Source organism: Perissodus microlepis, chromosome 2, assembly GCF_051167445.1.
Source record: "Perissodus microlepis isolate ML-2025 ecotype Zambia chromosome 2, ASM5116744v1, whole genome shotgun sequence".
Lineage (NCBI taxonomy): Eukaryota > Metazoa > Chordata > Actinopteri > Cichliformes > Cichlidae > Perissodus > Perissodus microlepis.
In genome coordinates this window covers 31,109,521-31,253,699 of record NC_140462.1, presented here as the reverse complement: position 1 = coordinate 31,253,699, position 144,179 = coordinate 31,109,521, and the positions used below count along the sequence as shown (strand labels likewise).

At 39.1% G+C, this 144,179-nt stretch overlaps 4 protein-coding genes and 1 long non-coding RNA gene across 5 annotated transcripts; 2 read left to right on the top strand and 3 right to left on the bottom strand.

Moving 5' to 3' along the window:
• Window positions 1-37,861: 37,861 nt before the first annotated feature.
• Window positions 37,862-109,307, top strand: fgfrl1a (fibroblast growth factor receptor like 1a). Its single transcript, XM_084907784.1, has 8 exons — window positions 37,862-38,331; window positions 39,479-39,582; window positions 67,589-67,861; window positions 97,218-97,295; window positions 100,769-101,062; window positions 104,512-104,684; window positions 104,780-104,960; window positions 106,070-109,307. Exons 2-8 carry the CDS (start codon window positions 39,522-39,524, stop codon window positions 106,495-106,497), a joined length of 1,488 nt encoding a protein of 495 aa, XP_084763910.1. The 5' UTR covers window positions 37,862-38,331; window positions 39,479-39,521; the 3' UTR covers window positions 106,498-109,307.
• An 8,638-nt stretch (window positions 109,308-117,945) lies between these two features.
• On the bottom strand, window positions 117,946-125,665 carry rnf212 (ring finger protein 212). Its single transcript, XM_084907751.1, has 13 exons — window positions 125,558-125,665; window positions 125,091-125,219; window positions 124,425-124,486; window positions 124,218-124,292; window positions 123,986-124,042; window positions 123,764-123,822; window positions 123,625-123,684; window positions 122,977-123,041; window positions 121,239-121,299; window positions 120,139-120,181; window positions 119,924-119,969; window positions 119,178-119,247; window positions 117,946-118,291 (listed from the first exon to the last, which is right to left on the bottom strand). The coding sequence occupies exons 2-13, from the start codon at window positions 125,209-125,211 to the stop codon at window positions 118,162-118,164; spliced, it is 849 nt and encodes a 282-aa protein (XP_084763877.1). The 5' UTR covers window positions 125,212-125,219; window positions 125,558-125,665; the 3' UTR covers window positions 117,946-118,161.
• LOC146392910 (uncharacterized) lies at window positions 125,085-130,258 on the top strand. The gene is made up of 3 exons (XR_014797122.1): window positions 125,085-125,239; window positions 128,200-128,281; window positions 128,502-130,258. It is a non-coding gene; the product is annotated as an uncharacterized LOC146392910 (long non-coding RNA).
• On the bottom strand, window positions 125,908-129,597 carry LOC146392911 (transmembrane emp24 domain-containing protein 11). The gene is made up of 5 exons (XM_084907765.1): window positions 129,341-129,597; window positions 128,473-128,564; window positions 128,197-128,322; window positions 127,926-128,072; window positions 125,908-127,689 (listed from the first exon to the last, which is right to left on the bottom strand). Exons 1-5 carry the CDS (start codon window positions 129,468-129,470, stop codon window positions 127,540-127,542), a joined length of 645 nt encoding a protein of 214 aa, XP_084763891.1. The 5' UTR covers window positions 129,471-129,597; the 3' UTR covers window positions 125,908-127,539.
• Window positions 130,259-131,319: 1,061 nt separating the features above from the next.
• Window positions 131,320-139,492, bottom strand: spon2b (spondin 2b, extracellular matrix protein). Its single transcript, XM_084907736.1, has 6 exons — window positions 139,347-139,492; window positions 138,054-138,314; window positions 137,472-137,695; window positions 136,111-136,302; window positions 134,608-134,794; window positions 131,320-132,346 (listed from the first exon to the last, which is right to left on the bottom strand). Exons 2-6 carry the CDS (start codon window positions 138,286-138,288, stop codon window positions 132,168-132,170), a joined length of 1,017 nt encoding a protein of 338 aa, XP_084763862.1. The 5' UTR covers window positions 138,289-138,314; window positions 139,347-139,492; the 3' UTR covers window positions 131,320-132,167.
• Between the last annotated feature and the right edge of the window lie 4,687 nt (window positions 139,493-144,179).

Below are 144,179 nucleotides of genomic sequence, written 5' to 3'. Positions count from 1 at the left end.
GCGTAGCGACAGTATTTTGGTCTTGTGGGTTAGCAAGTCTGCAAATCTGTGAAAATGTGATGCATAATGTAATATATGTGTGTGTGTGTTTGTGTAAATTTAACATTTAATGATCAGCTTGCCTGCGAGTGCTGCTTGGAAATGTGCGCGCTGTTGTTGGAAAACAAATAAGGTTATTTATTTAAAAGTGAAAAACACTGTGGCTTCATGCAGGAAAGGCTTTCTTCATACTCTAATAAATGAACTGCAGGCACTTTCCTTGAGGCTGCAGCCATATGCTTGTGGGTTCATAATAGGAAAAATGTTGCTACATCATTTGTTTTCAGAATAATTTTACACCCCAGGATGAGGTCTGTCTAGTGTTCTCTGTAATTTAGCTACCCTTCCAGCCTCTTCAGTCAATACCATAATCCTAGGGGAAACATTTTGTTTAGCCCTCAAACAATACCAAGCTCTTCTGGTACATATTTTATAACTAAATGCTGTCATGGGCACATGAACAATGCCAGAACACACTGCGCAGGAAAAAAATATTTATATATGCATATTTTCCTGTTCTCACACAGACAAACACAGAATTAAAGTCAATAAAATAATTTTAGGATGCTCAGGAGACAAGAGTTTTAAGACCTTCTTCCTGCTTTCACTCCTGGATACCCAGCACTTGGTGTTTCATTTGCTATCACTCTGCCGCATGTTTGTGTGTGAGTGGGTTTCAATGCATATGCCTACACGTACTTTTCCGTGTATGTGTGTTTGCCCCCTTTCTTCCATCTGTGCACGTATGTGCTCAGTGAGTTCCTATAATAATAGAGCACAATTAACGACCTCTGTTCTCTGGTAGCCAGCAGCCAAGGTGGAATGGTTCGAGTTAGGAGGAGAAATGGCGTGAAAAGAAAGCAGAAAAAGAGGAAAAAAAAGAAACACTAAATGCACTCTGGCTCCACGGTAGTCTCCTGTGACAGCAGAGGCCGAAGCTCTTGTAAGCCTCATTTCCACCCAGAGTTACACAGTGAATTTAATGCAACACTTGTGGAATAAAGTGATTTTTTTCCCTTCACCTACTTGAACTTTCTTCGCTGAACTTACAATTTTACACCAGTAATAACACATAAGCCTAGATGGCTCTTGTTCTTATTGATGCAGCATTTACCCAGATGTACAGCACAGTTTTTTATATTACACTCTGTGCGCATAATGGGGAAAACTTGGCATTTCAGGCGCAGTAATGTCAGACTTTGTAGAGAGAGTTTTAAGGCAGTAAAGTGAAGAAAATGACTATTAGCAAATCTCAGGATTGTGTGATCATCGTGTCAGCCAAGAACCAAAGTGATCTGTGATCCAGAAAAAACTAATTTGTTTGATTAATTGATCAGCCAGTTTCTTAGAGGAAAAATCAAATAAATCCAAATAAATAGTGTTTTTAGTCGCTGCGCAGACTCTCAACCCACATTCAGATTCCACTAAAACACTGCCTGCAAAGCATGACCTTGAATTGAGTTTACAGCTCAGTCAGACTCCAACCACAGTCAGAGTCCTGTTGCACACTGAGTTAATCACACTTTCTATTAACTTTTATTAGTTACACACATGTAATGACATTTAATTGAGTAGAATGTTTTGTGCTTTGGACAGTCTGTTGGTACCAATTAAAAAAAGGAAAAGAGAGCCATGAATGGATCTGCACACACACTTAGCGTAACATAGTAGTAACTACTTATCACAATGACTTTTTATTCCAGTGTAACAGGAATGAAAAAGTAAACCTGTTACAGCTTTTATACCGCCAGTGTATTTCACTGTAGATTAAAGGGAACTAATTTTTGTAATACCAATTTATTTTGTTTAAAAATATTAAAGATTCAGTATTTAAAAAATCTTTTTCATGTTCTGTAATACTAGTATGCATTCCTGGGGCAAGAATCAATTACTTTGAACGGCTGTTTGAACACTTGGTGGAAGAAGAAATCCAGAAAATCCAATGATTAACCCGTGAGCTGAAGAGCCCAATACTTTATCTCAGATTGTTTTATTTTGTCCTGTTGGTCAGAGAGGTCCTGAATTGAGCTAGTGTGGATCAGATGTGAAGCAAACTCAGAGGAGCTTAGAATAAACACAGAAGAAGTGACTCATAACGGTGACTTAAACACTCGCCACTTCTTTAGATACATCTGTTCAATTGTTCATTAATGCAGCTATCTAATGAGCCAATCACGTGCAACACAAACTATTTAGACATGCAGACATGGTCAAGACGACCTGCCAAACTCAAACAAACCATCAGAATCGTGAAGAAAGGTGATTTAATTGACTTTGAACATGGCATGGTTCTTGGTGCCAGATGTGTGGGTCTGAGTATCCCAGAAACTACTGATCTACAAGGATTTTCCCTCACAACCGTCTCTACAGAGACTGGTCCAAAAAGAGAAAATATCCAGTGAGTGAAAATGCCTTGTTGAAGCCTAAGGTCAGGGACAATGGTCAGACTGCTTCGTGTAACCACTCTTTACAACCAGGGCATACAAACAACTGTCTCCAAATGTACAACACCTGCAGCTGCAGTAGCAGAAGACCACTCCAGTACAGGAAAGAACAGGAAACTGCAGCTACAATTCACACAGGCTCACCAAAATTGGACAATAGAAGGTTGGAACAATGCTGTCTGATTATGAGACATGAAGATGTTAAGACTGTGACATGAAGCCTTGGGTACTGTTGCTGACCATTGCTATCTCATTATGGCCTGCAGGATTGCATACATTACAAGTTCAGTTAATTTCAAACTAGTTTGTAAACATGACAGTGAGTTCACTGCACTGAAATGCCCTCCACAACCACCAGAACGCAATTCAACAGAGCATCTTTGGGATGTGATTTACTGGGAGGACACATTACAGATGTGCAGTTTCCAAATCTGCAGCAACTGTGTGATGCTATCATGTCAACATAGACAAATCTCTCCGAGTAATGTTCCCAACACCTTGTTGAATCTCTGCCATGAGTAATTAATACAGTTCTGGAAGCAAAAGGAAAGTGTACCTAACAAAGTATCCACTGAGTGCATGTTTGTAAATGTGTGTTGTAGACCCTGGAGTCCAGTGTAAAAAACCTCTAAATGTTGCAATTGTTTTTCATATAGAACAAAAAGAAAATAAGAGAGCAAGAACTTGGCTTGGAGGAGGGAGTGATACGATTAAAATAAGAAAAAGGAGAGAAAAACACACAGAGGAAGTGCATTTGTGGTCGGAGACCAGGATTTGTGTGAGTCTGTAATTGCGAAATTAGTCTCAGTTATAACACTCATGTATTCACATTAACCAGGAGACTATTATGTTTACTCTCTGTAGATGGACAAAGAAAAAAATGTACATTCAACCTAAAAAAAACAAATGTTCACATGTTAAAGCCAAGTTCACTTATTTTGTGAAGCAAAAAAATCTAGGCAGTGTTATTTGGAAAAATTGTAATGATAGGTTGGTTTTATATAAGTTTTATAGAGATATGTGCTGAGAACATCTGTACAGTGTTTTGGTTACCGTGGTTTAATTATTTGACCAATTACTCTTTCCGGTTCTTGCTTTATTTAAAATGGGTCAAACACATTGTAGCTGGATTCTATCAGTACAGACGGACAGATCACTTCCAAATTGGGTGTGGAGTGAACCATGTTTGGGAATAGTCAGACTGTCCATCTTTGTCTCTCTGGACCCTCATCAGCGGATGTTTCCTATAAAATTAGCCTTTGTTTAACTAACTGGACAGAACTACACGGCCTCGGGGCTTGAATTAAAGTTCACATTCTGGAAGGAAAACCTTTCTTAGAAATGTCTCCTCACACTTCAGTTTTTATAGGATTTTTACTGTCCACCCTCACAGGTACATTGCATAAGGAGTTCACCCAGAACAACATATCTAGTCAATAATCTATATATCTCTGGGCTGTGTTACCAAGTTCATTGAAATTGCATTTTCTGGTGATGTTGTTATGTATATGTGTTTAATTCTATTAAAATTTCAAATGAAATATTTCAAGAAGGCTCAACACTAATCTTGGGGGTTTAAATGAATGTCTTTATTAGAGAAAAGTTTAAGTTTCTGTACACATGAGACCAAAAAAACAAAAAAAACAATAAAGGAATGAACAGCAGAGATCTTGTTTCTCTGCTACTACTCTGGCATGTTTTGTTCTCAGATGCTTGTGGTAAAAGGAGAAAGAAAACTGAATGTAGCATCTCTGTGTTTTAATAAATTTATCACTTTGGTAATACATCTATACAACATCATTTCAATTAGCCACCAGGCTAACTCTAACTGCCTGGTGCCAGCGGGGGCGTGACGTGGTTGAGCGGACATGATCAAATGACCCGGCTGTGACACTATTGAGGTGAAGTTGAGGGCAGACAGCCCAGAGTCAGAGTCAAGTACACAGACAGTTGACTTGGTAACATCGCTAGCTTACATCAAACATCAAAGCCTAATTTGTAAACCTCTGTAAACCTTGTGTTTAATGTTGATGTGGAAACTGTTGTGTTGGTACGGCCAGTGATAATCACCTAGAAATAGACATTTAACTAAGGGACATAGTACATGTATTTCTTTGGTCAATAATTTAAGATCCCAATTGTAATACTGCACACATTGAAACCTACTGGATTCACGTCATGGTTGTTGATCTGAATCTGTTGTCTTCATAGTAAATGAGTATAAATGTCTCTTTCTATCTATATATCTTTTCTGTATATGATACAGGAATATTAACAACACTGACATAACATTCAAAATTAAAATGAAATTTTACATAAAAATTTAGCTGTGTTTGTCATACGGTTCACACAATCTTCATCATGGTCATGAAAAAATATCTTTAGCTTTGCAGGAATTAACTGTCTTTTGTTAAGTGTTAACAAGTGTCTGCACTATGCAATGGAAACTGGTAATTGTTAACTGGTATGGTAGTTCAACTGTGTAGGTGCCCAGCTGTTATTGGTGTGCTGATGTACAGCTCTTGGATGAGTGGCTCCTGCCTGAGGACCAATATCCAATAATTTTTTTCAAGTAACGAGTAATGTAAGGGATTACTATTGCAAAAACGGTAATTAGATTACTGTTACTTTCCTGTAAGCACGCCGCGTTACTGCGTTACTAAAACTGTGATTTTTTGCGAGAGTGTCTCATGACAATGACGTAAGCGAGTGCGACGTTCGTGGCAACAGCTGTGTGCAGATCAACAATGGATAATATATCGAGTGCAGGAGAGAGTATGAATGTGCAGCGTTTAAAGCGTGGAAGTACTGACCTTACTTTGAGTTTGATTCCGTAAAAAGTGACAAAAACATTAGCGTCCGCTGTTCACTGCGTGGGAAGAAAACTTCTTTTTACAGCGAAAAAACCCCTAAACTTCCGAGCAAGCACCGAGTAGCTACGACGTAATGGGAAACTCACAGACAAACTCGCGGATTCTTCCACTGACCGCTGCGGCTCACCTGCTATACAGGTGAAAATAGAGCAACAGGACCGCTGAGTCTTTGATTTTATTTATTTTCTGCTGTGTTTTACTTGCATCTATTTGAAAGACTGAGTGTAAACACAAAAAATATTTTATTTTATGTGCTGGAATGTGCAGAAAATAGGTTTAAATGTTAAACTAATTTCTTCCAGTCAGAGAATGGTGCATATAATTTAATTTTTGCTTGATGCATAAAGTTAAAAGATTAAAACTAATAAAACAAGTTTTAAAAAGAGACTTTTCCATTTGATTACATTTTGTATGATGGATTATGCAGAAAAAGTAGAATTGGCCTGACAGATCTATCGCTTTACCACCTATTCAGGTTGTAAATCGTGTTTTAAAAAAGTAACTAAGTAACTAAGTAATTAATTACTTTTGAAAATAAGTAATCAGTAAAGTAACGGCATACTTTTTTGGGGAAGTAATAAGTAATTAGTTACTGATTACTTTTTTCAAGTAACTTGACCAATACTGCTGAGGACCCCCACCCTATATACAGTATAAGGCCTTGTGTCTAGGGGCAGTGGGTGTCCTCATTTAGCTATGGCCTGGCCCCTAGACAGGTCGTAACATAAGCTATTTACTTGAGATCTTTAAGGGTTTTATTTCTAATTCGTCATTTTGCATCTAGTAGTGGCTTAACTGTTGCACATACGAATTTTAGTAACCCTAAAATTACATACAGGTAATGTACATTGAACATAATGTTAAAGAAATACAAACTGAGGATTTAATATCACAGTCGCTGAGGGATGATAGTGTTATTACGCCAATTGGGAATTGACGTTGTGACATTTTTTAAAAACATGAAGAATTTAACAATTGCTGTATTCATGAGAATGCTCATCCAAAGTTCGGTTCAGATTAGTACACTTTTGAATGAGGAGATAAAGACTTATGTACAAGCATACGCTACAGTTCTTAAATTAATAGAATTATAGTGCCATTAGCAGTGGCAGAGGACAGGGCAAGACTTTCATAAAAGAGTGGTGCATTGTAGTAAGAAGAAGTAAGACGGCCGTGAAAAATGATGATTGATAACACTCATCCCTGAAGTGTTTTGGTTTAGTTTCTGCCTGCATCTGTTTGTTGACCTAAAGGAACTGAAACCAATACCAAGCTCTGCACATTTGCATTTTTTTCCATATTTAAACCCAGTGTTTTGCTACAACCGACCAACATCTGGAAAGCAGGGCGCTGGGGTCAAACCTCCCTCGTTTTGTATGCCCAGCCATGCAGCGTAACCTTCTGTGCTGTAGATGTCACAGTGATGCCACAGAGATCCAAGCAGCAATTATGGTTCTCCAGTAACAAAGCTAGCAAAACAGTTTAGTTCTCTGTGTTTTAAGCAAGGCTGACATACATCTGAACCTGAGTTGTATAACACAGTATTGTTGTACTTGTTCTTGAGCAGCTTCACTGTTACAGTCAGAACTCTGTAATATGAACATGTTGACAACGACTGCTGAGGAAAGGGAGAGCATTTCTGATGTCTGCATTGTGCTCTTGATGGCTGCTGTCCAGAGGGAAGAGATTCTTTCATGCTGAATGTGATTGGAAAAGAGAGAAGCAATTTGCTCCAATAACCCTCTCATTGTGCTGCATTATTCACAACGCTTTGCTTTTTCCTCGTCCTTCTCATCTTCAGTTTTCACCTCAGTTTTTCTTCTCTCGTCCGTCAGTCCCTCTTACTTTTTTCATTTTTCATTTCCTGTTATTTGATAGATGCACAAAATGCCTCAGTGTGATTTTTGTGAAGCCACATCAGCATCTCAGAATCGCTCCTGGTCCCCTCTCTTCTATGTTTCTTCATCTGTTTTTCTGTTTGTCTCCGTTGTTCCTTCCGACCCCCAGCAGTTGTTGATTCTGAGAAATTCTACCACTGTTTAAACAGAGTTAAGATTGGGTGTCTTTCTGGTGCTATACAGCTTAAGGCTATGAATGAAACCACAAACCACATAATGATACTTAGCAATGTAATCTTCAATGAAGGCCTTTTCTATAAATGAACTTAGAGAGTACCTGACTGAATGTATGTAGCATCTTTAAACCCTGCCGTATCTCTTTCTGCTCATCTGTAACGGTGTCTCTCTCTGCTCCTCTCGCTCTGTCTCTTAAAAAAAAGCTGTCCCTGGAAAAACTGTTTTGTAAAAAAGCTATTTGTTTGTCTTTCTGTGCACCATCCCTCTCTTTAGATGATTTATTTGACTGCATTGCAAGGCTGAGCTCTAGTTTCAGGCGGTTCAGCCAACGTAAACCTTGTCACAACCCTGAATTCCTGACTAGGCAACAGCTTCCAGGCAGAGCTACAGTGGATCAGTGCTGGATAAATACAAGAGATAAGCTTCAACAGAGCTGTGCATAGCACATAGCACAATAGGAGTCTTCAGGCAGAGGGTTGGTAGCTTTAAGTGGAGCCATTGTCAGTGCTTGTTGGGTTCTGTTTGCATGGTTTCTTCAGCCCTCAGACAATGAGAAAAATATGCAAATTATTTGGCATTCCAGCAGAGCACTCCTCCATTATATTTTGCATCAAAGCTTTTGAATATTTTTCCCAAAAGTATCAGTAAAAACAAACCAGGCTCGTCTCATTCCAAGTAAACATTACCTTGACTGTAGATTTGCACCTCAGCATACCGTGATGATTAAAAAAAATTGATGCAACTGTCATACTTTTGTTGAGTTATAAAGTGTAAAGTATTCCACAAAATTACATAAAATGTTTTCACACTAGGTGTATTTTATTTTTGTAAATATTTAAAAAAGAAAAATCTTGTTAAAACAACCAGTTTTATAGATTATGTTTATATAGCTTTTGATAATTGAAATAACACTGCTCAAAAATAAAATGCTCTAAAACAAAAGGCAACATATAAAACTGAATCTCTGTCACATCTGTTTATATTTGTGTAAAGCATTTAAGCAGTAAATGTCTTTGTCATTTGCAGCAGGGCTGATAAGAAAATGTAATGACTTTATTATGGCAACACAATTGATTGCAACAATGCACGATGAACTTGTGGCTATCGAGTGAGTGCTTCAAAAACAGGGACAAGGTCAGCAACCCCTGCCAGTCAGTCAGTTGAGCGATTTTGGTGCATCAGGAGTCCCTATCCATCCGCCTGCCATCAGTTTGTGATAGGATGAGGTTAAGCTGGAAATTACATGCAATCTGTTTGGGATAATATCGGGGTTATTGTGAAAAATCTATTAAAAAGCTTGGCTTTCATTTACACACACACACACACACACACACACACACACACACACATATACTCATACAACCATTTGAATCAAGTCTGTTGCAAGTCATACTGCAGTTATTTAAAGAAAGGTTGTCTCTCACCAGGTGACCTGTGCAGTCACCTTGTCATTGTGGTTGCCTGGAGGTTGAGGGTGTTGAATGCTGAACCTCTGAGCCTCTAAGCAACCACTGAGCAACCAATGATTTGTTTCAGTCAAACCGAGGTTGCTTTAGTGTCACTGAGCCATGATAAGAACCAGTCAGAGGGCAGATATGAGATATGCTGCAGATGACTGACCAACTGTTTGATGAAAATATAATGGATAATAAACCCTCGTCCTTAATTATTTTTATTTTGCTTCTGTCCTCGTTGCTTTGTTATCATTCATAACCTGATTTTCACTAACTGAGTCTGGCTGTAAAGACTGAAAGTACCCACTCCCTACTTCGTGTTTTCCTGCCAAAGTTTGATCAAGCTGACAGGAGACGATTGTTTAGAGCTGAGTGTTGCATTTCTGGGCGTTAGATACACAAATGACAGCTGAGATTAGATATTTCATCAATTTTGATTTTACAACCTTAATAACAACATTACCGCTGCTTTACTTATTTAAGGTTTAGACAGAAAAGAAACACAAAAAACACAAAATACTTCTAAATTATTTAAAGGTTGATTTTTTTGTTGCTCAACTCTTAATTGTTAAGTGTTTGATTTTTATTCATGGAAGAAAATGCTTCTAGACAGAATGCTACCCTCATCCAACTGATTTATTATTTTTCGTTTTCTGAGGGTAATATGTTTAAATTGAATTTAAAATCATACATAAACATGAAAAAAATCTCTGTGAGATTGGTTCTGAGTTAATATTTTGCTTCTGGGTGTCTCAATTTGTATTTAGACCAAGCAGCTGCACACATTTTATGTAAGTTAAGTGGCCAGTCTTTTGTTAGAGAATAAACAATAAAACTTCTCGTTCACTATTAAGTGCCTGAGGCACATCAGGGCATTACTGATTGTTCCCACGTCTCCTCACCCACTGTCATAATAATAATAATAATAATAATAAACAATAACAAACATTATATAATATAATAAACATAATTTTTATACCAATGAAGACGTGTAACCACTGGATTCAATGCAAGCAAACTGTCCCTAGAGTATCGCAGTAAGGCACTGAAGTGTCCCTCGTAGTCATTCTCACAGTGCCACCCAGTCTGGTCAAGCACTGACAGTCACGTGCTGAAAGCCACATAATTTATGCACAGCTCCAGAAAGTCTCGTGGGAGCTTGTCTTGGACATTTCTTCTGAGACATAGCGCTCATCCTTCTAGTGTTTAGCATGAGTGCGGTTCAACGTCTGAGTTCTCTCCAGGAAATCCAGCCTTTTGGGACTTAGCCAATGTCTGTCTGAAGCGCTACAAAGACCAGAGTCAAGAGCAGGTTACAAGGATTCAAAGTGTTTGTCCAAACTTGATTTGAGTGTGAAAATGTTGTTTTTGATCAAGTAAAACACAGATAAATTATATCACTAAAAAACAATTAACAGATTAGAGAGAATGTGTCTGCATACACGCAGGCATTACACAATTGGAGGATTTCCCCAGTCTGACAGTATAATTATCTTTCTGTCTCTGGTGTTTGTAGTCACCATGGCCCACACTGCACAAACCACTTCCCCTCTGCTACAATGGACAGAAGCACAGAGGAGATAAACCCAGACAGGAACAACCTTATAGGGGTCTCCTTTTCTCTGTCTGTTAAATATCTGTTAGTAGTGGATTAGAAACTAAAAAACAGCCTAAACACAGAAGAAAAAACATATTTGTTGCAATCATGGACTTCCATAGATAGACTGATTTTTGTCCTTGTGGCTTGCACAGAAAATGAAAACCATGTGGAAAGCTCAAGAGTGGAAGACGAGGAGGAAGAGAGGAGGGATGCAGCAGCCAAAACTGCTGAATTGCCAGCCTGCTTTCCCTTTATGCCACCAAACAGACACCAGGCAAGCTGACAAGGACAACTAACCCCAGCAGAGATGAGTCAGGGGTGGGGTGGAAACACTGGGATGTGGACTTTGTTTTTAACCTTTATTTATTCAGGGAAAGCTTGCTGAACACGCAGTCTCTTTTTCAAGCTCGTACGACAGATCCCGCAACCGCAGTCCTCATCTTACAGCAAGTATTCAACTTCACTGCATACTGCTAAAGTTTACCTGCCTTTCTCATCTTAATATTATAAAGAATGAGGGCATTTCTGATTATTTCCTGAGCCAGATTTCCCCAGTGAATATGTGAATTGAAGCTGGTGTCCTTCCAGCTACAAACCACATGGCTAGGCTTTACTGTGTAAGAACAATGGTGTTAAATTGGTGCTCATAAAGGTTATTAAAGGTGCTACTTGTAACATTTTTTTGTTTCTCAAAATTAAGACCACATTTCCTATAAACCCGACACTTCCTGTGCCATGTGAATGTGTTTTGAAAAGTAAAAAGAAGGTAATGAGCCAGTAACAGCCCTTGATAACAGCAGCAACTTGTTCCAAGAGGTTTTAACTGTCATTTTGAATAATTGCAGTGGTGTAATATTTGCACAGCAAAACAGCTCTTATATTACAGCTTGCAGCCCTTTTTCATTTCAGCATAAGGAGACCAAGCTGTTTATATACTTCACAGACTTTTCCAAGGAATTGGTTGTTTATGGAAATACAGTTCTATAATTTTCTAATGATTTTTGAATTGTAAATCATGACATCTGGGTTTAGACTGTAGATTGTAGAGTAAGGAACTTATTCATGACATCCCTGGTGGGTTTGGTTGCAGAGAAGCAATCTTCCCAACATCCAATATAAAATGTGGAATAACTCTAACCCTCGTGCTCTTTACTGAGCATCACATTTAGCTGGGCATAGGAATATTTTTATGGTCATATGGTTCTCTTACTGTCCAATCATTTTTGCTCTTGTCTGTCTTATTACCTATCATATAGCTATAATCAGGCTGGTGTGAGGTGTTTCAAGCCTCTGTGGGTTTTACGGATGGGATTGTTTCAGCCTGAAATATCTCTTCAATTATTTATGAATGTTCATGGTGCAGAAGAGGATGAATCTTATTTAACCTGAAAATTGCAGCAGCTTCCCTGTAATGCTACAACCTGGTCAAACTTTTTACTCATTATCTAAAGAACTTTTCGATACTTTCTTCAAATTCTAATAAAATGAGCTACTCGCCTACAGGAAAAGCCTACATAAGGCATCATCCCTGAAAAAACTCCCCACTGAAATTTGGTGCATTTGTTACAGTGATGTTGTTGCAACCATTAAGAGGTGCTGAAAACTAAAAGAAAGGCCCAGGTTGTCGTAAAACAAGATTTTTGTTTAAGAGGCTCATTGTTACCCAGGACAACTGGAAAACTTGACCTGGGCCACAGGAAATCTATGTTCATTGGTCTGCTTTGCCGCAGAAAGGCTAAGTGATGCCAACTGTAACAGAAAGTATGCCTGTGTGTGGTTTTATGAGTCAGTGTGTGTACATAAATTCTCACGTTTCTCAGCATTACCTGAGATGAGTCCCGCAGCCTGATTAAAGGACAGCGGATACCCTTACATCAGTGGTTGCCATAGCAATTAATTGGCGCAAATTACCCAGAGTGTGGCGGTCATTTCCTCATTAAGTGCTTTGGGAGGTCACAGAGGCTAGCATTACACCCATCAAATGAAGTGTTCTCCATCAAGTCCTCAGATTACTGGGAGAGTTGCCGCAGCCTGAGAAGGATCAAAAAAGTTTCACTGTTCTCTGATTAATTCGTTTTTTTTTACTTTTGTCTTTGTGGGTTTTTCCCTTTTTCTTTTTGTCTATATACTTGTGTATCTTTTTCTGCATCCACTCAAGTGCTTGTCTTTCTCAATAACATTTGTTTAATACCTTTAATTCCAACCTTCCTCTAAATATCTACAGTTCTGATTACAGATTGTCTCCCTTTATCCCAGGAGAAATTATCTTCACATCTGTCTTCTCTAGCGAGCTTCATTTCTCTGTGTGTGTCTCTATGTTTCTCTATTTTAAAATTCATCTTCATTTCTCCTGCTCATCCTGTCCTTCCTTCCTATTTCATCTCAGCATTTGTCTCTAAATGTTTTTTGGTTTTTTTGCTTTGTCTTTCCTCCAATATTTTCCGTCTTTAGTCGCGCCAACTCCGTTTATGTTAATGGGAAAAATTGGTTGGAAAAAAAAAACAGATACAAATTTCAGTGCGAATGTAGCAAAAAGGCAGCTAAAGAAATGAATCCTTGAGAGAAAAATGAAGATGATTTAAAAAAGAGTTAAAGGATGAACAAAATGTGGGAGTGATTTACTGAGGAGGCAGAGGTAAAAAACAGAGGAGGAATGAGATGAGCAGGGTGAAGAACAGAGAAGCGTTGGAATAGTAAAGGTAAACAGGCAAGATACAGAAGTCACTGCAGCGAGAAAGGTCAAAGCTGTTGTACATGTAAGCGCGTAATCAAAAACTTAAACCAACAGATTATCTTCGTCAAGACAGAATATTTAAGGCTTATTGCAGTATTAGAAATATGTGAAGAATGACATGACTGTCATAACATTTGTATAGGGAAATGTTTTTAAGAACGATGGCTCCTTTGCCCTCCTCTCCCAAAGTAAGATTTAATGCGCACTGATGTCTGAATGACTAATGTCTCCATCGTAGTCGAAATTATTTAAAAGCTTTTTCTCCCCTCTCTATTATTTTGGCTTGATTTCAAAGTTTTATCAACACACCGTGTCTCTTTGATTGTTTAGAAGGGAGGTTTTCATTCAAATGCACACATAAATGAGGCTCATTCGCACATGTATGATATATACAAATAAGAGTGAAAACACAGATGCAAAAACATATTTAGTCTAGAGAAATAACACGATTCAGTGTCTGTGTGAAGTTCAAATCGATTTCTTCATGTGTTGAGTGATATAGACCACATAGGAAGTAGAGCTGGCACGATACCACTTTTCAATGTCCGATACCGATACCGATATAGTGTATTTGTTAATCAATAAAACTGTTTTATTAATATCTTGCTGCATTTTGTATAAGTTCATACTCAAGTTTTTTAAAAAAAACACTAAAGCTATTCTGTTATACCAGTATGCAAAAACTATTTCATAGTTCAGCAATACTGATCAATCTAATAAACTTAAACCTGCTCCATCCTCCCTATTCTGGTATTTTAAAGAGTAGCAGAAATATTAAGCAACCTAACTAATAGGATTGCAAACTCCCACAAAAAAAAATAGGGAACCACCCCCCACCCTCCGCTTCGTGATGCTTAATCGACGTAATCAACGATAAAGATAATTATTTATTAAAAGCTAGACATTTTAAATGAGAATAAGAAAGAAAAGTATGTCTTTGTGCCCCCTTTCCCCTGTTCATGCCCTATCGGCCCCCCTGGCTAAACTTTGCTAGATCCGCCCCTGCACAGTTACCAGCCGTCAGCTACGTAGAAAAAGATCCTGGTGTAGAAAGTAATATTAAATAAATTCTAACAACAGCTTATCAAGCTTAAACGTGCTGCTGTTGTTTATCCGCTGGTTTCCTCGTTCTGGCGCAAAGTTGACCAAAAACAAACAAGAGAGACAGAGTCGCGACAAAGCCGATCAGCTGATCATTAATCAGTTTCGTGATTGAAGTAGCAACAGGAGAGGGAGGGGGAGAGAAGAGGCAGTCGCTCCATATATCGGTTGTTAAGCTTAACGTGGGAATGCTTTACTAACATTCAGAGATGAACTTACACACTTGCTTTACTTCTCTGGGATAACTTCCTCGGAGATGAAATGCCGGGTTGGTAGCGAAGCTGCAAATTCTCAACCAGACTGCTGACAGGCCTCGCACGCCAAAGCCGCTCTATCACGTGACGCATACTGCCCCGACGTGCTAAAGTTATGAGCTGAATTACGTCATGTCGCAAGTTTTGTGAGGTGCTTTCCTGATATTTAATGGATCAGATTACATTTTTTATTTCGCTCCGATATCCGATCCAGTAGTTTAGGTCAGTATCGTACTGATACCGATATGTAATATCGGATCAGTCCATCTCTAATAGGAAGCCAATGTTTCTGCTTTGTATCCATAATGAATCACTAAAAGTCAAACGAAAAGCCCACACACACCACCAACTAATGCATCATGCACACACCGTGTGCTCATTCCTGAATACATTCATTTTGGTGTGAAGTACACAATAAACAGGTTTCTCCCCTGACACACTTGTCTGCTACGTTTCCTGTTTTAACGCAGCTGCTTCTGTTTTTGTCTGAAATTGTGTTGTTTTGCTCAGATTTTAGTTTAAATGTCTGGGTTGCAAAATCGTTCCAGGTTACATCTGTGGTTATCGCATGATGGTCTGTCTGCAATAGGAATATTCTGTGAAGTGCTTCTTACAAAAACAAGTAAAAATCACAGTGTACAGCCCTGGAAATTAAAAAATCCGAAAAAATAAACTTGCTTATGTAGCGGCGAGACCTGTCACTTAGAGGGGCTTTAAATCCTTAGGGCTTAGGCACGATTTAGACGTCTGAGGAAGAGGAACAACATGTGATCGCGATGAAAGCAGCTGAAAGTGCTCAAGAAGAATCAAGGCTATTGAACTGGCCAATCACAATACTTGCAGGCCGCATCGACCATATATGTAGCTACATTTCAAGGGATGTGCATGACAGGTTGCGCCGTAGGCTATGGTGTAGGATTTCAGAGAGGTTTTGCGGTTATGATGTGGCTGAGGTGTAAATTTCCTGTGGAATCATAAATCCAGAGTTAGCGACGTGAAATTTGTTGATGAAGTGTTAAAAAAATACCTCTAAAAAATACATTGGAGAGAACTGAAAAAGAGCTTATATACTTCAAAACTATACTTTGATTAGGTTTGAACCACCTCCTCCAAAGGGAATCAGCCCATTAAGTGGTCACTGTGAGTAGTTATTACTACCATAGAAATAGCTAGTAGGGGTCCTCCACCGCCATTGTTATCATCTCATTAAATAATGGTTATGGGTGACTATAGAGGATATAAGGACCGTACTCCCAATCAGCCTTCATTATTTGGTTAGGTTTAGATACTAAAATTAGACTTTAAAATTACAATTTTCAGTCAAAACTGCAACTTTGTTTACAATGTGTTTATCAATGATCAGAATGGATAACATGCCTAGTGGCCTACTAGTGTGTGTAGCTTGTGGTTAGTGGTCCTTTAACTGATTGATAACATTCAAAGCAAGTGAATAGATGCAGTAAATAGTTTATACAACAAAATGCAAAGGACTAAATTGCCCAGGATGTATTGTTTTGAGTTCTGCTACTGATTATGTCAGAAAGTGATTTAATCAGCTTGCAGGAAATGTTCTTCCAGTTCCTCTCATGGGCATTAGACATTATATTTAAGCGTTTGTGTATCCAAGAAAATGAGACTTCTCACTACATTTCACAAGAAACTGTGCAACGCATTACTGGAATCATTAATGCTGGTACTTCACTCCACAGCCTACAATCTGATTGGCAGTGATAAACAGAACGGAGGAAGACAACAAGCCAACAAACAGCAAAAACTGTGAAGCTCACTCGTTAGAAATAATATCTCTGAGGGCCAAGTACATCCAGGAAAATTAATATTGAAAGCAAAGAAAGGCATAGAGGAAAATATACTGAAAGAGATAATTTAATGATGTACTTTAATTTAAAGAAAGCAATGACGAGAGGAAATAACCAGATATGAACCCGGATTTCTGCCACATTTATCAAATATCAGATATTTCCTACAGGGAGATTCCTGACCACCCAACCGCCAGTTTTACAACATGACTCACATATATTAGAGAGGTAAGTTTACACCAGTATCTCGGGAAATATCTGGTACACCAAAGAACTTATCATATTCTTGATACAACAACCAACATGTTTGTAGAAGTTACAGCTGCCCATTAGGAGCCGGTAGTGGAGAACATGTTCCCGTAACATCTCTTATCACATTATAATTACCGGATTTGTTTGTGGTAGGTTTTGGATCTGATGCTAACAGGGGCCACACAGCCACTGCGATGAAAGAGGAAATTTAGTATTTAATAGAAATACTCTGTCTGTTTCCGCCATACACAACAGAGGACTAGATGTCTAAGAAAATACTTGAAAATACTCTTCTCTTGTGCCACATGTCCCTTTAGAAAGAAAGGAAGAAACAAGATATAGATTATCTATGTTGGCAATCTGACTTACTCAGTACATTAAAATAATAATCAAAGAAGCAATACCTTTTATTCCTTTAAAAAAAAACTCCCTGGAGAAGATAACTTCTAACTTTGCCAGCTGCAAACCTGAAAACGATCCCAAAAAGAGCTGTCCGTTGATCTGCACAGTGATTCTCCTGCACAGGTACAAATAGAAGCTGCAGGGCTTAAAACCCTGACTGCTCATCACTGATTTGTTACCCGTTGAAGGCTCTTGCAGCTTGGTCAGGGCTTTAATATCATTCAGGTTTCTCCTTTGCTAACTTTGTGTTAGTGTGCTGTCTTTGCAGATGTTTGCAAAGAATCAATGTCATGTTGGCAGCATCAGATAGATGTCTCTGTCTTCTTTTCCTTGTGTCCGTGCAAAAAAAATTAATTTATAGACCACTTTAGCATCAGCTGATTATGATTTATAAAAAAATACAACAGAGTTTCAGCTTTCATTTTATGAAGTTATAACTTAGATTAACTTAGATTCAGGAACAAGACCACATCTCACCCTAATTAGATTTCCTGTTTAAACAGTTGTATAGGCTTATCTAATCCTTTTCTGTCCCATTTGTCTCAGTTGTCACAACCCTCACCCCAAACTCTGTTTTTCATTCTCTTTTTCTCAATACAAGAACAACAGTAAGGCCTCACTGAAATTCCCTCGGAGGGTTCTTCAACACCTAGAGCAGCGGTCTCCAACCTTTTTTGCGCCACGGACCGGTTTATGCCCGACAATATTTTCACGGACCGGCCTTTAAGGTGTGAATACAACAAAATAAAACTAGTACCGGTACCGAAAAAAAGAAGATTTATTCATAACACACGTGAAAAGACCCAGGAAAACCGAGTAAACGATAAAAACGATAACAAAATAACGCTGAAAACCGATAAAAACGCTGAAAACCATACATTTCACACCTGAGCCTCAACTTTCGCGGCCCGGTACCAAACGACTCACGGACCGGTACCGGTCCGAGGCCCGGGGCTTGGGGACCGCTGACCTAGAGGCTTACAAGCCAACTTGACCCTCTTCCCCCTGCCATCTCTGATCCTCATGGCCATATTAGTCATTTTAATCCATTTGTATATTTTAATGATCTGGGGGTTTGTAAATTACATGTCTGATAGTTGCAAGTCAGGAATATCCAAATCCAAAATCTTAAAAAAAAAAAAGTTCATATTGAAAATATAAAAACTGAACACTTACTGAAGACTCATTCGACATACTACAATGCTGCAGTTAACTGTCTATGATTTAATTTTTTGAGGGGATAGAAAAGTTCCAGCCCAAAAAAGAGGGAACATGAAAGATGGTAATAATCCCACGAAGACTTATTCACAGAAAAACAGAGAAATGAAGATGTAGAAGGCACGTTGCCCACTAAGATCAGATAAAGTGGAAACCATGCCTTTCTCCAGGTCATGTGGGTTCACAGAGAGAGTGGTCAGTTTATTATTTACATGATGTTAGCTAAAATGCAATCCTGGTTATTGTTGGCATGCCCAAAAGAACGAGGCAGGAGATGACGCTGTAAGATTTGTTTGCTTTTAGTGGCTCATCAGCAACAAATCTTACCAAGAGAGGAAAACACAGTCCATATGTCTATGCTTCATTAAAGGAGAGAAAATTGAGTATAATTCATTTGTTTGCCTGTGTGTGTTTGCGGGTGCAAAGCATGCATGTAAATGCACAAAGAAAATGTGCATAATTTAAGATGAAACAGGAGGAACATTAAATGATTAAATGTATGAGCAGCTGCTGGTGCATAAAGAAGGAGACCTGCTTGTGCGCCATATGCTGCATATTCAGATTACACATATAATCATCGGCTCGTGTTACATTTTTCTTGCCTCTTTTCCTGTTCCAATTACTTTTCTCTTTATGTTTTTTGTCAGGTGTCACAGATTATTGGCATCAAAGAAAGACTAAGACTCGGTACAGATATATTTACCTAATTGGAGATGTAGATTATAGTAACACATGAGCTCAAATTCCACCCTTTCCCCCCCCCTCTCGCTCTTGTTCTATCAGCCACTCTGCACAGATATTTCTGCTGGAGTGCAAAATTATTTCTGTGTGCAGCACAAAACAGAAATAAAGAGAATACAAAGCATAATAATCAACCCAGAGCCAATTTCAAAAGCTGACAAACCTGTTCAGAACATAAAAACATTCTTTTGAAATCCACTTCATCAGTTTATTTCTTCTGTTTTATATTATTTCTCTCTGCTCTTAAACCCTTTTGAGCAGTTCTTTGTCATCATTTTCCCTCCCTCTCTTTCCCCCCTCACTCTTTCTCCCTGGTCGCGTTGCTTTCCACTGATTGTCACCATCAAAGAAAAAACAACAGATTACCTTCATATGTAAGCATTCAGAGTTCCAGCGGCAGGGTGGATACACTTTAAAAGATTTTTTTTAACCAGATTTAGCCCAATTAGAACAACATCAATAACATAAATCCAAGAATGCAGTATGTCATAGCTTTTCCTTGGAGGCCCTGCTAATCCAAAATGGATTGCCGAGGGTAACATTTGGTCTAATTAGTTAGGGAAGTTTTGCATGCCAAATTCATGCTTTGTGAGAGTTGAGGTAATATAAACAAATGGTTCATGAAGCATTTGGCCATTAAAATACACAAGTTTAATTGCACCACCGCCAGCGCTGCCGCAACAACAGTTATTCCAAAGTCTAATGAAGCAGGAGGAGAAGAAAGGTTAGTGTAAGAGAATAGATGCATTTATTAAAAAACACCGTGATCAAAGCAGCAGCGTAACTGCGTGAGGTATTACACATGAGAAAACCAAAGAACATGATGTAATGTCGGGAATAAAATACATTACAATAGTCTGAATGAGTAGGAATGATGTCAAGAACCATAACAGTAAGAGTGCAACAAGGTAAGGGAAAAATCAGGAAAAGTGGGAAGCTGAAGAAATTGTTTGAACTCATGTGGAGGAAGGAAAAGGAGAAAAAACAGGAATGATGGAAGGAGTGAGGAGAATGAGGGATGTTAGAAAAAAGAATGGCAATCAGTGAAGTCATGAAACATAAACTGGTGAAGCAATAGGCATAAATTGGTGTTGTCACCCACCAATTCATTAGGCACACCTTGCCAGGTTGAACCCCTTTTTTGCATTCAGGACTGTCTTTCTGCAGATTTGGCAGCTACTAGTTCAGTGAACTCAGTGTCATTTTAAATAAACTACTTTGATATAATTTGAGCTTTGTGACATGGACATCATAGGATGAATACACTGTGGTCAAACAATACTAAAAGTGGGCCAAATATCCTCACATTATTATGCACCACCAGCCAAAGCCAGAATGAGTCCATGATTTCATGTTGTGCATTCCAGATTCTAAACCTACCTGAATCAAATGTCACCAGTTTCCTGTTCCTAGCAGTAGTGGCACCTGGTAAGGTAATCTGCTGGCGTAGCCTATCTGCTTCAAGCAATGGTCTTCTGCATACCTTGATTGTTATGAGTGATTATATAAGTTACTGTTGCCTTCCTATTAGCTTGAAACCCTTGTGGATCTCTGGCATCAACAAGGCATTTTATTTTCCCAGAGAACTACCGCTATCTAGATGTTTTCACTTTTTTTTACCTATTCTTTGTCAACTCTAGCGATGGTTGTGTGGGAAAAATCCCAGTAGATCAGCAGTTCCTGAAATCCGGTCGTTAAGTGATGACGTGACGAATCCTACTTCCGGGCCTAAAGTAGTCTGCGTTTAATATGGCTTTTGTGTTGTTAACATGTTTAATGTTTTGTATTTTCTTCTATTTAATCTCAAAAAGCTCCTGAAACAGTCAGTGATCACTGTTGACCTCCCTCGGCTTTTATTACCGCTAATCATTTATTTAAGCTCAGTTTTTAAAACCTTAGGATATAACTACAGCCCAGCCCATGCAGCAGTATGTGAATGACTAACCTCGTATTGTGGATGGATGATCTCAGTTGTTCTCCTGGCTGAAGTTTGGTCCTTTTACAACATCCTGCCATGCGATTACATTTGTTCCTGACCACTGAGAACACTCACGTTAACTTTTATTGAGTGGAAAAAAAGTTAGTGTGTTTATATTATGCTAACATAGCTGTGTCGCTAGTGGTCAGGTAGCACATCATTATATACCAGCTAGCCAAACTTCAGTAACCCTACAAACGTCACTGCTGTTTAGTTTTCTGTCTTCATTTATATTGGAAGTGATAACAGAGCTGTACATTTTAATTTGTTTCCAAAACCCCGCAGTCAGGACATGCTATATTGTATTTAGATAGAAGCTAGCGAGCTAACTTCCTGCTAACTTCTAACTCCGTTAAATGTCATAAATTCCGTTTTCATGGATGCCTGGATGTTAAACTCAATTGTTACACCTGGTAGACATTTTATTAAAGATGAAAGACTTTAGACAGTTTTTCAACTCCCAGTAATGCCATAGTGATCGTTTGATATATGGACCTGCAGCGGAGTTTAGGCCCAGACACGGCTAGTGACGTCAGACTTAACGACCGGATACAAAGACAAACCCATCTGGAACCAACAACCATATCACAACAACCTAACAGAGTGACCTTAAACTAACATTAATAAAATTAAATGAGGACTGAATAAAAAAAAAAAAAAAAAAAAAACAGCTTAAATTATATTTTATAGCTTTAAAAAAATTTGTTTTTAAATGGTTGCTGCAAGATTCCTCACATATTCAAAGAGAAACATGTGGAAACCCAGCCACGGAAAGAAGGAGACTTAAAAGGCAGAAAGCATGATTTTGTTTAACCAGACATTGTATATTCACTCCACGTTTCTGGCTTGTAGTGTCTTTCAGTACATCCAACCAAAACCCTGAATATTAGAAAATCAGTGTTTTTCTGAATGTCTGAGTAACTCTGCAGGGATATGGCTTTTGTTGACATGACCATTTGTCACAGATCTCTCAAAGCATGCAGGTCTGGAGCTGCAAAATAACAGCCAACTTTTGCCAACCCCTACATATTACTTACCAACTGTGAAGTCAAAAGTAAGAGTTATGCTTTAGATTTTTTTGGTGGTGTCAAATGATTTCTTTCTAAGGCCAACCACCCAGTAGTCATTGCTTTGTCAGAACACCAAATGCAATTTCCACCATAAGCCGGAGTAATAATTTGCTCTGACAATTCAGGTATGTCGAAAGGCAGTTATAATAATCAAGAGTGAGAACATTTACAGCGTATAGGAATGTCTTGAGTCTTTCACAGTGGGAGGTCAATAAAGCTCCAATAATGGCCATGCCAAAGTGTGGGTTGCTCAAAGCTGTTGGCTCAACTGTCTAGTGGGCACTTGGTTGTACCTACAGCACAGAAGCAGGTTCATTCATGTTCTCCCACTATATGTGTTACATCCTGCATTCTCGTGAGAAAAGGGACACTGTTTACTGTGGAAGTTTATACTTGACAGAAGAGAAAAGGTTGAAAAGCTTCATAAGTAATAAAAACCATTTTGTGGTATTAATTTAAGGTTTTATTTTTGTTATGTTATATTCAGGACTTTGATGTTTCAGCACTAAACAGGATAAGGCTGAGACACCTAACATCAAGAAGACTTGCATTATCATTTAGTTTTGAACTAATGGAAGATTGAGGAGAGGTGTTTCTAAGTTAACTGGATTTGCTTCCATATCTGGTGCTTGTGAACACACTGCTCTGTTTCAGGAAGTATTAAACTTTTAATTTGAATAAATCAGGAAAAGACACATAGTAAAATGTTAAAACAGAATGACAATACAAGATATTAGCACATGTAGCGCTAACCTAATAATATTCAGCCCTTGCGTTCATTTATGGTTAAAACAAACAGTTGCTATGGAAACACAACAAAGGCACTGAGATTTTTCGGGATCCTTTTGAGCTTTCGTGTATATGTTATCAGTAACTGTGCAAGCTTCTTTATCTTCATCAGTCTGTCATCTGTTTGGGTTATCAGAGTGCGTGTGTTGCCTGAGAAGCTGCTCGACTTTTAAAAACCCAGTAACAATGAATTATCATCAACAGCTGCCCAACAATATGCTATTTTAGAGTATCTCCACTCTTTTTTCCCTAAATTTAAAAAGGACATGAATCATATGCTGGCTCGTGTGTACATTTTGGAGTGTTTTGGAAAGAACAGGCCATCACCATCATCAAAACTACAACTGAGGGAATATCTTCTGGTGGTCCATCTCTCCAGGAGAGACTCAGAGACTTGGAAACAAACAGTATTACAAGTACTTTTATTTTGGTTGTTTTTGTGTATGATTAAAGTTGTAATAACTGCAGGTTTGTACCTTAAGCCTGAACCACAATTTGCCTTTTTTTTAAATTTTTTTATCAGAATCAAATATTTGCTGGTGCAGTTCTTTTGTACTACAGCTGTTGCTAAAGAAAAGAGGAAACAAAACATTCAGTAATAATTCTGTTCTAAATATTTTGTGATTATCCATCTCTTTCCTAATGTGCCAAAACGGCCATGCAAAGTCTTTTCTCTGCTACAAAAGTTCAACACTAGTAGCTGGTGGTCTAACCTTTCTTTCTTATCTTTAGGGCACTACAATGCATGTTTGTGTTTATGCAGATGCTATCGTGTGATTCGCTGGGTTCACTACACCTTTACCATCAGAGAAAGGGGATGTTTTCATTGTTGTTGCTTGGGAACTATCACAGTAGTGATGACCTGTGGTGCCTCAGACAGGAGCTTCATTGTAAGAGGTGTGGCATTAAGGAAGCTGATCTCTGAGAAAATAGGGATCATATCAGAGAAGAGATGTTCATCTAACCACAGAGCTGGGTCTGGGTGTTTTCTAACATTGTGTTTCAGTGAGATGCAGGAGCTTTGGGTGCGTTTGTTTTTGAACACGATTGTGCAAAGATGAGGATCAGAGGTGAAAAAAGATGGGAAGGCTGTGAAGCATCATGTCATTCATGCCTTTTTTCAGATTTATTTAACAGTACAAAGGACGCTTTCATAAAATAGGTATCAGGTAAATAAATCCAAAACTAGGAAGTAAAATCAGTTTCAGCATGTTTCACCATATAGTGTACACATACGCTACATGGCCAATAGTGTGTAGACACCTGAACATTACATCTGAATACATGAAACTTTTGAAGATACCATTCCAAAACCACGGGTATAAATATAAGGTACCCCATTCATTATTCCAGGAAGGCTTTCCACAAAATTTAGGAACCTGGCTGCTGGAATTTTCCCTCATATGGGTCCAAAAACATCAGTGAGGTCGGGCACTGATGCTGGGCAATAAGACCCGACTCCTAGTTGGCTTTCCAATTCATCAAAATTGAAATGAATCGTTTGAGGTCAGGTCTCAACAGAGACCAGTTCTTCTACAACAAGCTTTAAAACGGCGTTATGTTTTACCTCACTTCACAAGGACATCAAATCCTCAAGCGCTGAACAGAGTAGGAAGCATTGAGCTTATAGCAAAAATGGCTTTTTAGCAATATTCCCAAGCTTCTATCCAAACCAGGCATATTACCAATAGGGATAGGATATTATTAGGCTGTGTTTTCTTATCTTAAGCAATAATAGTTAAATGTATTATTATTATTATTTGTTCTGCAAAAGCAGGGAGAACGTAATTTCCATCCTGCTTAGATTTGTACATTTTATTATGTCATACACATTTCATCATTTTAAGGTGTGAGTTCTTACAAAACAGCCTCACAGTTGATGAAAGAAGGTTTTTTAATAAACTGAAGGAAGGAAGCAAGATGTTGCGCTTCATAAAAAATCTTTTCATGAGGGTGAGAAAGTGAGGACGTAGCCAACACATCAGGCCGCAGGGTCACGCTTTTTAATAAAGCAATGAAATGCAATAAGGTTATTTTCATGTTGTAACCTTTCGTTACACAACAGACTTAATTCAAAACGGATTCATGTTGTCACATTTCCGGCAGCATAAAAAGAATTCTGTTCTGTACAAAGAGCACCTGACATAATGGGAAACCTTTAGTGCCGGGACACACGTGTATACTGAAAACCTGGGAAAAGCTGGCTGAATTTTTCACCATGAAATCATAGTGTTGACTGCTATTAAAGTAAATGTTGTACTGCTTCTACACACTGATAGATCTTGTCGTTTGAGTGAAACAGCAGCAGCAGGTCTTAGTTGTACAGTTTTCTGTTATTAGGAGTGAAAGAAAAACGTTTTAATATAAACAAGCTGTACCAGGCTGGACTTGCTGAAGCAGTAACAGGGGGCACCTCACTAGTTTTAAATTGGCCTATAAAAACAGTGTAACCTATAACAGAAACCTGAATCTAATATAAAAGGAGAATGCTGAAATACATACAGGCCGAGGGAGCCTGTAAATCTACTGATTAAGTCTTTGCAGGAATGGTAAACAGTATAAAAATTAATGTCTCTCTGCGTGGGTTCATGCGTGTGACTTCACCTACATTTATATACTTTCATGTGTGAACTCGCAAGTGTGCAAGTGTAGAGAGTATTAGGCAGTAAGTCATACATGCAGTAATTTGGTGGAATTCCTGTGGTCCTGTAGAAACACTGACAGCCAATAAATACAGCCTGTTAAGCCCGACTGATAACTTTAACCCCTGACTCTGATTTACAGGTGGACAAACACAAGGTAACTCCCGGTCCCATCGAGGGTGTGTGACTTTTGTCTTCGTCTGGAAAAGAGACAAAAATTATTTTTTATGCTGTTGTTTAAGGAAATGAGTGTCATTACTATGCTCCTTAACTTACGATCCAAATAGCCAAATAATTTAGAAGATTCTAATGTGTGATCAAAGTATCCAAACCCAAATCTTTTCCTAAAATTAACCAAGTAGTTTTGTAGCATATAGACAACCAAATATCATTGGAAAGCAAAAATGACAAGAAGGAAAATAATAATGCTAACATGACCCCAAACATCCTTGGTAAAAGTCCTGTGTTCATGAGTTTGTTGGTTCTCCAGATGTTTCTCGTACAAGAATATCTTGTATTTACTTATGACTTAGAGGTACTCCACATCGATCTGTTTTTTTGTTTGTTTTTTTGTTTGTTTTGTTTTTTGCCTGATGAAAACTTAAAATATCGTTTCATCTGATATCTGAGTGCCCCTGTTTTTCCTGTTTTTCCTTTCACCATGTTCTTGGGTTTTGTTGGGGCGTTTTGTTTTGGGGTGAAGTCATGTTTATTCATAAAGCACATTTAAGTCCAACAGATATTGATCAAAGTGCTGCACAACAATCAAACAAACAATTAATAAAGTGAAATTACAAGACAGTAAGTGAACATAACTAAATACATCATTATAAATAATTAAAAAGATCAACCCATGGTGCTTGCAGAACGACAGCTGAAAAGTTATTTAAAAGTCAAATGAAAAGGATGAAGAGAAAAGGTAAAGGTTGAGATTTGAAGACTGTTAGTGAAGCAGACAACCTAATCTTGAGGGGGAGGCTGTTCCAGAGTTTTAGTGCTGATTGGCTGTAGAATCCGTTCTGGTACCTGGAACTATTAACAGCTGCTGGGCAGCTAACCCCTAACCCCAACCTAAGCGTTTGAGAAGGGGCATAAAAGTGATTGAAGGGTACTTAGCGCTACGAAGCTAGCTCTGACAATGCACTTAAGGTGCAAATCTAATTTCAAAATGGAATCAAAACTTCTACCTAAGAAACAAAGTAATATTGAGTGGCCTGACAATAAGAGGTTTCAAAAAACAGGATTTCAGTTTTATTCCCATTGTGTAGAAATTCTGCAAAAGCCAAGTTTTAATTTCAGTTGAACAACATTTTAAGGAATTTACTGAGGTGTCAATATCTGGTTTAAGAGCTAGATGAAGATGCATATGATCAGCAGACACTATTATGCTTTTAAAATATTGATCTAATGAGTAGCTGAAAACAGAATGGGACCCAAAAATAGACCAGTGTGATACACTGCAGGGCTAGAGGGAAACCAATAAATCACTGAAGTTGGGAAATCAGTATTTCATGATCCACTGTGTCAAATGCAGCAATAAGATCATATAATGGAAGCAAGGTTGAGTAACCAGCACTGGCAATGTATAATAGATCATTATAGTGATGGGATTTCCGGCTCTTTTTAGAGAACCGGCTCTTTCGGCTCCGAACCGGCTCTTAAGGTTGTTTTGTTGCTTTAATTAATTTATTATTAACAATAATATAAAATTATGCACAATAGGAATTACTAATATAAACAAAAAAGGGGTTTTATTTATATATGTTTATATATAAATATATACGGTGGCCCCTAGAGACAAAACACGTACAAACTCCAAAACACATTTCTAGCATTAACTGAACTTCCAAAACAGAGCTACCTAGATCACTTAAATTACACAATTGAAAGCATATGTGTATTGTTTGTGTATTTATACACAAGCACTCATATATATTCAAATAATTTAAAAAAAACTTTCATTTACCTGTTACTACCACACACCAAATCTGGTCGTTGGTACTTGCTGGCTTGTGTAGCCACTAGGTAACAAAGCTCAAAACTGCGCCAAAAATCCTGGAGCACTTCTGTTGTGTTTTGTACGTGCTTTGTCTCTAGGGGCCACCGTAAATATACTTTTATTTATTCACTCCACATAAAATGTAATAAATAAATCATATAATACAAAAACCAACTATTTACATTTCAACTTTTAACTATTTAAATTTTCAGCTTTTTCCTTTTAAACAAATTTAAAGTGAAACAACACAAAACACTGCAAACCACAACACAATTAAATATAAATTAAAATATGAAAACAAAAAGAACATGCATATTCTCTGTCATATGGACCTGCATGAATAAACTTTCTGAATCCTTTATCATCTGCAACTGAAAATAGTTGTGGATGATTACTATACCTTTCTAATGTGACCTTGTTGTCCCTGGCTCTCTTTCTCTCTCTTTCCCTCCACTCTGTTCCTGTGCTACTGCCAGCGTAACTACAGCCCCTCCCCCCTCTTCCCAGCGCAAAGCACAAGGCTTGCGTGCGGAGTGAAAAAAAGTGCGAGAGAGAGGGTGAGAGAAAGAAAAAAAATAAATAAATAAACACGGCTCCCAATAAGTAGCCGGCTCGCGTCGTTCACGTCAAAGAACCGGCTCTAAGAGCCGTTTCGTTCGCGACCGACACATCACTAGATCATTAGAAACAAGCCCAGATTCAAAAATCTCATCATTGCCTTTCAAACTTTTGGAAGACAATTTTCCCCGGAAATTTAGCCAAAAATGTAAATTAGCGATTAAAATATCCCAGAACAGGACTTATCCCTAAACATGTTCTTATAAAGGTTAAACTCCAAGGTCCAAAGAGTCTGGGAAGAATGATATCAGTGTTGAAGATAGTGGGTTTCAACTTATCAACAATGTTACTTAAGTCTAAAATTAATAAAACTAGTAGAAGAGGAAGAGTAGGGAATTTAAAATGTTAAAATTATGTTGTGAGAAGATTATTAACATTTCCTTTCTTTCTTTTTTATACATGGATATTTTTAAAGGGATATTACATTTGCAGTTTTTTTATTTGCATAGCCAAATGTGGCAGTGGCAAAGCAACTAAGAGCAGAAAAGTGGGGAAAAAGGGAAAAAAGCAAGAAAAGCGGATGGTGTAAGAAAAAAACAAATCGCAGAAACTGAAATATCCCAAGTAATTTTTAGCATAAATATGCTAATTAATTAAGCACTGTGACAGCAACAGGGCTGACTTTGTTTTTCTTATGGCCTGTGTCCAGCCTCTTTTTGGATAATTAGTGGGTGGAGTTGACCTAATTTAGGATGCAGAGGTCCAGACCTGTGATAGGGTTTTTGCTGCATTTCGTACTAGTCTTTGGTTTATTTACTTCTTTTAAGCAAACAAGTTAACAGCATCCTACTGTGTCTAGCCACCCTGGTTTTATCACATTCTTTTCAGCCAGGTTGTGACCAGCACATATTACATTGTTCCAGTGTCGCCTTAAAAGCACCTGAAAATATTTCTGACACTAAATAACAAAATATCAAGACATTTACAAATCAGAGCATGCGATGGCTTGTAAACTATACACCCCAAGGTGGTAACAAAGTTCAACATCTTTAAGAGGGCAGAGGGAGTGAGACAAAGTGAGATATATATGGACTAAGTGTGAAACCTGGGGGGAGGGGGGGCTAAGAACATGAGCTCATGACTACAGCAATAGTGAAACATCAGTGTTAAGTGCTTGTAAAAGCCTTCTTTGCATTACCTCAGAGTGTGAGGAGGTGAGAAATGGACTTAATAATACAGCTCCTATGAAAACTTAATAGTTAATGGAAGGTAGAGAAAAAAGCTGCAAACAACACGTCAGAAAGCCACCAGCACCACACGCACACGCACACGCAGACTATTTACAGCAGCACTAAAAGTGCTAAATGCTACTAGCTGTGGCTGTACTAGTGGCCCACACAGGCACAGCTGGCATGTAAAATATTGTACTGTATATGCAGTCAGAGCCTTTCCTCATTCTCTACATGTTGTAGTTGGCCACCAGCACGCTGATCATAAATATAGCAAAGCCATTCTGAGTTGGCTGAAAAGAGGTTAAAGGCTAAATGCTGAACAGAAACCATTTCTGACAGCTCTGGCTTCTTTTTCTTATGCTAAATGGGGGTTTTGAGAATTTAAAAATATTTTGAAATTTATACAGTTCAAACTATTTTACAAAGCCATGAAAGTGGGTGATTGGCTCTGTCGTTTCCTTCCTGGGTCTGGCCCGTGGAGTTTGCATGATCTGCCTGTGACCGTGTGAGTTTTCTTCTTTGGTTTTCTTCCACAGTTTTTGCAGGTTGGATTAACTGAAAATTAAATTTCCTGAAGGTTCCTCCTTGGGCTTCACGTGTCCAGCCATCCTTCGGTCATACATAAAAACGGTACATGTTGGGTTATTGTGAAAGCATTATAAAAGAGCTGCTTGATTTTAATCTATACGAATGAAAAATCACCAAATTTAAACACATGAAACAAAACAAATCATTCAATTTCATTGTGGGCAGCAAGCACCGCTCAATAGATCATTTTCATTAAGAAATTCCATACACTCCTTTACAGTCTATGTCTGATGCTGTCACTGTGGCCAGCCCTGACCCTGAAACTGTCCACTCTCAGGTCAGAGTACAGTCACAATGAGTTATGCAAAGTTCTGGTGTATTTTCTTCTGTATCATTGTGTGCTTTTACAGCTGGATCCATTACATTACGCTCTTTATATTCTCCCCGTCTGGGGGGGTTAAATATCTCTTGGTAGATTAACAGGCCCCTTTGGCCGCTTGGACCAGTGTGTGTAGAGTGAGTGTGTGGCAATGTAAGCGCTAGCTGGCATCCAGATGTTGAAACAGTAGCTGTGCTTGGAAAAACAGCTTTTGTTTCCATGTATACTGTTCTTTTTGTGAAACAAGCATTTCTTCTACTATTTGTAACTTCATAGAAGCCATTTTTATTTCTTGTGCACTGACATTTCCAATACAGCACGATGGTAGCAGTGGAATTTTGAGTAGCTGGATTATCAACGTGGTATTTGTCTCATCAAGCAGGGTTTGTTATTTAAGATTTCATTTATCTACAGAGTAAACTGTTCAAGGTTTTCTCTACAAAGAAAAAAAAGAAGAGGAGAGAACATGCTGCTTAAAGGATCATCTTTATTTTGGGACAATTACCACTTCTTATGCAGGATTACATTGGTGGTAACAGTTTAGAGTGACCCTGTGTGCCTCCAATCTATTGTAATGGCAATGTAATGTGACGCAGGACAGGACTTTATGCAGTCTTGTGAAAGACTAGCCAGCCCATGATTCAGTAGCTTGTATAATCACCGCAGGCAGTGATAACATGAAGTAATAATTTTCTGTATGACTTTATCCATCTCTCATATTATTATTGAGGACTTTTGTTCCTCTCTTCTTTAAAACTTCAGTTGATTCAGTTACGCACACAGCGTTTTAGGCTGAGATCTGGACCTTTACTGGGCCATTGCTGCCCTTGTAGGTGGTTTATCTTGAGGCGTTATCGTGGAGTTATGCAGCTCTATGTTTAGCTATAACAATGCAATGTGTGTCTTTGACATGATTTTCTCATAACCAGCATTTCTGATATAATCACTTCCCAAATGCAACATTAACTCCAGTTCACTGTTTTTCCTTCCAGGGATAACTTTCTGCTAACAACCAGATGAAGAACACCCCAAAAACCTGCTGTTAAGGAGACGGTCATCTATAGCCATCAGAATTTCTGCTTGTCAGAGTCACTTAAATCCCTGCCACTTGACCATTTCTCCTGCTTCCAAAAACAACAACTTCAAGAATTGAGTCTTCACTTACTGCCTAATACATTGCACCCCTTTACAGTTGCCAGTGTAACAAGCTAATCAATATTACTCGCTTTACCCATCAGTGGTTCTAATGTGTGGCTGATGGGAATATATTTGACTTTAAATGCTAATTTTCAGCAACTGTTCATGTTTTAATGCCATTATTAACTAAAGACTGAGCAATAGGGCTATTTATTATGTGTGGCTTTCACACAGTCAGGGTTCAGAATTGAGTAAATTTTGCATTTGCTCTGGCTACAATGTAACAAATCATTGATTTCATTATACTAGTTGTTACCAGTGTGAGTTAATATACAATCCAAAGGCCACATCTGGGAGATGGCTAGGAAGCTGTTCTTGTTATTTTTCTTTTTTATGGAAAATAAATTTATGTTTAAACCTTGTTTTAAGGGGTTCGTCCTAGTTAAACACCTTCTTGTAAATGATTAAAGATGTTTTTAGATTGTACGCTAGGTTCTTCTTGGTTGTGCTTTTGGGGTTAAGACTCTGATACCATGTTCAGAGGGCTTAGTGGGATTGATGGGTTTACATGCCTTCTTATATCTGTTTCTCTAACTTTTCCTTCTGCAGTCTCAAGGTTGTTGTCTAAATAGCCCAAAATGATAAAGTCCCCAAAGAGAAAACTGCAAAAGCATATTTTGAGAAATGGGAAGTGAGTGAAAAGCCTCTCTCTCCCGCTCCTTTGCTCTCCTTCTCTCTCTCTCTCTCTCTGCAGCCGTTTTCCATTATCAGTGCCCAAACCAGCTTGTTAAAAAGAGTGAAACTCAAACCACAGTTTTGAAAATTACAGAATTCCTTCATAAATGCCCAACCCTCCCAGCGGCTACACTGGGTTCAGACTTGAGGTGAGACCGCCATACTACAAACTACACACAGACACACACACACATATTACACAGGTACTTTATATGCATATGGATATGTTTTGTATACTCTATATACTGTGTATAAAAACCTTCATGTTTTAGAACAGAATTTCTCACATGCAGATGCATACACATATGCATGAATAATAGCTAACAGAATGTATATATATATATATATATATATATATATATATATATATATATATCAAACTGTCCACTCCAGCAACAACATTATCATTTACACAGCAAAGCATAAATTTCAGAAAATAATATTGGGAATAAATAAAGGCTAAAAAGATGATTTTCCTTTTTTTTAATAGTGCACCTTGCCACTTGGTTGATTGATTTTCCAAATCGTTTAACTGGCAGGCAAAATGGTGCAGGTATGGTGACAGCGAGTCAACTACGCTCTCCTGTTTCTAAGCAGCTGCTGTTTAATTTCCCTCCTGTGTGTGCTTATGTGCCAGCCTGACCAGCGAATTGTAATTATTCTCAGCTGCTCCTACAGGTAAATGTGTTGAATGGCTCTAATGAAAAATTTACGCTCAGTCAACTTAGATAAGACCAAAAAAAAAAAATCTGGAGGTGGAAAACCAATCTTCATGCTGTGTTTAGGGCTTGCAGCTGATACAGCGACAAAGCATTTGATACTGGTCTAAGCAGCAAGAGTGGAATAACACCAAACCACAAGTGTTTCACACATACATGCAGTTCAGTTTGCTCTCCATGAGTAATTCTATGTTTTGCTTTAGAGGGAAATTGGTGCACTTTGGCCATAATTGTTTCAAAACTGCTAGCTAATTATGACCTTTTGAAAACAAAGTGTAGAGATTGAATGTGACATTTCGCTGCGCCTGCAGAATATAAATGCCCTCTTGCACTGGCTGAAGCCCAGTAAAACCTAATAATGAAAACAACCATGTCCCACTGCTTTAACAGAATTGGAAGGCTATATTTGCAGGTTTCTTCCTGCTGACCAACAGAACAAACTACTACTTGCAGTAGTATTAATTCACACTCAGACTGCACTATGAGAGTTGATAGTCACTGTATTCCCTTAAAGGCTGTTCCACAAGAACAAAAACATACACTCGTGACCATATTTTGTTGGACTAAGGTAAATTCATGTGTGAAGTGCAAACTTTACGCTTTAACTCAAGGAGTTGGCAAAAACTTAGCATTAACTGTTTATGAATTGCTGTAATTTGCATACATACAGTAGTTTCCTATTTTCAGAGGCTCAAAATTAATTGGACATTTGACTGACAAGTTATTAGATCGTCAGGAGACCAAGCTGAAGGTGGAAGAATTGAAGGTTTTTGTTGGGAGTGACTAGGATGGACAGGATTAGAAATGAGTACAGCAGAGGGACATCTCAGGGTGAGCAGTTTGGAGACAAAGCTAGAGAGGCCACAGCGAAACTGGGTAGCTGAACCACAAAGGTGCTAAAGTAAGAAGAAGAGAAACCAATATACAACGAAGGCGGAAAATAAATAAATAATTAAATAAATAGAATAAAATAAAATAAAAAACAGTGTATATGTATACATATGTGAGTGGAACTATATACATGGTGTATGTGTAGGAAACACTGAAACAGACTGGGACCAAAATAATTGCACATGAGCCAAAAATATTGCACATAACATGGAAAGACTGAGATATTGCACATAGATGATCAACAGCAGTGTCAGGGTGGATGTGTTGGGGAAGCCCTGAGAGGAGGCTCGTGGATGTAGTGAAAGAGGACATGCAGAAGGTTAGTCTGACAGAGGAGGATGTTAGGAATAGGGCACGATGGAGGAAAGGGAGCAGCCAAAAATAGAAGGCTCAATTCTCAAAACTCAAGAGCCTCGGAAGATTAGAATTTGCTCAAAAATGAGGAAAAAAGAGCCTACACAGTTCTGAAAAAACAATCTTTGGACAGATGAAATCCAGATGGACTTCTACCAGAAAGATGGGAAGAGAAAAGTTTGGAGACGAAGAGAAACAGCTCGTGATCTGAAGGATACTGCATCATCTGTCAACCATAGTGGAGGTAATGTTGTGGCATGGGCATGTATGGCTGCCAGTGAAACTGGAACACTAGAGTTTATTGATGATGTGACTGGTGATAGAAGTAGCAGGATGAATCCTGAACTGTACGGGGCTATACTGTCTGCTCAAATTCAGCCACATGCTCCAAAACTAATCAGACAGCACTTCACAGCACAAACAGATAATGACCTAAAGTATACTGGAAAAATAACCCAAGTAGAGCATGCTTTTGAGATCTTAAATAGTTCAGAGAGACCACAGCCAAGCGCCAGCTGAAGGTGGCTTCAGTAAAGGTCTAGCAGAAAAACAGCATTTCAGGAGTTCCAAAGTTCAGGCAGCCATTGTCTGCAAAGTATTTTCATTCAAGTATTGAAAACAGTTCTTAAATTTAAAATGATGCTAGCTTGCCCAATTAATTTTGAGGCTCTGAAAGTTGGGCAATAAGTATAAAAATGGCTGTAATTCCTGATCAGTTAATGAACAATCTTTCTGAAACCCCTTGAATTAAAGCTGAAAGGCAGTGCATATTTACTCTTTGATTAAACATCCACTATGTTGATCTGCAGAGGCAAAACTAAATAAATTGCATCTCTGTCCAATAAATTATAAATTTCCTCCATAGTACTTACATCACTTATGTCACCTTTCAGCCAGGCAATCCACAACACCTGAACTTCCAACTCTAATTTTCTTTATTAGCATATACTTGAAATGCCATAGCTAAACCGCCATATTGTACTAACCTGTTAAGAGTAAGGCAATTCTTAGTCCTGAAAGTACTCTACAGTTTCTTTATAAACTCTTCTCCCTCTCACAAAAATCAGCCTTTTCCATTATATAAAATTACAGGTTCCAGACTGCTCTTTAAGAGGTGTTTTTCTGATGGGCAGCACATGCAGGAATGTATAAAATATGCTGCTGAGTATGATGTACTGCACACGTTGAGTTATGATATTTTCCTCCTTAACAAACTGGCACCCACCATCACTGCTGTCTGACCACTCGTCTTGGTCTCTCTATGTATTGAAAAAAAGGAGATTTCTGGCAGAAACAGTAGAAACTATGGTCAGGCAGAGGTAAGTGATATTAACAAAACCTTGAGCAGAAGTTTGCAAATGTAATTCATGTTCATGACAGTGATATGTAAGGTAAACCATCAACGTCTGCAACTTTATGTGTAGAGTCAACTTTGCTTATGTAGTATGTATTATACCCCTGTGTCTCTTTAAAACTAGTGATGGTGTTACAGATACAAAGAACTGTGAAGAAATATACACTTGGACATACTATGGTCCATAAATCGTCTGTTCGAAGGTTGGTAGCAAAACAGAAATCACACACATGGTGTTGTTCATACGTGTTCGTACACAGGAGTCTGTACCAGAAATAGTTCCAGCCTGCTGCCTGTCACAGTGCATGGATTTCAATGGAGCAAACTCAACCATATTCCCACCATCTGTCATGTAGATTTAAGAAGAAACTTCTTTTAAGTATAGCGGTATGTAAAATCTAAAAGACTGTGTGTGTGTGTGTGTGTGTGTGTGTGTGTGTGTGTGTGTGTCTGTGTGTGGGCATGCGTCCTTGTCCTTTTAACATAATCTTCTGCTACCATCTAGTGGTGAAAACTACACCTAAACCCCACTGAGGCCTGCATTAATGCCTCTAATTTAACTGGTTTGCAAATAAGTTAAATGGATCTTTATCCACTCGATTAAATAACCCTGAGTAGCTGTTAAGTGGAGCATTGTTCTTTGTCAGTGCAGCAACAGCCTGCTTCTACCAAATCTATGCAACACTCATATATGTGTGGCCATACTCGTGCCTCAGAAATGACCAATCCTTTTCAAGATTTGGCACTGAGCTGATTAAATCTGACTCTAGATTTTAAGCTGAAAGCCAAAAAGCTGTCACAGGTGCCTACAGACGAATGATTGTGAATCAACAGGGAAAAAAAGTGATGGAAATGGTTTGTTTGGAGCTGTTCTGTTGTGCTATGTATTTATTAATATGTTGAAATAATGATAAGCATTCTGCTCGTGGCGATATTTCCTCATAATTTCCTGTATATATCAACATCAACAGAACTCTGGGTAACAATGACAAGTGCTGTTGGTCTTATTACCAGGAGATGTCACTGCAACTTTAAAATAGAATAGAATAGAATATGATGGAAAACAGAGTGATGTAGTTTTTAGTACAGTCACCATGCAACAAGAAGTTTCCTCACACAGTCCAAAGGCATGTGAGGGAATGTGATTAACTGGTGATTCTAGTTTCTTAATTTGATGTCAGTGGGGATGTTGGACTGTGTGATTACTTTCTCTCTGTGTTGGCCCTGTAATGATGACCTGTCCTGCCTTTCACACTGTGATAGCTGGGCTAGTCTTCAGCCACTACAAAGTGGATAAGTAGTTAAGAAAATGAATGGCTGCATGGGTAATAGAATTTGCTCATAAAGGTTATCTATTATTTTAATTATCTGTTTGGTATTCAATGTAATAATGTTTTGCATACTCAATTAACATATTCATAATTAACCCAGACATCCTCTTCTGGCGGTGGAACAAAGAAGTAAACAAACAGCTGTGGTAATGTGACAGTTTGCACTAAACATGTGACACTTATACACATTCAATGTAGACGCTTTCTTTTATTCCCTGGAAACTGACTTGGTTTTTGCAATAAAAATCACTCAGCAGCATTTTTAGAGCTGCAATGTAGAAGATTTGTTTTGATAGTTTTTCTGTCCAGTGGAATGAGTTAATTGCCAGACAACTCCTACAAAAACCCAACTTTGTCCAGGTTTTTTACATTTCTCAAATGAAAAATCAGAATGCCTTCACACACTGAGTCACTGATCATCTCAAAGATAAAGCTGGTACGCGCCCTGTGTCTGCATATGCAAATATTATATAATTTTGAAGCATGGTATTACATATTAATTTCCTCATCTTCAAATGTTCCTATCATCACAGGGAGTCATATATACAGGTCGACTTTTAGTCAGTGTCTGTAAGCCACTGTGTAACATATACTGCCTCTGCGTGTTGTACCTATTTATTTTATTGCTGTAATAACGAACAAGTGCCACTAGGGGGCAATGTAGCTCCATACCTGGAGACGTCTATTGGGGTCCGCGAAATCGTAGATGCGCTTGAATAGAATAGAATAGAATAGTGAAATCATATATTATACATTAGTCAAAGTAGTATAAGTCTATATTAATAGATACCATTCTTATTGCTGTTGCTGCTATTGCTGCTAATACTACTACTACTAATAAAATAATAATAATAACAATAACAATAATAATAATAGTTGTAATAAAAAATCTAATTTTTAAAGACTCGTTCAGCTTTCCTGGAGTGCCTGTTGTAACGTTTCTGTTCTTTTGTGCATTATTGCTGTAACTAAAAATTATTAATAATAATCATTTGAGTAAGTGTCCCCCTCCTCGCAGCTATAAACCGCTCCAAATTTGTCCTGCACGCTCCTGCTCTCTGATTGGTCTATTTTCTGATTGGCCTGCCCTCTGATTGGTTGAAAGTTACGTGCTGGGACAATCCGTCGACTGGAGTTTTGTTTTCTCGCCTGCGGCTGAAATACAGACGGCGTACCGCTGCTGGAGGCGATGAGGATATGATATTAAGGTTTTTATTCTAAACATAGTTATCTCGATAGTTTACTGGCGAGAGTGTAGATGCATTTTTTTCCTCTCTCTCTGTTTTCTTTTCTCTTTCCCCGGTTCTCTTACTCCTCTCATTGGAGCGGTTTACATGCGGGCTGTCATTCAGAAATACTACAGATACATTTTGAGCGCTCATGTGTTTGACCGTGCTCATGAATTCAGTTTTCTGCGTTTAGTCGCATGATTGTCGCTTTACTTTGTCCAAGTAGACTTCACTTAATACAAGTTGGTATTTCAGTCACAAACACGTGTCTGCACAATCAAGTTATTGTAGTCTTCCAGTCATTGGACTTAAGGTGAATAACTGTTTTTGCGGAATAACGGCGTGGTGCCCCCCCGGCGGGTAACATACTGAGGATACCGCAACACCGCTGAGAGCAGAACAGTAAGTCCGTCTTCTAAAGTCACTAAAGTACATTAATGTTAATGTTTCTGCACTTCATAGTGAGTTTCACAGTGAACTTGTTTGCTATCTTTCAGTTTTATTAGCTTGCATGTTGGAAAACAACATATCCTATAGAAATTGGTAACTGAGTTATATTCTGTTGCAGTGCTAACCAAATTCCCAGGGACTAAAGTAAAAACCAATTTTTGAAGCATATTCATATCGTGCAAAAGTTTTAAAACGGACAGATATTGGCAGATGTGGCTTCATGATAATACCGTCCACATTTTTCATACACGTACAGATATCCAGTCTGGACTCATATTCATGAAAGCTGTCACAAAATACAGAATTTTTCTCCCTTTCTAAATACTTTTAATGTTTTTGGTTAGAAATAACGTGAAATTGCCTAATAGTAATAATGTACTTGTAAATGCGTAAAACACCTTATGAAAAAGTTTTGTAGTAAGGTGTTTAACGCAAATAAAATTTAACCTCACTGAAGATCTCAGCTTAATTCTCAGTCCCTGCCAAATCAGTTATCTTGCACTTTAAAGTGAGTAGCAGTTCCTAGTGAGCTGAGACCCAGCGGATGACAGATACTGATCAAAGATAAAGATGTGAAGTATTGAAATAAGATCTCATAAGGTTTGGGAGGAAATTTATGGGGCAGAAAGATTAAAAACGGAGTAAGGAGAGACTTATGGACAGGTGGACAGAATAAATCTGCAAGGAAAGTAGTCTGACTTCCAGAAAATGTTCTTACAGATTTATTCTTCTGTCTGGTCGTGGATGAACACCTTACTTTGTTGCCACTGCCACTGATTAGATCAAGAAATTGTTTTAAACATATGATACATCAAAAAGAAGAGATTCTGGGGTTATTTCTGGGGCATTTTTTCTTTTAAAATTCCTGGCAAGGTTTTCATTTCACCATTTGGTACTGCATTTCATTTCACAGGCAGCTATTTTGACAGCATCGAATCATAAAAGAGCATCAAATGTTGAAATGATAAAGGTGGCCAGAGACTGTGAAGACAGAAGGGAAAAGTGTGGTTGATTAAGTGATCATTTACTCAGTAGCACCGCAGGTGTTATACATTAATAAGAATCTTAATATCTTTTTTGTCATTTAATTTCCTTTCAGATCAAATCGTCTGACCTTTTTTCTTCCTCATAAAAATACAAAAATGGGGCTTTTCCGGGTCTGTCTGTTGTTGGAGATGGTCCTTATTTCCACCGCTGTCAGGGGTGAGTAACAAAAGTACTGATATCAACAACTGTAGAGTATTGCAGTCAGTCAGAAAGATAATGTCAGACTGTGTGACTATCCAACAGCCTTATAAAGGTTGGTGCAGTTAAATAGTTGTGGGGATGTTTTCATGGTGTGCATTCTTATTTACTGCTACATCAGTGTATTCTTTTTGTCAGTATCTTCCTCTGCTCCTTGGGTTTCTTAATTTCTTTTCAGAATTGCTATATTTGTTCAGAAACAATAATGTATTTGCATTCCTTCATTTAACTCTACGTCACCATAGATCCAAACACTCTGTCTGGTTGTTACATTTTTCTGAGATGTTCCTGTACTGTCCTGGGACCTCTTGGTTATCCCAAGGATACTACTGTGACACCAATCAAGTAAAAAAAAAACTTTTGACTATTGGAATATTCAGATCTTCATATTTTGCAACGTTATTTGGTTTTCAGTTTCAGGATTCAGATACTCCTTTGTATATATAGCTACATGTCATCACAAGCTCCAGATATAGTCACTGTCACTTCAGTCACTGTTGCTGCTGACTATAATTTTCTCTTTGAGTGGTTGTTTTATTCATACAGTTTTAACAGAATTGCATGAAAAACTGTGAAAAACTAACTACACCCTTACCGCTTACTGGACTTAAGAAAGTAAATTGCAGGCAGGGGTTGCTAATCAAATGCATTCGATTAATTAAAAGCAAGTGTGACCATATCTATAAAAGCAAAAGCGCTGGCAATTTGCTGGTCTGGAGCATTTGCACAATGCCGTAGTCTTTCCGGGAGTGGACATCCCAGCAAATCCACCACAGACCAAAAAATTCTGAAAGGAATTGCAAAAAGCTCAAGAGCTACATCTCATGGTCTGCACCCCTCAGTTAGCTTCTTAAATGTTAAAGTTCATGACAGTGGAATTAGAAAAATACTGAATAAGTATACAGTATGGCTTGTTTGGAAGGTGTGCCAGAAGAAAGCCTCTTTGCACTAAAAACAACATGGCAGCTTGACTCTGGCTTGCAAAACTGCATCTGAACTAACCACAAAACGTCTGGAACAATGTCCTTTGAATAAATGAGGCCAAAGTGGAGATGTCTAGTTGTAATGCACAGCACCATGTTGGCAAAATCCGAACACAGCATATCAGAGCAAACGCCTCATACCAAGAATCAAGCACAATAGTGATGATTTCGATTTGCTTTGCAGTCATTGAGTTAAGCGTGAACTCCTGTACAACAAAGCACTCTAGAACAGCGGTCCCAAACCTTTTTTGCACCACAGTCCGGTTTATGTCTGACAATATTTTCACGGACTGACCTTTAAGGTGTCACGGATAAATACAACAAAATAAAACCAATACCGGTACCAAAATACAGAAGATTTATTCATAACACACGGGAAATGACCAAGGGAAACAGAGTTAACAATCAAAACGATTTAAAAAATAACGCTTAAAACAGATAGAAACCCTGAAAACCATGAATTTCACACCAGAGCCTCAACTCTCGTGGCCCAGTACCAAACGACTCACAGACCTCTACCAGCTGCACTAGAATCGAATGGGAGGCCATTTGTCAGACAGCAATACGGTCATAACACAGGACAACAATCCCAAACACATCAGCAAGTTTGCAACAGAATACTGAAAAAGAAAAGAATCATGGCGTTGCAAAGTCCTGTCATCAATCCAATTGAAATGCTGTGGCATGAGAACTTTATGCACAGGGAACCTCAATAAGCTCAAACAACATTGTAAGGAAGAGTGGACCAAAATTCCAACATAAAGATGTGATAGACTGATAAAGAAAATGATTACTTAAAGATCTTGCTGTTAACAGTGGTTCTACCAGCTATTGAATCATGGGATGTACTTGAGTTTTTCACCTGACCTCATAGAGTCATGTGGCTGTAAATGAAAAAATCACTGTACAGCCTTTAACACATAACTTATGTCTGGAGTATCAGAGCTTCAGATAATCGTGTAGATCACAAACTGAATTCTGCAGCCGTATAGGGGGGTCTGTCACCACCATCGGTTACAGAACAGCTCCTTGTACTTTGTTCAACAATGTGTTTTTTGTCAGTGAAAATCAGTGTAATAGAGACAAACAACAACAAGCTGTACATAGATGAGAGCGATTCCCTGCTTGCCTGCAGGCTTTATGGGCAGACAGTTGTGGAGCTGGCGCCCGTTCCTCAGATCACACCAACGATGAGTTTTTAGTCGGAATAAAGCTGCATTCAGCGAGGCGAGGCAGAGCCAGCATGCAGACACGGGGCCGAAAGTAAACACAGGGCCATAGACCGCAAAGAGATGAGATTAGATTAGCCTATTAGGGATGTTTGCTGTACAATGCATATCCTCCCACTCACTGACTGCAGTCTGTCAGCTTAGTCAGGCAGCAGAGAAGGACAGAGAGCAAGATTAAGGAGAATGGAGGAAAGACGTGGAAAAGAAATCGGAAGGAAGGGGGGCAGGACTAGGGAGATTGGAGTAAGAATGGATGATAGAAGGGACCTAGTGAGAAAAGAAACCAGTGGGTACAAGTGAGGTAGGAATAGGAGGGGAAATAGACAGTGGCTGAAAACACTTTACAGCAGAGAGTGTAAGAAAGGGGGCAAGAGAGCACGAGGCGAACAGAGCTTTATAGCATTAAAAAGATTGCAAATCTCACAAATCTTCCCCGTCACCAACTTTTTTTTTGCATAATAGAATCCAAATTACAACAAGTTAGCAGCAGATATCATCTACAAGAATACAAGAATCTGGCTTATTTGTTACATTTTTCACTGCACTATAGGAAATGATACAAAGAAACATTTTAAATGTGTGACTACTGAGATATCTCAGAGAAATATGCCAGCTATGTCAGCAATAAACAAGAAAAATAAAAATATCACAGCTCACAATAGGACATTTCAAATTGAAAACAAGGGCTCATGGTATCATTTATCAGACCATTACCCTTTCTACACAAGATGCAGTTAAAGTAAATTTAAGCTATTTTATAATTTAGGACATTATGTAAAAAAGCATTACCTTAAAATTACCACATTGTAAAAGAGAAAATGTTTATTATAATAATAAATTATTAAACATAAGGGTCTAATAACTGTTGCTGTGGATTGTGCCGTGTGTAGTTGGGGTTCATCCACGCTAAGCATCACATGGCACTGAAGAGCTTTATCCACTATGAAAGTTGATTGGCAAGTGGAAGCAGGGAGCCTGCAAAAGCTAACTGCTTTGTTAAACTAAAGGAAGAGATGAATATTCAGGGCTCGCAAAATCGCTAGCCCGACGTCCCGGGGCTAGCGATTTTTCCAGTCGGGCTACCAAAATCTGTTTCTGCCCTGCCCGTCGGGCTATCATAGGAAAATATATTTCAATGCTTTTGCATTCTTTCGGAAATGTAGCTGGGTAATTATGTCATTGGCATCGGTGAGCCACTGTCAATATGTGACATATTGAAATCGTGTTTGAATTTGCGCTTGTTTTTTGCTTTCACTTTGCAATCGCGCGAACTGTTTTATAGAGAGCGACAGCACTGATTGGTGAGTGATGATAATTTGCGCACCAATTCCTCTGACATCGTCTTATCAATTGTTAGCTTACTATGCAAACATGACAAGTGAAATCTCCCGCAGCAAGCTTAAACATGTGAGAGGTTGATCGCGCAGAGAATCGCTGAGCGTTATGTGAGTGCGTGTGTAAAAGCAGCAGGATATATATTTTAGTTCTGCTGAGCCAAATAAGACAGGTCAGGGTGAAGAAGTGACAGCCAAAGAAAAGCTTACCACAAAACGGAAAAGTTATGACAAATCAGACTATAAGGCAAAAAGAAAGTGCAGCTTTATGGTTTCATGGACAAAAGAATTTCTGTGGCTGCAATATGACGAGCTAAATAACCAGGGCTGCACATAAGTGGTCCGCAGGTGCGCATTCGCTGTCAAAATAAAAAACACGCACAAGATAAGAAGTTGCACCGCGTGTTTGCGTACATAAGATTTTCTGGAGGAGGACAGACATTTGTTTAGAACTCTTAAAGATGTCGAAGAAGCTCCTTTAAGCAATTACTTTGGTTTTCCTCCACATCCAAAGAAATGTCAGAAGGAGTCCGAACCACAAAAGAAGCTCGTATCCTCGGAAAAGTGTTTGCAGGAGGTGAGCTGGCTTCAAACAAATGATGAACGCACAGAGATGTGGTGTGGAATGTGCCGTGAAAATCCCACTCTAGCGGACAAAAACACTGCCTTTTATATGGACGCAAACGCGCGTTGCAACTTCTTATCTGGTGCGCGTCTTTTATTTTGACAGCAAATGCGCACATGCGGACCACTTATGTGCACCCGTGTAAATAACATAATGTTCTGCCGGGTGTGTTGTTGCTTTTCCCTCGATTTCTGAGTCGACAAGCGCCTTTGTTACTGGGACCAGTCATTTTAAGAAAGGCCCCCATTAGAACCCATGAGAAATGCAAGAAATGCATTATTGCTCAGTCTGCAATATCTTTCCCAGAACAAACACCAATTGCAAATAACGTACTAAAAATAAACCTGAAAATCAGTTTAGAACAGCTACTATGTTGCAAAGAGTGAACTACCACTGGCAAAATTTAGCAGTCTTTGCAAACTTCAAAAAGCAAATGGCCTCGATCTTGGTTCCACTTGCCTCTTTCCTGTGACTTCAGTGGAAATTTCAAATTCAGGATCTGACACAGACTGATTCATGTTCTACACAGTTCTTACAAGTTCATAGAAATTTCTGTTCAATTAGAACCAAGTATTTGAGTTGATGATTGTAATTTTTATACAATGTTGTAATTTGTGTTTAAACAATTTTTTGATTAATGTTTTGTTTCCGTTACAATATTATACTTTAATGTATAATATTGTAACGGAAACAAAACAGGAAACAAAACATCAATCAAAAAATTGCTCTCTTTTTTATTCGGGCTACTTAAATTTATTTTGGGCTACCAAAAACTGAAGAGTCCCTGCCCGAAGGGCTACCAGGGATTTTGAAATTTTGCGAGCACTGATATTATAATAAGGCAATGAAAGCTAGTCAGAAGCAGTGAAAGCGCAAGTGACACGGAGATAGTGAGACAGGCAGTTAGTGATAAAGAGGCAACTTTGGTGCCCCTTGCAACAGATGTAGAGTTGCTGCACTCCAGAGGCTTACACAACTGCACTGTGTGAACTGGGGTCTGCGTGCATAAGTGTGTGTAGCTGAGCATGAGACTGAGCAGCTGAGAGATTAGCATTCTCGCCTGTTAGCTGAACAGCACCGAGCTTGGTTTCAGGGGTCAAAAAGTAGTAGGCCAGTTGATTTGAGGCTGCCTGCAGCTTTGGACAGAGTTAGATTCCAGATCAAATCAAATATTTGACATTTCCAGGAATCCTTTGTGAACTTCAGAACTGCTCTTTGGATTTTGTCACTTTTGGCAGAATCAGACTTTTTACCTCTGTTTCTGATCTTTATGCTGTTAAGCTACCTTCTGTACCTTAATATGTATATTATAGACATGAGAGTGGTATTGATTTTAATCATATTTCACAAAATATTAAACCATGGCAGATTTGCACGTTGAAGCAGATGTAATGCAACTTCCAAATATTTCCACTGCCGCTACAAATACACTCTCCAAGAGTTTCGTTAGACTTCGAGAATAATGGCCTCCTTCTAGTCCAATTTCCCTCAGCATTAAACAATTATACAAAGAAACCAGATTCTGTAGAGCAGATGTTGCATTTTGACTTTCTGCTGACTTAAACTGCTAGCTTTGGTGCTTTCTGAAGACGCAGTTGAACAATCTACTAAATGTGTTAGACACTGAGCACATCCAGTTGTGGTTTATTAGTGTATATGCTGTTATTGTGTATGCATCTACACATATGGAGATAGATTAATTATGTGATGAAAAATGCCATGTGTATGTCAGATGGTTATCAGTCTGTCAGTTGGTATTTATATAAGACAGCTGTTGCAGCTTGATGGTCAAACAACTGGTGCACGACTGGTAGGATGATATTAATGCGATTATTGAAGTTAATCCACCAGATTTTTGTTTTCCTCTTTGTACGAGCTTATATGTTGAAATGGCATTTCACAGTCTTAGATCTCTCTGGAAGCAAATTCAGAAAAAAAAGACGTACCCAGAAATGAGATGATTTGTGGGTTTCTGTACATGGTTTCCTGCTGTACTCTTCTGTCTAAACAGTTTCATGTTTTCCATGTGATTGTGCTGTATAGACCACCCATTATTTGGACGAAGAGAGAGAAACAGACACGGCAATGAGAGGGTTCATCGCTGTGGGTTGTTGTTATAATAAGTGTAAAAAAGCCCACAGCCACATTAAAAATGCATCTTCATTCCACGAAAGCTGCCAAAGAAGCAACACTGCAAACACACATTGAGAAACAGAGGGAGAGAGAGAGAGAACAGTTCATCGTCACTGCAGGAAATGACAGACAGAAAGTGCAGAGTGTAAACAGCCACATGCACAGACGCTGGAAACATATACAAGCAGAAGATTCTACCCATAAATATAATTTAACATATAAGCAGTCATGCATAGAGGTGCACACACAGGCCCCCAATCCCTTAACAACCCTCTGTCCCACACACTCACTACTGAGGAATGTAATTAGCATGCTAACACTAACAGTGATATGTAGGAGAGAACTGTGGTTAGGTAAAGAGTGGAGAATGAGACAGTAATCAGAGGTAAGTGGAACACATAAAGAGCACAGGTTTTAAGTTTTTAGAAGAGTTAAAGATGGCTGGAGGGCAGGATGAAGTGATAGGTATGAAAACTACAACTCATAATCCCTTTATTTTTCCATCAGTTATTTAAAGTTTGTTATCAATGGTTTAAAATCTGTCAGCAAATTGTGAAAAATTCCTGCCACAAGTTCCCAGTACCCAAGACGACAATTTAAAATGTCTGTTTTATCCAGCCATCAGTCGAGTATACCAAGAGAGGTAAAAACAAAAGATACTACTACAGAATTGACTTTTATTTCTAAGTGTAGTAATTAGATACTCTCTGGAACAACAACTTTAAAAAATAATGGCTACTTTAAAGATAAAATAAAACGTAGCAGTAAGTTTCTGCCTGTCTGACATTTAGTGGATTTAGATGGAAGAGAGCTGAATGATTCCTCTTTAATGGAACAGCTGCTTTTCAGACCACTGCTTTGTGCTTCATTGTTCTTTTATTGTTCTTATTCTGCCATTGTTTTACTAAGTGTTTTATCCTATTGTAAAGTGTCCTTGGGTGACTTGAAAGGCGCTCATAAATAAAATTTATTATTATTATTATTCATTGTAACAAGACACACTATAAGGGCAATATAGCATCACATTTTATCACAGATTAGCAGCAGTGTAGCAGCAGTGTAAGTAAATGAAGGGTATTTTCCATCCTTTTCCAAGAATTAGGGTTATTAAGGACAGACTACCTAATTCAGAGAGTAAATCTACTAAAAACATCGTGCTAGCTTTAGCATTATAGTGAAATAGTTTTCGCATAACAAAAGTAGCTAAGAGGTTGTATCTTGAGTTGAACTTCTTACCAAGGCCCTGCTTTTCCATCATGTAAACATATTACTAATTTCATTCACCGTTTGCTCTTCCTGTCATATGGAATAATGCTCAGTGAAGTCACTTGTATAGTTTTTGTTGCACATCACCAGTTTTCTTGCATATTTGGTAAAATATTTGCTTCGTTGGAGGTTGTCGAGGTAGCTCCTTTTTAGGTACCAAATTGTCATCAGAGGGTGACACGCGGCGCTCACCCTCAGTGCCCGGGCATGTCTTGTTGTGCGCACTAGGGAACATAAAAGGCATTACTATATAATAGTATCACAATATTACAGTTTGATATATAAAAATCTGGACTAGTATGCGATATGGCGCAGCCGTAAAAGACTCACATAAAATGAATCTCTTTCACCTCACTAGTTTAAGCATTCAAAGTGTCCTTAGTCACAGCTAACAATTGTAAATGCCATTTGACATGCTGATAACCATTATATGACCTGGGGGTGTTTACCTGCCAGTCTCAGTGTTTGCACGGGAGGTGCTAAACCTAGATTACCCAAAATGGGTGAAACATTCATCAGAATCCACGCTAGGCCTTAGAAAATGTTTCTTCTCTTGCATGGAACCAGTATTTTATACCTTTAACCTACAGAGTTTTTTGTTAGTGTATTATGGAAAAACTAAAGAGCCCTTTAGTAAATGGTTTAAACCAGCGGTCCCCAACCCCCAGGCCTCGGACCGGTACCGGTCCGTGAGTCGTTTGGTACCGGGCCGCGAGAGTTGAGGCTCAGGTGTGAAATGTATAGTTTTCAGGGTTTTTATCGGTTTTCAGCGTTATTTTGTTATCGTTTTTATCGTTTACTCGGTTTTCCTGGGTCTTTTCACGTGTGTTATGAATAAATTTTCTTTTTTTCGTTACCGGTACTAGTTTTATTTTGTTGTATTTATCCGCGACACCTTAAAGGCCGGTCCATGAAAATATTGTCGGGCATAAACCGGTCCGTGGCACAAAAAAGCTTGGGGACCGCTGGTTTAAACGATTATGCACTTTAATTTAAGATTTAACTGAGGCTTTTATCCTCTATTTGAGAGAAGAAACAGACTGTGTGTGTGTGTGTGTGTGTGTGTGTGTGTGTGTGTGTGTGTGCTGGTTGTTTCACTGACAAAGGGAAGCTTCAAAGGATCCAAATGACTCTTTCAGTTCCTCTTGTTAAATCCTAACGTCAGGGCCAAATGTTGTTGACTGTTTGGGCTGATGCAGCTGTGGCTGTCAAAAAAACTCCAAATACCAACAATGCACTTTAAAGAAGAGACCTGAAATATTCGTGCATGTCCCTTTTACGTGTTAGTCTAAAGTGTGAGTTTTCAAAACCTAGAACTTATTCTACAATATGACATGTCCTACAGATTAACTAGCACTGATGTGGACCTCTTCACGGGCAACAAGCTGGGGACCTTGTGGAGCAGTCCTGCAGCTCACTGTTTTATGGGGTCTGCTAATGTTGAAGGCTATTAGCCCACATTTAGATAAAGTCAATGTTTGCTTTGAGTTTGCTAATGGTGGGGTTTAATGGGGCTGTCTGGACGTTCTCTGCAGGGGCTGACGCTGTGTCGCAGTATTGCTAAGACGCGATGCCTGTTTGTGGAGGGGGTGCAGGAGAAGGAAAAGCAACAGGAGAAGATAAGATAGAAAAGGGCAGTGTGGAAAAAATACTGAGAAAGAAACAGAAATATTTAACAGACAGTTTTGAACTGACTTCATGACTAAATTTGTAATCATTTAAAAATACTGGAAATGTCTTTAGAATAATTGCACACCCCTGATAGCAGTAGTCTAACATAGGGCTGTTCGATATAACGATATATATCGGATGACGATATAAAAACGTCTATCGTTTCATTTTACGCTATCGTTTGTTTCGTGGTGTCGCAAAATAAACTGTTCACGGCAATATTTTTTCATGGTTTTGATGGTCACTGTAGTGGCTATATTAATTCCTTAAAGTTCTCTCTTTCTCTTATATTTTATATAACCACACTACGGACGGACAAGCGCCTGTTTTTATGCGTTGTCGTTAGCAACAACGACGGTAACAGCATCGCGTGTCTGCTTGTTTGTGTTCCACATAAACCTTTCACAATAAAGCTCAAGATCCTGTTGAGACTTTTCAAAATAAACTGAATCACGTGAAAGAGCAGATTATTTACGGATGAGAAGTAAAAAAGCCGCCAGGTTCTAAAATATAGACCTTAGACTCAAACGTTAGAACAGGCTTTTCCCCGCAGCACGCCGTGTAATAAATACTCACAAAGAAAACGGCGGTTAAAACACTCGACTCCAGCTACATGACGCGCAGCTGGAAACACTTCACCTACCCGAGATTCACAGAATTTACAGAAAATGTTACATTTTTGTGATTTATATCGTTATCGGACGATAGATGTCTTATATCGGGATATGAGATTTTGGTCATATCGCACAGCCCTAGTCTAACATAAAAGGAGGATTAATGAAAGGCTGAGAGTTACAGTTGCTAGTATGATGCTGCAAGGACATAATATGAAGAGAAAGTAAGTTTTTGTGAACATTAAATATTATACACATTTCTCTTCTGACCAGCATGTGCAACACATCTGTAATTCCAGAAGCTTTTTAATATTATTTCTTCATTCCCACTTTATTTATATGCAGTATTTTCCCCCAATTCCCTTTTTTTCAGCTCTCCTTCTCTCCCGGCTTCTCTGTCTCTCCCTTACATGGTGCATTATTGTGTGGCGCCACAGTGCTGTATTGTGGTCTCAGTGGGGTTGGGGTATGTTTGGTCAACGCTACAGCACAGCAGGTCAGAGGGCACCTGGCAGATCAGGGAGGGGTCAGGGAGAGTGTGAGCATCAGTTTATGTACACACACTGTGAATGTGTGTGGCTGTAACGCAGGGTCAGAGAAAGCACATGCTGGCACCAGAGGAGACTGTAATAACACTGGTGGAACTCCACAGGACAGCACGCATTAGTTTCACTGCATTTTTACATTTTTGTCTCTAGTGTGTGTTACAAACTTCATCAAGCATGTATTAATAGATTTAATGAGGTAATATAAATTATTCCAAACTTATAACCTAAGTTTTAACAATTAAAGACCTCAGTTGTGAAGTGAAGTGATTATAAGTCAACAAAAATTGCTTACAATGATTGAAATCTATTGCCTTTATTGTTTCCTATTAACTATTTATAAAACATCTGTTTAAATTATGCACTGAATTTAATAAAATTAGTTATATAGCCATAGACAGCAGTGATAATTGCAAGCAAACAGTCTCATAAATGTAATCCCATTAATCTGCTGTGCAGGTGTGAAGCATAAAATGTGTTTTTAGTCTTCAGTAGACCCACATGGACTTTCTAGATACCAGTTTGTAGTAACTGGAAATGGATAGAAAGTGTTTTTAAGCAGATGAATAGAAAGACACCATAAGCAGTGTGTATTTTAAGAAAACACTCCTGCTGACACCCCATTTTTATCCATCAATATCACAGTGGAATGATGCTCCAGGTTACTTTGGATCATTATTAGCCTTTACACTTAAAACTTTTTACCATAAACTGTTTTATTTTAAAGGTGAAACAGTAGAAAGTGTTCACAAGAAAGTCTTTTGAGTGTCACAGACTTAACTGTATGTACTTTGCAGCCTTTTACATCTCTCTCTGCAGTGTGTCTGTTTTCACTCTCACTTTCTTTCTCTCTCTGGCATTTTAAATCCTTTCTCACTTTCTTTGTCTCTGCTGTTTTCTCGCTCCTTGTCTGCCTTTAAATCAGATCCTTTCAGACCCCTTTTAACCCCCACCTACCATGCACACACACAAACTCACACACACACACACACACACAGACACAGACACTCACACACTTCAGCTGTTGATTCCTGGTGGCATTACAAATGGCATATTGAAAAGTGATCATTGGGACTCGGAACAAAGACACTTTTTTCCCTTCAGCCTGTCATACTGACGTGAGTTAAAGTTATACACCACTGTGGACAGCTGTGAGCTTGTATCTATGTGTGTGTGTGTTTGTGTTATTTGTGTAATAAACAAAACAACAGGAACCCAACACCAGCCTGACCAGTATTATCACCATTACACCTTTGGTGTCAAATGTGATTGACATGTAATAGACATTTGGCCACACTCTCTTCATTTTGTCAAACATACTGATGACCTTTGACTCCAGGGAGTGGGAACTAATTGCACGGGATGTTAAGGTGGACAGCTTGTCTGTAGCTTTAAATTATAACAACTAAAGATTTCATATTTGGAAGGATTATGAAAGTAAATATCATGCCTACAATAGGAGGAAATGCTACAGTGCTGTTTTTTTTTCCTGAAAGAATCACAATTTCTATAGAAAGTCATTTTTCTGCTGTCTTTTTTTTTCCTAATTGAATTTTAAAAAAATACACCGCAACAAACAGATGAAAACCACTACATAAGAGGGGACACAAATACTCTATCTTTATCCCCAGTGCCAGCTGTTGCTGTAGAATCCATACGGCAGGGGGATGTGAGCAGCATGTGGGGGTAGAGTTACATCCGAGCCATTTTAGGCATGAAGGGATAAGCTTCATAGAAAATAAAAGGAGTGAAATTGGTGTCCAAAGTGCTCGCAAGATCCTTACACTGTGTGTTACAGCCATTTTAGTACTCGCAGCCAAAGTAGTGAGCATATCCTCTGTTGTTTATTGTCAATGGTTTAAAAATCAGCAGGTTCAAAATTGCATAACTGACATTTCTTGCTTTTTTTCCTAAAATAAGAGGCAAAACATTGACCAGATCTGTAAAAGATTACAAAAACAGAGTTTGAAAACAGATATTAGTTACACTGAGGCAACTCAGGACAGTTCTTGCTGAAGGGTCTGCAGAACAGTTAGCTGTGTTAATTATTTCCCACTACATGGCCCTTCATCACACTGGTCAGCTCAGTGTATTATTATCCAAAGGTAATCCCTCTGTTGCACTGGCACCATTATCACACCAGATCACAACGGGCCTATTCTTCTATATGTAATTAACAAAGGTACTTATGAGCTGCTTTCTAGGATTTAACTGTTGTGTTGTTGGAGCTTTAGGGAAGGCAGTGGGATGTAGTGGAAAATGGAGAATGTGGGGGAAAGGAAAGCGCTCACATAGGAATGCAGCGGCACTTCAGTTTAGGTTTGAACATTTAACAGCATCTATTACACATTGAAAATTTAACCTGGGAATTACAGTTTAACTGTCAGCTAATGGACCAGTGGGAAGAAGTTACATTTTCGTTACATTTTTTTCAGCTTGTTGTCCCGATGCAGCCATGTATTTCTGAATAAACAGCTTTTTGTGGTTAAGAACAGTAAGCCTGTTTGCAACATGTCTCGGATCATCGAGTCTCTAATTTGGGCGAGATGGAATAAAAGGAACGTAATCCTGCATCTGTAAAAGAAAGAGAGCTGAGGTTTCTTTTACACCACATATTGATTATGTTTTGAAAAACTTAATTTTGGTGTTTGCCTTTTGGATATTTCCAGATGCTGCTTTACACGCAATGTTAGACCTGTCAGTAATGGAGTATGCTGACAGTGTGTGTCGGACTGTCTCTAAAACACATCTTCATCCTCTTACTTTTATATATAATAAACTCTATCGATCATATTAGGGTCTTTTTTTAAACGTCACTATATAATGATTGACAGACTCAACTGGCTTCCTCTTGATTCAAGAGGTCAATCACTGGTACCAATTTACATTTTGATTATCCTTACTGTCTAAAACAGGTTATCTACTAAGAAGCTCGGGTCAGTTCTTCTATGTATTTTGATGTATGCTATTTTGATTGACCTGTTCAGTACCACTGAATCCTCCTATGGCAACATTTTGACCACAGTTTTTGAATTTGTCATCGAGAGAATAACAATCAATGTCAGAGGGTTTTCCCTGATAAAACTGTCTTGATAAAAAGCTCACTAGAGACACTCATAACTTTGGAGACACTCATCTGCTACTTCGAGCTACCTATAAGCATGATGCAACATTTCAGAAATGTTATGTACCTGTAGATTAAACCTGCAAGCTGCAAATTATAGAATACAAAAGCTTCAGACTAAACTAGCATAATGACTACTTTTGCTTCTTTCTGTGCTAGATGAAAATACACGAATGAGTGAGATCCATTTACTTACATTTAAACATCACTAAAATACTGCTACTTGGTCAACTTTATGTTGAGCTTCGCAAGATTAAGATAATGTTAGCTTTTAAGTTTTAACTGGAAAGATGTAACTGTGGAACATGCATACACCAAGGTAGTACTGAGACCACCAGTCTTGTTTCAGTCACGTTTTATTTATTTATTTATTTATTAACCTTTATTTAACCAGGAAGATCCCATTGAGATTAAAAACCTCTTTTTCAAGGGAGACCTGGCCAAGATAGGCAGCAGCAGATGTCTCACAGTTACAGAAATTACTCAAACACAGGCAGCAACAACACACATGCAACACTAAGTGAAAGAATACAAATAAAATTCAATTCAATTCAATAAAATTCAAATAAAAATAAAAAAGTCAGTTAAAATGACAATCAATCTAATTGAAACAGTTGCATGTTATGGACTTGGCCTCAAGGATTCGTAGTTTAGATTTAAAAGCACTTCATGAAATGAATTCAGTCATTTTCCGTTCCTTCTGCAGTTTGTTCCAAGCCGAGGGTGCTAAATGGACAAAAGCTCTTTTACCAAGTTCAGTTCGGGCAAATGGAACAGAAAGCAACAAGTAACCATGCGGACGAAGAGAATACCGACCAGCATGTTTCATTACAAGCAGGGAACATATATAAGAAGGCAGCAACCCAAGTATCGCCTTATATATAAAACTGTATAAATGAGAGTTCCTCCGACTTACCAAAGCAGGCCGTCCTACCTGAGAGTATAACTCACAGTGGTGAGTCTGAAATTTACGGTTAGTGATGAACCTCAGAGAAGCACGATACACAGAATCAACCATTCAAAGACATTGAGCAGAAGCATTCATATATAGAATATCACCATAATCCAGCACAGGCAAGAATGTTGCAGCAACAAGCCGCTTACAAAGGCTTTAACTTATTTTGGGTAATTTTCTTAGTTGTTGCAGATTTTTTTTTTTTTTTTATGGTTTTGGTGGACATTTAGATGTCAGTTGACAAGAAGAGATTAGCAAAAAGAACTATGGCTTAAGCACATGCAATCTCACACAAGCACCTTATCCCCTCTCTCAAACACAAGCAGTGGACTAAGACAGTGACCAGAGCTGAACAAATGGAGTTTAGTCATGGCTGAGGATTGGTGTGGAATGTGGGAGGGGGGCATGAATTTGCGTGTGCATGCATGTGTGTGTGTGTGTGTGTGTTATGTGCATGCTTGGAATGTTTAACTCCCCACCCAATGAACCAGAAAACACACAGGTGGAGGAGGAGGTGGAAAGATGTGAGGGAGAGGAGGAGGAGGAAATGCAGGATGATGAAGGAGGGAAAAGAAAAGATGAGTGCTGCATCGCTGATCTTCAAAGTGTGATGCTCAAACTGACGAGTACAAAACAAATCCAAATAGAAAGAAAAGACATGTTTATTTAAGTGATAACCAAGTAAGTATTAATTTGATGAGCTTTACTTCTAACTCCACTCTGTCACCTTGTAAAACTAAAAAAATCTAACAAAGTAGGCTTCTCACTTTTGGACAAAACACTTCCTGAGTGAGAGTCATTTAACTGCTGACAGGTCTGGACTGCAGTCTGGTCAGTTCACCGCTCAGCCTGTTTTATTATGAAGCCATTGATGTTATGCTATGTGCAGATACGGCACGGTCTTGCCGAAATAACCAAGACTTTCCCTGAAAATCATGTTGCCAGGATGGCAGCATATGTCGCTCCACCATTCAGCATTGACGTTGCCTTCACAGAGTCTTCAATGCATAAGCCTTTGTATTGCATTGACTACAGGTCATTTCTTCAGTTCACCTTTAAATGAACTTGAGTCTGGAAAAAGGTGGCGGGAATCGTTGCTCTTGGATTTTTTGATTTTTCTTGGCATGGTAGAGTTTTTTCTTCTTACATTAGTGATGATGACCAACAATATTGTGTAATGGAAATGATGAAATACCCAAATTCTCTTTTTATGTTTTATGACAAATCGCTCTTAAATCACTGAATTGTCTAAATCTTCATCCTTTCACAACGTGGGGAGCCATAAGCTATTTTTATGACTATTGCTCTCTTTCTTGCTCCCTCGCTTATCCCTCGTCTCTTGTTTTTATAGTTATGTCAATATGGATGGCTCCCTTAGAGTAAATAGTCTGCTTTCTACCACTGAAATCAGGTGCTTAACACAGGTGGTACTGTGTGTGTGTGTGTGTGTGTGTGTGTGTGTGTGTGTGTGTGTGTGTGTGTGTGTGTGTGTGTGTGCTCGTGTCTGTTTGTGTCTGTGTATGCATTCGTTATCACTCGCTGTTAATGAGTAACAGTGTCTGCCTCCAGAATGTTGATAAATGCCAGGTCGAGGACATCGCTTTGCTTTACACACATTCACCCAAATGTGCACCTAATCAAGCGTGTTAACTATTTCTTATCTTACGTCAACTATGTCTTGGCTTATCTGTAAGGCACAAGACAAAAGACACACAAGATACAGATGTATATATTTACAGTGGCTATTTTACAGAGATTTGTAGACTATAAATGAATGTTTTTTGTCACATACTGTACGTGTAAATAGTGTTCCTTTTGTTGGTGCCTGGGTCGTTGCAAAGTTATGTTCACAGTGACTGTAACCTGACTGTGACTAAATAAGTAAATTGACCCCAGCCTTGGATTCCTTGCATACAATCAGACCACCTGCTCCCCTGTTCTGTTGGGGAAAAGGTTTTGCAGCCTAATGAATGTTTGTTTGAGTTCAGTACTGAAGGTTGGAGTGAAATGATCTGAAACTTTTGAACAGTTCTTTTCTTTTTAAGTCAATGTTACATTTATTAAAACCCAAAAAATGTTTGTTTTGATTCAGGATGAAAGTGAGCTGAGTGTGCCATCATATTCAGGCTCAGTGCATCTCTGTGTTTTACTTTGCACCATGCACTGACCAGCCAGGAATGGTGGTAATACTTTTTACCCTATTTGAGTAGTTAAAGTATTCAAGTAGACAGTATTTCTTACTCACTGGAATACTGGAGTAGGCTGTTATTGAGCTGACAACCTTCTGATTAGGAGATATTGAACTTTGAAGGCATAAAAATACACACACTAAACTAGAAGTTTGTGGCCTTTAACCTTCGTTGAGGCCTAGCATCTATTGTTTAGTGTTTAGATATGACATGCATAAACTGTGTAAACAAACCTTATCAGGCTACGTGGATGTTTTGGAGACCCTGTCGTCACAGGAGATAGACACGGTATCTTAATGTACTTCCTGTCTTCTTTTTATCTCCAGCAATTCAAAGACAGAAGTGACAGAGCGGGCATAGTTTTGTGCATTCGTGAGCAACTACACGATCACCTTCCAACAAGTCAGGACTGCATGTTGTCGAAGATTTCTCCAGCACTGTCAATCTTTACCTTTTCTTTTTTCCTTTTTAACTCACAGGTTGCGAAGAAAATACAGGGTTACAGAGGCTAAAGTATATTCTCTCACAGTTTTACCCCAGGTAGTCATTAAAATGTCAGTTGCACGTCCAGTCTGCAGCTTAGTTGTAAATCCTCAAATGTTAGCAGGTAGCTGTTTATGTGGATTATTTGCTTTCTGTTCATCCTTCCATGGCTTCATCCCTTAACTCTGCGCGAGTAGTGCCTCTCCGCTGGCTTTCACACAGTGCTTTTCTTTTTTTCTTCTAACTTACTGTACTTTTCTTCACTTCCCTGAGTCTGCAGTTATGTAGTTAGCCCACAGTATTCCTGCACACCCACTCTCACAAGTGCATACTGTGCATGATGTGGTTTTCATAAAGCCCTTTATAAGCTTTAAAAGAATGCTCAAGGTTTAAAGTGCTCTCAGGTTCTTGTTGGTTTGCAGAACTTTACAGTCATGTTTCCTCCAAAGGCCTCTTATACCATTTTTTCCATGTTCAAGTGTCTTCTGTCTTTTCTCTATGAGTTCAAACTACTCCACTGTTTATATTTCAACAGACCAGAATTTCAATGGTTGCTTAAACATTTCTTATGAATGTAACTTTTTGTATACATTAATGTAAGCAGGATTTTGTCAGAAACACAGACTTGGTTGCTTTACATGTGAGAAATCACGTATTGAAGACCGGGAGGAGACGCAGGGCATCACAAGCTAGTTTACTCACAGTACCAAGCCTGGATAAAAGGGAGGGTTGGAAGGTCATACTTTGTCAAATTTGTGCCAAATCAAACATGCCGATCCATCCATCTGTGGCGATCCCTTGAAAAATAAAGGAGCAGTTGAAAATATCTTACCTAATATACTTACTGCATTTACCTTTAGGTCAGTAAGGTCCATGTAAAAACACTAAACTGTGGAATTTTAATGTTTTTCAAGATTTTAGCCTGAAGTTAGGCAATAATGTGTTACTCATACAATGCTGTATACTTACAAATGAAGACATATGTTCATTTCTGAATTACATATGCGTAAGGTTCAGAAACTAGGAGCCTTAGATTACACGCAGCTGCACCAGTGAGCCGTCTGAAGAGTGACAACCTTTTTAATATCCAGATCAGCATTCATTTTCTCACAGCTGCATAATGTAAAACAAAGTGAAAATGTATTACTATTAAACTCTAAACCTAAGTAAAGTAAAATAATAGCTTTCATACCTCTCTCCTGGGTGGGGTGTGTCATTATAAATGATTCATATCTTTTTCTCCAGCAAATGTTTTCCTCTTAGCGGAGCATGAACCCGAAAAGAAACGGTCGGTGGTAGATTTCACACCTTGCACAAGTGGTTTCAGATCATTTATCTGAAATTTGAACATTGATCATATTGATCGTTGTTTTTGGAAGGAAGTCCATAATTATGTGGTAACCGTGAAGAGTTTTCACGTTGGGCGGGATTATTGGGTATAGTTTTGAGGGTTTATTTCTTCACAAAGGTTAGGGCAAATCTTTAACCTCAAGTTTTCCCTTGTTTTTGTAATTGAGAAACTTGTTTGGTAAGTTTCTTCTAAATGATAGCCTTGATTCTTACTCTTGATTATGGAGGAGCTTTCCTCCAGGGAAAGGCAGACAGGTGCAGTCGAGAGAAGAGAGGAAAGCCGGAACAAAATAACTAGCTATTAGAAAGGCTATAGTGAAAGAGCACAAAGAGAAGGACAGATCGGAGACTGTAAAAAGAGAAAGAAAGTGCGAACAAGTAGGAGAAAATAAATCATGTTTCTCTGAAAGGTCTGACGTTATAATTTAACTGTAAAATCTATTATAAAAGCAAAATGAAAAGGCTATAATCCAAAGTTCACACCTTTTGATTGTGTGTGTGCATGTGTGTGTGCGCTCGGGAACCGATGGTGTGAGTCGCAGAGGGGATCAAGTTGCTGAACAAACCACTCAGCAGATTCCTCAAAGTTTTTCTGTCCGCTGTGTGTTTTTCTGTTGTGTGTGTGCGTGAGAGAGCGAGAGAGAGACAAGTGTATGCTTTTGGTTTATGTAAAGTGTGTGACTGTATGTGTGTCATGCAGCCCGCAGTGTTGTGCCAGCCTCAGGCACACAGTTAACTGTCAGGATGGGGTAACAAGCAGCAGCTGACCTGTTGATGGAGTGGAAGTGAATGGGTCAGAACAAGAAGAAAGCGTCTGTGTGTCCGTCTGTGTGAGAAAGCACCTGAAATACACAATGATTGTACACTTTGTGCTCTGCAGTTTCTGCCTCAATTAACATAAGACCAACGTATTTTATGTTTGTTTGTGTCAGTGAAAAAGACGGAAGAGGATAAGTGAGATTTCAGTTTTTTGTGAGTTAATTCTGTCCAATAAGCTGCCTGAAAGGCTAAATGTGGCCTTACGCAAAAAGAAGTCCTGTTGGTTTTTAATCAGTTTAGAAACTATGGATGTGATAATGGAATATGGCTTATAAACAATAACAGCAAGGGATTACAGGGTTTCTCCAAAGGCATAAATAGCAGACTTGTGAGTATTGGTGTAATTTAAGCCTGAGAACAGACAAATTGTCACTGAAGCGTACTGCAGGAAAGTACACATAGGGTTTGGTTTTTAAAATCTTAAGTTTTACTACAGTACAGGGCAGAAATAAAGACGTAAATGTTACTTTTCAAACATACCTGGTAATAACAATGAGCTCCTGAGGATTCGTTTGTGTTGCAGCGTTCCAAACTTTTGAGACACACAATATTTTACAGATGCACACACATGCTCACACACCTCTACCTTGATCGGTACATCAGCGCTGTGTCCCGCTGTCAAGAGCTCTCCATGAAAAGCATTCCTCGGCTCTCGCCCCAGTCTCGCTTGCCTGCCAACAACAACGTTGTGTTGGACTCTGCAAACCCATCTGACTCAAAGACCATTGGAACGTTAGGGGCAATAAAAGACCAGAACTCTCAATCAAAAACATAAAGGTTCAGCCCCAGCGATCGCATTCTGCCAAAATATACAACACAACAAAAAATGACCAAATTAGCAAGTTTTTTTTTCTGCGCTTAAAAAAAATCATGTTTGAATGCCGCTCCTCTACTTCTGATGATATTTTGCAGCTCTTATTTTGCCATGCTAGTTATGCTATAGATAGTATTTTTACCATGCTAAGAAAATTCGTAATTTTAAAATTTTTATGTGAAATGCATTCATGAGTTTGATTTGAACAAACAGCACAGCACTGGCAATCATCACCGAATTTCTGCAAATGCAAAATAGAGAACCAGACAAAACACATTAGAACTGCGAGTTAATTTGTCACTGTGTCATATCACAAAATGTTAGCGTGAGAAAACACAGACGTGTATTCGTGGTATTTGGCACCCAGAGCCAGAAAAACAGTCTGTTGGTACTTGAGTGTAACAACTAATGCAATTTGCATTAATTTTGCTAATAAGTGTCCAATTTTAGAGCGAATATAGAATAATGGACATGGGGCCAAACCAGGTGAGTTTACTCAACCTTCTGTGGGGCACGGCCGGTTACATCAGGGCTAACTAGCCAGAGAAGAACTACAAGACAAACATGCAAGACTATTATATCAACTGAGGCCATTTTGTGGGATCCTTGCAATGCTCAGATCTTGCTCTAGCATATAAATTTAAATGTAGTCACAAGGCAGTGTGATGATGCCATAGTGTCATGCATAATATATGTTTTGTCGAGCAAACTTGCACGTCATTGTCATAAAATTAAAGTCATATGATGCTTTTCTAAGTTTGTACTTTTAAAATGTGTGATTTTAGCCCATAGGTAGATGGTGGCTCGGCAATATGATGGTGTCATAATATGGCCCTTTCTCAATTCTCAAGTACGCGAGTACGGACTCGCGATTTGTACAATTGGAACGCCAGCGTACTTGATGATGTCACAGGTCCGGAGTTTTTACTGCCGTCCCCTCTTAATTTAACTGTGATTAATATGTCATGAAGCTTAACTTTAATCACAGCCAAACCGGTTTACTCAGGAACAAATAAAACACTGAAATAAACCAAACATTAACATTTAGAAGTGATCTAAGTGACTTTTATATCATGTTTAACCTCAGTAGTGAAATCTCTATTAATAAAAATAGTGTACATGTACATACGTGTACATACCTTAATAAAAACAAGCAGGTGAGATGTTAGAACGCTTTTATTTTTATTTTAGTGGACACTCAATACAATAGACAGCTGCTGGGGTTTGGGGTTTGTTTAACCTGAGTAGTGAAAAGACCGCGGGGAGGGGGGTTTGAAAACGATGTGCCGGGAGTCCGCTGTTCTCGCCGGGTATCATAATCCTTGACCTCGCTGTCTGCTATGGAGCTGGCGGGTCACAGACGTCTCCGAAAACGTCGGAGCGCGTTTAGAAATATATGATATCTTGATAAATCGAGCAGATATTTGAAGTTTACACAGCTACATTCTCGCTTGAAAATAACTTAAAAGGTTATTTTGTGACCCAGAAAGAGTAATATTTAAAAGTTTTTAGCCCCGCTCGTCCGCCATTGCCGCGTTTGAGTTTTGGACGAAATGCATTCTGGGATATTTAGCTGTACCAAGTAAACACAAGTCACCACCGATGCATGCTCGATAAAACGGGCGGAGCGAGAACACATCCGGGACTTTTTCGCGTTCTCGGCTTGATGCGTACTTCGAATTGGAACAGTACTTGGTCTCCGACTGATGATGCATCACGAGAACGCAAGTACGCACAAGTACGCATATTGAGAAAGGCCCTATGTATTATACATGAGAACCTCCACCTCACTATATGCCCAGCTTGGACAGACAGTCGGAGATTTGGAGTATTAGAGTAAGATACTGTTGAATTAATAACTCACAGCGTGTCTTTTATCCTGTCTTCCTTCTCTTACCCCAACCGGTCACAGCAGATGGCCCCGCCCCTCCCTGAGCCTGATTCTGCTGGAGGTTTCTTCCTGTTGAAAGGGAGTTTTTCCTTCCCACTGTCACCAAAGTGCTTGCTCATAGGGGTCATATGATTGTTGGGTTTTTCTCTGTATTTATTATTGTAGGGTCTACCTGGCTATATAAAGGTTGTTGTTGTGATTTGGCGCTGTATAAATAAAACTGAACTGCACTGGATTCAAATGAGTCAGTATAGTGCCACAGTACATATGCTATTGAATAACTGGGTGTAGTTGGTGAAAGAGAGTTTATTCGTGACATAGCTTCTGCTAAAAAAAAGAAATACTTGTAGCATATTAAGGTACTACTCTAAGTATTTGTTTACAGTAACTACAGTACAGTAACTAATATTCCCCATATTGTCTGAATATAAGGTCATCGTTTGGTGAGGATAGTTTAGGATTTACTGAAGAACTGATGATTATACTGCTATAGTCCGTCTAAACAGCCGAATCTGCCCAGGAATTCTGTTGATAGTGTAAACTTACATAAAATAAATCCAGAATAAATTTACTGATTTTATCTGGAGAAGTAAAAGCTTAAAGTGATGAAGCTAATGTGGATGAAAGTATGTGTTTGCTCCAAATACAGACTAATTCATCATCCAGGTTGGAACTTGAGCTTCGCATTTGCCGTTGTTTTGGGAGTAACTGCTGAAAGAACAGAATGTACAGTATGAACTAATTTTTTCTTTACTTGGCCTTCAGACTTTCTCCATCAGTCCATGCAGAGATCGTGCAGCTCTGAGCAGGAAGCTTCTGTCCCTGTAGGAATAGCATGTGTCTGACGTGGGCTATATTTTCCTGTAGTTAAGCTGCAGAATACCCAACATGCATATTCAATCTGTCTACATACTCTGTACTGCATAACCATAGGGCAGACAGAGAGGGGGCGAGCATTTGTTTATGCATATGTGGGCACAAACAAACTATCTTCAAGGAGCTTTAAATTATTGTGGGAAGTCAGTTGTGGGCAAGAGAAGCCCATTTTAAAGCCCTGCAATTTTCTCAAAGATGCCAACTACCCAAAAAGATAAGACAGTAATGCTCAAGCACTCTGAAATTCATAATTACTGTAATTGACTATATACAATGTTATAAGTTTGTAAATGGGATCTGTGAGTATGATCTGGTCTTCACAGTGATTGGATGTAAACTGTGGTCCAGTCTTTATCTAAATGACAAATGAGTCTGTGACCCTAAGTTCAGGTTAAGTGGTGGTCCTACAGACAGCCTACGGATAACTTTGCAGACTATAATCTATATGTTTACTGTCACCAGGGGGAAGTGTCACAAACAACCAGTCTGTGTGCTGCGCTTGCTTATGTCTATCAGCCAGCGGCAAAGAAGAGCAAAGTTATAACAAATAAAGCGCTAAAGTAAAACTAGGTGTTAAAAACAATGCAGCCTCCATCTGTGCTTCTTATGCAGTATTTTATGTTTTTAGTGCTTTTCCAATTTGTGTTGAACTCCGCTGTTATCCGGTTCCCTATTCTGGGCCACTTTTCAACATACACACAGCCTCGTCCACATCGAGCATCTTTCTAGTCACCGCTCTGACTGGCCTGTCTACAATGTTGCTGACTGATGAAAAGTAAAGTCTGTCTGTTTCCAATTTACATCAATATTTAGGCTTACTATCCAACTGCTTTACTCAGCTACACTGGGCTTCAGCTGGCAGACAACCACTGTGACCTAATGCTATAAAATACCTTGATAAAGCTGATTTTTTTCAGCTTTTCTGACCCATAGGCAACAATGCATTCCCAAATTATGATGCTTCCTGTTCAGTATTTTTTCATTAGGATGGTGTCAGTGTGCAGGAATCTTTTACACTTTGTGTTTACATCAGTCCGTGTAAACATCAGGTGTGTAGTGAAGTTTCTTTGATTGGAAAATAGCTGCTTTTCTATCTCATTAAAAGTTTGCGTTCATTTAAGATGAATTCTTTGTGCACATCGCAGATGACTCATTACTAAATTCTGCATTCATAGACAGTTTGTCTAACTGTGGAGTGATAAATATCTACCATCCATAAAAGTTACTTTATGCAAAGCAAATGTTTCTTGTCGGAGTCTTCCAGGACCTCTTTTTTATGAGCCATGGTTCAATTTAGCAGATGTTTCTTGTCAATGTGAAATAAAATTGTGTTTTTTGTAAATCAACACATCTCTAACCGGCACCTCCAGTATTATTCGAGTGACTGGACTTGGACTGGATGGTTATTCACTCCTGACCCCAGTTAGCATTCGTTGGTGTCGTAATTCAAGACAAATATGCATTATATTTATTTAAATTCACATGCTTTTCTTCCTGTTGAAGGCTATGTTTTATTTTTTTTTATATATTATATTTTTGTAAACCTACTTTCAGCTGCGTATTTACCATTTACTTAATAGGAGCCTCATGTGCAGAAGTACATAGACAACCTGAACTGCGTCTCGTGAAAAAGAAGGAAAGATTTTTTTTTTTTACTTGCTTTAGTTTCAACCCCAAGAGACAGATTTAAAAAGACTTTTCTTTGGTCAAAGACCTGGGAGCAGGAGAGGAGGAGGAGGAAAAGAGGCTGCTGTTCCTGTGTTCCCATCACTGGGGAGAGAGAGAGTGGAAAGGAAGAAAATTTAGAGGTAGAGGAGGAAGATGTAGAAGAGGTTAACTGTCGAAAGTTGAGAGGTTTGGATAGAGGTCCTGTTCCTGTGATACCCTGGGGACGAAATTGAGGAAGTATGTGTATGCGTGTGCGTGTGCGCACGCAAATGTGAAAAAGCCAGGAGAGGGAGAAAAAGAAAAGAGTCTGCAGTGAACGAAGAGGACGGCGTGAATGAGTGTGCTGAAAGAGGAAAAGAGTGAGCAAAGTGGAGTGGCAGAAAGGAAAAGAGTGATGTCAGGGAAAATGAGAGGAAGGGAGGGGGTTAAGGACAAGAAAAAAGATTGGTAGTGGAGTAGTTTAGAGGTAAGGGGAGTAAGATTATAATCTTAGAGGAAGAAAAAAGATATAAATAAATAAATAAATACAAAGGAGAATTAGGATTATGTGGCAGTAATACCACCAATCAAAAGAGGTAAATGTGTGCAAGAAAAAGAAAGATGGGAAAATATTTCAGACACACTAAGTAAAGAAAAAATGGATTTTATGTGTGTTCAGAGAGATATATATCAGAAGAAAATAACAAAAGCAGACCAAAAGATCCAGCGATATGTAACCACATTACCAGGAAAGAAAAGAATAGATGTATAGGGTAGGAAAAGGAGAAAGAGTGAACTCTCGGGCCCCTAATGAGAAAGCCATACAGATGAACGAACACATTCCCCTATCCAGGAATGATGAGTTTGGAGGAGAGCAGGCTCCTCTGAATACCTGTATGACTAATGTCTTTTTCACACATTTCACTTCCATCCATCCATCACTGTGTCCACATCCTGTTTCCATGTTTAAATAACAGCCCTCTTTGTTAGCACAAGCTAGGAACTACTGTCACGGTTCCCCCATTTTTATAACTCTCTTCTCACCTCTTTAGGATTTTTTTCTTCATCTTGTTCATCTCCTACTTCTGCAGCTGCACAGTGAAGGAATGAATCTAGTTCCAGCTGAGCCTTTTTAAGGCTTTTTTTTTGTTTATATATTTAAACAAATCTGGTGTTGCATTCCATAACCCATAATCTCCTCTCACTCTCTACACACAAAGCCCCACCCCCAGAGTCAGCGACTAAACCAGGCCTAGCTCACTTATGCATCTTCCTCAGTGCTCCAAACTACATTTAGCAACATTTTTAGCCCCACGAGGTGTTGCTTTTGTACCACAGGCACACCTCTGTCTGCAGGTTGCAGCGGCATATTCATTCACATATTCAAACACAGGGAGAACATGCAAACTCCACACAGCCCCAGCCTGATGGTGGAATTGAACTCAGGACCTTCTTGCTGTGCGGCAACAGTGCTAACCACCGTGCTGCCCCTACACTGCTAAAATGACTGAATTCAGACTGAACTGAACAGTGACAATGTCATCTTAGTTTAGTAACTTTTTAATTGTACCCAGAGATTAAAAAAAGATAAATATAAATAAGAACAGCTTCATTGGGAATTTGGCTTTTATGGAATCACGTCTAGGTGTGGGCAATGCGAAAAGAGACAAGTAAACAGATGTTGGCCGCCTGGAGATGGACATGTTTATTAGCCTTAGCACTTTCCACTGAAAGCTGGAAAGACTTTAGCAACATGCAGGAAGAGAGTATATTTTGAAACAGGGTAAGGAAACTATGTTTTTGTGGTGTATTTCAATCAGTGTGTTTTAATAAAAGTGCTTGTGACATCTCATGGTTTTCACTTGGCACACTTAGTAGAAAATAAAGAGATATAGATTGTGTAATGCCACTCAGCCTAAAAATACAGTCATATGATTTATGCATATCATGCGTGCCAATGCTCCACGGCTGGACAATGATGTATTTTCTTAATGTTCAAAAACCCAATTTAATTTTGGGATTGCCCCGCACTTAATAATCTGTTGTGGCTCTCGTCGCTCCTGTTTCTCACGCCAGCCACACAGAAGTGAAAAACTGGAATGCCAGCTGTGATAAAACTAGTCAATCTTTCACTGTTCTTAGTGGATCGCTACTATAATGATTACCCCTATAACCTTTTCTGATTGCACTTAAAACAGTCTGCACTTCTTTGCCTTTTCTTCTTCACTCTCAACCCCCCCACACCAGGCTACTCCTTTTCTCCCTTGCACAAAAAATCAACTGCGACCTCTAACACAATCACAAGCCAACCAAAAAACAGCATAAGAAGAGGTTCCCGACAGCCAACCAATCATTTTTTGACAAGCACACATTTAAGCAGTATCAAAGGGGGCAATGAATTAAACACACCTGAAATGTTTGAACTGTATCTGGCCACATCGATTTGATAAACGTCTGTCAGGCGCGCTGTTTTCATGGACCGCCGTTTGTCCTTTCTTTCACATGTTTAACCTACAGGACGTGACCTGAAGTTAGTTGTTTAATGGTGGATTTTCTTACAATTGCCTTTTGTTGCTTGCTGGGGAATTGTTTGCTACATGGTGGCCTACTGTGTGTTTTTATTGCTATATTTAGAGAGTATTGTTTTAACCTAAAGGGGGTAATGCAAGGTCAAACAGAGATGCTCAGAAACGAGTTAACTCCCACGCCACTCCTGCTTCTACCTCTCTGTGTTTCTGTTTGTCTTTCTTTGTGTGCCTGTCCTATTCACTCGTATTTCATTCCCTTTCTCTTCGCAGACTTACTCCCTTAAATTCCATACTCCCTTATTCCCTTATTCATTTCCTCCTCGCTTCTCCTCTTACCTTCCCTCTTTCCTTCCTCGGTTTCTCCCCCCCTCTCTTTGTTCTGTCCCCTCCATTTCTCTCCATCATTTCCTCCCACCTTTCCAATTCAATCAGGCTACTTTAATCCCTTTTGTTTTCCTAGTGTGCTATTTCACAGTAGAGCGGCTACCGAGCGGTCAAGGTCATGCCTGGCTTCGTGTCAGTGTGGCATATCAAATGATATTAAACTTATTAATTGGCTTTGTGTTCGCTTCCAATGGATGCTTTTAAGACTGTAAATTTACCAAGGAGTAAACTTACTTCTTCCTGGAATAATTAGATTGTATTTTGTATTTAAGTTATAATCTAACTTATAAGCTTGTCAAACAACAAGTTTGTTCAAAACTGTAGTATTTTGTCTTTTTCTTGGAGGGGTCAGAATGATCCATGTTCTCGTAGATCAAGTTGCACACTCTTCATTCATGCCCAGTATACTAATATACTAATTATTCACGTCTTACATAACCAGGCTGAATTTACTGCTGATGCTACTACCGGTAGTAAAGTTTTCATTTTTCTTCTACCCTCAAGGTCCCCCCAGGGTGTCAGAGCGGGTGAACCATCGGCAGAGCGCACGTCTGGGTCGCACGGTTAAGCTGCCCTGCCCTGTGGAGGGTGACCCCCCTCCCCTCATCATGTGGACCAAAGATGGCCGCAACATCCACAGGGGCTGGACACGGTTCAGGGTGTCACAGCACGCTCTGCGTATTAAGGAGGTGGAGATGGATGATGCAGGAACTTACATCTGTAAGGCCACCAATGGGTTTGGCAGCGTAAATGTCAACTACACACTTATTGTGATAGGTAAGTGTTTCGTGCATGAGACATCAATGTGAACCTTTGGATGAATTGCATCAACGCGTAAACTCTCTGGAAAGTTACGTAGTCCATCATATTTTTCAAACAAAATTGAACTGTTTGATCAGTAGAACTGTTTGAGCACGAAATGAATCATTTTGTGCTTCATGTAAATGTAAAAATTGAGTTGCACCAGTGCAGGCGATGCAAACTGTTAGTCCGGAGGCATGGAAATTCCTCATCTGTGTGTGCATCTCAATGTTAATGTCACTATAAAAGAGGCTTTGTTGTGCCATGTTTCTTTTTCCTATACAATGCCCAGAAGGCTGTATTGTTGTTAGTGTCTGGGTGGGTGAGCTGTTATGTGGAGGCAGCAGTCTGTGACTCCTCTGACAACCTTGCTGCACAAATACAAGTGTGTATTTTATTTTTTGTACATGGACTCAAATAACCACTTCCCTCAACTCTTATCCATGTAAACAAAATACCTGTTGGAAGGACAGTGTGTCAGCGTACATTTACACATGCAAGCCTCTGTCTTTGCCTGCTCGTGTGTCTGGGTCTGTGTGCCGGTGAACCTCCACACCCGTCTGTGTGCGTGCTTCATTCCACGAGTTTGTGCACATGCCACCCGATTTTGTGTGTGTCTCTGTGTGTGTGTGCGCGTGTGTGTGTGTGTGTGTCAGGTTTCAGTCAGTAGAGTGGATGCCAGCAGAGTGATTAAGGCTGCATAGCGTTCCAGAGAATCTGACTAAAGCTGTACTCTCTATACTGCGTCGGCACTTCAAAGACTGGGTTGAGTAAAATGCTCCGATGCAAATTCATTCATTCGGTGTTTTAAAAGGACAAAAGTATCTTCAATTTGAAATGAAGTCATGCACCAAAGTTAACAGGAGTCAGGTTGAAATCTTAGATACCACAACACTTGCAGAAAACCTAATGATGCAGCGTTTTATCTATCAATGAATATGCCCAGATTTTCTTCCTATAGATACAGCATAGATTTTATTATCATTGAAATGACAGGTCTGAATTTCAGTTACAGTGTCAACAATACAGTTTCAGTCCCAGTTTTCCATATATTTGCATATTGCCGGTCGAAAATATCCTTTTATTTTCCTGTAATTATTATCGGTATGCATTCAAAGCTGCATCGGTCTTGACCTGAACTTCAAAGGCAAGCTGGCATACAGAGGGCGGGGGCGGTGGTGGAAGGGTTGGGGGGCAACAGCTGCCGCTGAGGTCATCCAGGCAAGCAGCTGCTGCCCCCTTCTCCCCTCCCTCATTCATTGTCCCTTTCACTCACTTCACATATGCACACACACATTCATGCTATGCACAGTTAATTGGGCAAATGTATGTATATTATGTGTTTGTCAGTCTCACTGGTAATGAGAGCCAATCCTGTGAATTACAACATCAAAACTTGAGAATAGGATAATTTCCACTTAAAGCAAAGTACAAGCAAATCAACACCCATACGTAAATTTAAAACTGTATAGATTTATGCATCTTTGACAGTAGTTCTCAAGTCCCACAACCTTCATTAAGATGTAGCATCTTAGATTACAAGGCCCCTTTGGCTTTTTGATTTGAAGTCTTCACTTAAAACTGAGTGAACTCCATCTGTTGAGGAAAACTGTTGAGATAAGTGAACACATCTACAGAAATACAGATATTTCCTTGTGAGTTTGCAGTCAGATGCTTTATTTTTAGGCTCTAATTAAGTGAATCTTCATGCCAAAAATAGAAGTACTTCAGGACAGGAACTGACAGCCCCTACAGTGTTTAATGTTTCCTTAAATTCACAGAATATTTCAGAGCTTTTATTTGCAAATATGTGCAAACTAACATACAAAACTGTGCAAAAGTAGACAGTCATACATTATATTGACTTTCAAGCTCATTAGAGCAGCAAGGATTGGCTTGAGAGCTTTGCATGCATGCTGTACATGTAATTAATTAAAATTCCAAGCAGGGTAATGTAACTTGTATGTTTGCAATAGAAAATGATCATGGCTTGCAGACTCTGGAAACTGTTTTCATAGCTGGATCAATCTACATTAGTAAGGATGCTCAGAGCATGGAGTGGTAGTTGTTGTAATACCTTACTCTGTGGACCTTTACCTGTTTCTCTATTTGATGTACTTTGCTGCTCTGCTAAGGGTTCTCTCACTGTTTCGCTTCCTTGCTTCCACCACACGTCCTCTTCGCTTTCATCTCCCCTCCTTACATGTGTGGTCCTGTGTTAATTATCTTATGACCGGTCTGTTTCACAGTAATGAGCCCACACCTGCATCTTATTGTATTTCCCTCTCAATTTCTAACCAAGAGTATCATTTAACACCTTTTTCTTATTAGCACCCAATATCAGCGCTCATTCCTCCTTCCCCCAGTCAGCTGGCTCATTTTCCTCCAACCACGTTTAATTTGTACCAATATTTTCACAGTTTCCTATTTTCCCCAGATGTTTTAGCATTCGATTGCCGTAAAACACCCACTGTACTCCGCCTCAGTGGTTGGAAGGCATGGAGAGGCATTTTGTGAAGGCAGGCTTTTGTTGATGTGGGGAAATTGGAAGATTCTTTGAAGGGCTAGTTCTTTTATTGTGTGTAGGTTGGAAAATGTTTGTAAGTAAAATGTGTGCGTGTGTTTGTGTGAGTGTGTGGTTGTTTATTTGAAGACTTTTGCATGCGCGTATGTTCATGCATCGTTGTGAGAAGATTTATTGGACCACCAGTAAAGTGAAACCAAAAAAGATTTTTTTTTCTGCTCTACAAACCACAGTGACCTTCAAAAAAACTGAAAAGGCGAGGCAAGCTTCTCTTTCGTACTCCCACAGTCTTTTCGTGGAGTTTCTTCTCTTTTGTTCTCCCTTATTCGCTTTTCGTTAACTTTGTCTTTTCATATTGTGAATTTTTTTCTTACTAGAGCAATGAATTACAGAAAATTTATAGCTTAAACCAGATGCGATGACAATGAAAGCATGTCTGGAGCAGAATTGGGAAACTGTGCATAAAAAGGACGGAAGGAAATGGCTTGGAGTCGTGTGTATGTGCGTGCATGCTTGCATTTAGGCGTGCTTTCAGTGCATGTGCGCATAAAAATGCGGTTTTGAGTTTTAATGAGCACGTGCGTGTGTGTCAGTGTGCATATGCAGGTCTGTTCGCAAGTGGGTGACATGATGATTTGTGGTGATTTAAGAGCTCAACCATAGCAGCTGACATCTGTTCATAATTGGAGAACAAAGCGCAAAGACAGGCAGAGAAAGATATCAAACCTCGACCTAATGTATGTTTGAATAAATACGGTTGTACATGATTTATGTTCATCAAGCCGTGGCTACGTAATGAAGACTGAAGCAAGAAAAGTCGAATCACAACATTAAACATGACAAATGGCAAAAACCAAAGCAGGACTATGAAGAAAATTGATTTAGAAAATTATTGTATAGTTTCTTCAATAAAATCTGGTGATTTAATGCCAGGATTAGCCCACTAATAGCAGTGAACTCCTGACATCACACAGCTCTGCCCTGTTTGTCATGAAACTTTAATGTGGTACTGCACACCAAATAAATGGTTTCACATTGTTGCCTGAGACTGCTTGTTTCCTGGTAGGACTGCACTTCTTTGACAGCAAATCCAGCTCGTTTTTGCACGTTCAGTCTTTCTTCATTAAACTGCATTGCATGTGTGAGACCGCAGCTGTCTTCCAGCCAGAAGCTAACACATGAGATCACGTTGCAGACCAACATCATCTCGCCATCCGTCAGTTTCTCCATCCTGATGCCCCCTCTTATTTCGTGTTCTCAAATTTCTGATTTTTTAATTGAGATATCTGGTGCCTCATCTGGAGAGGATGTAGTGGCAGCCAAGGTTTGCAACTTAATTGGTGTGAGTCACACGCAAAGAGAGAAAAGTATGTGTCTGTGATTGCGCAGAGCTGAAAATGAATCTCAAGTAACCCAGTGTCTTGCCCTCGCTACCTCATCCACCTACTTGACAAATTAACCATTTCTGCTCAGGTTAGTTGGTGTTCACTCTAGCATTTGAGGCCTTACAGGAAGTAGGTTCTCAGTAAAGAGCGCAAAACATTAAAAAAGCTGTCATTTTAAGATAGAGCCCAGAAATCATCAGGTTGTTTACCCCTCCTCCTCTTGAACTTAAAGATGCCTTAATAGCAGGGGATCTGGTTCCAGGAGAAGTTCCCTTCCTTTGTCTCTCCTTATGGAAATACTTGTTTCATTATAGCGCATAATTTTATTAGATTCTCAACTGAAGAAGTCTCAGCTGGGAATTTTTAATAATGTATGGTAAAAATCAGAAATAAGTTACATTGTATTCCAGAAGTCTTTGCATTTAAGGATAAAAATGACACGAGCTTATGCTTGATTCGGCCAACAGTTGCAGAAAGTTAGGGCAGAGTTGAAAGAGTGTATGTGCGCCTGTTTCTTCGCCTGTCACAGTCATTTTGTTCGGTTCCGCATCACATTTGTTCCGTTCTCTGTGGTCCTGCTTTTGTTACAACACGCCGCCCTTACAGTGAAGTAGACAAAGCTGTTGCTCCGGATATCAGGGTGGCACTGTGGAGATGTAAACATGCTGGTGTGTATGCGTGCGTGTTCAGGCAGATATGACGCAGCAGAAAGAACGGGTTCAGGTTTCAAAAGCTGTTTACCACCTTGTTGTTTCTTGTAACGATAAACATTAAGATGCACATGGATATATTTACTGCATCTTTTTGCATATACATGTCAACAAGACGGGACGGGAAAATATTTGTCCAACCCCTCACATGCACATGTGACCGGCAAATGTGGACAAAATACAGATGCAAACTGACATCAGCGCAGTCGCACACTCCTCAGAGGCCCCTGCCTCCATTTCATGCTTGTCTGTCCCACATCCTCTCGTTCTGCCTCGTTTCACTTCTAGCAAAGAGGAGGAAAGAAGATGGACGTGGGGGAGACACAGCAAAAGAAAACAGAGCCGTCAACAATGCCGGAGAATAAAAGAGAACAATAAAATCTACGGAAGTCTTGGAAAAACTGTCTTCACAGGTTGAGATGTCACACATGCATTCAAAGCAGTGTAGGGATAAGGAGAGTTGTATCTGCTGCATCTCCTTTTACCTAACACTGAGGTGGTCTGTGGAAAATAGTAGCCACGAATACTTATCTCTCTTAACTTCTCATGCAAACTACAACCAACTCTTCTCACAGTCACCTTCTCTCTGCTTTTTTCCCGTCCTTTTTTCATCCACCTCAAATATCCTTCTTGTATTTCTCTCAAAACCCTCCTGCAGTTGGATTCCTTCAGCATTACCAGTCAAGAGGAGACGTCTTTTCTCTTGAGCGTCTTTCACCTCCTCGTTCTTTTGCCTTCTGTTTGCCTTCATGCTCCATTAACATCTGTGTATGTCCATGTGTGTGTGTGTGTGTGTGAGTGCATATGGCTTTTTCTCTACTGATTGTATGCCAAGTAAAGCTCTCACAGACCCCTAATGGGTCTTAAATACCCCGTGCTAGCTTTGACTTCAATTCTCTGCACTAGATGCCATCTGTCAGTCAACAAGCCTTTTTCTCAAGGCCCAAGCGGTGACTCATTTTGAGGAGAAAATCCACCCGAAAACTGAAGTGAAGCACACGTTTCATATGATTACAGAGAGTGTAAGTGGTATGTCTAACTGAAGGCTGAAAACTCTTTAAATTACAGTTTTTCTATGAAATCCTCCCATTCCTCTCACTGTCGTGTGTCAGAGTTAGATTCGGAGTTAGGGAAAACTGACATCTGCTTCCACTTGTTACTACTAATGTAGTTAGTGCTAGTAGCATAAGCTAAATGCATATTGGTATCGACAATATATGGCCGAAACTTCGAAAAGCACCATCTGCTTGATTGTGGAAGAATCTGGAAGACTAGCAGGACGGTGTGCCCTGCTGCACCACAGCAACTGCGCGGTAACAGCTCAGAGGCCAAGGCACTGACCAGGCCTCCAAACTTCACAGATCTCAGTGCAGTCAAGAATATCTGCGCCGAGCAAACAGATCCACAGCAGAGCTCGCAAAATTTCAAAATCCCTGGTAGCCCTTCGGGCAGGGACTCTTCAGTTTTTGGTAGCCCAAAATAAATTTAAGTAGCCCGAATAAAAAAGAGCAATTTTTTGATTGATGTTTTGTTTCCTGTTTTGTTTCCTTTACAATATTATACATTAAAATATAATATTGTAACTGAAACAAAACATTAATCAAAAAATTGTTGAAACACAAATTACAACATTGTATAAAAATTACAATCATCAACTCAAATACTTGGTTCTAATTGAACAGACATTTCTATGAACTTGTAAGAACTGTGTAGAACATGAATCAGTCTGTGTCAGATCCTGAATTTGAAATTTCTACTGAAGTCACAGGAAAGAGGCAAGTGGAACCAAGATCGAGGCCATTTGCTTTTTGAAGTTTGCAAAGACTGCTAAATTGTGCCAGTGGTAGTTCACTCTTTGCAACATAGTACGCTGTTCTAAACTGATTTTCAGGTTTATTTTTAGTACGTTATTTGCAATTGGTGTTTGTTCTGGGAAAGATATTGCAGACTGAGCAATAATGCATTTCTTGCATTTCTCATGGGTTCTAATGGGGGCCTTTCTTAAAATGACTGGTCCCAGTAACAAAGGCGCTTGTCGACTCAGAAATCGAGGGAAAAGCAACAACACACCCGGCAGAACATTATGTTATTTACGTGCACATAAGTGGTCCGCATGTGCGCATTCGCTGTCAAAATAAAAGACGCGCACCAGATAAGAAGTTGCAACGCGCGTTTGCGTCCATATAAAAGGCACCGTTTTTGTCCGCTAGAGTGGGATTTTCACGGCACATTCTGCACCACATCTCTGTGCGTTCATCATTTGTTTGAAGCCAGCTCACCTCCTGCAAACACTTTTCCGAGAATACGAGCTTCTTTTGTGGTTCGGACTCCTTCTGACATTTCTTTGGAGGTGGAGGAACACCAAAGTAATTGCTTAAAGGAGCTTCTTCGACATCTTTAAGAGTTCTAAACAAATGTCTGTCCTCCTCCAGAAAATCTTATGTACGCAAACACGCGTTGCACCTTCTTATCTTGTGCGCATTTCTCATCTTGTGCGCGTTTTTTTTTATTTTGACAGCGAATGCGCACGCACAGCTCGTCATATTGCAGCCACGGAAATTCTTTTGTCCATGAAACCATAAAGCTGCACTTTCTTTTTGCCTTATAGTCTGATTTGTCATAACTTTTCCGTTTTGTGGTCACTTCTTCACCCTGACCTGTCTTATTCGGCTCAGCAGAACTAAAATATATATCCTGCTGCTTTTACACACGTACTCACATAACGGTCAGCGATTCTCTGCGCGATCAACCTCTCACACGTTTAAGCTTGCTGCGGGAGATTTCACTTGTCACGTTTGAATAGTAAGCTAACGATTGATAAGACGATGTCAGAGGAATTGGTGCGCAAATTATCATCACTCACCAATCAGTACTGTCGCTCTCTATACACAGTTCGCGCGATTGCAAAGTGAAAGCAAAAAACAAGCGCAAATTCAAATTTCAATATGTCACATATTGACAGTGGCTCACCGATGCCAATGACATAATTACCCAGCTACATTTTCGAAAGAATGCAAAAGCATTGACATATATTTTCCTTCCTATGACAGCCCGACGGGCAGGGCAGAGATAGATTTTGGTAGCCCGACTGGAAAAATCGCTAGCCCCGGGACGTCGGGCTAGCGATTTTGCGAGCCCTGCACAGGAGCCAAAGTATCCATCCAGACTGCTTAAGTATTACCAAGGTAGTTTTAACATTGTGGTTGATTCATAGATGTTGTATTAATGTGTTACTGTTGGGTTATCAGGTGAGAGCTGTACGTGTGTCAGAAAGATTAATGGGCTGGGAAAAACCATCAAGCTTTAGTGCAGGTAACTTTCTTTAAAATTACATGTTCTGACAAACTTATAATGTAGCAATTTAATGCTGTAAACTTAATAGCAAATACAGCTGTTGAGTAAAGACAGTACTGCTCAGTATGCAGAGTATTTCTGTTTTACTGGCACTCGACCTCTACGTATCCTCTCCGTCTTGCTCTTTGCTGTATTCTGCACTCTGTTAATTCTGTTTGAGGAAGGAATTTGATTTTAACTTCATTTACCAGCTTTTCAAAACTCTAAAGCAAACACATTTTCACCCTTGGTTTCCACAGCAACTCTCCCACAGCTAATCTGAGGTGTAATGTTACCTCTCTGTGTGTTTTGGCACAGCAGCGTCCTTTGAGTGAAAAATATAAGACTAATAAGAAATGTAGCAGGGTTTTATATGTATCATTTGATGCCCTATCACTCACATCATGAAGTGCACTCCATCCCCAGATATGGGTAAAACTACACGAAACTGAAAATTTGAGAATGCGAGATGCTTTAAAGTATCTCAGTTTGTCAATTAAGGCGGACGTGTCCAACAGTGATAGAAGATGGGAGAATCTGAAAGGCAGGGAGGGTGAGGACATATCGGCAATGAAAGCAAGCTAGACTGGAGGAAATATAATTGTAGAAACTGGGTTTGAAGTGGAAGAGTGGAGAGCTGAGGTTATAATTCTTTAAAAGGTCTTAAAGGTAAATGTTTTTCTATAAAAATCTACCATTTTGTATTATGGACAATTAAAAAATGTTTGGAAAAATCTAAATTTTTAATAAATTCACAGAACACATGTCGCATTACATTTATGCCGAACCAGACATCGGAACCACATCTTGTTTTTTCGATGGGGTACTAAGAATAAGTGCACTGTGTGCTTCTGATGACCATCAATGACATAGGTAAGTGCAAATTCAGTAACATTTTATTAATTCTTATTGATTTTGGTTGTTATAAACTCATAAAATTGCTTCCAAAGGGTTTAAAACCCTTAAATCTAACTGTCTTTAAGCATAGGAACCAGAGATTACTGTGTGACAAAACATTTTAATTTAAGATGCTCTGTTTTGCAAAGTTTTTACACAGTCATATGAGCTTAAGAGAAGCTCTTAACCTCTTAACTTTGAATAGACAGAAAATGTCAGCATGATTACCAATTTAATCTCTATTTTAAACCAAAAAAGAGTCATAATCCAAACTTACATTTTTGATAACTGTCCATCCTGGACATCAGACACCACAAAAGATAACTGTAGATAAATGTATACATTTTTAACAAACAAATGATACATTTAGAGATCACAGCCTGCTGTTAGAGAATCAACAAGTTAAGATGTGAGCAGGTGATTTAGCAGGGAGAGCTCGGTGCAATTGTAAGAGGCATCGACAAAGCCTCTCAAGGAGACACTCGCTGTTTCCAGAGTGGGTCCTTATGGGAGATGTGTCCTGCACCCCCATCACTTAACAGCCACCCACTGCCACTCCAAAGCCTCACCCCACCTGCAAATGAAAGCAAACAAGGTGCTTCAGAGACCCTCTCTGCATAACTTGCAGTCCCTCACACAGAGCAACAATGACGCTACAAACACACAGCAGTGGGGTTAACCTCTCCAAAAAACTAATTGGTGAAGTCTCTCACACACACACACTACAAATGACTGGGAGGAGGGGAAGATGGAGGAGAGGAGGGAAGAAGGAGGGAGGAAATGAGGGATTAAGAAAGAGGAGGGAGTAGCGCAACAGATAACTAACATGTAGTACGTCAAATAAATCTGTGAATAATGTAAGTTATATAATATTTGGATAATAGTGTATCTCTGGGTACTGTTTAAACAGATAAACAATACTTTAAACTGCTGTATACAGCTGAAACCAAGAGGGATACTGCAGCACGATATTTCCATTTAAAAATACTTAAATATGCGATTAGCTATGTGATATGAATCAAATGATATACTGATCAAGACAACAACAAAAAAAGTTTCAGAAAGTTTTACAAAGAACGAAGGAAAGGGAAGTGAATGGCTGAGTGTGGGTATTCGTGCCTGATCGGAGGAGTTAGCAGGGGAGCTGAACTTCTGAATAGACAGCTTAGTGGCCATTATACGGTCTAGAGGATTAGTCCTGTTAACTATTGTTACCCTCAGGGGGTAGCAGCACACACACACACACACAAAAACACGCAAGCATTCATGCTGCCATACCTAGACGCGTGTATTTTTTTTCCTTTTTATACACTAATTTTATTTATTTATTTATTCATTTTCTATCACATAGATATTAACTCATGTGCAGATAACTTAGAACACACACATGCCATACACCCCCACCCTCCCGCCCCGCCCTGTAACTCCATAATAGGCCAGTCTATTGACAGACCTGCTTGTTCGCTCAAGGAGTCTTTTCTCATTAAGACCAGGATTTTGTCGCTGGCCCCGCAGGCTCCATTGTCCACTTAGAGCACGTTATTAGGCCTTCCCTCTGTAACAACCCCCGTGCTGAATAGACCTGAGAGGAGTGGAGAGCCTGCGGAGGGCAGAACAGGGTCTGGCAATTAGCAAAGACATGTTTGAAGAGAAAAGGGAGGGGAAGAATGGAGAACTGGGGGAGAAAGAGCGAGCAGACCTGTGCTACAAAAAGCTTTCGTTTGAAGTTTTAGAAACTTTTGTCTGCTTTTGCTGCTTTCGCTGTTGTGCCGTCATCAAAGCCAAAGACAGGTTCTTCAGCACACACCATCCCTCCTCCTCCTCTTCCCTTCCCCTCTGTTCTTTTCTGTTCTTCCCTCATTTGTTACTCTTCTCCTCCAAAGTGCATTTGTGTCCACGCTGAAAGGCTCTGTATCTTCTGCGTTCGCTTTGATGTCTTAATGACAACATGGAGAGCAAATTATTCTCAGCAATTCCCTCCTTTATTCTCTTTTTGTCACTTTTTCGGATTCCAGCAATTACATCTGGCTTTTCCAGATGTCACTGCACTGACAGCAAGCAGGACAGGATACGACAGAACAACTCACACTGAGCTGAATAAAAAGCAACAGGCGTGGAAAAACTTGATCCACTTATCAAAACGTTTATCGCAGTTTGAACTATGCATCCCAAAGCTGGTGCTCTATCTGGATTTGATGAAGCCTTGTTGACTTGTCAGTGTTTTCCTGTCATGTGTTTATAGGTATGCAGTCTAAACAGTTTTTTTAAAGCTGCCTCTATTTCATATCTATTTAAGCTTCAGCAAGTTTGATTAAATGCTTTATCTCGCCTATTTCTAAACGTTCAACATAGCTGGAATGAAATAAGCAAAGAAAAAATATGATTAGAGAAAATTACCGCAGACAGAAATATCTTAAGAAATTACATGTAATTTGAAACAGATAACGTCACCGTTAAACAAGAAATGAGCTCCAACAGACGGGTTTTGTTCCGAGCCATCAGGTGTGCGTCTGCATGTAGTTACTTGCATAATTTTGCAGCATTCCACCGCATTATATTTCACCAAAATGCATGCACAATACATTTCCCCTCTCTGTTCTCTGGGTAAGATGTGTGTGTAGTTTTCCCCATGGTTCTTAGGCAAATACAGCAATGGTTCTACGGCGCCTCTGCTATCAGGCCTGAGTTTGATCAGTGTGACAGTATCCTGAAAACTGATACACTCACACGAAAACACACACCACACACTCTGTGGCCGTGACCTCAAGCTCCTCTCCACAATGCTGTTTTCTAACGCTTTTTGCATTTTAATGAGTATATGATATTTGGAGATTTAAGTGCTGCGTCAGCCTCCCTCCCTCCTTTTTTTTTTGCCTGAACATCTCAATCCTAAATTTGTGTTATGATTTATTCTGTGTTCATCGCCATGTAAGTGTTTATGTATCAAACATACTGAATTTAGCACTTTGACATAAGATTATACACAGTTGCATCCATCCATTCGCTTCCACTTATCCTTTTCGGGGTCGCGGGGGGCGCTGGAGCCTATCCCAGCTGTCATAGGGCGAGTGGCGGGGTACACCCTGGGCAGGTCGTCGGTCTGTCGCAGGGCTAACACACAGAGACAGACAACCATTCGTGCTCGCATTCACTCCCGCATTCACACCTATGGGCAATTTTGATTAATCAATTAACCTATCCCCACAAACTGCATTATCTCGGTGGGAGGAAGCCGGAGTACCCGGAGGGAACCCACGCAAACTCCACACAGAAATACCCCGGCCTGATGGTGGAATTGAACTCAGGACCTTCTTGCTGTGCAGTAACAGTGCTAAGCACCATGCAACCGTGCTGCCTACACAGTTGCAATCAAGGCTAATATTTTTTGACAGTTAACGTTTAGCTTTACGTGTGTCTGATTTAAACTATTGTGCTCTTAGTGACCGAAAGAATTGTTACTAGTATCAGCTATAAGATAAAACAGAAGTAAGAATATTAGGGAGAAAGGAGTGTGTATCGCTGCTGTCAGACATTTTTTTAAATAATTTAAACAAGCCAGAAAGTTAACATCCAGTCGACCCATCAGATTCCTTTCTCTTTACTATACTAGTGATGGTTTGCTGCATCATGACTTCAGACACCTCATTAGGTCAAAAAGACAGCGGTCCGACATACTGCATCGATTGGATCACAGCAGATGTCTGTTTCAGAGTCTTTTGGTCATTCACAGGCTTCCAGCAGTGTCACCCTGGTTTTGCTGGTTGTTAGCAGAATTTATTCACTATCAAAGAAATGTGCTATTTTGTTTTACTTTGAAGTGCATGTCAATATGTAGTTAATAGGTCCTGGGATACAGCGTGTACTTGGAACACACACATAATGAATGCAGTTATCTTCTCTACTAAAATGTTTTCTAGGGGAGTAAAATACGACAGTTTGAGGTGAGCAAGAAAGCATCCCACTGAGTGTAGACAAAAAAGTTGCATTGTTATTAATCCACAAACAGCTCTGAGTAACAAGAATGACTGTTGAACAAAGCAGGAATTGGGGTGAGTCATGTTGAAACATGGCCCAGCGGCGCATCGTGATGTGAGGGTTAGTTTTACATTGTTGTAAATAGTTGTTCATCAAAGACATCCTCTCAGCATGTAGCCTCACACAGCAGAGCATGCCAGCAACTTTGAAGTTCAAGAAGACAACCGCATATTGTCAGCATGTACGCAATTAAATGCATACACAACAGCATGGGGACGCACGTTGGAACACCTAATGAGCACCCGTGCAGATCCGTGCCGAAACTGTGATACGTGCATGTTTGTGCAAAGTTAACAAGCTCATCCGCACACTTGTGGCATATTCACGCTCAACAGGTTCGGCGTTCGCTTTGAAGCGTGGCTAGACAGTTACATTCCAGCACGGATCACAGCAGAGTTCAGCAGTAAGCAGAGCAGTGGTCTACAGAACGGGCTCTTTGTTAAGGAATAGTAATTTCTGGGTTTTAGACATAAAAATTTCTACAGTTATCATTAGAACGCCAGCTTGGTGGGAGTTTTGGCAGGTTAGGAGTTGACAAGTAAGGCCCCAGTCGCACAGGCCTAGACACCTATTAGCGCACAGGTGTCCAACTCCAGGCCTCGAGGGCCAGTGTCCTGCAGGTTTTAGATGTGTCCTTGATCCAACACAGATGATTTCAATAGCTAAATGACCTTCTCAACATGTGTTGAATTTCTCCAGAGGCCTGGTAATGAACTAATCGTTTGATTCAGTTGTGTTGCCCCAGGGTGAGATCTAAAACCTGCAGGACACCAGACCTCGAGGCCTGGAGTTTGACACCCCTGTATTAGCGACTGTCTGGCAACCACTGGTAACAAGGAAAAAAGGTGTAGGTGAGAGGTTGTTGGCTGTTGCTGCTTGAAATTGGTTGCAAAGAGGTATATGATGCTGCAGTTGCAGTTGCCTTGCTCACTAGCAGATTGCCGCAGTCGCCCGCAGTTTGTATGGAAATGACTGCCAAACACTTAACGGCTAATGAAACTGAAAAGTGCACCTCACACTGGAAACAGAGACCATTTGTTCATTTAAAGTGAATATGTTGCTTCAGCAGTAAGGCATAACTTTTACTTTGAAGACAGACGCTCTCTGTTTCCAGTTTGCGTTACACGTTTAAGGTTTCGCTACTGCTCAGTGGTTTGTTTGCAAGTGTTTGCAGACAAGTCTGCATCTTCCATGCAAACTAGAGGTCACAGCAGCAATCTGCTAGCAATCACAGCACTCAAAACTTAGCATTTGGTGCAACACCCTCAGCTGGTCAGGAAATATATTTTTTACTTGTTGTTTGTCCACTGTGACAAAATAGCTGTCAGTCAACTTGAATTTCATTGTTGGGAAGAGGGCGTAGAAGACAGAAATTGTACATGAGAGGAAGGGAGAAATGTATAGTGAATTTTTAATGTAAAGTGAGCAGGTGCAGGGCACATCATACAGTACCACGCGGTTTTTACCAAACATCAAACATCTTAGGACATTGTTTTATACGGTCAGACCTTTCCAGGCTTATGTATTGTAGACTCTTCATTTCACTCTCTGCACAAATTTGAAGCAATGTGTTGTTTTTACTTCTTATGGAAGTGTTCAGAAAGAAGGTGTTTTGATCAGCTTTATCAACAGGCAAGGCCTATTTTAAGTAGAAACTGAGATTTGGGAGGAAACCCAGGTAGAAAGGTTGTTTTCAGCCTCATCTACCTCTCATTGCTCCTTAGCCGCCTTGATTGCACCTATTGCCTGTTGTGAAAATGAATTAAACAATATAAGAAGAGAAAAATGGTTAATTGGGGACAAAACCTTTGCTAATGAGCAAATATTTGACTAGAATATAATTTGATACAGGGCAGAGCAGGGTGGGCAAGCGAGAGAATGATTGAGAGTTCAAAGTGCTGAGCCGAGGCCGTCGGTGTCTGTTTCAAAGGCGGCACGTGGCGATGGATGTGAGAGATTCGTTAATTCTGCAGAGCAGAGCACTGCCTTGAAGTTTACTAGGGTTACACGCGCAGCAGCTGGACGGACACACAGTCTCAAAAGCATACACAACCAGGTACAAATGCTGTCCACACGGGGACATAAAAGAGCGCACGTATGCTTATAGGCACCCACACACACATAAATCAAGGCAGATGCAGTAATTACAAGTTCAGCACACTCAGGTAATTTTATGCATAAATACAAACCCGTCAGTACAGAAACAATAATTTGTAGGACATACATTTAACTTTATTAAATGTTTCATTTGCAGCCAGATTTATTCTTTTGCTTTTTAACGCATAATAGTCGTTTAACACTGACACAAGCACATTGCTGCTGTTTTCGCATCCTTAAGGAACTGCTGCAGCGTTTCTGCCCCCTGCTGAACAGCAGGTTCGTCACTTGGCGAGGAAGCAATAATTTATCGATGGGGACATCATCTATTTTTGGAAGATGACAGTTGTTTTACGAGCCAGGATGATTTGAGGCTGGAGCAAATTACTAAATATATCTGACTTGGTGCAACATTAAGAGCCAGTGCATTTTCTGCATCCTATCAGATCATATACCTCAGTGTCTATTTAAGTTATCGGTCTGCAGTATATTTGTAAAGCAATGTCTCAAACAAGTTTTTCCAAATAGTTTTTTAATGTAATTAATTTTTTTTTTTTTGGTTTGTTTGTGTTTTGTTTGTTGGTGAAGTCACTGGTAACTAGTCAGACTTAACGCTTATGTAAAGCACACCTGGTGGACAGGTGTGTGGGATAATAAGTCATGCACGTTGTCCAGATCATTGACGAATAGTGTTTTAGTCACAAATGTTTCGAGTTTGAATGCTGTTATTGTTACTACCACATTCTTTAGTGCTGTGTTTTTGCTGAAACTTGTCGCTCCAGTTCATTTACAGCAATGCATATGTGCAGCCTTTCACATGCATGTTAAATATTGTTTAACCCATCTATATAGTACATTTACACACTTGGTTTCCACTTTTGTTATCTCAGAGGCCCTCCGTCATCCCCTCTGAGCAGCGAACGTGAAGTAATTCAGTAATTCCACTGAATCATTTCTGACCTTGTCTGGATTGCCTCCATCATGGCTAAAGCTTTACACTGCAGCTGTATGCTTGCCAGATTCCTGCATGGCGTCCGTATCGTCTCCATTTTTGGCTAATCTCCGTTTGTGTTCAGTGCTTGACCCTGCTCCTCTTTCAGCGAAGTGTGAACAGTGATGTAAAACAGCTACACGAATAAGCGCACATGCAAAGATTTATATACCATTACAGTAACACACAGATGGAAAAAAGGGTGAAAAGGAAAAGTAAGAACAACAAATTAAATACTTTACTTTCATACTGAGGCTTTAAAAAAACTAAATAAACCTAGCCAGATGCTTGTGCTACACAGACACGCACCCATGTACTTCACATTAACCAACACACAAAGAAAATTGAAAACTTGATCCTTTACTGTATGTTTTCAGAACTCATAAATCCCATTGCTGTGTGATGTTTATGAGGGAGTGTGTGGAACCACTTGTGCCTGTATGTTATTTCACCACCCTGTTGATATTTTACGCTCTGACACAGTCCATGTTCGGGGTTGGAGGAGCTCAAGATACTTCATGTGTTCCTCACTGTTGGTTTTTCATGACTAAACCGAGGACTCATTGTTGTATTAAGTCTGACCGCAAAGGGTCACAGTTTCTGAAAATATACCATACATATAAACAACTGCTGCAAAATGGATCTGCACTTATTAACACTCCATAAAAACCTAGCATGCTAATCACATATTGTGTATTTAAATAATATCAAATGGTGATTGAATAAGACAGGATTTGTGCTTCGTCAGCTGGAAGAGATATCACTGAACTCTCATTACCGTATATTCTTCTGGCACATTCTGGTGAATCTTTTTGCAACTACTGACTCATTGTAGCAGAAATGAGGAGGAAATAGAATTGCTATCGATCCCAGATGGAAAAATCCCATTCCTTTTAGTTAGGGCCGGGGCTCAGCAATAGGAAAACAGGTAGAAGCCCTCAATTGTGTATTATTATGTTGGTATATTAAGTTTCAATACATTCAGTACACTATATGGATAAAACTATTCTGCCTTACTCTATTCTATAGGTTTAACGTGTAGGTAGGTTTATTAATGGTACACCAGTAAGCCACCTGAGAGATAATTTAACTATATATATATAGATATATAGATATATTTATATGTAGACATACACCCCTTAGATATCGTGGATATCTTGGTTAGCACTACACTAACTACAGAAAAGAATTCACCTAAAAAAACATGGAACGTGTAAGATGTTTATAACACTGTGATAATTTAAATGGACTGTCAAGAACAATGTAATAGCTTTGCTGAAAAGCTGATTTGGAACCAATTAACCAGTTATTATTAGTCTTAATATGTATGCAACCATAATACCGATACAGTCCATTTAGTTTTCTATAGCAGTTGCATTTGAAAGTAATTTGAACTATGACACAGACCTTCAGCTACTTTTTATTATTACTATCACTGTCGAGTTTCAGAAAAATCAAAGGATTGATTTTAAGTGTGCCGTATTTTCCAAACAACACGGTAATAACGACGGCCCGCTAGCAGGCTTAACCAAAAATAGTGCTTTGTTGTGTATCTGACGGACGAAAGCTAAACAGGTCCACACCACTGAAGTTGCAGCATTTTTACAAACCAATTCTGGTTCATCCGTTTCATTCAACGATCCGCTTTCGCTCTTCTCATTCTGCGTCGCCGCCATGTGTGTATGTAAACAAAGGCACTGCGCATGCGCGTTTTACCCATATTCTATCGTAGTATTTCATTTTCCTATCGTTGCCCAAAATTACACCGGTATTACCATGAACGGTATGATATAGCCCAGCCCTACATCTCGTGTTTTTAAACGTACAATAATTTTCCATTAAACTTGAACTTTGGCAGCACGAGTGCGCTCCATTTTACAGAGGAGAAAATGTGTATCTCAACAGCTTTCATTGATTATGAAAAATATAAATTCACTGCTCACTAGTGTTTCAAGTATAGTATTTATTACATACATAATGACACTGTGGTAAACGCATGTAATGAGGAGAAATTTGAGCTTATAGTCCTGCTTTATTCTTCAGACACAGTGTGGACAAGAGCACTGACTTGTAGCTTATAAACTTAATATGAATTAATTTAGAAAAGGATTTGTTAGATAGAGAACAAAGGGAACACTACAGTATAATACAGCTGTACAGTGGATCTCTAAAAGTTGCAGTGCTGAGAAGTCTGTAGCTGTTGCGAGCCTATAGGGTGGTAGGATTTACTTCCTGGAACAATTTTTTATTGGCAAGCATTTTTAGCCAAAACCCAACTCTCTGGCTTAAATTAGTTACCTGGAAGCATCAGCTAATTGAGGATTTGGTGCATAGGTACTGAGAATTTTAAGGGCTTTTCTGTTCTCAATGGGTTTTTTGTTGTTGTTATTCAACACTCATAGCTACACATGCAGTCAGAACTTAATCCAAGCAGGTTGTGCTTTCAAGAAAATGAAAAGGGGGGAGGGGGGTGCTTTGAGGGGCAAAACACACGAGCACCACAGCAGTTTAGGTTATAGCAACCACTGTTGGGTGTAACAAATGATTAAAGTATGCATTAGTGTAATTGCATTCCATTTTTAAGTAATGCAGTAATGTAACAAGTTACTTTAATAATGCAGTAATCACATTACAGTTATGTTGTTACTTGTGTTGCAAAGGTTCTTCAGTTATCTGCATGCTGGTTGGTTAAAAAGTGTTTGTTTTTTTTTCTTCCATTCATGTCACTGAGCAACATGAAAGTAACGAATGACTTTTTCCAGAAGGTAGTTAAGTAACATGCTGCGTTAGTTTTTACAAAAGTGTTGTGTAAAGAACATTTAGGCCAAGTTACTGACACAAAGAACAACTAAGCAGATTTTTAACTTTTGTTTTATAAGCATTTTATTACATGTGTGTTTTCAGTGTAGACGTGAAAAGACATTTAGAAAGCTGAAGGTTTAACTAATTTTGTGTATTCGAAATTACCAGAAATTACTTTTGTAAGTTGTAGACCAGAGCCGCATGTTCCATTACTGAATCCATTTTATTTTTTTTTGCGTTTTTACATAGTTTCAAAACTTACATTTATCCAACAAGAGATGATTGGTTATTTGTAGCAGACTGGTTCTTAGCAAGTGTATCCTATATTCGACTATCTGAAGCAAAGAAATTTGAACTATTGCCACAAGGTCACTGTAGTAGGAAAGCTTTTTGTCACTTTCTACCCAAGTGTTACTGATGAGATAGTACTCTGACTGTATTCATTGCACTGTTAAAGCATGTATGCCCACTTGCACTTGATTAAAAGAACAGCAAAGAACATCATCGGTTTTTGTTAAAAAACAGAGTTCAAGAAAATGTATATTTTGTGGATTTATGGAGTGTTCCCAATCTGTCAAACTCTGCTCTTTGTAGCCAGAAAATTTGGGTTTTTCGTATGATTAGTTTTAGAATATTTTCTGGTTTCTTCTTGACCTTACTGAGTGACTGACAGTTGGACATACAGACTCAGACATGCCACTGCGTGGTTATGAAATACAGCCAAGCCTCAGGTGAATGTAACAGATCTGACATAAACCAGACACACACATACACAGATGGTTAACCCAACAGTGGAAACCAGCACCTCTACCTCCTCAACGCATGATGCTATGATAGTTTTTTCCTACAAATGTGTGTGTGCGTGCATGTGTGTGTGTGTGTGTAGACAGAGTGGAAACAGCAGGTTGCCTTTTTTCATGACCATACAGTCACCCTCCTCTCTCATGCATCTACTCATACCTTACACACATACAGGTGGCTGTAATTAGTGTGTAGAGCCCATTCATGGCACAAGATCAAACTGTGGGCCGCTCAGTTTCAGGAACTACAGAGCCCTGTTCAGAGTTAGACATACTCACTTAACCACATTCATTGATGCACACACCTTTGCTCTGTAGTCCTCATGCTGTGTTTCTAATGTGATGCTGGCATACGAGAGGCTTCCCCTTAAAATGTTTTTGTTTAGTCTGCTCATTCAAAAGAGTTCTGTTTGACTTAACAGCAGAAACTTACACACTGTGTAAGTATTTACTTCAGCGAGGAGAGAATACAGAGAGAGAAGGTGGAGAGCAGGGGATTATGGGTTAGATAAGCCCGAAATGTTCAACATCTCCAATCAGCCATAAGACTGCACACATTTGGTTTTTGCTGCAACGGTAGGCAGAATCTACACAGCTGGGAACAAGGTTATGAAAGCAGGAATAATGCTGCTGGAGAAAATCACACAGCTCTGAGCGGTCAGCTTTTTCATTCTGGTGATCAGGGAGCTTTCTCTGTGAGTTTATTTGACGTTTTTTTGGCATTCAGTCTCTCGGTTGGGTTTATTTAGTCTTCTGAAAGCCTTGATGGTAAAAACACTTAGTGGTAAAACTCCTCTATTTCATTGTGTTCCTTTGGTTAATCAATGGTATACTTGGTAATAGTCCATAGATGTTCCGCCTTCATATGAGCAGAATATGTGCAGAACTGTGCAACTGGCCAGTCAGCTAACTTTACAAGGCTTTGATTTATTGTAAACATTGTTTTTTACGTTTTCTAAGACCTTGTTAATGCAGCCAGCCTCTCCGAACAGCCTATCTCGGTCAATCAGGCCGGCTGACTCTGTTATTTGCTGTAAATGACTGCTGAAAACTCATTTCTATAGGTTAACCTTTCCTTCCCCTTCATTCTTGGCCATAGTTTGCAACCATTTGCATGTATGTGTGTAATTTGGAATGAATGCCTGCCGGTATGGCTGATTACGTGTCTGTATGTTTGAGCAAGTTCACTTATCTTCAGTGTGTGGCTTTTATTTGAACTGTAAAGCACTTTGGAACTCTGTGTTTTGAAACATGCTATGCAAATAAAGTTATTATTGTTCTTACTTTATCTCCAATTTCCGAGGCCCACTACAGTATTTAAAAAAAATACTTCCCCCAGTTTCATTTGAAACTGGATGTAATATATAATAAAAAGGTTTTTTGTCTGACGGATTTTGCTTAATAGCTAACTAAAATATGCCTTTGGTGCCTCTATTTCAACCCCACAGACAGTTCTGTGTTTAAAGCTGGCTTAGCTGTATCTGTTGGTGCAGCATAGCTGAATAGTGAGGTAAATGTTGCTAATTTTTGTTCCACTAAAACTTATGAACTGATATGGATAAATGAGGAAAATGTTTTTGGAGCTTACTGAGTTTGGAAAAACTGAAAAGTAGCTGCTGCTGGTTTCCAAAATGATCTGCCATATGCACCTCTTTTCAAATTCATCCAGCTTTAAAAAGTTACATTGGATTCGGGACTCTAGTCAATCAGAGTCATTACCTTGATTTAAAATACAAAATCAGAATTAAAGATTTCCTGGATGTCACCCCACCTTTATCCTCACACACATGCACCCTGAGCCGCCTCAGATTTTCCCCTATTTTAAAACACATGCTGCTAAGGAATGCTAGGTAATCAACCCCATATTTAGATCGCCTCGTGAATTAGTTGTGTGCGTGTTTCTGTTGGATTTGTTCACACCAAATAGGTCAGAAAGCTGGAATCAATTTCCCTCCCGAACATTGATGTGTGTTCATCATATTTCAGAGTCCGGGATGGCACATCGTGTAGTCACATTTGTAAACAGCATCGTAAAGTTGCTCTCGTAAAAAAAAAAAAAAAAAAAAAAAACTGGTGTACGGGGGCCAGTGGAAAGGGTTGGACAAGTGAATGGGGTTAGCTGGAAGAGAAACTCCATCAGGTGTTGGTGTGCGCATGTCTGAGTGTGTCTGCATTTGAGGGGTAATGAGATCAAATGTTCCTGAAACATTTCAGAGCAAAAGATGTTTTTCTTATGAGCATACAAGGATTTTTTTCAGCTCAAAAATTAGTTATGCGTGTGTGTGTGTGTGTGTGTGTGTGTGTGCGTGCGTGCATGAATTAGTACTTTAATGCATGATGGAAAATGTCTTCACCTCTAGCACATGTCACCAGTGTGATCACTGGCCACTAAGTAGTCTGAGCTTACAAATGTACAAGCAGTTAATATGTCATTTAAGCCAGTGTTGCTCCTCACACGGAGCAGAAGTTAACTGCAGTGTATGAGTGTCTGCCCTGTGGATACAGCTAATAAATCTCTCTCTCCATACTGTTGCCTTTTTCTCTCCAACTCTCTTTTCATCTTTCCCTCCTGCTGCCTCCTGACCTATTCAAAAAGTCAGTCGTATCCCGTCTTGTTTGCTCTCTCTCTCTGTGTCGCAGTCCCTTTCACTGTCTCTCACTCCCATGCTGTTAATAGAGGACAAAGCAGCACAAGTTGTAATCATTTCCATAAGGCTACACAGCATCTGCACAGCCAGTAGTGGAAATCTGCGTCTGTGTGTGTGCATTTTGGAATGAACTACACATGTGCACACGTGTACACTTACTGTTTTCTCTGGAGAACATGACAGCTTTATGCATACATAAAGTGACTGCTTTTACCTATACACCATGTATGAGGGGGCAAATCTTAATTGTGCAAACGTCTTGTGTAAAATGGGTTTTGGGCAAGCGAGCTAAAGGAGAGAAAAAAGACAGAACGGAAAGGTTGACGGAAAGGTAACAGAAGTTTAGTTAAAACTTGCTGGATAAGATCTGCTCATTATTTTATTATCGCTTCATCTTTAAACTTTTAAACCGGAAAAATCTGATTTGGAGAAAACAAATGTCATCAGATTATCTGCAATTACACTGAATTCAGTTCATTGTTTTGTCTATTTTCTTCACATTTGACAAGTGGGCTTGATCAGATGTGTGTGCTCTCAGTCAACTCTAAACATTATTATACTTAAACACCAAGTAAATAACTGACCGGGGAAATACTAGACTGAAAAACATTAGTCGTTCGGTGCAGGCAGTTACTGGCATTTTGTTACGTTTGCAGATATGGGCCGTGGAGTTCAAAGAGTCAAGTTTGCACAGTTTTCAATGAGCCACACTTATAAAGTTTCACACGAACATGAAAGAGGACTATAAGAAGAAATGTTTTGTCAAAATATCAACCCTGCTCTTAGGTGCTGTGTGTTATAGACCTAAACTTTTCATTATTTTATTTTTATTGACACTTTCAGATTTATAGCCATGTGTGTGATGAGGCTTTTGTTTGTTCCCACACACTTGGAGGATTACATGAGCTGCTATTTACATATTAAACACAAGCCATACTGCATAATCTGTCCACAGACTATCCACAGTCCTATATTTATCTAGAGCTACAGTGTGTATATCTAACCATTTATTATAATCACTTTGGTGTAGAGTTGCAACAGACTATGCATAAATATTCTGAAAAACAATGTTGCTGGAGAGAAAAGTATGTTTGGAACGTAGGCTCGAGATGCTATGGTGTAATACTTTGTGAAAAAGAAACAGACGGATGTAAAAAGAGAAGTTTTGGATGTTTCTCTCTTTGCTATTTAAGTTTCAGAAATGTGTGTAACCTTTGGTGTTATTCCATCTCCCACAATAGTAGGCTTATAACAAAAGACAGAAACCCACAACATGTGGTTTCGTTGTTTCCAGAGTCTCATTGAACTGATTGAATTATAATGATAGTGTGTGTTTAGGTAGAGGGTCAGAGCACTGACAGGCCAAACAACTGCCGAAGGACAAATGTTGTTTATTCTGCTGGCTCTTATAAAAGATGGGTTTGGAGGAAGATGTATGCTAACACAACTGTACTGAAAAATTGGGATTTAACATTGTCAAACATTCAGTTCTTTTTTTAGACTGCAATTTCACCCTCCTACCCAGGTTTCTTTTTTAAATACTATTGTAATACTGTCCACTTTAAATGCCGTCAGCCCATCTTGTGGCCATTATTAGATTGAAACAGTCGCATAAATAATAAATAGGTGCCCTGCTCGGCCTAGTTGAAGGTCAGAATGTGCACAGGTGCCATCCTTTTTCACCACTGATAAACTAAAAGCAACCCAGTGGTCATGTGCATGTAAAGGCTGTAGTTGAATATTTTTAGCATATTATATTATTGCTTATTATTGGTAGATGAGTTGAATTGCAATGCAAAATGTAGTGTTTGGGCTTAATGAGTCTTTAAAACTAAAATATTTTGAACTTCTCATCCAGATTTCTAGGCACTGTGGTCTTGACTGCAGGTTCATAATAATGAACACCAAGTAGAAGTGAAAGTAATCAGTCATTGAGAACATAACAAATTCCTTCCATCTATTTTCTTCTGCTTATTCAATTCAGCGTTCCTGGGGGAGCTGGAGCCTTTTCCAGGGTACACCCTGAACTGGTCGCCAGTCTACTGCCAAACAACAAAGCATGCTCAAAAAAAAGTAAATCAAAGGAAACTATAACAGAGAACAGAGCTTTCAGTAAAGCTGTGCTATTATTAACTCAGGGGATTGGGGAATGGTCTTTTTGTACAGCCATCACATACAGAATAGAGACAGGTTTTCTTAATAAAATGAATAAAGTCTGACTGAAAACAGAAAGTTTTAGCTTGTCAAACTACATCTGTTGAAAAGAATAATATCTATATCTAATTCAATAATATGTTCAAAACTTTATAATATGATTGAAAGCTACAAATATCAAATATTATTTCAAGGTAAACAGTTAATATTTACTGTTGATTTAGCTTCTTCTTTAAAGTGAAAATGTAATCTGTGTAATGTTTTAAGGTTATTTTGTGGTCTTTCTGATCATTTGCACAGCATGCACTGTGGTTTAGATCCAGCTTTGGTCAAAACTGCAACCCTCTACAATATTTAGGGAGCTTAAGTGAAACTAAGTTCTCCTTGGATGAAGGTTTAACTGAACAATGGTTCTCCTTTCAGTGTTGTGTAAAATGCCTTTGCTTGTGGTAGCTCCTGTCTGAAATAAGAAGTCAAACAAGTTTGTGAAGAAAGCTGTGGCTGCATGAAGCCTGAAACTATGACGATGGTCAATTTTAGAGGACTAACAGTGGTTTACAGGGTTTGTCAGACACACAAACTCACATCAGGACTGCTGGTTTTGGCCCTGAAGCTGCAACAACCAGCGGTCAGCAGAGGCTGACCTAGAAACATCCTTTTCTCTCCCTCAGACATGCACACACATCAGCTTAATCGCATGCACGCACGGAGGTTCTGTCCACATATCCAATGTCTCTCTATTAAAACGTGGAAGGACATGACCCTTTAGGAAAACACTGCCCCCTGGACACACTCGTAGATACATACACACACTGGACTGTGGGAGTCATATTTCTGAGCGTGCTCATGTACAATTGCTGCCTTTTCTCTAAAGACATGAAAGCAAATACAAGAAGAGGTTATACAAATACACACACTCTCAGAGGGGTATGCGGCCGGTTAAAGTGTGAAATGTAGCACGCTGTTGAACCATTTCCCCCCTGTAGATGTAGATTTAGACAAAGATGAATAAAAAGAAACAAAGAAGCAAAGAGGCGGAAAATGAAAAAGAGATGCAAAGCGCAAGAAAGAGGAAGGAGTGAATGTTCAGTTCAGAGCCAGGCAGGAATATTTAAAGGAGCGCGACCATAAATTTTATACTCATTGTGGATTTGCACATCAGAAGCTACAAGCGCACATGTTTTTACAATTATGGCACTTCACAACAGGTAGCAAACTGCATACTTTCAGTGGAAAATATGGATTTGTATCCACTGCCTGTACAGACACATAGAAAAAAGTCCTTGCACATCTTCTTCAAGAACTATAAATCTTCACAATGATACAGCAGAGACAAGCACAAAGATATTATGTACATGATGTTATAATTTGACACTGACCAGAAACATGTGGCCCAAAAGCAGATGGAAAATACAAAAGGTAGGGCCAAAGTCAAACCTTTTCTTGTTTATCTTGTTTTAATTGTGCAGTGTTGGTTTAATTGTGGTTTTTAACCATAGTTTTTTGTACTTTCCAGACCCTTTTTAACCTGTTTTTCTACCATATACCTCACTAGTAGTGGAAACATTATGCTAAAGGGACACTTAGTGCATTCAAAGGTGATACCAAGGAATCACGAACAAGCATCTGTATGCAATGAGTAGGAAGTTAGTTTGGCCAATGTCCAACATTTTGTTATTCACCACTAGACCCTCATCATCCTCATCTTTGCTGTTTCTGAATATTTCATTGTTGGCAGTCCTTACACACTGGTCTTCATGTGTGTGTGTGTCCGTGTGTGTGTGTGTATTAGCTGTTGTCAGCACCAGGCAATGTATCTGGCCGAACATTAGAAGGTGGAACAAGATCAGAAGAAAGCATTTTGTTTATTAAAAGCAGCTGAAGCAGGGAGGGTATATTTTCGACTATGTGTGTGTTCAACTTGAAACAAACAGCAAAACGTTAAGTCTGCCCCCGCAGCCCTGCACTCATGTAACCGAGCTGAAGAAAGGTATGAAACTGGCTCCGCTGGCAGAAACCGTTTGAAAGCCTGGTTGTTGAACGTGCTGACAGATTGCAGATTTCACACTGAAATATGTATTTCTACTCACTAAAGGGCAAGAAGACTGAAAATCTCATTCAGTCACATTCAAAACATAAACAATATTTAGTGCAGTTGAGTCTTGGTTTGTTCTTTTGTCTCAGAGTCTCTCAGTCGAAGCCGTCTACAAGCATCTTGTATTTCTAGTAGCTTTGTTTAAGTAGTAGTACCTGGTACCAGGTCCTTTTTAGTAGTTTCTAAAAAGGACCTGGTACCAGTAGTTCCAAGTGAGTTGAACTGAAAATGTGACGTGAACAAACTGCATGCCACTGATTGGCCAGAGAGTGACTGCATGAGTCATGAGAGTTCTTCGAAAGAATTAAACCGGCTATTTTTGAAACCCAGCAATGACAACACTGTGATCCAATGACGAAAAACAGACGTTTACTATGGGTTTAGCAGCAGGTATACCATCGCCTCAATGTCCTCCATTGCTGTGTTGTGGTTGTGTCACATACAAATGGCATCTTGGGACTCATCTGCAATGGAAAATGACCAGTCGAGTCAAGTTGAGCTGAGGTGCTAGTAGAAAAGAGAAATTGGAGACATTTAGACCTTTTTTTGCATCTCTGAAGAACAAGTTTATCTTAAATGTTATCACAGTTTTGAATTACAGGTAATAAATATTTGCAAGGTTTTAATGACTAAGTCACCGACAAGCCACAATTTTTTGTGAGTCTAAATAGTCTAGTCTTTTAATCATGCAACATAATCATTCATTTTTTTGTAGCTTTTAAAGAAATATATGGTCACTTAAGTACTTTGGATATTCTGTTTGGCCGTGCTGTATGGACAGTTGAAGGTTTTTAAAGCCTTCATCTGTGAGTGGGTCTGCAGGAGATCTGCCAAGTAAGATTTACAAGGCGATGGGAGGGTTTGCTTTCTGGTAAGAGTGCTAAACCACGTTCCCCCTTTAGATTAGACCCCCTTGCCGCTCGGCTTCAAACACCCTGCCTTTTCTCAGAACTAGCCGTGCATGTGGCAGGAGGGAGAGATGAAGGGGGAGTCCGAAAGAGGCAAGGAGGAGTGAGGTTTGACAGGAATACCGGCACCTCAAGTTACCATTTAGCTAAATAATGCTAGAACACACACATCTACACATGCACTGACACACCCATGGAGAAATTCATATCTCACACACACACTGGACTCCCAGTATACTATTAATACCAACCCAGAAGATGCAGGTCATGTCTTGTATTTGCATTTCACGTGTTTTTTGTTCCATCATACAAAAAGTGATGCTTTAAAGACATTTGGCGCTGCATTAAACACTCTAAGCTTTCAGGTGATCTTCTAAAATCCCCAAAAAATGGTATAGACCAGCATGCGCAATAAACATCACACACAGATACACACACGTTCTGCAGGTGGTCCAAGGCTGTTTGGTTCCCTTTTCTATTCCTTTCATAACCAGCATCAGGTGTTGGTTGAAGTTTCAGGTTCAAGCCAAGAAAACCACGTACAACCCCACATGTATTCTGACAGACCTGATATTGGACTGTATCAGACCTCCCAGCTCCCTGCCATCCCCTTTAAAGGCCCCTTTTGGATGCAATGACTCTATCTTGAAGCTTTCCCTTGCATGAAGGTTCAGACAGATGTTTGTATCTTTTTGATAATCATTGGAGGAAGACGTGGAGAGAGAGGGAACCTGATACACCAGCATTAAAGCAGTGTGATACTGTAGTGTGTGATTAAACACATTGTATGAAGAAAAAAGGTTGTTCCATTTCATTTTTCACCAAGTGGGAAATTTTCCCTTTGCTACAAAGTTGAAGGACCAAATTTAAGACCATGGTTTCTCAGAGACGTGAGTCAGGGTTTAAAAACTGCAGGGCCTTGGGTAAGCATGGTAGGGGAGTAGCATTAATTTCAAGGCTTTCATTGCTGGTAAATGCACTAACTTACTGAATCATATTGTTTGTCATTTGGTTTCCTGATTTAACAAGTATATGGTGGTGATTCACGGCTGAGCAGTTTAAAATTACACGGTGGACAGCAGAACACTGGCTGGAAAATAGGTTTTTGAAAGCCAGACTTCACAGTATACTGTAAAATAATTGTTCTCTAAATATTGCTTTGACTGAAATTACTATTGCTTGGCTCTCAAGAAGCTTTTACACATTTAACTTGAATTTACCTGCCCTTCATCATTTCTAGGATTGTTTTACGACTTTTATTGCTGCAGAGATCTCACTTAAAAAACTTCCTTTCTAGAGTGAAAACAATGATGCTTCTGTATTTCTCCTTCCAGCTGGTAGGAGATAAAACAGTCCTCTGATTGTAATTTGCAGGAATCGAGCAAATAATCTTGATTTAGTTATTATTAATCTGTGACTCTCTTTCATAGTGTGTTTTTTGTTCTGTCCCCCCTCACCCCAGTCAGTCATGGCAGATGGCTGCCTGCCTGAGACTGGTTTTGCTGAGGGCGTCTTCCTGTTAAAATTGAGTTTTTCCTTCCCACTGTTGCCAAATGCTTGCTCATAGGTGTTTCTCTGTTTTTTGGGGTTTTCTCTATATTATTGTAGGGCTTTTACCTTACAGTATGTAGCGCCTTGAGGTGACTGAGGTGACTATATAAGTACATTTTAATTCAATTGAACTGAATTGATTTTACATTGAAACACTGGTCCTTTAGTGCAGCTGTAGCATGTAAAAACAGCAGTCAGATACCGATAAAATAAAACCTCCACTTTTGCATTCAGAAAGATGTTTATTTTACTTAAGCAGTACAAGTGGGCTGTTTAAAATAGTAACTTTAAAAACAAATAATTTCAGGTATTGTTGTTTTGTTTTTTTGTTTTGTTTTTTAATTTAGGGTCAATCCTCAAATCCCACCTCTTGTCTTCCTGTCTCTCTTTTTCCCTCACCAGATGATTCCAGTTCAAGAAATGGAGCAGGACCAGCCCACAGTGATTCTGAACATGCCCCAGAGCTTGCCGGGAAACTGGGTAAGCACTCGTGACTTCTCAGTTCTCATCACTATCGAGATATAAACATTTGAAAATGAGAAACAAGCTTAGAAGTGAAACCTGAGACAGCATGTGTAACAAGTACAGTAGCCGATTGTACAATAAACACCTTGCACACTGTCAGGAGGGGAAATGACGAGGGTGTCTGCCCACACACAGACACACAAATACGCGCAGGCACACATCGGGGTGCCTGTTTGTGCAAGTAATTGGCTCTGACAGAGTGGAGAGCAGTCTATTTGTGTGAGGTGTGATTTGGGCGGACGCATTCCTTCCTTTCCCCCCTCCCAAGTGTTCCTGGACCCTCTTGTCATGTAGCTTAACCCTTCTTTCTTTACTTGTTGTTATCACTTCATCAAACTCTCTCACCTTCACCTCTTTCTTTTTGCTCTGTCAGTTCAGACACACTTCTGCTGCACTTCTGTTTCTCTTCTCTTCTGTGGTCATTTAAGCAACCAAACATATGTTTATATATAAATATCAACATAAATTCTTGCTCTGTGTTTACAGGACCTTTTATGGCATATTATCTAAACTGAATGATAAATCATCTTAAGTGCATGCACTAACACAACAGTTACACCATATATGGTATTACGCTTATAACCTTTTTTTCCAGAGTTAAATGAAAAGTGAAGATAGTGGAAAACACCGGCCAGTTATTTTCAGACATAAAAAGAATGGTATCAAAATAAATCAATTATAGATTACTGGATACACTGATACTAGGCTGTCATCTATCATACGTACTGACTTTTTACTGGGAGAAGAAACAATAGCCAAGAAAGTGTGTTAGTTAAATTAAAGAATCCGAGGAGAGTAGTGTTCAGACTAACTTTCAATAAGCTGTCAATCAGAATCCAAAAAGTTTTATTAACACCTCATAAACTTATAAAAACCTTATAAAATTGAGCTCACAATCATTTTTGTTAAGAAACAGATAGATTTCTAGTTTTTGAACAGGAATCAGTTGGAGGCAGCCAGTAGATCTAACTAAATTTAATCTTTATATAAGATAAAAATTGTGTTTTTTTTATTCTTTTGAACAAATTTGTCCTTACTTTTCTTTATTTAAGAATCTAGTTGGTATTATTAGTCCTGAAGTCCAATTCTTAACCTAAATCTTTACTTAAATCTTAACCCTAACTTATTTTAACCCTGCACAGAACCTCACCAGAACTACTCGCGTTGGGAATTATCTCGTCTGTCTCAGTATAGCATCTAAAATCCGTGCTGGATTTCATACGGCTCTTTCTGTCCCCCGCATGCACGCTCTGTCCCACCGTGGCTCTCCTACTTTTGGTCTCTGGCACACCGTCTGATCAAAGGCAGTCAGTCGGAGGGTCAGCAGTATTTTTACACTGTGAAGTGTGGCGCTGAAGTGGCCCCCGAGACCCAGAACAAGCCTGCCCTTTTGCTCACTCTGGCTCTCACCTTCTCCCCTCTCTCGATCGTGGCTTTTTTTGTTCGCCCTTGCTTCTCTCGCCTCTGTTTTTTTTCTTCTGCTTGTTCACGTGCCCTCTCTTTTACCTTTGCTTTTTATTGTTTTAACTCGGTCTCTTTATCGTTGTTTTTTTTAACTATCACTTCAAGTTTTATTTGTCTGTTCTTGGCAATCTATCAGTCTTCTGAAGCTGCTAACCTTAATATGAACTTCACTTTTTTGCCTTTCATCTGTTTTCCTCTTAACTTGTGTTTGATTTGGTTCATCTTAGACAGTATAAATCAGTTTATTTCCATTACACCTCGCCGTATTCTATTCATTTTCCAGTCTCATCTTTGTCCAGTCTAGTTCAACTAAACTTTGTTTTGGCTCTTTCCCAGACTTACCAGTTATTTTCAGTCTAAACACATGCACCGGTTGAATTTGTGTACCCATCAAAGCTGTACATTAAACTATGAATCATTGTCTCATCCAGGCTACTTTCTTTCCTCGCTCTTTGTTAGATATGTTGACTCTGTCTCGTCACAGCTCAGCTGTGGTCCGGTAGCTTTTCTCAGACTCAGGGTGCACAGAGGTGAGACTTAAAAGCCTTTCCGGTATGTTTGTTTTGTTATCCTGCCCAGCTTCAGGCCTGTCGGCAGAGAGCTGTGTTTCCACTGAGTAATGCAGCTGTACTGAAATCTCCTAATTTGAGCGCACAAACCCGTCACATAACTCTTCTCCCTGTTTGTTTATCCAGAGCTAGAATAATAACTGTGTCTAAAGAAAGAGATGAAACTGCACTAGTTTCAGGGTGATTTACCTTCCCGGTTGATGGCTATCTGCTGTGGCTAAAATATGAGGGCTGTAAAATCAAGCGCTCCTGTGAGTGATTTCCTCTCCTGTCTACTGCTTAGGTTTTTCTTTACCTCTTTGATCTGTTTTCACTGATTGTTATGCTTTTTAAATACAATGTGTATGTATGAATAGACTAGACTGAGGTATTGTCGAGCAATGAAATATTTGTGGTACTAAATGGAGTTAATTCTTGCATTCGGTAGAAGGATGTGGATATTTGAACAGCTTTATGCATGGAATGAATGGCTGTTTGGTGTGATGCTAGGTCACTGTCTAGCTTTTTATGACTTGTGCAATAACAACCGAGTATTTAAAGTGATGCTACGCTCTTGTATAGCTGCTTTCTGGTTTTTAGAAAGCAGTTCCCATGGACGCTTGATTTCAAGTCCAATGCATGGCCTTTTTATGAGCAGGAGAGGGGTACCAATGTGGATCAGTGGAAAATGTGTGTGTTTTCAGTGATGTAAGTCTTCTGTGTCAGGGAGAAGAGGAAGTGATTCAAGTTTTTTTCTTAAACAAAACAATTAGGGTTTATTACAGCAAATTACACTGTATATACCAAGAGGCACGTTGCCATATGTTGTTACAGCACAACATGGAATTCCTGGCACTGCCCGCAGAAATGACTTCAGTCTGCTTTACGCTCCTCGCACTGCAAAAACTGTACATCACTCACCAAGTCTCAGTCCTCGCTCAGTTAAATTTTGTTAACAGCAAAGCAGGTGATTTCATGGTGCATAATTTATGATTATGAACAAGCTCTGGCAGTTGGAGGAACATAAAATGAATCTGTAATCCCAAACATTTGTAATAATAAAAGGTTTTTAACAGCCCCATTGAGGGATTAATTATCCAGAGATGGCATTTTGCAGTTATTCGTCAAAGAATGTGGGGGGGGGGAAATAATAAATAATAAACATGTAACTGTAACACAAACTGTCAGGTAGCATAACTGAAATTGTTATGAATCCACCAGTTCAGGAAAGTTTTACTGGTCGAAGCAACAAGATCTGTAAATTGACTCTGTAAACTATTTACGACTAATAATTTAATTTGCATCAGACCGTTTTTGAAGTGTTTGTTTCTGTATGTTTTTGAGTGGTTTCAAATCAAGCTTTATTTTCTTTCTCTAATTAATGAGTATTTTTTTTCCTTCTCTTTACTCTTGCAGTTCGTCCACGTTTCACTCAGCCAGCAAAGATGAGGAAACGCGTCATCGCGCGCCCAGTAGGCAGCTCTGTGCGGCTGAAGTGCACGGCAAGCGGTAATCCTCGCCCTGACATTGTCTGGTTGAAGGACAACAGGCCACTGGTAGACGAGGAAAGTGGAGCAAGAGGGGAAGGGAAGAAGAAGAGATGGACTCTGAGTCTGAAGAATCTGACGCCGGAGCACAGCGGGAAGTACACCTGCCACGTCTCCAACAGAGCGGGAGAGATCAACGCCACCTACAAAGTGGAAGTCATACGTAAGTCACCAATGCTTGGTCTCGTATAGAGTATAGATTAGCTCAGGTTATCAGGTGATGCTGAACCACATTTTCAACTTTGGTAGCCATTAGCTGAAGCCTGATGTCAGGGAGTATTTTCAAAATGTACTATCATCCTTCTTAAAATAGCAGAGACCTTCCTCAAAGGTCAGAATACTATTACAGTATAAACAGGGCTAGTAAATAACTCATCACAAGTCCTTACTGCCAGTTAGTATGTAATGCTAAACAATGGTAACCCGAGGGCCACACTCAAGCTTTTTCTGGAAATTTCAAAGGCTTCATCAGAAATAGAGATAATGCTATTAGGAGCAACAGACACCCCATCACCCTGAATGAATGTGAAACAGCACAACTAAAGGGGGGCTCAGAGTGACCGGAGCCAGCCCTAACTGGGAGTTTTATTTAAAAAGAAACCTTTAAACCTAGTTAAAAAGCTAGAAACAAGGTGTCTCCTTCTGGGAGGTGCTTCTACAGGTAAAGTGATTAAGGCTCCGCCTCCCATTCAGAAACATGCTCGTGAAATGTTCAGTGTATGCGTTATATATGGCTATATGTGGTCATCTCGTGCTGTGACACATCAAAAAGCAAATTTTGGGGGAATGTGGCGTGCAAGTATTTTAGCATTCCTGCTGTTATATTATAGACCAGTAGGAATGTCTCTCACTGAAACAATAATACACATTATGCTGTACACATCATAGTTTTACTGAAAGGCCGGCGTGACAAAATAGCAGGGTTTGAAATGGGTTTTGTTTCCAGTCTTACTCGCGGTACAGTGATTATGCAGGATGTCTAAGATCATGTGATCAAAATCACTATAATTAACTTTTCAGCCATTTAAATGATTTGTTGTCAAAGAGTCTGCTGCCAGGAAGCAACTGTTCATGCTCACATACAGGCTTTATTGAAAGAGAGAATGACATTAAGATGGTAGTCATTAGCAGATTTCGCTTACAATTATGCGGTAATTGATGACTGTTAACTTGTGCTGACAAACATTTATATTTTACAGGATAAAAAGTGCTCATAATTGAGAAGGTGCTGGCTTATCACTAAGAATATAAGGTTATTTATAAGTCTTCTTTCAGCAGCTTTTATTGATCCCCCACTTAGGGCTGCTACGATTAGTCGACTAGTCACGATTACGTCGACTATCAAAATCGTCGACGACTGATTTAATAGTCGACGCGTCCTTTGAAGCTTTGTAAGATCACAAAAGACGCAGGAATAAGTAGTAGGATTTAAGAGTGTAATAACGGACGAGACAGAAGATGGCAGCACTGCATGTACAAGGATGCCAGCTGCCGTTAAATCCCGAAGAAGAAGAAGCTGTGTCCCAGAATTCATAGCGCAGCCCAGCTCAGTTTCCAACAATGGCGGCAGCTAGTTATTTTTAATGTTACTCTTATTATTCTTTCTGGGTCACAAAATAAACGTTAAACATATTTTCAGGCGAGAATGTAGCTGTGTAAACCTCAAATATCTGCTCAGTTTATCAAGACACCACATATTTTCAAAAGCGCTCCAACGTTTTCGGAGACGTCTGTTACCCACTAGCTCGATAGCTAGCCGGGGGCAAGGCTCACTAGAGCCCGTGAGAACACCGGACTCCCGGCAAATCCTTTTTGAAACCCGCCGCCGTCTTTCGCTACTCAGGTTAAATATATATAAGTCACTTAGATAACTTCAAAATGATATTGTTTGGCTTTTTTTAGTATTTTATTTGTTCCTGAGTAAATCGGTTTGGCTGAGATTAAAGTTATAGTTTTTGCACAGCTGAATAAACGTCAAGCAGACAGCTGATTATCAGAAGTGTGAGATGCTCGAGAATATACTCCGGTGTCCTGTTATATTTTAGATAGCAAGGAGTTTATTAAACTTCACTGAAACAATCTGCAAATTTCATTCAAATTTAATAAACTATCATCTTGTCTTTATTTTTAGTTAGCACATACTGTAAACACTTAAAGCTGTAAGCCAATGATAGTTATATAAGAGCAGATGAATGCTGGTGCAGTAAGCTGTACGTTTTACGTCCAATGGATGATGATCTGATTAGTCGACTAATCGCAAAAATAATCGGTGACTAGTCGATTATCAAAATAATCGTTTGTGGCAGCCCTACCCTCACTAGTGTTGTCTGTAAACATCGGTCCAGCAGGTTAGAAATGTTCAGCGGGCTTTTCAGGCTGCAGTGTGATCCGCTTTTAGTCTAAAAGAGTCTCGTTACTGTTGAGGGTCGAATGTGTGTTATGACGACTCGTGGGTGTTTTGTGCTGCATTAGGTTGTGTTGGAACATCGATCGACTTAGTGTTGACCTGTTTGGTGGAGAGATGGTGTCGGTTTTGTGCGTGTGTCCACTCAACTGCGTGTAACCAAATGTTATAGCTCTGTTGAGAAGCTCAAACTAGCTCTCTACACTCTCACTCCACTTCACACATCTGTTCTATATTAAACCACAGCTGTAGTCTCACACACACACAAACGAACATAAAATGAAAAGAAAGTAAATCAAGCCGCTGCTTGCTCGTGTCAGATGTGACATTTTCTCTATCGGCTGAGATTCATCCAACTGTCCGTCATTCCCAGCTGTTAGAAAGAGAACTAGAAAAAAAGAGACACAGGGTCAGAAACCCAATAAAGCTTTTAAAAATCATGTATAACCTGTGAGTGGAGATGCAAGACGCTATAGCAGGAGCATAAATTGTGCTCGGAGGTGAATTTTCAGCTGTATGACAACCCCTCTGTATTTAAATGTAATTAACCTCAGCTTTCTCAGGGCTTGTTTCTGTTACATTAACATTTTTAAAGTCTATACCAGCACCATGAAAATTAAGCTAGCACTGCTTAGAACCTTAAACCTGTTTACAAGGGGGAAAATGTATTCTTTGAACTCTTTATCAGATACAGGGAAAAGGTTTCCATATCATCACCACCACCTAGAAATTAAGCTAAGTTTGAAAGCTGGTTTTCTTTAATTAATTAATCCTGTAATCCACCAAGCAAAAAGCCTTTCTCACTCAGGCTTCTGTTGCTCTCAGATTAACAGATAACGGAAAGGAGATGATTAAGTGTCTCTGCAAGGCCTCTTTTTATCAGCTGTGTGAATTGATAAAGAAGAAACAAGAGCTACAGATAAATGATCTGTTTGCATGTCTTTAGCAGACAGGGATGATGCAGGGGAAGCTGAATACAGCAAATAATCCTCTTTACCTAAATTATTACTCTCTCTGGTGTAATTTACTTCAAATAAATTGATTACAAGTGTATACCTCCTCGTTTAATTCTTAATAAAGCAGACAATTAGAAAATAAAATAATCAAACCATTTCATTTTTCACATTTTTGTAGTTTGAAGAATACAACATTAAAAATAGTTTCTGTTTATGTTTCTGCACGTTTGTCTATTTTGTCTCTTTCTTCAGAACGTACCAACTCTAAACCCATCCTGACAGGTACTCACCCTGTCAACACCACCGTGGATTATGGGGGAACCACGTCTTTTCAGTGTAAAGTCCGCAGTGACGTCAAGCCAGTTATCCAGTGGCTTAAAAGAGTCGAACCTGGTGATGAAAACAAATTTAACTCCACCATAGAGGTACAAAAAAACCTTTTCTGAAGCAAATTAGCAACATTATTCATTAGCCTGAATTATTTTTTAACTTTGAGGTGTGTATTTATGTTTTTTCCAAGGTTGGAGACTATCACTTTGTGGTGCTGCCTCCAGGAGACGTTTGGTCACGCCCTGATGGATCATACCTCAACAAGCTTCTGATAACCAGAGCCAAGGAGGAAGATGCCGGCATGTATATCTGCATGGGAGCCAACACTATGGGCTACAGCTTCAGGAGTGCCTACCTCACTGTGCTTCCAGGTCAGAGGAAGAAACGTGCTGCCTGCAGAGAGAGAATTATTAGGTCTTATAGTTTACAAAGCCACAAGAACTTCACCTAAAAGTTCTTATGTGAGCAGAAATCTGTGGCTCTTATTCCAGATGTATGATCTTTCTTTCTTCCAATAGAGGCACAGATAACTGTAACTGTGGATACCAAGAACCGATCCATACAAGTGTTAATTATTCATTTATACTCCTTACTGCTAACCATTCTTTATGTGGAGCAGACCATAAAGGGTAGGGGGCTGGAGCCTATCCCAGAAAGGAGCAGGGTACACCCTGGACAGATCTTCAGTCTGTCACAACCACTAACTCTTAAAACCAATTTAGAATCACCAAATAACTTAAGCCCATACATGTCTTAAGACTGTGGGAGGAAGCAGAAGTACCCGGAGAGAACATGCAAATTCAAAACTCAAACACAGAAAGACCCCAGACTGGATTAAAACCCAGGACCTTCCTGCTATGAGGCGACCGTACTAACCGCTGGAGCACTGTGGCGCCCGAGACCAAAACGAATAAGATTAAAATATAAATAAAACAGACGATTTATGCGATTTACCTCACTCATTGCATTTCAGCCCAGTGCGATTCGTTTCTGCTTTCTCTGCTCTTCGCATCAGTTCTTACCACACACTTGACCACAACTCGTTATCTTATCGTACATGCACTAAAAAGCTTCCCGGCAAATGTTAAGCCCCATTGTTTGAGCTTCACAGTGTTTTCAGCTCACTTGGTTACTGTTTACTGTTGCTGTACCAGAAGTGAAATACGTTCAGTCTGCCCTTTGCTATTGAGCCAATTTATGTTTGAATTGAATTGAATAAATTGGCCTCATAAATCAAAATTATTCAAGCTTTTGATTCAGCTTCAAACTGACATCCAATCCACATTTCAGATGAATGCATCCCTAGCTACAATCTGCTTAGCTAACCTCCTTTCTTACAAACCTCTGTCTCTAATATCACCTTTATTTAACAACATGCTAGCTTACAGCAAAAAAGTATTGTAAAGTTAATCACCATGACTCATGTAGCATGTCTTATTTCCACTTGTCATTAATGCTCTTATTTGTCTCTCCGCTGCAGATCGGAAGCCTCCCCCCAACTCAGTTCCTTTACCGTTATCTCCAAGTCTCCCCTGGCCTGTGATTATCGGAGTACCAGCATGCATCGCCTTCATCTTAGGCGCTGCCCTTCTCTGGTTCTGCCAGTTAAAACGCACCTGCTCCTCTTCTTCTTCTTCATCGTCTTCTGCTCTCCCTTCTGCTCAGCGTCTGCCCGTGGCCAGTCGTGACCGAACCTGCCCAACGGTCTCTCCTCAGCCAGCCAGCGGGGATAAAGACTGTCTTTCGTACGAGGACTACGTTGCCCACCAGCAGCTCCTCCTGGCTCAGGGAGGCAGCGGATTGGCTCCCAAAATCTACCCAAAGATCTACACAGACATACATACACACACACATTCACATGTGGATGGGAAAGTGCATCAGCATCAGCACATTCATTACCAGTGTTAGCAGTGAGGTTAGTTTCACGTTCGGCTCTTAAATCCAGCCATCAAAATCCACACTAACTGCTGGTGTACAGAGCAAAGAACAAGGAAAGCACATGCAAAAGACTGTACAAAAGCCTGGAATTATACAACTCTGCTGCAGCCACATTTTGTGCATGAACAGACTTAAGAAAAGAACAATGAAGAATGTAAAGAAATATGGTTTTTATTTTTAATCAACCTGGCATTCAGTTCATTCTGTGAGGGAAAAAAAAAAACCTAAATCTGTTTTATTCAAACTTTTTATGATGTCACTTTTTTTCCTTTTTTTGCTCAAAGGTCCTATTTGAAGACACAATTAAGTGAGCAGTTTAAAGGTAACTTAAAACAACATTATATGTCGTTATCATAACCACACAGCCTCCTCAGTCACATTACAAAAACTTTCTCTTTTACTACAGGATTTCAAATATAGCTACTTGTGTATATAAATGATTATGTGGTATTTAGCAGGCTATTTCCTGTTAATCTATAAAGAGCAGTGTAGCTCGTGTGTAATGTAATAGCTTAATTTCAGAGCATATCTCAGGCGTCAGCCCAACTGAGCCATGAAAAACACAAATCAAGGCAAACTCGACTATATCCTCAACCCCAGCATGGATTAGGGCTGCTTTTGTTTTCTTCTTCCAGGCTGACAGCCGCTCTGCTGAATCGCCAGCTGCTATCTGGATGCTTTGCAAGTTGCAGTTTTTATCTTGTTCATTAGACTTTAGATTTGATTCAAGGCGGTGAAGGGTCAGAAAACCGATTGCAGTAATCATTCGATCTCTTCCTGATCTCTTCTGTCACTGAAAATCCCTTTACTGCTTTGCATCGTCACCTTTTTGCCTCATTTCATTTTATTTTTTTCTGATTTTGCAAAGGTCGCCATACTGTACCCGCATAGTGCATCTACACAGGTGTTTTTTGGGGGGTTGATAAAGCCTCCCCCAATCAACGTGAAAAGGAAATAGTCTGAGTTTGAGTTGTAACCTTTCTTCCACTTTTAAGTTTGAACGAGTCAGACCTTTTTCATTCCTATTAAAATACGCTTTGTAGGCTTAGCTATGTTCTTATATTACTTATCTTTGAATTATCCTGGGCAGAGGATAATTCAGTTAATCTACCTAATTGGGTAGATTAACTGAAAACACCTGGCAAAGGGTTCATCCACCTTCACTAAAGCAGTCTCAGCAATCAGACACACAAGTCAAAGGATGACATTTATCTGAATGTCTTTTTATACCTCAGTGCTCCTGGTAGGTGTAGGGATGTTCACCTGCACCCACCAGAAATAAAAACATTTACCCTGAACAGAACATCAAAGAAAAGCAGCTGCAGCAGACATTAACGCACAGCAAGTTTCAGCAGACTCTCTTTTGCTTTTTCCCTCAGGTATCCATCTCTGCGTCTGCTCGTGAATCTGACCACTTCATAAAACTGTGTAAACCGATATGCTAAGATAAGATTTAGGTTTCAGGTGTTTTACATTATGGTGCTCGCTGAGAGGCACGTTCAGCCATGTGTCGGGTTGAAACAGTGGGGTGACTCTGTCCAGAAGAGCATAAACATAAAAAAAGAAGGGTAGAAATTTCATGTGGAATATGAATCAGACTCTATGCTTGCCACGCCAGTTTGCATAAAAGCAACATTTCTCTCTGCAATCCTTCCTTAGGGCTCAACAAAATACAACAGCGAGAACTTTACAAGGAAATGATATATCGGAATCATCTGGTAACTTTAATGCTTGTTCTTCAATTTATTTTTGCACATAAATCTTTAATCTCAAGAATGACAATGTACAAATATATTTTTATAGAGATACTTTACTCCTGTGTATATTTTTATATTACTCACTGGTATGCCTGGCTGTGTCACTAAGAACTAGTTGCCTGCAGTGCTTTGAGTGAACGCATATAGAACCAACTGCTGGTTGCTTGCTTTTTTCATTTTAAGTCACCTGCAGAAAAGAAGTTCAGTACATTTGATACTGTTATCTACAGAGTAATTGTACTTTTACATTATATACATCAGACTGCCTGCATATCTCAAGCATGCAACACCACACCCTGCATCATTCTTGCAGTAAGGTCACTCTCATATTTACAGACTTAAAGACTTTTTGTACATTTCAAAAGGGAGTTCATTTAAATGCCTCTTTGACAGAAAACATCATTTGAAAGATCTCACTTCCCTGCTCGTGAGAAATCTTCCATTTTTTCCTTTTACGCTCACCCTGAAATGTGTGAACTTTACTCTTTTTCTTCTTGTATTGGAACAGTTACCTTTCATTCTGTCACTGTTACTTGTTATATGCATCAAAGCTAATCAACTGCCAACAGACTGACTGTGTATATGTGCACTCACCACTAGTATGTACATGGAATGACATTAGTGTTGAAATAATAGACAATGTTAGTTGATTTAGTGGTTTGGACCATACAGAAGCTCTTGCAGCACATTGGCCCACGAAACGTTGTAAATGCTAAAGATAGAAAAAGAAAGTGTGCTTCTAATTTATTTTATTTTTGACATTTTTTTATTATTATTTTTATTTTCGTATAATTGGGCATTATACTGCATGAATTGATTCTGTGTTCTAGTCATAATGTAAGCTATGTAGCAAATACCACTTTGATGTCCTTGTAAGATACTGTATTTATACATGCTGACAAAATATACAAAATTTTATTGATAATCTTTATATTGACAATGTTGTACAGTCTATTGTCATTTAGTTTTAAAATGATTTCCTCCTATTGTAATCGTGTTATTGGTGCCATTAAAAAAAAGTAAAATCTGGCTGATTTTGCCTTTTTGTTCTTAAAGATTCACTTCTGCACTGAAAGGCATTCACTGGCCGTGCTGCTGCATCCATTTTCTGTCACATAGATGCAGGCGGGGATTCCAATTTAGTCCAGCACAATACCTTCCAGCACCATGGGACTGTCTTTAAGTGAATGTCCTTCTCTAAATAGTCAAAGCTCTTTGGCTGTGCGAGCTGCAGCCAGCGTTTCATCTGTCAGCGTGTCTGTCTGGAGGGATGACAGACAGACAAGTATTGCGTGCAGATGGAGGGTGTGAAGGCGCAGTGTCTCTCTGCTCTCTGACTCACCCGAAGAGGAAGATGATGACAGAAAACACTGCTGAAAGGATGGGGCATTGCTAAAGAGTGGAAATGGCTGCAGGGCAGGATGTGAGAACAAAGTCAGTTTTTAGCAATGTTCAGCTCCATCGCTTAGTTTATGAGAGTCCAATGTAGTTCTGAAAGAGCTCGCTGCTTACACTTTTTAGTATCTGCAAGCAACATTTTTAAAATTCTGTAGAGCACTAGTCACAGACGCCCATTAACATCGCCCAGCCTTTAAGCCAGCTTTCTTGTTCCTCACAAGCAAAAGGTTGAAACAATGAGAGGTGAAGCTTTTGCACTCGCAGCCAAATCTCAAATCGCAAAAATATATGGTATATATGATTTGGTACATTCAGAGAAGTCTCAAACCTTAACTTTAGTGGTGAGAATGATGACCTGCAGATTCAGGGGTTCATCTTCTGTGGGTCCATCACCAAACCCAAATCATTTCCATATTACATGCAGCCATATAAGCCATTTTTAATGTTATAAAGTAAATCAGTTTACTTTTAGTTTAGTTAATAGTAATTCCATACAGAGAGCTGACTTCGTTTGATTAATTAATTAATTTAAGTTCAGGTCATGAATTTATCTACAAATTACTTATCAAACAAAAAACATTTAAATATATTCTCTTGGAGAGAGTTACAAATGAATGGACATTAAAATAAAAGAGAAAGAAAATATTTTGAACTCCTCATCTTGACCCAGAACTGATTAGATGATGTGTACACACTGTTTCCTAACTTCTTGGATTCATTAAAGAGTGAGCGGGGTGTTCGGTATGATAGGATGGAAACAGGGGAGAAGGGTTAAGACAAAAAAAACAGTGCAGGGAATGAAAATACCTCACAGGAATTTGCTGTTGTTAATATTTGCAATAATCAGCAGTTACCCATGTCTATATGACCTTAACCAGGGAATTCCAAATCCTGGATCCCTGACAGATCCATGACAGCTGTGAAAAATGTATGTACATAATGTGAGATAAGAGAATTAACAACATTTAAAGAGTATGTTTCTTATCTGGGAGATTAACATTTTCCTGCTTTTGTCTGTGTGGGCTTCTCTTTTTTTTAGTTTTTGTAGTTTGATTGACTTGAAGAGCTGGGGAGAAGAACCTGGGAGGACAGACAAGGGAGAAAAGATAAAGCGAAATGAGGAGGAGAAGGATGACACAGAGCGGAGTTGCTGATAGATGTGCTGAGCTCACTGGTGTTCTCTGATGAGAGGAGATGAGATCAGTGAAGAGTGTGGAAGTGTGAGAGGAAAGAAATGCGCAACAGGAAGGAAGATGAGAATGTCACGGAGGCCAGATACAACCTGTCCCATCTATCACACATATCCCATCTGCCCTCGCTCTGATTTGTCACTTCGTGAGCATTTCACTGCTCATTCACAAAAAATTTTTAAGACTTAAGACTATCTTTAAAAAATATTCAGTGCACGTTTTTCGATGGTTGGCCTACTTTACCCTATTTATGTGTGTGTATGTGTAGAGTAGCCCTACAGGTTGTATTTGTGCCTCTGTTCACCACAGCGGTGGATTCTAAGTCAGTAATGAAGATGCGATTGAAGTGCAGACTTTCAGCAGACCTTTCAACTAAAGGGTTAAAAAGTATTGCATTGGCTGTTTTCAGTAAGTGAAAAAGTGCTCTATTGAGTCGGGATCACTTGACTGCCTTGGAAATGGACAAAGATCACATTTTTTTGCCTTGAGAATTTTTACTTTTCTTTTTATGAACTGCACATTCCCTCTCAGATGTGCTCTGGCAAAGTCTAATCTGGGCTTCTTGTTCTTGAGTGTAACCAGTGGATCTTGCGGTAACCCTCTGTTTTTACATTCATGAAGCCGTCTCTAGATTTTTAGATGTCGTGAAGGTGTTTTTCTTAACCGTGGAAATCATTTTGCAATCACCCACTTTAATTCTTTTGGTGTTATTAAGCTACACTACATTAGTTCTTTTTAAGAATTTACCAGATTGTATATTTGGCCACTCCAGAAGTTTTTCTCTCCCACTGATATGATCGTTTTGATTTTTCGGCCTAATGGTGGCCTGACCTCATATTGAGATTTCCAGTGAACAGCTACAAAATGCAATTTCAACACTTGGAAATAACAAACTAACAGGCCTCACCTTGCGATGAACGTCAGTCATCTGTTCAATTACTTTTGAAAACAGAGGATTATATGTAAAACTGACTGCAATTGCCACACTTAAAGCACTTGGATTAATGATGAAAATCCCCACTTCGGTAACATCTTGACTGTCTCGGCTATCTGAAGACTCAAAATTGTTTTTGCTCAAAAACTTATGGACCTTGCTCTATGTGGCTTAACACAGGGATATTTTTCCATTTCAGAGGTCACGAACGAGTTCAGTCTTAATGCTTTTTACATACATGGCTCACAAGCTGTAAATCCTATTATGATGTGTTTAATATTATAAAGAAAGTATTTGAACATGGTAGGCCTTTTGCTTTCACTAGTAGAGCTAAACTGGTGAAGATTTTATTAGAAGTGCTTTACATAAAAAGAAAAAATGAGAGAAAAAATTCAATTTAAATTTTTTTCTTGATTCTTCAGGTAACATTACTCGCTGAATGGAGGAAGGAAGGGAATAGTAACACAACCATGTAAATAGCTTGTCTTTATTCTGGTTTTTCCAAGTCCAGTTTTCTAATGGACTGCTTACCTCATGATTACTATGAGCACACTTTAATATCTGAGTAAGTAAGCCACAGTCATGGCTGAAGTTTTTCATCCAGCCAATGTCTACATCTTGACATAAACCTCTGCATGTTTGAACCTTCTTACCTTGTGGTTTTGTTGGATCCTTTGTATTCTGGTGGAGGTTTCTGGTATGTGGTTGGATGGTTAAAAGGGTGTTAACCCAGGGAGGAGATTCCTGGGTATTTGAGTCAACAACAGCTGTGGTTGGTGATGAAGAGAAGCTGTCCAAAGAGCTTTTTACCGTCAGCTGCCTTTTTAGTGTGAAAGGAGTGCTCAGGTGAATGGAGTCAGTGACCATGAAGGGCTATCGCTCTCTCTCACATACTTACACAAACACACACCTGGAGGGAAAAACACATAGACAAAATCTCCTCATAAAAACCTGAAAAAATACCTATACATCTGCACACTGGACGAGAGTAATGGTAAAGTTCATATGCAACATGTGTACACAGCGTCTTATAGGAGTTTGCATACACATGCACAAACACAAAAGCACAGATATATGCAGTCATTGCACACACACATGCACACACTCACAGATGGAAACAACGCAGACACCTGGCTAGCATTGAAGCGCTGTTCTGTTTGCATACCTCTCCCTCCCTAATCATCCTCCACACAGCCACAAAGCCACCAATAAAACTAAGAAAACAAAAACACAATAAGAGGGCAACAGGCGGCTTCAATCCTTCTTCCACCCATCCCTCCCTTCCTCTATTCCTCCCTTTTCTCTGTCTCTCTGTACTGAATGTTTACCTTCCCCTGTGAAAAGAGAGGGATGTGGACAGGCAGGGTGAGAAAAGAAAGAAATCTGGCCGAGGGGAAGGGAGCCAAGGTCTTTAAAGTCTGCCACAGAGCCGTGACAAAAGCCTCCTAATCTCAGTGTTGTCTTTCGGCCCCTTTTTCTGCCTTCACATCCTGCCAAGTTTGTGTCTGCATGTGTGTTCATGGAGAGTAAAAAGGGAAGAAACTAACAGTTAGGGCACTAGCGTGCATGTGTGTGTATTTTTAAAAGAGCAGTCAAATGGCAAAGCAAGATAGTGTGTGCTGGTGTGAAAATTTGTGTGTCTGAGTCTGTGTTTGTGTGTACGACAGGAAAGGAATCTTTCCATAGTTGTGCTGACATCACTTAAACATACATAGAGCAGTTGAAGGAGGCCCCTTTCCAAAGGCAACAGCCGACTTCACATGTGGGATGCCTGCATGTATGTGTATGTTGAAGAATACATGAGTGGACTCGGTCACCAGTCCTCACCTGTTTCTCGCTCCCTCATAAGCCCCCCATTCAGCTCTCTTCCGCCAAAATGCCACAGGAGTTCCTGTGGGTGTGTGTTTGTATGTGTATGTGCAACAGTTCCTCAGTCTCATCCTCTTTAACCTCTACAAAAGAAGCAGTTGTGAATAGATTTATGTGCATGTGTGTGTGTGTGCATACTTGAATTACTCATGTTTTGGGGCATAAAACCATCTATACAGTCACACTGAAGGGGCTAATATCCCTTTATAACATATATCATTAGTGTAAGGCAGGTTGTGGTTTGGGTATGTCCTGAGGAAATGCACATAAGTCAGTTTAATGCCGTCTAAACTGATGGAAGCACGATTGCATTCGTGTGTGTTTGCATGGTTGTGTGAGTATTTGTGTGCAAGTGACCTCTTGAGCGTCCCTTCCTCATCCTGCAGATCCCTATCTGTGGCAGCTGTGGTCCACAGACCTTCACACTCAGCAAAGGAATGCATAGTGGAGCCATCAAGCTATATAAAAGGCAGGGGTGGACTATAGCCCCATCTAAAGGCAGATCAATTTAATGTCAAGTCCACTGTTTACCGAATGAAATTCAGCTCTGCAGGTTGTTGGAAGAAATCTTTGCACTCAGCTATGTTGATTATTCATCAACCTGCTCCACATTCTATGCAGTGAACTACAGTATAGAACAAATGACTCACACCATTATTTTCTGACTTTTTCAACTTGATTTGTCAAGCTAGGCAATAGCAAAATGGTGGCTGTGAATCAAAAAAGATGTCGAATACATGAAAACAGATTAGATTAGCTTTTCAAATCAAAAAAGTGAAGATGTAAAATGTATCTGCCTTAAACCCTCGATACTTTAGTACCTAAAGGCCTTAAAAAATAGGACATAGATTTGTGGCTTAGTACCCTAATTCTTTTCTCTAATATTGACATTGCTGATACTTTCTCATTCCCTATAATAATATATAGACCTCAAATAGTAAGGACATAAAGTAAGGATATCAATTTTAAAAACATTGTCTATTGTGTCCATGTTTTATAGGTTTATGTATGTTTTAAATGTGTTGTTTGGTTGGGTTTTTTTTGCTCTCTTGCTATTCAAGTGATGGCAATTTGCAACAAGTCAGATATGTCACTTGTGCTGTCGTATATGAATTATGCATATTAAGGATGGTGCTCTGTAATTATCAGAAGTCTGAGGAAGAAGCTTTGGCTCAATATGTCAAACAGTAAACCCATCAGGGTGGTCACTTGCAATTTACCTATTAAACATTATGTTACATTTAAAAGCATATCTCATCTTTATCACATGACGAAACAGTGGAAGGAAGAACTCCCTTTTTAATTGGAAGAAACCTTCAGGGTGGTTCAGGGCAGAGGGAGGAGCAGCCATCTGTATGACTGTATGACTGGCTGGAGGATGCAGGGGGACAAATACAGCCATAGACAAAAGCTAATGATATGCAGCAAAAGCATGTAAACGCAAGGAAGTGAAGAAACGTTCAGTATATCATGGGGAGACCCCCAGCATCCTGAGCCTTTAGGGGCGGTTCAGGGTCACTTGATCCAACTGTAAACTAAATACTTTAAACTAGGGGGGGCTTTAAAAAGGGGGGAGAAAGGGGAGTTTATGTGTAACTAATAGGGAGGCTATCTGTCTCCTAAATGCAAACTGGTTGGTTCCACAGGAGAGCGGCCAGAAAGCTGAAGCCTCTCCAGTCTGAAAGTGAAATGCTCTCTTGGTTTGATATCCTACTAAAAGGTCCAAGATATGATAAGGCATAATCATTCAGGACTGTATGTGACAAGGAGGAGTTTAAATTAAATTCTGTATTTAAGACAGAGCCAATAAAGAGAAATGAATAAGTAAGATATCTGATCTTCGGTTCAAGTTTCTGTTAGGAGTTTTACTTCAGCAGTTTGGATTAGCTGAATGCCTTTTAGGGAGCTTTTAGAGCAGCTCCATAATAAGGAAATATAATAGTTGAGCCTAGAATGAGTTGCATGAACTAATTTTTCTGCATCACTCTGAGATATGTTATTTTTTCCAATTTTAGACATATTGTGCAGATAAAGGAAAGCAGTACTACATATTTGTTTAATGTGTTCATTCAATGACATAGCTTGCTTGAAAATGACTCCAATATTCCTCATAGTGTTACTGGAAGCCAAGAGAAAGCTTTAGGGGCCGAGTACAATATGTTTTTTTCTGAATCTAGAAGTAACAAGTTACAGATCATCCAGGCTTAATACCTTTGTAACATGCCTGTAGTATTGATTAACTTGTGTCATCTGACTTCACATAAATTTTGTAGAACTGAGTGTCATTTGCATAACAATTAAAATGTATGCAGGGTTTTTCTACTAATACTGCATAAAGGAAGTATAAAAACATGAAACATATTGGTCCCAGCACCAAACCCTGTGGAACTCCGTGACTGGGCAAGGAAAGACAAGAAAGTGCAGAAAAACCCACAAAAATCCACTTAGTTTACATTTCAAAAAGTTGATTCTGTTCACTTTTTGGGATTTTCTTACCTGGATGATTGAGTATGCATGAAAAAATTACAAGCTAACAAATAAATACAGTTTCAACCGGTGTAGCATATCGTCTTTAAAACCAAAAGTGTGTTCTCATCTCTGTAGTCAAATATTGCGATCAACAGTTTGGAAAGCACTGCACTGAGGTGTAACATGACAAGCGCAGATGAAACCACCGCAGGGGTTGCACTGCTCTTAAACAGTAAACAGTATATGAGGTAAATCAATTATGATCTATAAAAGTAAATGCAAAATTTGAATGATAAAACTTTGTCAACACTTGTTCACTCAAACACTTTCATTACATTTATTTGCTTTTCAAATTACATCTTCAACACTAAAGGTGATTCGACTTTATATAGAAGCAAGTTCTCTGCACCTCACTAAGACAAATAATTCAAATGTGAAATCATTTAGTTCATGTCTTGTCTTGCCTACAGGGGATTACACTTACCACACCAAAGTTATAAGACTGAAATACTGAGTGACAAAGTGTGAAGTCTGGATCAGATCAAGTGAGAAGCTTCTCTTTTTCCTTCTCTCTGTCTCACACACTCTCACACACACACACACACACACACACACACACACACACACACACACACACACACACACACACACACACACACTATCCACACACACACAAACAGGAGAGTGAAGATAGAGAGACTGAGAGAGGGAGGGGTGGACAAGCTGTGGGAACATGCTGCTGAATAATTACCACTGACATCAGAATAGTTTTCTTTAGCTCTCTGAAGTGGCACAGCTCATTTGTACAGCCTGGAGCCATGTAGAGGTGTGTGTGAGTGCAACAGAGAAAGTCAAAGAGAGACCAAGAGAGAGGGAAAAAGAAATTATACAAAACTTATAATACACTGACACACATTAAATTAAGTATAACACTTATTGAAGTTTCTTGAGCTTAATAGCACAAGAGTTCACCTGGTTTTTGTGTGTGTTTATTTGTGTGCGCCCATAAGGTAGTGATTATTTTGATTTAGTCTTCTAGCTGTCAATGTATGACACCACGACAGCTGAACATGCCCTGGGGAGCCATTTCCCTCTAAGTGGACCTTAAAAAACAGGAAACGTCTTCAAATCCCACTGAAGCGAAGACGAGGATCAGGCCTACTGACTCTATACAATTCTCTTACTTTACAAACGAGCACACACCCAAATGCAAGTGCCTGAACATAGCGTGCACAGACCCAGAACACACACACACACACACACAGTCCCACCTGAGCCCTCCTGAATAGACACCATTCTCCACCCTGACAGCCGGGAACAATAGAGGTGAAAACACAGCTTTTCAAAGACAGAATTGACCTGTCTGAACACATCAAGCGTCCTCGCCACCCGCTTCACTGCGTAAGCTTTTCCGTGCTGAGATGACTTCAGGTGATATCGTGTTTCTATGCGGCTACATTTTTCTTCGCCTTCACTTGCATTTGCTTTGTAACAGATATGAGGTTTGTGTTTCCAATGTTAAATCCAGCGGGCAAAGAAAACGTCATGTCAGATTGTGCCTTTAGCTAAAAGCTTGTAAGACTTTGTGGGCTGAGGCCTTTCTCCACTGGATTACTCAAAGTAATTGTCATGAATATTCTGACCTTTGACTACAAACCAGTCATTAATATAAAAGTGTACCAGATTTCACCAGAACACCAGGACGAAAGTTTGGTGTGAGCTAAAACTCTGTCAAAAATAGAAAACATTGAAACCATTTCAATCAGCAACAAGCCGCAGTGTTATCTTATCATCTGTTTATTGAATTTGTAGATTGAACACAATTTACCAAACTTAAATTTTAGGTTTGTAATCAATGTACATAAGAACAAATCTTGGTTTTAAGCTAAATACATTTAATTGTGTCTGTGAATTCACAGGTGTGTGAGTGAAACCAACATATAAACCGGGTGGTGACTCATTTTAGCTAGGCGTACTTCATCTAGAGACCTCATGACAGTTTTCGTGTGTGTGTTTATTAAGGAGGTGGGTAGACCAGTGAGGACGTGGAGTGCCTGGAGGAGGACGGTGGTCTAAAGATTGGAGACTTCCATCCAGAACTCTGGCCGAATGACACGTCTGGGGTAAAAGGTCCTCCTTGAAAACGGCTGGGAGACGATAAGAGAGGCAAACTGTTAATCTACTGTAACAACAACGAGGCATAATTGGATACACTACATGTCATTAAATGTAACCTTCTCTCATTGATGCAGTTTTCTTGTTGTGTTTTATGTGGGGCAGAATCAACACAAATTTCACAGTAGTGAGATTTCTACATGTCATGTTCTCTGCGTTTTGAGTTAATGTTTCTTCTGGATGACCCATGTTTGAGTTGGTTTCAGCTGTATACTCACCTGTTACCGCTCCCCTCGTTATCTGGTGTTTCTACATATATTGTCTCTGTCTCTGTTTATTCATTATCCCTCATAGCTGTGTGTAGCTCTCCACAGTACCTCGGCACTCTGAGTTTGACAGTGACGCTGTATCTCCTAGTAATCCTTAGAGTTGTTCATTCGCTTGCTTATCTGTTTGTTCCTGTGTATTTTTAGACTATGAGAATTAAATACTCATTTTGAGTTTACTCCTGCCGTTTTGTGTGTTCTGAAATTGTGTCCACAAATAAATAGCTCACACAGTCATGACACTGCATGTTTTTCTTGAAACAAATGAACTGTTCTACAAAATGAAAAGCACACAAATGATCAGCACCAGCAATAAACTTAGGAAAACCTGAGACGTTTTGAAGTGTTTTTTAAACTAGCAGAAGATTATCAGACTTTTCTTTCCCAAACTAATACACAAAAAACAAAACTAATCAGTGAAAAAAACATCAGGAAGGCTCACAGGATATAAAATCTACACAGAACAGTGGCCCCGGCCACACAGGAGATTCGAACCACTAGCCTGCTTGCTGTGAGATAACAATGCTAATCACTACATCACCATGCTGCCTATGATATTGTTTTGATGTATTTAATGAATTAAACTTGTTACCTCACTGTGGCTGAGCATGCGGCGTGACTGGCTGACATGTTTGGGTTGGACGATCTGTGAGGCATGGTGCCTGCACAATACACAAGATAAAACCATGGTTAATGCTAAACACAAGTCAGATAAAAATGGCTCACAATGATTAAAAAAATTCCTGGGTCATTATAGGCTTATGTGTCTCATGTTCCACCTCGCGAGCTTTCATTTGGAAAACCATCAGAGATGGCAAGATAAACAGGTGAGTCATCTTCCAGAGTAATTTGCATCAAACTTGCACAGATGTTGCTACCAACAAACCAGGCAAAACACCTAAAGCTTGTACACACGCCTCTGCAGCAGTTAGGTCTATAATTAATGACACAGCTCATCCTTATCTTGCAGTAACCATCAATCAAATCTTCTGTAAAAAGTATTTTTAATAGCATAATCAATCCACTGATGGTTACAAAATGATCCTCTTGTATATTAGCGTATATCCTGAACTAAACTGCTATGTAGGTATAGTAGATATCTACAATGTCTAAAGTGATAAAGGAAGAGCAACTAAAGGACTGTCATCTTATTTATCTCTATTGATTTATTTACTATAGGTGGTCAAATCATCAGTTTCTAAGTCTCAAAATAGCAATAAACACAAGTGTACAATGACAGCATTTCCAGCAAATGGAAATATCTGACACAGATGACACCTCTTCCATTAGTTAAAACCAAAACCAGTAGCTGCATAACAGGCAGTAGAAAGCACATACCAGTCCATCCATCTTGTGAAGCTCTGATAAATGAGCCAGAGTTAGGCTGAAAGACAGATTCACAGAGAAACAGCACAAATCACAATGTTTTATTTGCTTAATACTTTCCATCATAATATACCAAAGCCTTAAAGTCAGTGTCAGGATGCTGTGTAATCTCGACAGAATCTCATTCATAACAATGATAGACAGCGAGCGAAGAAACTGGGACTTACTTTCCAGAACAGACTCCTTTGATCCACCTCCATGTTTTCAGTGCTGCCAGACAGGAAGGCACACTTCATTAGTTCTGTTGGCTTCAGTGTTTTTAACAGTGCACCGATACCTGAATGCTTTCGATTTTTCTTTAATAGGACAACATTTAAAGTTACATTAGTATTTATTTTTTCAATAGTAAAACACTGACACATCCTTAGTGAACAGTGGACGTTGCAGAAATTTTGCAAAAATTCATGTACAAATGAAATCGAGAAAACATGGTATAATGTAGTGAAATAAATCTGACCTTCTATGTTCTATACGTATTTTAAACAGTTTTAGATAATTTATTAAATCCTTTATTAATTCTACACTAAACTGTAGAAGAAAAACTGTAAATGAACTTCAAAAATTATATTATTCACATTTTATTTTTACCAAAATCATGACTCTTGTGTGTAGTTTACTGTACTTGTGATAGAAAACATAGATTATTTGAGTTGGGGGATTTTCAAAATATAAATCATTCACTCTGTGATACTTTAAGCAAGATCAAAATCATTTGAGACCAAATTTATATTATAATGGCACCACTTCACCCGCGTTGCCACCCAGCAAAGCAGAAAGACATCTATCAGTGACTAAAGTGCCAGCGGCTGAATTGACCCTGCAGGAAATGACATTTATATCCGCTCTCCATCTTTTAAAGCCAGTGTCTCAGTGGATAAAATAACAATAATACTATTAAATTCTGACACTCAATCAGTCCTGTGTCAGTACTGTGTAGGAAACCCAGTACGTTTTCCTGATTAAACCCAAGCAAAGATCAGCTTATTCAGGTGTGTGGATAGCCGCAGGGCAGGGCAAAGCTCACGGCAACGAAAGCTAACATAAGACATCAGTAGTGAAGCCAGGATATAACTTGTTTGTGCTGTGAACTACCTCCTACTTTCTCTCTCTCTGAAGCCTGAGGTATAGTAAGAGAATAATATAGGCCAAAGAAGAAAAATTAGCAGCATGAGATAGAATGAAGAGAGTATTAATCAAAAATGAGCAGAAGGAGAAGGTCAGCGCTATTAAGGAAAATTGTGAAATAGTAGACAGAGACTATACTCACACATTAGTAGCTGAAGAGTGTCGTGAGAGGGACACAGAGGAGTTATATGGTATCTGTAAGACTTAGACGAAAAAGAAAGAGCAAAATGTAAAGTAACTTAAAACATGCTGTATGCTTAGTGACAGACATTATTTAGTTATTCATAAAATGAAGCACTTAGATGGTTGTTTTACAGTCTAAAAGTAATAAGGTTACAAACGCTTCTGGTCTTTGTGCATGGTTTTTTTTTGCAACTAGCACTCATAGATTTAAATAAATATAATATTTTATTATAATTAATTATAATAAAAGATGTTTTATCTGCTTCATTGACTGTAGCAATAACAAAGTGTATAAAATAAACAAACCATGTGTTGTATAATAACTAAAAAAGTCACTTTGTTAGGTACACCATGCTCTTAATGATTGGACCCTCTTTTGCCTTCAGAACTGCCTTAATTCTTCATAACACACATTCAACAGGGTGCTGGAAACATTCCTAAGAGATTTTGATTCATAATGAAATGACGACATCACACAGTTGTTGTAGATTTGTTATCTGCAGATCCGTGAAACTCTCTTATTCCATTACATTCAAGAGGCGCACTGCTGGATTGAGATCTGGTGATTGTGGAGCCAATTTACAGTCAACTCATGTTAAAGAAATCGGTTTGAGTTTTGTGCATGGCACATTATTGTGCTGGACATCAATAATATCAACAATACTCAGGTAGACTGTGGTGTTTAAACAATTGGCATTAAGCAGCCACCCTGAACTCACTCATGCACTGACAACACAGTTCCACTCCCCAATCCAAAGACTTCCCTCTATACACAGACTACACAACTATCATCACCTCTGTGCAATACTTAATTTGCAGGCTATAACCCACACTGTAAATACATAACACTATTTTTCCCCCAGTTTGTATATTTGTAGAGTTCTTACTTGTGGATACTGTTCATATGTACATACTGCTACAGAACTGTGTACCTCACCCCCCTTTCTTTTCCCACGTGTCTGCACTGAATAGAAGACACTTTGTATCTCACTGTACATGTGTATAGTGACAATAAAAGGCATTGTATTCTGTTCAAATTGTCCCAAGAAATCCCCCCCGGACCATCACACCACCGCCAGCCTGAACTGTTGACACATGGAAGGGTAGATCCCTGCTTATTTATGAGAAATTTTGACCCCTACCACTAGTATTGTCCAGTTTTGGTGAGCCCATGGGAACTGTAAACTCACCCTCCTATTCTTAACTGACAGGAGTGGAGTGTGGTGTTTAAGGTCAAATGTGTTATCCATTCAGAGATGTTCTTTTGCTGCCTTCCTATCAGCTCACAGCAGTCTGGCATTATCCTCTGACCTCAGATATCAGCAATAGAGAACTCCCACTCACTGGATATTTTCTTTACCCATCTGACACCAACAACCACGCCACGTTCAAAGTCATTTAAATCAATTTTCTTCCACATTCTGATGCTCAATTTGAACATCAGGTTGTCCCGTCCATGTGTACATGGCTAAATGCACTGAATTGCTGCTACATGACTAACTGACTAGATATTAATGTTAACAAGCAGTTGAGCAGGTATATCTGTGAAGTGGACAGTGAGTGCACATATACAATTCTTGCATAGGACAGAATTAGTAATAAAAATTGTTAATGGTACACAGTATGTCTGCATAGTTTGTCAGGCGCCATCAAAAAACAGATCATTACAGTTGCCAATACAATAAGAGATAGTTTACCTGGTTTATGTCCATGTGGGGTTTGGGAACTATGGCTCACATGGTGCCCAGATGAAGCTTTGGTACTGAGTAACAGGAGTGATAAATAATGTTAATCACTTACACAAAGCGCACCTGCTGGACTGAAACCTACACTAAGATAGCAGATGATGGCGTTTCTGCATGAAATCAGAGTGGATTAAGACATAAGAGATGAATGTAACTGTAGTACTTTTATAGATTATTCTACACAGACTTAAAAGTCTGTATTTTTATTGCTGAATTCATTTCAACATGCCCATGGAAACACTAAAGCATTACTATAGTTGAACCATAGATGTGCCAGGAGTGACACCTAGTGAACGGTGCGGTAGAACAACCAGTTGGTTGTAAAAGTCTTTAATCACAGATAGAAAACTAAACTGGCTTTTAACTGCCTCCACTAATCATTATTTACTTTTTTTAAAATTTATTTTATTTTACCTTAACATCATTATTATCGATGCAAAACCCTAAAAAATGGTATTCAAATCTACAGCACAGGGAATTTAGCCAGACATTTGTTGATCAAAATAAAACATAAAATAAGAATTAGGGGAGCAATAACTGGCTTTAGTAGGCAGAAACTGACAATTACACATTGGGTTAACTATCTATTCAGTGTTGTACCTCTGAAGCTTTAGTGCATTTTCCAGCTTAGCAATGTAGGCACTCTGTTCATTCAGCTTCCTGTTAATTGGAAAAATAAATAAGAAACCCTTCCATCTTTTCACAAACTGCAGCTTATTTCAAATCTAATTTAACTTACTTTGTCATCTGCTGCATTTCTTGCTTCATCCTCACTACTGCCTCCTCTAGCTTTTCATTCTGCAAGTGATTAATTGATAAGTTTGGTACACTAGGTGGCAAAAGCATCTGTTTCAGTTACTGTTGTCTTCAGAGCTAGACAGCCAGTGTGGTAGATGAGTTAAATGTTGCAGACTGATAGAAAATACAATTTTAAGGCAAAGAAATAATAAAAAAATATCACCCTTTGCTCGTAGTGAGTGAAGAGCCTCTTTTGATGTTTTTCCTGGTACTTTATAACCTGGGAAAATGCAGAATAAGTGCTGTTTTTGCAAGTTCTGTATTACACTATTGCATTTAAATCTCCATACATTTTTTGGACATATTTAAATGCTATACAGCACAATTGTTTACAGGTCACTGGTGATATACAATCGGATTATAGGTGTTTATATGAAGCAAGAAAATGACTGAACTTGGCTGATTTCCGTTAAGTGCTTGGCTGCCACCACCTTGATGTTTGAGAAAAGGGCCTTCACACCAGGGCTGCTCTGAAACACGCACATTTAACATAACTCTAATGACAGCAGAATATTCTACTTTTAATAGTCTGATTATTAATGTGGCTATCCCACCCCAACACCCACAGTTACCTGGGAATTTCATGAGAAAAGAGTGCTTACTTTGTCAGACAGTGGTGACAGTTGGCATTTAGCATTGCAGATTAAACAGCTGCCTGGTTGGCCTGAAAGAAAGATTATATTTAAACCAAAATTACAAAGTCAAGAATATAATGGTGGCTCGCAAGGATAGGAAGACATGGAAGGACTGAAAATTGACATCAAGGGTTTCTGTCTGTGGAACAAAATCAGTTAAATGGGTTTGTCTAACCACGGGAGACAGACAAAGTCAAAGAAAGTCTGATTAAGGTGAGACCAATCATGAACAACTCCAGGGCTAATGAATAGTGATTAAAGGACCTCCAGGAGTACAGTCCATTGGTGAATGGTGTAATTTCACTCTCAATTTTTGAATGAAACATATAATCACAGAGAATCACTGGTTTTCTTTATAATATAACAATCTCTAACACTGATATTTAATCTATCTTAAACATAGATCCCTAGGGAGATCCTTTCCTTTAGAGACAACTTAGAAACATGCAACACTCAGTGCAAAAAATAAATAATCAGCTCTGCAATATCACTTAGAGCCCAACAGATGTCCCTGTCTAATCATACTTTCATTTGCTGGGAAGTAGGAAGGCTGTAGGCTTGGTGCTTAAATATATGCAGGTATTCCAAACAGTGATTGTTTTGACTGTGTTTGCAACAAAACTGTTTATGTACCTCTCTGATAACCTCTCTGATAACAACCACTACAGATGACATGGCCACAGCTTGTGACCGCCAGTTTGCGGTCAGCACTTTGAGGAAGAAAGCAGGAATTGCAGCAAACCCAGGAAGCCATTTCAAAACCTGCAGGAAAACAAGATTAGGTGAGGAGTTAATGAGCTAATTTAGCTAATGTTCTTTGCTAAATTACGTTTATGAATTAGCAGATTTAGCTAAACGGTCTTCTAACTCTTATTTACACATGTGTATTAAAATTGTTGCTGCATATCTTCTATATATATAGTTCGTTTTTACAGCCATATTTCATTAAGGTTTATTAGATAACTATATTTATTACTTTGAAAACCTTGTGACTGCTAGTGAAGCTAAAGGCTAATTTAGCTTATATTAGCTCTGTCCTACTCCTAGAGTCATTAATGGATAATATATGTCCTCACTGCTTATAATAAAGGTAACTTCACCTTTTCGCTGATGGTCAATTGTTGTTGAAGCTGTTTGTCCAACTTCTAACTTAAATTGCTGAAAACCTGTAAATACCTATTTAAGATTATGCCTGTTGGACATTTGAACACCAGGTAAGCTATGAGTGAAATGCATCATAATCACATGATGATTCTTATGCTATTAGCTTATATTTTCTAAAATCATAGTACGTAATTATAACACATTCAACCTTTGTAAACATTGTGTATATTTTCCTAATTGCTGGCTACGATTTTCACCTTATTTAGGGCAAAATTGCAGTAATATAAACTATTATATTGAGTTAATGTCACACAAATCAAAGATTACAATGACCTAATGCCTCAAACAATATTTTATTCAACAAAAAACATTGCAAAAAAAAACAAAAACAATTTTGCAAGCACCATTCCAAGTTTTTATGCAATTTTTTCACATTTTAATTTGCAAAGGATACAGTTGTGCTCAGAAGTTTACATGCATTCATCGTGGTCATGAATGTCATGGTAACTTTGGATTTTTAATCATTTCTTTGAACTGTTCTTTTTCCAGAGTGAAAAGCATACATCTTTAAATACTTTCAAGCTCTATGCACCCAAATCTTGGTTTTATTTATTTATTTAGGATTTTCTGTAATCCACGGCATCAAGAGAAAACATGCAGGCTCAAATATATGTCCACATTCATTTAAGTGCTTTAATAAACGGTGCTAAATGTTTTATGCTGTATTTTAAATTGACAAGACCAAGGCCAGTTAACTTTTGTGATCTTGATTAACTACAACTGCTAGTTTCTCTTTTTAGCATAAAAAAGATTTGATTGACACCACTGATTAGATTGACCAGGAACTCAGATTTAAACATGAGAATTGTAGATTTACGCAAGCTGGGAAGATCTTTGGAAATGATTTCTAAACAACTGTAGTTTCCAAGATCATCAGTTCAAACAATTGTACACGTGTTATTTGGATGTTTCACCACTTTTTCACTCTGAAAGAAGACGCAAACTGTCATGAAAGAAAATGAATGAGGATCAAGCCTGCCACGAACTGGAAACTGCTGGAAGACTAGTGTCACTGTCAACAGTGAAGCGAGTTTTATATCGCCAAGCATTGAGAGAATGCCAACCGAGAAAGAAGCCCTGACTCTAATATGAACTTTAATTTTGACTTAAATTAAGAACTATGAACACTACCAGCTAACAAGCATGAGGTGGTAGCCTCATGTTCTGGGTCTGTTTTGCTGTCAGTGGTACTGGTACATTGGACAAAGTGGGTGAAATAATGAAGAAGAAGGCCTACCTCCAAATTCTTCAACTTTACCTCAAATCAGCAACTAGATGGTTGAATGCAATTGGGTGTTAGAACAGGACAGTGATCCCAAACACATCAAAACTGGTTTTGGAATTGATAAAGCAGGCTAATATTAGGTCTCTGGAGTGACCTTCCCAAAGCCCTGACCTCAGCGTTATTGAAAATTTGTGAACTATGCCTAAAAGCTGAATCTTTGCCAATAAAGCAATCGATCTACAAGACGTCTACCAATTTAGCCAAGTAGAGTGGTGAAATAGCCAGCCAAAATTATACCTTCATGGCTAATCAAATATGATTGGGGGTATATGTATATTTTTGATCCAACATGTATAATTGTGACCCTGAATGAATTAAAGAAAATCCAAAATAGATTGAAACTTGAGCACCTAATTTTTGATTATAATCACTAAAAATGTGTGCTGCACAGTCATTCCACAGTTCACAGAAATCACTAAAACCCCAGATCACCACAACTTCATGCCCATGACGAATGTATGTACCACAACTGTATATACAATAGTCTTAAACACTATACTCTAGAGCATCGCACCAGCTGTTTGGTAAAAACTGGCCTTTTTATTAAGCATTACAGCCCTAGAGCACTCAAACTTCACTGGTACAGGTATGTGAAATAAAAGTAAAAACAATGAGGCTGGTCAAAGTTGTTCATCAGACCAGTTTCTTCTCGATGAAGAAGTCTTTGAGTCTTTTCATCTGCCAGAAACCAACCACCAGCAGAATGGAGGTCTGCACTGCAGCCCACCACAACACTTTGCTGTTGGTGTTCTCACTGATCTGACGAAATACCTCCTCCTTTTCCTGAATGACAACAGGCAACAAAATAAAAAGAAAGAGAGAAGAATAGAATTGATAACCTGTTATATGATGTAATTTTACCATTTTACAATGAATATATTCTCCTTCATTGGTAGCAGTGGAAAAAGAAAGAAAAAGATTCTTGACGTAAAATAAAGCTTATATCTAATATACTGGTCTCCTTACTGTATTTCAGGTTTAAACAACCGTTAAGACAGTGCAGTAAAATATTTATTTACCCTCTGGAACTCCTGCTGCCTGGTAATGTGAATCATCTGCTCCGTCAGGTGTCTAAGACTGTTCTCCAGGGCCTCCATGCTGTCCTTGGTCCTATCAGTATTGTGACCAACTGTGAACTCTCCCATTTGTACATCCAAATGTAGCTTCTGTGTAGCAAAATTGATAAACAGAAGTTAATGTTAACTATTAGTCAGTGTTTAAACGGGGAGTCCATTTATGTATTTTGCTTTGTTTTGAATAACATTTGTTCTGTGTGTCCACATTTCTCACCAGACGTTCACGGGCAAAGACAGAAAAACTTGTCGAGTTTGTTTTAAAGCAAAGAAGATGCTGACCAGAAGTGTGAGCTGTGAAGGTGAATTTACCAAATTTCCCATATCGCTTGGACAACACAATCTGAAAAGTAGGACAGTTACTATTATTATTAGGCTGTAATAAGCACTTGTTTTTGTTTATTTGTTCCTTTTTAATTTCCAAAGATACATATTTTTAGTGTAACATCACGTGAAGACATTCAAGTGACCCCGTATCGTTTGAGTCCAGTACCTCACTGTTTGAATCTTTTACTGTCACAGTGAGGCCAAGTTGAGGTAATTGTGATAACGCCTTCACATCCCAAGGCTCCAAAAGAAAAAACCCTGAAGGTAAGAGACACACACATGAGTGCAGACATATACGCAAACAAAATTACACACACAGTAACTGCAAAGACCCATAGCAAGCTTGCAAGATTCGTGACATATGCTTATGATAAGATTGATCATTTCCAGTTTGTTTATTCTGTGGTTATCAAAACTCACCGTAATCATTAAAAAGTCTTAAATAGTCTGCGATTAACATCAAGGAAAAAAGATCTGAGAAATGTTAAGTAATGTAAAGTATCGCAAAACACTGGCACACATCCAGCTCAGTAAATATGGAAAACTGCAGAGAGAATCACTGAACTGCCGTGTGGTAAATAAGAACCAAATACAGTTTGTTTTAGCGACTCTCAGGTAGCTGTGTACCCAGGTGTTATTACTTGGTTATACATCCTTAAATACACTGCTTTTTCATGAGGTTCTTTCGTGAGGAGATCTTAAAAATCACTCACTTTGATTTCCAACTCCATGAACCTTGCAGTTGGTGGAATGCTCTTTATATTTCTTTCTTTATTGTATTCATTTAACTACTGGATACATTGGAAGTGTTTCATTTAAAACAAGGCTTGAATAGCTTTTTATGGTTTTTGCACTTGCTCAAATTAGAAACATAATATTGTGCATGTAAAGCTACTGTGTGATTCAAAAATCACATGGTTTTTAACATTTGTAAATAATTACATTCACCCTCAATCACTGATTCCACTTTTATTGCTATGATTGGGTATCATAAATGATACTCAGGAGGACTTTTCCCCATCTAAAACACTCACCGGTCACTAGTGTGTCTTCAGGAATCTCCTCAATGATGCATTTCTCCTCCTGCTCTCCAAGATGAAAAAACATGGCAGCAGCCAGCATCAGGTAACACTGAAGGAGAAAGCCAGTGCCTTGCAAACCCATTTTATGTTAACAGCAAACTATTAGATTACACTTAACAGTGACCTAATGCTTTGCCTGCAGTTCCAGTAGAGCCTTTATGTAGATCTGCAAATTCTAGCTCAAGTTTGAGGTATTTTCCATCTAATGATGTCCATATGTGAGAGTGTGAGAAACTCACAGGTGCTACTTTGTGTGACAAGTTATTCTGGTAATTTTGTAACTGGTTAACCTGGCAACCAATAGAAAAGCTGCAATGGCAAGCATGTACCTGATATAGGGTATCTAGCAGTTTCTTCGTTTCACTGCAGATTATATTTATATTCTGACACTAACACGAGGTAGGAATAAGCATCATGAACTTTCGGTCACATATAACAATTTGTAGTGTCACTTATAAAAAATGTTGTGTGTTTATCAAGGATGTACTTTACATTTACCTCAGTAAAATTCAAGAAGGTGCTTTCCAGTTTTTTTCTGTACTTTAGAGCAGCGGTCCCCAACCTTTTTTTGCGCCACGGACCAGTTTATGCCCGACAATATTTTCATGGACCGGCCTTTAAGGTGTCGCGGATAAATACAACAAAATAAAACTAGTACCGGTACCGAAAAAAAGAAAATTTATTCATAACACACGTGAAAAGACCCAGGAAAACCGAGTAAACGATAAAACGATAACAAAATAACGCTGAAAACCGATAAAAACCCTGAAAACTATACATTTCACACCTGAGCCTCAACTCTCCCGGCCCGGTACCAAACGACTCACGGACCGGTACCGGTCCGAGGCCCGGGGGTTGGGGACCGCTGCTTTAGAGTACCAAAGGACAATTATATGCAAAATATTAGCACATTGTAATATAGTAAGTTGATTGTTTGACAGTGTCCCATTATGTAATCAGTGTAGGAAATGTAATCCAGTCCATTGCGTAAAATGCCATATGTTTACCTTAGATGAGGTCACATGCAGAGAAAACTCCCACACACACTGAATGAACCCATCTGATATTTAGCATCTGCAAAAGTTGTCATTTCTAAAGTAAGCAAAGAATCAGATTTCCTTCTCATCCCACACTCTGGTAACTTTACAGGAAGCTTGAATAGTAAATCAGTACTTTTATCATACCAATAAAATAACCACAGGTTTTATACTGTGTCTGTTAAAAATTCAATTTCACAAACAAAGCAGGGATATTTCTCATGACATTGCACCAAACTGGATGCTTACGTTACTCTTACTTCTAACACATAGTTAGTGAACCTACAATAGAAATGCTAAAACACACATCTTTAGCTCAGTAATTTTCCTCTCCCTCGTCATTCCGAACGGAAGGACATCCCTCATGTCCCAGATGTTTAGTTCTTATTGCTATTCAGTCTGCCGTCTGTAGTTTCAGTGCTGGCTTGGTGGGAATATCTGTTTTACATATTTACGTTAATATCGTTTACTTAAAATTATGTCGTCTTCATCGTGCCCTGAAAGAAAAGGTCACTTTTCTAAGTACATATATATTTTTGTGCAGTAGGATTTATGCTTTATAGCCTTTATGTGAAATTAATTTCTTGCTTTAAGATTTTAAACTTTGAGTTCTAAACATTTCATGAACTCTTTAATCACTGGAGATCACTTGTGTTCACTTTATGACCAACACTTCATTAGGGTGAATTCAGTCCAAAACTGTGTGAACCGAGGTCAGCTTGTCCTCTACGCTCCATTGGATCCTGCAAACCCAACATCAGTAATATTAACTTAATGCATGCCTAATATTTAAAGGTGATAATCGACAGGCCATGACAGTTTTAATTAAACGACGGCACCATTTGTTTCTTGAGAAAACAGGAATCAAAGAGGAAACAGTATTGTAAGTTGTATTTACATTTTATTGACCTTTACAAAAAAAATACACATATTTTTAGTGTTTTAGTATTTTACAAAGCAAGTTTTTCTGTTTTAACTCAGTAACGTAAAGGAATACAAATTATTTCAGATTTCATATGCTGTACACTACAGGTTAAAATCCTGTCAATAAATATATCCATTTTCTTTAGGAAAACAAGCGCAATGTTTCTTTAAACATTATGTTTTAAATTTAGGAAAGTGTATATGTCACTTTTGTTATCATATTACTTCTGCTAATGGGGCTATTGAAGCACCGTATTTCCACCTTTTCTTAGTTTGATATAATTTGTATAATTTTGGATCTTATGCCAGGATTTATTTCTAAATCCTCTAAATAAAAGCTACTGGGAGTAGCAAACAAATATTTGTGATCTTCAGAAATGTCAAAGCAAATCCAATTACAGTGCCAACTTGTGTTTTCAGCTCATTTTCTAATTACAAAACAGCATTGATCTCTCCCCAGACAATTTTGATAATCTGCCAAAACTGAATTGGTGTCTAATGGCTATTTTGCCAAACTACACCTCTTTAGTGCTGTCAGATCTATCAATATGAACGGAAGATTAAGGATTTTTTTAAGGCACACTCTCCCAGTTGAACAGTCACATAATCGGTATGCATATTAGTGATTTCCACAGAAACAGTTTGGCCAGGGAGAACCGATGGAAGCTGGTTTGTGATGGTTAAACTTCATGTGATTAAATCGCGGACCTTTTACTGTTGCTGTTGCGTCTTCGTCCTTTCCTCCCTTTTCTGGCTTTCCTCTCCTTCTTCTTTCTCCTCTCCTTCCTCTCTTTCTTTTCCCTCCTTTCCTGGCCTAGTCATAAACAGTTGTCTGGGAAACACTTCCGCTCTTCCTCCAGCAGGGGACAGGCTGCTCCATTGTTGGCTGGGTGCATTATGACATAGCGTGTGCGGTGCTGAACGCCTGACTCTCCACATTTGCCCTTGCACAAGCCCCAGGGAGACCACACTGACACTTCACAGTCCAGAGGGGTATCTGCAGAGAAGGGCGGGTAGCATAGCAATCATATTAACAATCAGGTTTCCATTCTGCTAATTTGTTGCTCTTAAGTCTTTGCACATGACTTTAAAGATGAGTAATATGTCGTAATCAGGAAAATCTTCTTTTCTTTTTATAACACAAAATTATTAAAGGGTGTTGCCGTGCTTTGTGTGTAGGCCTTATGAACCCACATTTGCTCATTATAGACTCTTTGCAGTGGTTGCACTGCTGGAGTTCATTTTCATTTTGCTTTACTTTCGTTTGTAGAGTGGGTTTTTGCTCATTGTGCTTACTTTTTTATTTTTGCCTCAGAGTAAACAGTGCTGCTACTTAATGACTCCTCTGCAACAGATCATGATTTAGCCCCTTATTAGGAGACACCTCAATTATAATAGAGGGTAAGGAAGCATCCTCTGACTTTCTGCTTTTTCAGCTAACCTAATAAAAATGTAATCCTTTTAAAGTCTTATCATCACATCATGTTTTTTGGTGCTTTCAGACTACTTGCTGATGTACCTCAGTCAAGCTCTTGGTGGGCCTCTATGCAGCTGATATGAATCGCAGTTGTCAGTTAAAGAGTAGAAAAGCAGAAGGATGGGAGGTTGTATGGAAGCTGCATAGATGGACATTTGGATATCAAGTGAAAGGCTGATAACTCCCTTTAAAATTTATGTTCAAGAATGACAAAGCGAAGGTTAATGTGACAAAAGGTTGCAGAAACGCAAAGAAGATTTAACCTGATTTTCCATCAGTGTCTCACAGATCTAGAACAGGTGCTTACTGATCATTAAAGAAAAGTTTTGTTCAAGCTCTGGGGAGAATACACAAATATGATGGAGGGATAATGACAGGGGTAGGATAAACAGACACGAGGGTAAGATGGAGCATTGGGAACAGGGGGAGGAAACCCCAACAGATTGTTGGCCATTCTCTGTTGTTTGTTGATGGGTTGTCGGGGGAACGGTCTTGTAGTCTGTGATGCTGACTCAGACCCTTGCAGTTACCCTCAACCCTGCTTCTGATTAATGCTCTGTCAGCTCTTTTGCCAGGCCAACATGCTATCTATTACTTTTTCCCCCTTAAAAAAACTTTTCCTGGTCAAGTCATCTATTTAGACTTTCCGTGGTGAATTGTGCTTTTATAAAAGGCTGTTTTGCCCTCCCTATCACATGCATCATTCACACAAAGTTACTTGTCTGCTGCATTGCTAACTTTTAGTTTGATACAGCTTTTCCATGTACATTTTCCAAGATGTCTTTGTATTCTTCCTTTCTGTACAGAAGAGTCTTAAATAGTCTCGGAACCCACATATCCAGCTTCACCCATGAAATAAATTCCAGTGTTTATGTCCCACTTGGCATCATGACTAAAAATTTACTGTATATAATTTCTACACAGTTTTCATAAAGTACTCTTTGACATCTTTTATCACACATATTCTGGCTCTTATACTAGATGCCAGATGTGTTTCTGGTATTTTCTGGTACCCTGACTCTGGCTTGGATTTTCTGGTCTTTGGTTGGAAACAATTTAGTTTGTGTGTGGCCTGTAATGTTTCCTAAATTCCCCCAAAATGAGCAAGTCCCTGCCTTGTGTTAAAACCTTACATCTGAGTTTGACAAAGCATGTAGAATGCTGTATTCATTTTGTTCTGTATATACTTTTAGTTTAGCCTTTAACAACAAATATAATATATATAGTATCAGTAGAATAAGAAAGACACTATAGAGTTGGTGTTCTTCTGAAGTCTGTCTTTGTCTCATATGTTTGCCTAATTCAGTTATGGATGCATTCAGGGTTTGTCACCAGAATGACTTGTAGCTGCCAAGACAGTATCTTGAATGCAGAATAAAACATAGATAAATATATGGGGATAAAAATATCCCTATTGGTGTGTTAACCAGAACCATTGAGGATTGGGATTAATGTAGTTCTCTTTCAATTGTCACTCAGTAGATTACTCAGTTTTCAGAGAACCGGGGTTACGCGAGTACTGGTTCACGCATGGATCTGTGTTAAGACATAAAGGAGGACATGATGCCATTTAAACGACTGCTCCTAATTTTCCCATAAAAATTTCTCAAAACATAGGTGAACATAGGTCTCAGTGAAAACTGAGACCAAACTGAGATATTAACTGCCACATCCTTGAGTTCTAGCTTTTGTTCTTGTGCTCTGTAAAATACATGCTTCAAAGAAAGTAGATGAATCATATAAAAACAGAAATTCTTAATTTACTTGTTATTCAGACTTACTTATGAGTTTATCTTCAATCTCATTTCCTGTTGGCAGCTGGTTGGATTGAGTGGGCTCCATGGGCAGGCTGATGATCTGATTGGTCTTCTTTATTTTGGTCAGTGTGACCTTCGCAATGGGTGGTAGGTGCTTTAGGCGGGGGTAGAAGAAGGAATTGGCTGGGTGACTAGGGAAAGAGGAAGTGATCTGTGAAGAGGAAAATGGACAAGGAATATCTATCAAGATATGTGTTGTAACAAGCCTCTTCAGACTGATTTTGCTGCTGCATGGGCTTACAATTGATACTAAAAGTTTAAATTACAGTTTAATAGAAAAGAAAGCTGGTATCACGGCAACAGCTGCCATATTCTTTTGATTTTTGCTGGAGGATTTAGGGAAGTATAAATGTCTTTAGGTGCTTCCTGGAGGCAGATAGTGCACACAGCTGTGTCGGTGGTGGCTTAATTACCTTTATCAACATTACTAAACCTCAAATACTCTCATATAGTTTACTAGTAACACTTTAATTGATTTTCTGTTATGTCTCACTGAACTCAGCCTGGTGATGATTTCCATATACAGTGGAACCCCGACTTACGAATACCCTATTTAATGAAAAATTCAGGTTACGAAGGCACTCACAGCAATATTTCTGCCCGTGTTACGGCAAAATGCCCACGTAACGAAATCCGCTGGCTCTGATTGGCTGAGCCCAGAATGCCTACAATGCCCACAATGCCTTCCGAATCATGTGACAACCCCCTTGGCTTTCGTACTTGCGCTTCGCTGTTCCACTTGAACGACGTATTGTTGTTGCAGTTAGCAATTAGCCTATCGTTCACTCAAAAGGCGCGATGGGTGCTTCGACTTACGAAAATTTTCGACTTACGAAAGACCCTCGGGAACGAATTAATTTCATAAGTCGGGGTTCCACTGTAGTGCATTTAATATAAATTCAGCAATATGACCAAATTGTGAAAAAGTCAGAAAGTTTATGTTTTGTTTCCCTGTTTATTCATAGTCTTTTTCAGTTTTTTGTACTATTTTGACATTACTGTCTAACCAGCTAACTTAACATTTGTAGCTGATGAAAAAGTCGTCTTAAATATGAAAAAAAGATGCTGGTATTGACCAGACCTAAATTATCCCTGGACCATTGTGCTTGCAGTGTACTGATGGATAAGACTTACACCATGTTATTGGTCGAGGGATGCATTTTAAAACTTATAATTATGTTTAAATTTACCTTAAATATAGCCTTATAGTTATGTCTCTATTCTTTTTGCTTTTTCTGGTTGAAATGTGCAGGAATAAATATTCTAATGAGTGTAGTTTATTTTGTTAAAGCAGTGTTGTAATTTTTGGGCAAATTCAACAACCGTAGAGTGTCGCTGTACATCACTTCAATACAGCATCTCTGTATGAGTCTAATAGAAACACTAATGTTTTCATTACTAGCTGTTGACAATCAGGATTTCTAAATACCTGGGTTTACTATGGATTCATGCACCTGTGCTGCCCACCTGTGTGATTTTATCCTGTGGGATGGTCTCAAAGTTGGGAGACGAGAAGGTGAACCCACTGTCAGTTCCTGCATCATATGGAAAAAGATCCACTGACACGTTTTCTTTCCAGTGGTCGCCATCACACAGGTCTATACTGTCCACACCCACAAACCAGTCCGGGCTTGGGACGATACGTACAATAAATGACAGCTGTGAATGGAGAAAGTAAAACATAAGAAGTGAGTTAAAATGTAGCCACAGGCAGAGATGAGAATAGGAAAGAAAAATATGTGCGGAAAACATAATAAAATCCTTTCCAAACATCTTTCCAACATCTTCGTTCTCAAACCTCCTTCAAGGACCACTAAATACTTCTAAATCATATGTGATGTCTGTGTTTTACAATGATCTATTTTATTGTGCATTAATATGCTCTTTTTTAAGCATGACATAATAGAGATTTGTAGTCTTGTACCGGATCCACCACTCTACAAGTGCACTTTTGTTCCAGCATGGCTTGCTTTTATTTTGGTGACCATCTTATGTTTCCAATTGGCTTTTTCCAAGCTTCACAAATTTTCGTCAGATGTGCCAGAGGTTTTATTAGCTACCCAGAGACTCATCAGTGGGAAGTTTAACTGCAAACTTCTGCAGAGGTTACATAATTCGAAGAGACATTAATTAGACTCGTTACAGTTACAGAAGCTCGCTTTTTACAGGAAAAAAAAACCCGTCAGGAGCTTGTTTTATAGGAACATTTTGTTGCTGCATCAGCCTAATTAAAGAGGCATTATGCAGTTTTTCTCACAGTATAACTTCATATTATGAACAATTATCAGTAGTTTGGCAGGTCATTATTTGACTACAAAGACACTGGATGCAAATTTTAAAATGGTTGTAATTTTGACATATATATATTCACATTATATATTTAAGGTTTTGGCTTTTGTTACCATTGGTTAACAGACACAGTTGCAATGGAGCAACATAGCAACAAAACATCTTCAGTAGAAATAATGTCCGAGTTTACACCAAATTTCTTATTTGCACTTACGTGAAATTTAAATAACAGTGAAACATTGAAAACTTCACTGACACTGAAATATTTGTAACCTTTGCAAACTACAGTGGAAGTTATTGTATAATCTGATGTGGTGCTGATTCCTAGAATGATAATTTACACTTTAAAACAGTTTATTTATATTATGGTCAAATTTTAAACCTGTTTGGTCTGGGTACCTATCTGTAAGGCTTTATTATTGGGCTAAACAGAGCTATGATTCTAAGTGCTTATTTGGGAATTCTTCACACCACCTTATCTATGCTGACCTGTCAGTGACAAGCCTTGCATGCACTTAATGCCCTGTTGAGAAACTTACAAAGGAGTGCCTGGCAAAGACCTCAAACTCAGTGTTCATCTGGCCTGTGCCGCCCACGACAGCAGGAGCGGAGAGGATCCCATAAACACTCTGGATGCGTTCACCGGCCGTCTCGACTTCCTTCACAAGCGTCCAAGCCTCACCTTTCTCCGTGAACTCCCTCACTCCATTGCTGGCAAACTCATTACGTTGCCACATGTGGTAGTCAGAGCTGTGGGTCACCCCTAATGGAAAAGAAAGGATGAAAAATTGTTGTTTCAGCAGGTGTTAGTCTGAATAGTGAGATCATATACAGTACATCTCGGCAAAGGGAAATTAATGGAGTTCTGTGACTGTTTTCTAGTGTTTTTGGACTGAATTGGGCAGATGTATAACATCCTACTAGTGGGTAAAATGTGATACAAATAAAAATAGGATTGTTTTTTAATAACTCTATAGTAAACAGTTGGTGCATTCCTCTTCTGATTTATTCAAAAGACATTTTATGTAGTAGCTTTCTGTTTTTCAACCACCCAATAGATCTTGCCACATTGACCTGAAAATAATGTGACCAATAACTTGCCTTAGGTTAGGTGCACTTACCAATAAGATTTGACCACTGTGCAGGAGGACGGTAGCGAGGATACTGCTTAGGAAAAGCTGCCTGGGTCCACTTGCCAGTAAATGTTAGACTATACTGGGCAGTTTCTGAAGCTGTGCACATGGGGATGTCAGTAGGGACAGGCATTGAATGAATTCCTTGGCCCAGACTTAGCATCAAGACAATCAGGTGACAGAGTGCCTCAGAGAAGGAGATAGTCATTTTTGTGGTGTCCATGATAAGAGTAGATCGGGGGAGAAGACCTGAATGAGGTGCATAAAAGAAAATGGTAAAGAAGGAAGACTAGTCAGTAATAATATAGAGCTGCAAAGAAGTACCTGGTCAGTTACTACACAGTAAACACTATTTTGTACTTTTTTCTTTTATAAAGGTCTCATAACAGTGGCCTAACCATAAATATTGGTTTTCCAAATAAAAGCCTTCTCATTCTTTTTGATTCTTATAATCTTATATATTTAAGACAGATCAGCACCAAGAAAACTGTGATCACACACCATTAACATTGGGTTTAACAACTTCTTTATACAAGGGACATTTGTTTCTAGACCGTCTTTCCACTTTTTATACTTGTTTAGCGTTGTTAAAGTGGCAGAAGGAAATCTGACATTTATTAGGATACATACAGCGAAAGTGTAATCGCACTTGCAGTCTGCTAAACCATCCATCTCTGTATTATCTGCATTAAAGGTATTAAATAGAAGTAAGCTATTCTTCTTCTCCATTGGATATCTCATTATTGCCTTCCTCCAGTCATGGCTGCATCTTCCCTGAACTCTGTCATTAAAGCTCCAGTGTGGGTCTTCTGATTTAGTCTTTCAGTTAGCAGTATCACTTTCATGCTCATATGTGTCACTGTTTAATGAAGAGTTCAAGTGCTGCATCCCTGCTTCTCAGAGGGTATATAAATGAACAGCTTTCGCATAGATTGCAACACATTTTTAGTATTTAACCCTGAGCAAGTAAGACACTTTATCTTGACACATTCTTTTAAAATTTCGTTCTTAATTTAAATGTTTACAATTAAATTAAAAATGGCTACGTTTACATTTTTTTATCACCTTTGCTTACTCTGAATATGTTATCACTTAAATACTTTGTAATTGTTTAAAAGTCCTGTGTCTTAAAAACTGTTAGTAGCTTTTCTTGTAAGCTCTGTAGCTACCTATGGTTCAACTCTTACATCCATCAATTTGTGTAGATTAGTAGTCTAAGCAGTCTTTTAGCTGGAAGGCCATGCAGAAACAGGGTAAATGTGTGCTGTAGAAACTACTCACTGGGTTTGCTCAGGGTTCCAGATGAATGAAGGACTGCAGCTGAGTGGAGTAGAGGGCTGAAGGTGAGGAGAAGGGGAGAGGAGAGCTGTGGATGTGGCTGTCGGGACGAGTGACTGCAAAGTTCCAAGTCCTTTTCCGCCTATTTATGTGTTTTAGAAGTTTCACCCCTTGCTTTCCTCCCCTCCTTTCCCCTATTTCCCCCCCTCTTCCCCCTTGGGCTCCACTCCCCTCTCCAGCTTGCTCCACGCTTTCACTCAGTCTCTATCTTCATGCAAATGACTTCCTTGCCCCCTTCATGCCCTTTGACTTTGGCTCTCCCTCATTCACCCGCCTCCTCCTCTCTCCCGTACTCTTTATAAGTATCCCATTAAATGAATAATGCGTTCAGCAGTTCTGCGTGCACTGCCAGGGGTCCGATGCAGTCCGTGGTTAGAGTGTCAGTTCACAGTTTGATACTGTAGCTCTCTAAACCTACATATATGACTAATGAGGTTGATGGTGTACTTATTCTCTAACGGTTTCTTGGTCACGTTTTTGAATTTCAGTTGAGCTACTAGATCCAGTCCCAGTGCTGCTTTTTAAGTCATGTAGGAAGTTTTATTGCCTCTGTCATTGTCAGTTTGCATACTTTCTTTGATGTGTTTTTCAGGGGCTTATAAAGTCAGTCAGCATTATATTACAAAATGCAGAGGAGTTACAGGGTTTCAGACACAACAAGATTGTGTTTTTGGTGGCTCTTGGTAAGTGATTGGCAAAAAACTTAGTGATCTAGTATAGTCAGTGGTTTAAGAAGTTGTGCTTAAGTTGTACTTGAAAAGTGATGAGCTATGTTTTGTATTAAACTGTATAAATTGTATTGAGCTGTTGCAATTATTACCATGATTGGTCACCTTTGTTCAGAGAGCTACTCTTCCGAACTAATGGGAGTATTTCTGGAAGATTTTACATTAATTGTAACAGTGTCATGATTCTTTGTTATTATTTTCTGAACACCTTTAGAACAACTCGCATGTTTTCTACAAAAAATATGATAAGCATTGAGTGTTTTTGATCAAACTTTGGCTTAGACTGGCTATAAATAAGTATTGTTAAATATGCTTTAGTTCCACGCCTATAGGAAACCTAAATAACAGTTGCAGTTTTCTCCCATTGTGTTAGTCTCCCAGTCAGCTTATAGAGCATACTTTAGTATTTGTATGCAAGATACTTTTTACTTTTGTTTGGTCAAATATTTAGTCTAAGCCAGATTTCTGAGGACACTTTGTTATGTCTCTGTGTTTGTATGTGTGTGGGTGGAGGTTGGGGGTGTGGTACTTGACTTGCTGAACTTGGAGGTGACAGACCCACACTCACGTGCAAACACAAAAATATGTTGGCATGCTGAATCAGCCCACATGTAATGATTTCCATACGGTCACGTTTCTTTAAAAAAAAACTCAACCAAAACACCTACACACATACAGACACACACACACAGACCAGTTGCCTTCACTCAACCTCAATTTCCACGATTTAATTTTTGGCCTGTAGAATTCAGTCTGTTTTGACCCAGTAACATTTGAAAAGGAAAAGTTAACTCATTACCACCCTCATAACCCAAGCTGACAGTGGTGGAGTGTGCTCAGTTTCATCAAAGTAATTCTGGCAAAGCATCAAGTGACTCAGGTTGGGGAAGAAGTGCTGCTGACTTAGCTGAGGATATCGTCAGGTAGTGGAAGTAACCCCTTGGAGATCTCCTCAATCCCACTGACACTTTCTATAATGAAAGCAGTGTGTGGAGACAAGGGGGATGACTGGCATAGTCACACAGTTCTTTAATGGTAGAACCACAGGGGAGGATGAGGTTCACCCTGAATTCTGAAAAGCTCTGGAGTTTGTTGGGAAGTCCTGGTTGGCACATCTCTGCAGTGTTGCGTGGGGTGGCGGCGCTGGATTGGCAGACTAGGGGGGATGGTTCCATTTAAAAGATCGTAGTCGCAGAACAGTGGACCAGTTCTTTATCCTGGATATCCTGGAATTTGAAGAAGGCATTTGACCAAGTCCCTCAAGATATCATATGAGGGGAGCTACAGGAGTATGGCTAGTTGCAAACTACAGCAAAAGCCAATGCATGTTGGATTTCTCCAGGGCTGCGCTTTGTCACCAATTCTGTTTATAATTCTTATAATTATAATACTCTGCTGTAGCCAAGTGGTACAGGGTCTGTGCTTTGATGGTCTCAAGATATTGTCTTTGTTTTTTGTGGTTCTGTTGATGTGGTTTTGGTGGCATCACCTGGCTTCATCAGGTGATGGCCTCCAGTTTGAGTATCTCAGGGTTTTATTCACAAGCGAGTGGAGGATGAGATTTACAGATGGATTGGTTATATTGGATTATTATATTGTTTATTGTCCTTTTTGAAATTCCATTTGTGTTTTGTGGCAGCTGTCAGAGAAATATAAACTAAATCAATAAAGAGGTTATTGTTACAGACATTACTGAGATTAAAAACAAGAAGGTGCTGCAGAAATGTGGAGCTGTCGCTCAGGTGGTAAAACAGGTCATAAATGGAAGGTTGGTGGTTCACTCCCTGTCTGCTCCAGTCTGCATGCCAAAAGCCCTTAGACAAGATACTACCCCCAAGTTGCTTGTATGAATGCATGTGAATGTTAGATAGAAAGCACTTAGAGTGGTTGTGTGAGCGCTCATATCTCTAAAACCATTTTTATAATGAAAGTATAAATAAAGGGCTTTTGAGAAAATGGTGGGCAAGGGATGTTGATATTTTTGCATTAGAGAGAAATGGAAACACTGTCCAAGTTCAAGTTGTTTTTATATTGTTTTCTCTTCTGTTACTGTGGGATGCTGTGGACACACCCATTTCAGCTCTACTTTAAATTCTTGTTTGCTCTGTACCTGTTGCTTTCCTATGTATCAGTGACAGTTATCTGCTTGCATACTTAGTACTTGCTTTGGTCCTATTTCTATTATCCTCCTCCTATTCTCTATCTTACTTGTTAAGCACCTTGGCATACCCTTAGTTTTTAAGTGTGCTTTATAAATAAAGTTTATTATTATTATTATTATTACTTTTTCATCATATAAGGTCGACCCTGACTAGCTGGCCTTGATTTAGAAACACATAGGTCTGACATGTAAGTCATCTTATGCAGAAAAAAAATCAAGAATCAAGGAAAAAACATTCAGAAAAGACAACAAGGGCCTCCAGCCAAAGTCGGTCGCATGTTAAGTAAAGGATATAGGCACATATTGTGGTATGGAGGTGGACGTATTCTATAAATTTCTAAGACTCTGAAGTTCAGAGTAATATGGCAATTTTGAAGACCAAGTTCTTCTTAAATGAATTGAAGAATTAATAAAATAGACGGTGTAATTCACAGATTGTGGAAATTGGCAACTGGCAAACAAAAAATAAAACAATGTCATGTCCGAAGCTGTAAAGAGCTTAAGTTGTGAGTTTATTTACAGTCAGCTTATGAAAATGGAATATTTACTATGTTAGAATTGTTGTTGATACTTTCACTTTGTCAAATGTAATTTTAGGGAATATTCATTAATATATTTTTCAATTAATGTTGCTGGGTTCTTAAAAAAAAGCAATCTATATGAAACACTATAATGTTCTTCAACAACTATGAATATGCAGTCTTGTAAAAAAGAAAGACTAGAATTATGTGTAATCAGACAGATGTGCAATCTTCAGAGACATTGCAAAAAGCCAATGTCAAAACATCAGTGACTCAGTGACTGTACCATTGCAGTCATTGAGTCAACCACAAATTCCATTGTATACAGAATACAATGAGAAAAAAAAGAATCAAGTTGCTGGTCCAGTCAAAATCCAGATGTCAACTTGAATGAAATGCTGTGGCAGGACTTTAAGAGAGCTGTGCATAAATGAATAACTGGAAACTTGAATAAACTGAAGCAATGCTGTAAAGAAGAGTGGGCCAAAAGTCCTCCATAATAATGTGAGTTGTAATGAGCAGTTATTGCTGCTCAATGGTTTAATAACCCTATTAAACCATTTAGCAGCTTAGATTTGCTTAAATTTAAGCACTATTTTAATAATTAAATCATTTGTGATTAATTATGAACCTGTCAGGCACTGTCCCAATTATTCTTGAAAGGACAGACACAATGATTGCACTACACTCACTAGAGTTGACAAATGGAGTGTGAATGTTTTGCTCTGGGAATTTATAGCACAACAGAGGGAAAAGTGGATGATTTTTTTCTTTATCTTGCATGCCAAAAGTCAGATCATCTAGTACACTATTCACCCCTGGCTGCACCCAGTGGCCTGCCTAGTGCTCATATCAGGTTATGAAACAGATTCAGTCTTTTTATGACACAAATTTTGACGGCTAAGAAATATTATCCAAACTTGGTTTACAAGCTGGAATTGGTTTTGCAGCCAAGTAACATCACTGAACTTTCTAGCAGAAAGTAAGAAACAGAGTTGAACACATTGATTTCAGCGACTGGGTGAAGATATTGAAGGCCCCCTGAGGCAAACCATGAGGCAACCCAATGGACCGTACAGCCTGTAAACAAAATAACAGAGATGTTATTGTTTGGTCCGTCGCCAGGGTTGCTGTAGTGACACAATGTGAGGTCATTGTTTTGTCTTCCTGGCTTCATCTAAGAAATATCCGCAATCAGACATGCACACGTGGACACAAACAAATCTAGAGTCTCGTGTGTCAGGACATGAACACACAGAGATGCGTGCGGTGCTTCACATGACAGCTTGTAATAAATTAAAACAAAAGTCGCATCAGTTGTTCATTATATATATTTATATATATATCTGACCTGTTCCTTTTCGAG

Excerpts from the sequence above, each read along its gene's own strand:
- fgfrl1a (XM_084907784.1), top strand. The coding sequence starts at position 39,522 with ATGGGGCTTTTCCGGGTCTGTCTGTTGTTGGAGATGGTCCTTATTTCC. Across the intron at positions 39,583-67,588 it reads TATTTCCACCGCTGTCAGGG|GTCCCCCCAGGGTGTCAGAG; the intron begins GTGAGTAACAAA and ends TCTACCCTCAAG. Across the intron at positions 104,685-104,779 it reads AATTTAACTCCACCATAGAG|GTTGGAGACTATCACTTTGT; the intron begins GTACAAAAAAAC and ends GTTTTTTCCAAG.
- rnf212 (XM_084907751.1), bottom strand. The coding sequence starts at position 125,211 with ATGGCTTCCTGGGTTTGCTGCAATTCCTGCTTTCTTCCTCAAAGTGCT. Across the intron at positions 123,823-123,985 it reads TCACTCACTACGAGCAAAGG|AATGAAAAGCTAGAGGAGGC; the intron begins GTGATATTTTTT and ends AATCACTTGCAG. Across the intron at positions 123,685-123,763 it reads GAAATGCAGCAGATGACAAA|GAAGCTGAATGAACAGAGTG; the intron begins GTAAGTTAAATT and ends TCCAATTAACAG.
- LOC146392911 (XM_084907765.1), bottom strand. The coding sequence starts at position 129,470 with ATGGGTTTGCAAGGCACTGGCTTTCTCCTTCAGTGTTACCTGATGCTG. Across the intron at positions 128,565-129,340 it reads TGAAGACACACTAGTGACCG|GGTTTTTTCTTTTGGAGCCT; the intron begins GTGAGTGTTTTA and ends TCTTACCTTCAG. Across the intron at positions 128,073-128,196 it reads TCTTTGCCCGTGAACGTCTG|AAGCTACATTTGGATGTACA; the intron begins GTGAGAAATGTG and ends TTTGCTACACAG.
- spon2b (XM_084907736.1), bottom strand. The coding sequence starts at position 138,288 with ATGGACACCACAAAAATGACTATCTCCTTCTCTGAGGCACTCTGTCAC. Across the intron at positions 137,696-138,053 it reads ACAGTGGTCAAATCTTATTG|GGGTGACCCACAGCTCTGAC; the intron begins GTAAGTGCACCT and ends CTTTTCCATTAG. Across the intron at positions 136,303-137,471 it reads TCTTTGCCAGGCACTCCTTT|CTGTCATTTATTGTACGTAT; the intron begins GTAAGTTTCTCA and ends CTCCATTCACAG.